This window comes from Bos mutus, chromosome 14 (genome assembly GCF_027580195.1).
Source record: "Bos mutus isolate GX-2022 chromosome 14, NWIPB_WYAK_1.1, whole genome shotgun sequence".
NCBI classification, from domain to species: Eukaryota; Metazoa; Chordata; class Mammalia; order Artiodactyla; family Bovidae; genus Bos; species Bos mutus.
The window spans coordinates 70,628,492-70,743,422 of record NC_091630.1 but is presented as its reverse complement, the minus strand read 5'-3'; the positions used below and the strand labels follow the sequence as shown (position 1 = coordinate 70,743,422).

The window sequence follows — 114,931 nt, the reverse complement described above, 5'->3', positions numbered from 1 at the left end:
GTGCTAATAAGAAAGATGATCGAATATTTTGCTAAACAAAAAATGTAGATTGCAAACTACGTGAAAGTGAAGTCGCTCGGTCGTGTCCGACTCTTTGGGCCCTCGTGGACTGTAGCCCACCAGCTTCCTCCATCCATGGGATTCTCCAGCCAAGAATACTGGAGTGGTTTTCCATTTCCTTCTCCAGGGGATCTTCCCGAGCCAGGGATCGAACCCAGGTCTCCTGCATTGCGGGCAGATGGTTTAACCTCTGAGCCACCAAGGAAGCCCATACTCTACGTGGGGTGGTTCAATTGTAAAACCCAAACAAAACATTGATTTTGCACTAACAGCGGTGGGACAGATGTGGAGGCTTGCGGGTTGAGACGGGGTCCGGGGTTTTCGTTTTCGGTGACATACCCCTCGAGCCTGCACCCTCCTGCCGGAGCCTGGTGCGGCGCCCGGGGCGGGAGGCCCTGTGAGGATGTGCGGCGCCGCCCCCGGCCCGCCCCTTTCTCGCGGGCCCTGAGCACCCCGGGCGGACGCCAGAGGGCGCTGCTACCTCGCTCGGCCGCGAAGGGGACGAGGCCGGCGCCCGGACTCCAAGCTCCGCCCCGCAGGGAGGGCCCGCCTCTCGCGGCCGGCGCAGCCGCAGGAGGCGCGATGCGTGGTCCCCTCTAGTCCCCAGGAGCCCTTTGGTCCCTCCGACCGGGAGGTGTGCTCGGGTTCGCCCGCGGGGCGCTCATGGCACAGCGCAGGACTAGGCCCCGGGGCCTCCCAGCCTCCATCCCCTTGATGACCAGGATGGGTCGCCCTGATAGGCCCCTTGGTGACCACACCCCCTCCCCGACGCGCGCGAGCCGACCCCCTTCTTCCATCCCCCATCCTGGGGCCGGCTTCTGCTGGACCCCAATTAAGGGCCACCCTGCTCCCCACTGGGCTTCCCGTGTGAGGCTAGCGGTAAAGAACCCGCCTGCCAGTGCAGGAGAAATGAGAGATGAAGGTTTGATCCCTAGGGTGGGAAGATCCCCTGGAGAAGGGAATGGCAATCCACTCCAGTCTTCGTAGCCTGGAGAGTCCCATGGACAGAGGAGCCTGGTGAGTTGCATCGGTCCAGAGGGTTGCAAAGAGTCAGACACGACCTAGCACGCATGCACACTCTCCTCCCCGCGCAGGTCAAGCAGACCCTTTTGATCAAGTCAGCCCCTCGAGCATCACATCTCACCACCTGTAGGACCTTAGGCAAGCCCCCTCCCGCCTCCTTCCACTGCCCCCACTACCAAGTCAGGGTGGCGGTGACTGGCAGCTGCCTGCAGCCCCAGCCAGGCCCTGTGGCACCCATCTCATGACTGATGGCAGCCTGGCCCCTCTGGCTGGCGAGTGGTAACCAGGGTGGCTCCCGAGCTCCCCTCTTTCCTGGAAGTCAGGACCCCACCACCCACCCACCAGAACAGGCCTTGGGAAGGAAGGGCTGCCAGACATTTGCCCAGCCCGGGGTCTGGCCTGAAAGGGCTGTGCCAGGTCACTGGATGCCAGGTGGGCCTCATCCCCTGCTGGCTCAGCCGGAGCCCACACCGGAGTCAGGTGAGGCAGGGGCCCTGGGGATGCTGGGGACTCAGACACGGGCCCCAGGCTGGGAGCTGGGAAGGCCTGTCAGCACCACCCCAGGAGCCACACCCACTGGCAGGCCCTTCCCGCACTGGGCCCTCAGGGGCGAAGGGAGGGGCTCTGGGAACACGGCAGAGACACCCACACTGGCATCTGGCAGGGAAAGATTTATTAAGCTTCAACCACAGAGTAACAGAGCAAAACAGACGCAGGGGGAGCCCGGTCTACACCGGGAGGTCAGCACGTTACAGATAGGACCTTGTGCGTGGGGGGGAGGGGGGCAGACAGTGCCATGCAGCCACAGCCCCCGGGAGCAGCCGGGAGACCGGGGGCTGGCGCTGAGACACACAAACACCAGGCCACTTGTGCCCACCTGATATAAAATTCAGTAATGTGCGCTATTACTCTTTATAATCCCTTTTTCTCATAAAACGTTATGTGTTTAACACACACTTATATCACTGCTAAAATCAGCAAGAGCTATTATAGTGCTCCAACTTAATAAGTTGATAAAAAAACGTTGTCCTGTGGCCAGTTCACAATGGAACTAAATAAGTCCTGTTCCGAGACGCCTGGGGAGTTCCTCTGGTAACAAGAGGCATTTCCAATAATCAGGTCATTCCACTACAGACACAGTCCTGGTCCACAGCACACGGAGCCGTGCCCCCGGACGCCGGGGAGGGCCCAGCAGAGGCGGCCACACCAGGGACAGGCTGGGCGAGCGGCCAGGACGGCAGGGCCGGCTCCCCACAAGGAGGTAGTGAAGGAGGCCCCGACGTGCTGCGCGCTTGAGGGCCGCGTCGGGGACACCACTCCTTGGGCAGCTGCGCTCAGGAAATGGCCCCCAGCAGCCCCGTCAGGCCGGCCTGAGCCCCCAGGCCCGGGAGCAGGCAGAAGACGGATGGGGAGTCTGAGCAGCAGCCGCTTGCAGATGGAGCATGAACAGTCGCGCGTCTGTCGCCGGTGGCAACATTCCAGGAGGGTCCTCACCTGTGCTCAGGGCGGGGGTGGCCAAGGTAGATGGAGGCTCAGGTGTGAGCCAACAGCTCGAAGGTGCTCTGTGTCCAATGAATGTGGCGTTTGACAGACTCGCTCCAAGCGGCTGTCTGTGTTGCTGGCAGCCCACACCCTTGGCCATAGGAGGGAATGGCTAGGCCCTTCTGGAGTGTTCTTCAGACACACCACACAGGCAGCCCCTTCAGAGGCTCGACTTTGGGGTTCTGGGGGGCAGACAGCTACTTCCCCACATGCTCACGCCTTTAAGAAACACACCTGAGGACTACTTGGAGCCAATGACCTTCTTAGGGCCCAGCCATTGCCTGTCCCCCACAAGAGACAGTGGGGAGCGGCAAGGGCACCCCACTGCCAGCCCTCCCACCCACCCAGAAACATCGCCAACACTGACTGCCGGCAAGATGGGGACAGGGTGCTGCCTGTCTTCACTGAGCTGACTTTTTAGGGAACCAAAGACGCGGATCAGATCCACACCACCCTATCTGGGAAGTCCATCGATATGACCCAGCAACCAGCCAAATCCCTACCAAGCTCTCTGCTCACAGCACCCAGTCCTGACCGGTGCCCATGACCCCCAGGGCCCACGAGGCCAACTCCAGGCTCGACTCCAGCATCGGCTACCCGGCCAGCCCACCCCGGGGGTGGCACCACCCACTGGTCACCTGGGTTGGAGACCAGACAGAGGACCTTTCAATGAGGGGCCACAGCCGCGCTCCTTGGAGTGGCCCGCCAGCGGCCCCCACGGCTACCTGAGGTACAGTGTTAGGAACCAACCACGGCCCCCAGCCACGGCCGGCCACCACCACGTGGACAGCCCGCTCCACTTAAGACACAAGGTGACGCTAGAGCCTCGAGTCAGTGCAACCTGGGAATAGCCTCGCTGCGGGGATGGGGCTGAGGCAAACTCACTCACTCCACAACCCCCCCACAAAGCTCACCACCTCGAGGGCTGGAGGCCGGCTCCATGACTGCTCACTCCTGACCCGGGCCGCGAGGTACCCGCCCTCCCAGATCCACTCCGGTCACAACAGGCATAAGGCCTGGCGGCCTGCAGGACTCGAGATGGCCGCGCACATACTCGCTCCTGCATCAGCCGTCGACACACGCCTCTCCCCAGCGGGCCTCCACCCCGAGCACGTTCCAGGGCTGTTCTTGTCCTTCCGTGTCTTCGCTGTTCCAGACCAGGTTTAAGGCTGGCATCCCTGGGGCCCCGCTTGCTCCTACACAGCAAGCCCCGGCCGGGCTGTGGACAGGGTGGGCCCGGGGGGTGCGGCCCTTCCGGCCGGTTCATCGCAGAGCTTGACTCGGGCTCTCCCCGACACCCCTACATTCTCAGCTCACTGCCCTCCCCCGTTTTCTAGCTGTCAGGAGACCCCCTTGAGGAGCAGAGCAGCTAAACAGAGGCTGCGATCTAGAGAGTCACAGGAGGACTTTCCATCCTAAAGCCACGAAGGCCATCGAACGGCATCAAAGTGCTCTGCCGGGTACCTGCCGGGGGGGCGAGGGGAGAAGCACAGACCGGATGGCGGGCTCAGGAGTGGGAAGGACTTGCCCGTCTGGGCACAGGATCCCCAAGGCCCTTCTCCAGCCGTGATGCACGTTGAAAACGCTCCCAGTTCCCAGTCGGTTCTCCGTGACCCTGGGCTTCCAGGGGAGGACACGTGGCTTGCGGCTGCATCCAGAACGCACAGGCACCGCTGCTCCTCAGGAACAAACTGCAACCTGCACAGTGCCGCCAGCGACGGAGGCGGGACGGGCCAGAGGCCGGGCAAGGACGCGGAGCACGGCTGTTCCTCTCAACACAAGGAAATTCAAGTAGTTTATTTAAAAACTGCGTAGTTTCATCTTGAAATATATATCTATCTATATATATATATATATATTTGCTTTAGAATGATCATATTGCAGCATGACTCTCATGCGTTTTAAAGTACTTTATTTAAAAACATAGCGACTTGAGGCAGCGAAGAGTTACAGTCCTCTCACTTTATCTGGGCGATGTGTGGGAGGCCTCCCTCTTTCTCCTGAGATCAGCGGACTTAAGACTGACCGTCCCAAAGAAGAAAAGCAGAAACTGCTTACTTAGAAAGAGATTGTGGTTTGAAAAGCATTTCCAAACAGCTGCAGCATGTGACGACCGTGCTTCCCCGGGGTGCAAGTTTGGTTCTGCGCTGAAACCGGAAACGCCGCGCTGAGCCAACCTGTGGGGCGGACCGTCCCTGGCCGAGACCCGCTTTCTTCACGGCGGGGTGGTCCTGACTCTGGCGGCCAGCGGCGGTGAGCAGACGCAGAGGTCAGATGGGCGCGGAGTGTCTGGCGTGTGGGCCTGGCGGCGGGCGCGGGTGGCAGTGCCACGCCGGGAGTCCTGCCCCCATGGTCCACAGATGGTTCAAAGACAAAGTGCAGTGAGAGAGTCACAGCGGCTCCCGGAGCTTCGGACAAGACGATGGGCAGGGGGCGGGCACAGATGCGGGCGGGTGCGGGGACAGCTCTGCCAGCTCCAGGGCTGCCCCGGCGGCGGCCCGGCCCGGCCCGGCCCGGCCCAGCGGGCCTCCCTACCAGTGTTCCGGGGGCCCAGCCTCCTCCCAGCTTTGGTGTCGCAGCTACTGAGGCCCGCCGCCCAGGTACAATGTGTCAAACAGGAAAGCAGGAGATGTGTTCTTCAAGAAAACCACAGTTTTGGAAAATAAAGACAAAAATTTTTTTTTCTAAAATAATCATAGAGAAAAATACTCTCCAATAGCTGCAGCACCAACAAAATGTGACGAGATCTGACAGAACGTCCAAATACCTGTAGGCATCCACAGGGAAAAAATGTGATAAAAAGTGTTTTAGTCACTGACTACACAACCGTTATCTGAAGAATTCAGATAAGATATAGCAAAATACATCAGATACTTTTTTGCTTTCAATTGTAACTTTAGAAATGCAAAAATCTTGTTTTTTCTAAATCACTTCTCTATATGGTAAATTTGGTTTATAATTTTAAAACGTGCAGAATAATATACCTGCAGAACAAAAGAGACAGTTGAAATTAAAAGATCTTTTTTCGATTAAAAAAAAATGATTCTTTTTAATTGTGGAAAAAGTAATTAATGAGGTGTTTTCACCTACTGGCGCAAACCTACCCTACAGCTACTGAGCCTCCACCAGGGTCGATGAAGGGCTCTGGTGCACGCGGCCGCCAAGGCCACGGCAGCCGGCCTGCCGGGCGCCACCCCCGCCTCCCCGCCGCCCTGGAATGTGTGTGCGGCGCGGCTCAGACCATCGACTCGGTCTCAACGAGCCCCTGCGGGGCCTCCTTCCGGGACAGCTTCAGCACCGTGGGCTTCTCAGCGCTGCTGCTCGCGCCTTCGCCCAGCGGCTGGGAAGACAGGCCCTTCTGCTCTTCCTTGGCCTCTTCGGACACCTCTGGGTAGATGACCAGGAAGGCGGCTGTCAGGAAGCCCAGGAAAGAGCCCACGGAGGCCACCATGGGGATGACACGCACGGTCCCCACCGCGTCGACCACGCTGCCCAGGGCGGAGGCCACCAGGATCTGGGAGATGTAGACCTGGCAGGACAGGATGGCGCAGTCGATGCCGAAGCCACGCTTGGAGGTCCCGGGGCTGTGATGCACGTACTGCAAGAGAGGCAGGCACGGCGTGAGGGCAGGGGCCAGACAGGAAAGCCACGCACCGGCATGCCCCGGGTCTGAGGCAGAACTGCCTCCCTCAGCAGCTGCACACCCGCTCGCCTGGCTCTGTGTACCCCGCACCCTTATACTGAACACGGTACTGGGGTTTCCAGCCACTGCAGGAAGGCAAGGAAAATAAATAAAACCCTTAAGAATTAGAAAGGAAGAAATGAAACTCATTACCCATGGAGGATGTGACTGTGTGTGCAGAAAGCCTGGAAGAATCTATAAATATGCTATGACAATTAATACAATATACCATAATTAGAGAATATTATAAAGGCTCAATACTACAAAGTTTTAACTCTCTCCAAATTGATCCATATAATCAATGTGTTTCCAATTAAAAAAAAAAAAAAGTCCAGAAGCTGATTCTAATGTTTAAATAAAAAGGAAATGGTCAAGGTAACTAATTAACAATGTTGAAAAACCAAGCTGGAGAACTTAACACTACCAGGTTTCATTCAGGTCTTCTTGTAAAACTACTTAAGACAGTGTAGCCACTGTGAGCGGACAGACAGAGCCATGGAAGAGAAAACAGACATCCCCCAGCCAGACCCCCACCCATGTCTGTGGCTTGGCAGTGTCGGGGGAGGGGAACAGGACACCAGTCACGTGACCATCCTTACTTGGGGGCACCATAAAGTTCTGATCGACCTTAGACCACACACACGCCCTCTATCCCAGGCAGACCACAGGCGAGGGCATGAGTGCAAGGGAAGACGTGGGCAAGAATGCTCCACGCAGAAAGCGCCAGTGAGAGCTGCAGAGCCGCCCACAGCTGGCGAGCTCGTGCTGGGGCCTCCCCTCCAGCGCCTGCCCACCCACCTCTCTGATGTCGTGGTACTGCCCGAGCAGGGCATAGGGGCAGTAGGAGATGCTCATGGAGACGACGCCCATGGTGCTGATCATGATCATGGCCACGTAGACGTTGGCGAACATGGCCATCACAGCCGTGCCCAGGGAGAAGCCCAGCGTGCCCAGCACGTAGACGACCCTGATGCTCAGGTCGTAGCTGTCCAGGTACTTCTGTAGCAGGGCTGCAGAGAGAGGCCGCGTGGTGACCGGAAGGCACACGGCCTGCTTGCTCCCCGGCCTCCACTGCACTCAGCCTGGCTCAGGAACAGGGACGGGACGCCCCTCGCCTTTCACTCCCTGGCCACCACGCACAGCCCCTGGATGGACCCCCAGCTCACCATGCCCCAATCCACCACCAGGGGCTCCACACTTCAAAAGGAGGTCGACCCTAGTGGTTCCAGACCTGTAACCTGGTTCTATCCCGCAGCCCGTGGGACTCCCTACCTTGCAGAGCCAGGCCTTCCGACCCTTCCGCCAGTCTAGGCCCACTTGGGGTCCTCTCTGGCCTTGGGCCCTGCCCTGCCTCAGGGACTGAGTTGTGGCTGGTTTTCCTCGCAAGTCCCCACCCCTCTGGGTCAGGCTTTCTGACCCAGCTCTCCTGAGAAGTCCTGTAGTAAAGCAGGCAGCACTGTGACCGTCAGGCTGGCTGTCCGTGGTCACCGGCTGTTATCCCATCATCCTCAGGTAGAGACTGAGCAGGGTCCAGGCCAGGATCAGCCAGAGGCCTGTAACCGCGGCTCTGCCCCATTCCCGGGAGGCACACGTGCGCACCACTCCTGAGCCTGAAGCCTGTCACTCCCACTCTCTGTTCTCCAGGGCACAGTGGACCCCAAGGAAGGCCGCTTGTCTCCTCAGCCACCCCGACCTCCAGCAGGCCCCAGACACACTGCGTGCGCTCAGGCAGAGCCCGGACGCCTGCCCTTCCGGCTCAGCACAGCTGCTGCAGCGCTGCCATCGCCCTGAGCCCGCAGGCCCTCCCTGGGAGCCAGCAGGCGTCTGCGTGGAGGACGGCTGAGGGCTTACAGCGCTGCCTTCTCAGCCACGGTGCGAGCAGCTCCGCCTCCCGGCGGCGATGAACAGTGACACTGCTGCTGCCCCTGAGGCCGCCGGCCCGGCGGGGCAGGGCCTGCAGCCCACGGAGCAGGACGCCTGTCGGTCTTCGGGGCCGGCCCCGGTGGGGTAGGGCCTGCGGCCCACGGAGCAGGACGCCTGTCGGTCTTCGGGGCCGGCCCCGGCGGGGCAGGGCCTGCGGCCCACGGAGCAGGACGCCTGTCGGTCTTCGGGGCCGGCCCCGGCGGGGCAGGGCCTGCGGCCCACGGAGCAGGACGCCTGTCGGTCTTCGGGGCCGGCCCCGGCGGGGCAGGGCCTGCGGCCCACGGAGCAGGATGCCTGTCGGTCTTTCGGGTCACGGAGCGAGTCCAGGTGCTCGGCTCACCTGGCTGGGGGCCGCTTACCTGAACAGGTGGCACCGGTGGCTGCGTAGATGACCAGGCCCCAGCAGCCCATCTTCACGCCCGCGCTGTAGGCCTGCCATGCTGTCGAGTTGGATGGAGCCTGTTCAGACGCAAGACGAGGGTTCAGGGGGTGGGGCCGGCGTGCTGCGCCTCCAGGTAGAGGAATCATTTACACCGAAATCACTGATGCATCTCAACTGCGGCAGCGTGGGGAGCAGCAGCCACGGCCCAGGCCGCTGCTTGTGGCGGACCCTCTGTACTCTCTCCCAGCCCTGCTCCGCTATCTGGGCCTAGGACGCCTGCCGCTCCTGCCTCTGGCCTCCGGGAGCCCAGTGGCTACACGGAGCGGCCTGGTGGGCCATGTGGGGCAGGGAGGCCTCGGTCTGGGGGCCTGCATGGGGAAGGGAGGCCTCGGCCTGGCGGCCTGTGTGGGGCGGGGAGGCCTCAGCCTGGCAGTCCGTGTGGGGCAGGGAGGCTTGAACCGTGACCACCTTGGACCTCCTGGTGCCACTCTGGGCCACGAGCACAGGTGTGAATCCGCGGACGCCCTGGGGCCTAGAAGCCACACCCACGTGGCCCGGGCACCAGCACCAACAGAAAGCTGCTTCAACCTGCAGGTTCTGGGGCCACCTGTGCATGGAGAGAGCTGGCCCGCATGCCTCCAGCTCCCTGGTGTTCCCGCGCTTCCAAAGCCTGGGGTGGGGCGTGGTTTGCTCACCACGGACCCAGGCCTGGGTGCCCTCTCGCACTCATACACGAGGACCCCGACCACGTTCTCAACAGGGGCGCATCTGGGCTGGCTGTCACCCACGCTCCCAGGCACTCACCTTGGGGTCCCCCTCGAAGATGACCTGGCCCATGAAGTCGGTGTAGAACACGGCCTCGGCGATGACGGAGAGCCAGGTGAGCAGGTGGCAGAGGCAGAGGCGCACCAGCTCGGGGGGCATCTTCAGCATGGACAGCCAGAGCAGCCGCACGGTGGTCTCGCCCTCGCCCTCCTCGCTCTCGGAGTCCCCGCTGGACGTGGTGGCCCCGCTCTGGTGGCGGCGGCGGTGCTGCCGGGGCCGCGCCTGCAGGTCGTAGAGGTCACTCATGCTGCGTGAGGGCTTGATGAGCACCACGGCGTTGGCGCGCCGGTGGCGGTAGCGGTGGGAGCCGATCTTGCCGTAGTAGGAGAAGGTGCTGGAGGCCTGCCGGCGGAACACGTGCCGGCGCCGGCGGGCGGGGCCTGCCGTGGCGGGGGCCTTCAGGGCGGCCCGGCTGTAGGTGCAGGTGCCCGGGCCGTCCCGCAGCCCCGCGCTACCCCCGTTCGGGAGCCTGGCGGCGCTCAGGGGCTCCTCCAGCAGGGTCTCATCCTCGCCGGCGGGTGCACGGAGTGGCAGGGGCCGGCGGGGCGGCCGGGCTGGGGCGTGCTCCTGGCTGGTGCTGCGGGGGGTGCTGGGGCAGGAGGCATCGTGGAAGATGGAGGGCTCAATGTCCTGCAGGAAGAGCTCGGGCTCCAGGCCCAGTGCAGCCTCCGGCACGTGCAGCACCGAATCGCTCTTGCTGCGCACCAGGCCCTCATCCAGGAAGTCCAGGGCCAGCTCATGCTCCGACTGCACCTCGTCTGGGAACAGAACGCTGCCGTCCAGCACGCAGGCGTGGGGGCCGGAGGCTGGCGCACTGGCTGGGTCCCCGCCACGCTCCTGCTGGGGGCTGTACTGCTCCTCCTCGATGCTGGACAGGTGCAGGGCCACGGACACCGTGAAGATGATGGCCGCGAAGAAGAACAGCACCTGGTTCTGCGTCCGGAACCAGGAGCCCAGGAAGGTCTGGGTCCAGTCCAGCCCGCCCAGCACGTAGCCGATGGCCCCGCCGAGGCCTGGGGATGGGAGGGGACGGCGCAGACATGAGCAGAGGAGGGGCACGGGCCACAGGGCGGGGAGCCCAGACAGGTGTTCCCAACTGCCCCCACCAAGGGCGCTTCCAGGGGCACTCAGAGAACGGGAGGAGCAGGGACAAGGCACGACAGCTGAGCCCAGGCTTGGAATCCCGACCTGACAGCTTCCTGCTTCCTGAATTAGGAGGGAAACTGGCGGCCACCCGGGACTCTCTCCCCACTGCCCACCGTCCCCGGAGCCCACATTCCCATCGGATGGGAAAGCTGCCCGAATGGAGGGGGCGGCAGCACGGGGCCCTGGCCTCGGGCCAGCAACCTCACGCGCCCCCCACCTCAGACCGGTCACTCGGCCCTGCTGCGTCCCTGCCTGCTGCCTCAGCCACCAGGGTCGACACGAAGCCGCTCGGAGGCCACGAAGCAGCCTCCCCAGGCTCGACGACCCAGGGGAGGGGCTCAGAGCCGGGGCAGGGCCGCTCACCAGCAGAGAAGGCGTGGATGTTGAGGGCCATGTCCTGCTCCTCGCTGTCCACCACGTCCAGCAGGTACGCACGGATGGGCCCCTCCGTGGCGTCAGCGCTGAAATCCAGGACCACCACCCCCAGCACAGTGAGGACGATGCCGATGGGCTGCCGGGTTGGGACATCGCCGAGGGCCAGGCCTGCAGGGGCACAGAGGAGCAGCAGCTCAGCGCCCCCCACGGCTGCCTCGGGGGACTCTGCGCTCCTGGGCGCAGCGTCTCCACACAGGAGGTGGGCTTCGTCTCTCCCGCTGCTCTGAAGCGGGTTATGAGCCGTAGTCACACACCTGCCTCAGGTGAGTCTGCCCCCGAACCCGGAGACCAGCCTGCTCCCTGAAGGCTGAGCTGCTGCCAGTTGTACTGGATGAGGAGCACTCCGGGCACAGAGGTGCTGCGGGGCCTGGGACCCCCCCGCAACTCTGCAAATGGGGGTTCCCAGACAGCTGTGCTCCACACAAGGGCCAGGAAAGGGGCTTCTGACCAGGAGAGACACAGGTACAGGGAGAGACATGGCACCAGGGTGAGGGGCAGGAGCTCCAAATTCTGTGTGTGGGCCACAGTGGGCTGGGGCCACCCCCAAAGACAGGTCCCCGCAAAGACCAGTGTTCCCTCTGAACCGAGCCTGCGGGTGCCTGGAGGGTAGCAGCCTGTGGACTCCTGACCCAGGGACAGCCAGCTTTGGTCGGGGGGCATGGTGCACAGCTCAGGCAGGCCCCTCTTGCACCCCCTACAAGCCTAGGACTGCGCCCACCCTGCCAGCACGCGCGGGCCCTGGAGGAGCTGAGCGAGGCTCTGCTGCACAAGGACCTCTTTGGCCACCTCCCTTCCTGAGCCTCCCAGCGTCTGTGACTGCCCGAGGACTGACGTGGACGCGGGCAAGTTCACCTGCATCAGGACACAGGTTAAGCTTCTGTTTAGCTGTCGCCAGAAAATAAGACTTTTGCTTTTTCACATTTCTGATGGGTTCTCTCAAGACAAAAGGTATTTTCCCACAAATAGCTGCTTTAACTGAAAACAAAACAACAGAAAGAAGCAAAACAAACCCCGAATATGTGAACCAAAAAAACAAGCAGCAAACTAGGTCTGGACATTTTCAATACCAAGTCTGAGAAAAGGAGAAAAAAAAAAAAGAAAAGATAATTTCTGAAATAACGCTGGAAACAGGACGTGGTGTCAGATATGCATTAAAAACAAACGGGTCACAACAGGAAGCGCTCCCTGAGAACAGGTTCCCACGGCATTCCCACGTGGGGCCCGCGGCCTGGCCACCGCCCGGGGGCCAAGGACGCCCGCCAGCGGCCCCAGCCAGGATTGGCGGTCTGGGCTCCTCATACCTGCATGCCCAGTGGAGCCCGGCTCCATGCCCCCCCGACCCCGGGGCAGGACACTCACCGATGGCAGAGCCGTTGAGGAACAGCGCCACTCCGAAGAGCACACCCACGCAGAGCGCCAGGATGAAAGGCCGCCGGCGGCCCCAGCTCAGGGTGCAGCGGTCGCTCGCGGAACCGATGAGGGGCGTGAAGATGAGGCCGAGGATGGGGCTTAGGAACCAGGTGAGGCTGTAGTACTGCTCCGGGAGGCCTGCAACGCACACCGCCGTCACCCTCGGGCAGGCAGGTGGCTGGCAGCACGTGCCGGCTGGAGACCCCTCGGGCAGGCATCCCCCCACAAGGCCAAGAGTCTGAAACCAACCAAAGCCCACCTGGGAAGCATCAACTGGCCCAAGGCCAGACCTGGGCTGTGGAGCCGGCCCCGGGGGCGCACAGAGCCTTTGGAGCAGCACCCAGACCCAGCGGGCCCAGGCTGCCATGCACGTGTAGAGAATGTGGTGTCAGGCCCACGCAGCTGGCACCCGTGGGGGTGATGGCATGAGGGTGAGGCCCTCTCACTCCACTGGCGCTGATCGGGGCCTGGGGTTTCAGGGTTGCTGCTCAATGCCACCCTCAGGGACCGGGCCCACATCAGTCCAGAACACGGCATACGGCAGGGAGCTGTAGCTTCAGAGAGTAGAGGACCCATAATCTTGGGACCCTGGGCCTCACTGGCCAAAATCTATCACCAGGGCCCTACAGAGGGACCTTGCACCACTGGTGCGCTAAACGGCCCCAGCAGTGGGCTTCCAAGCGGCTACTGAGGGCGATGAGAGGGGACACCTCAATGTGTGTCCAGCTGGAGCCAGGGGGTCTGGTACCTAACCTTCCCACCCGCCCAGAGGCAGGGATGACCATGCCCGTTTCACAGATGGGCAATCTGAAGCTCAGAGAGATCAGGTGATCTACCCTGCGTTTACAGAGCACAAAAGCAGAAGCCCCAGCATTTAAACCCAGGGCTGCCTGGTTTCCACGTGTAAGCACGGACCCTGCCCAGCCCCACCCTCCACGCCCGGTTGTGCCCGGTGACACAACCCCGAGGCCCGCCATCCCTGGGACAGAGACGGGTCCGGCCCGCTTATGCCCAGGATGCACCTTGGCCACATCCCGCACACCCCGTGGGTTCCATTCATGCCAGAGACACAGGGCGGAAGCAGCCTCCACTGGCGGGCCCAGGTGTGTGGTCGCCCTTTGTGGGTGGGGACAGACGGCGGCTTCAGGCTGGTGTGTTCTGACCTTGACCTGGACGGGGGTCCCTGGGGACAGCTCACCAGCTGGGGGACGCGGGTCACGCACCTCTGTGTGTCAGCTTCAGTAAAGAGCCGACTTAAAAAAACACAAAGTGCTCTGGCACGCCAGCGCCTCGGTCAGCGAGTGTTTTACACCGCCAAGGGCGCTGAGGAACGGAATACTGTGCTGAACTACCAAGAAAAATAAACTGTGTAGGAGGAGGAAATCATTTTCAAAGGAGGAGGGAAGCACCTTTCAAACTGTTGCTAGCGTGCCCATTAAAATATTGACGCGTTCAGCCTAGAATTCGAGGTGTCGGCCTCGACCTTTCCAGAACCTTAGGAAGGGTGAACTGCACTCCTATTTCTAAGTCAGCAGGATGAGCTGCTGGTTCAGGAAATGGGGAGCTTGTTGAGCGTGCTCCACTGACGCACTGGGGTCTATGCGGCGGGCCTGGGTCCTTGATGCTCACTATCAGGGTCCGGCACAGGGGAGGGCAGGGCTGGGCCGACATTGCCCACCCTCAAGAGGGCGGCGTGGAGAGCAGGCTTCTCAGGAACGACTCCCTCCCCGCACCACTCCTGGGAGCCCATGGTCAGCTTCAGAGACAAAGGAGAGCATCCTTTCCCCGGGGGACACAGTCTCTCTCGCTGGGCTTTTTCAAATGTCACAACTTTACTACTGAACACTGACTAGCCTAGCGACGGGCTGCGTGCAGAGCTGCAGCACGCATGCACACTCACAGGCACACACACTAACACAGGCACGTATGCACGTGCCTGCCATCTCCCCTGGGCGCCTGACCTTCCCGCTTCAGGCACCAGGAGACATTCCAGACTCCACACCTGGCGACTCTCACCTCCCAGCCTGGCTCCCGGCAGAACCCTGAGGGGAACACGCCCTGCGGCTGCGACAAGGACCGCCTGCCCACCCCTGCCCTGGACGCAGTGCGGCTGTGGTGTCTGGAGTCTGCCTTCCGGGTCTGTGTCAGTGCAGGAAGAGGGTGTCTCACGGCTCTGACCCCAGGACACAGGCGCCTCACTCTGGAGCCGCCCCTCCCAGCCAGAGCGGTCCTCTGCCCCTCGGGCGAAGCTCCGTCCACCTGAAGTCCCCTATATCTGGGCTGGCACCGCCCCAGCCGACTCAGGCTTCCTGTCCCCACCTTTTCACCCTCAATCCCTCTGGATCACAGTATTTCTGGAGCCAGTGGGTGGGTCCTGCTGTTCGGTCCAGTCTCCCGAGTCTCCTGTGGTGTGCTCAGCCCCGCCTGCTGACAGTGGCTGTCGTGGGGCAATGCTGGGCCCGCCACTCCACCGCCTGTTGTTGGCTGCCTCTCCAGGCGGCTCTGTCCCTCCTGCTCCTGCCTTCTCTTGGTGACTCAAGTCCTCCTTCACGTTCCGTGGTGATCCGCACACTAGCGTTTCAGCATTATTTGGCAGTGGCTGCTCTAGAGACTCGGAGAAGGCAATGGCACCCCACTCCAGTACTCTTGCCTGGAAAATCTCATGGATGGAGGAGCCTGGAAGGCTACAGTCCATAGGGTCGCTGAGGGTCTGAGCGACTTCACTTTCACTTTTCACTTTCGTGCACTGGAGAAGGAAATGGCAACCCACTGCAGTATTCTTGCCTGGAGAATCCCAGGGATGGGGGAGCCTGGTGGGCTGCCGTCCATGGGGTTGCACAGAGTCAGACACGACTCAAGTGACTTGGCGGCAGCAGCAGCTCTAGAGACTACTACATTCACCTTCAGCCTGAGTGGAGACTGCTCCCCTCTGGTGAGACCCTGGCACCTGTCTGTGCCCATCCACCTCAGGTCCGTCTATGCTGAAGAGGCACATACGTTACGTCTGCAGACTCAATACACCCGCTCTGCAGGGAGCTCTGAACAATCACTCATTCTAAAGGAACCAAGACGAAACTGTCTTTCTTCTTACCTGCCCGTCTTACCATCCCCATACCCTTCCTTCCTTCCTCCTCGGGATCCCAGGGTCACGGGGTATCACTTCCCTTTGGCCTGAAGAACCGCCTTCAGCTTCTTCAGCATTTCCTAGAGGTCTGCTGATGACAGTTGACCACAGTTCTCCTCCTTTTGTCCCTCAGGGATATTTCTGCCGCATGCAGGACTCTGGGTCAACGCCTCTGTGGCGAGCTGTGCTCGGTGTGAAGTCCACGCAAGGCGGTCTTTGGGAGCAGGGCTCTCGGGGCCTGTGCTCCCTCTGTGGGCGCGTCCGTCCCTCAGACGTGGGCCTGTGGGACAGCACGGGGCTGTGGGGCTTCAGGGATATGACCTGGGGAGTTCTGTCAAGCCTTTCTGAAAGGGGTCACGCAACTGAAAGCGAATCCCGGGAAGCTTGTCAAGCTGGGTGCTGCTCAGCAATTCGCCCCAAACCCACGTCCTGCTCGCCCAGGGAAACCACTGCCACACAGCATCAGCCGCCCAGAGCCCTGGCCCCGCAGGAGTGGCCGTGGGTGAGCACGGACCGCCTGCTCGGCTGGTTCCCGGGGCTTGAGCAGGGCCTGCCGGCTCACGACCCGAGGGGAAGGGGAGACCACCCCGGAGTCAGGGGCCCCAGCCCCGCCACCCCTTGGCTCCGCCTCTGCCAGCACCACCTCGTGCCCATCCCGCGGCTGCCATGGCAGCCGGCCTGCGTCTCCTCTGGCGAGGCTGTCACGGTCACCTCCCTCCCCACCTCCCGTCCCCCTCCACCCATGGCAGCCTGGATCCCCCCTTCGGCTCCCCCAAAACTGCCCTCGCAGGTCACCAGGCCGTCTGCCTGCCAGCCCAGCCGGCCCGCATTCAGCAGGCTTGGCTGAAGCCCCACGAGGGCAGAGCGTGTGCCTGGCTCAACTCTGAGCACCAGGACCATTCCCCCAAAGCCCCCGCCTCCTCCCCACCCTGCACGGGACCCCCAGGCCAACCCCAGGGAGGCCTCCTTGCAGAGGCGGCTGGGCCAGGAGCTGGTCAGGCTGGAGAGCCCAGGGGCCACATGGACCATTGGTGGGATCCGTGTCCCGGCTCTGTCCCCAATTCCCCTGAAAGTCACAGAGGGTGCAAGTCCCCAGCAGCCGAGTCAGGGGTTGGGGAGGGCTGGGTGAGCCCAGCGCTGACCACAGCAGGGACATGTTTTCGTTTAAACACGGGGGCAACAAAGATGAACATGTCCCATCACGTCCCCGGGGCAGCGACAAGCCTGAGAACACAGCCCTGGGCCGGCCCCCATCTGTCCCCGGCGCGGCTGCCGCTGGGACAGCCGGACGTGGCATTTCCCAGCAAGGCTCTAAACACACACAGCACCGGTGCGTAGTAAATAATTTTTGTTTTCTTCCAGGCAAAAGCGAACAACAATGGTGGGACCAGGAAGGCTGCCGGTTCACAGGAAACGCCGGGGGCGTCGTGGCTCGCTGAGGGCTGAGTGAGGTCACGGGCGACTGCGGCCACGCTTGGTCACGCGCGGCCTCCCATTCAACACAACCGCTTTTTTGATAAACTGGTTCTTCTGGGGGGAGGGGGCCAGGGTACCGGGAAAACGGCCTATAAATTGTTTAACAAAAGATCTGAAATGGGAATAGGAACTTCATTCTTTCTCTCAATAGACAAAGCCTTCCTCATCAAGATACGCTTGTATTGTCAGACAAAAACTTCACGATAACACCAAAGCCATGAGAACCCGCTCTCTGTGGGAACTGCTCAGCAGCCTGGGGTGACCTCGGAAGGATCTACCAGCCCCGTGGGGAGCCGTCACCAAGTGGCCCTGGTGAGGGGTACAGGTGCGAAAGAGCAACAGTCCTGCCTCTGAACACACACGAGACCGGGGCACAGGCTGGAGGCAGGGTCCTGGGAGAGGGCCCCCGCTGGGAGGGTCTGCACCAGGCAATACGTCCTCCAGTTGGAGGGAGGACCACAGAGCTGCAAGGAGTCTTCTAGAGCCCCAGGGAGGCAGGGAGAAAGGGGAGGACAAAGAAGCAAGTAGCTCAGGCGCCTCTTCTGGGGCCTCCCCCTTGGGCCAGCAAGCCCTGGTGTCTCCAGGTGGGACGGGCTGGGCCCTGGGAGCCCAGGACTGAACGAAACACCCCTCATCACAGCGTGTAAGCGCCGGGACAGGTGCCTGAAGGTGCAGGGCCCGGAGCCAGGGCCACGCAGGGCCAGTCCCATCAGTGCCGGGGGAGGGCCGTGTGGCGTGGCCGCTTCTGTCCAGTTTGGGCGTATGTGCTCTGTACGCGGGGGACGTGCTCCCTGCGGGGGGACCGTGGTAAAGAAGGAGCTGTTCCGGAGGGAGGTAACCGCTTGGCGACAGCACGATTCAAACATACTGAAGGCACCATTACTTAAGTAACGGAACGTTCTTAACGGTCCTCTGGTAAAAATAAACATCCTCCAGCCCCTCGTGTCGGCCCTGAGGCCGGGCCTGGTTCCCCAGGAATGGACTGGCAGCCCCACACGGGGGTTTCCCAACACCCCGCGGGGGCACTGGTCCTCTGCTGGACCAGGAGAGGCCTCCACAGCCCAGCAGGGTGCTCCTGGCTGGACAGGACCGGACACTGGCCTCTGGGAAACCAGTGGGCACCCCTCCGGGGGCCCTGGGGCCTGGCTGCGGGTGCCTCTCCTCCGGGCAGCTCCCAGGAGCACGGCTCCTTGCAGACAGGCGCACTGGCCGCTCTCTGCCGCCCACCCATCCCGGCTCTGGCACAGATGCTGCACCAGGCCACAGTGCCCAGGTCACGGTCAGGGCATCAAGTCTGCCCCGAGCCTCATGGTGGTCACTCGGCCCCGACTCAGGCTGGTGTCTATATGAGGCCTGGACGTGCTGGCAGCCAAGGTCTCTCCCAGCCCTGAGAGTCCATGATCTGAACTGGGGAGGGACCCCAGGCACCACCCTATATGCTGTGATTCACAGTGCTTTGGTTTTAACAAGTGGAGCTGTGGGGGGCAAGGGGACTCCTGGGGGCGCCAGCAGACTTCCACTGCCTCGGCCAACGGCACAACACCTACATGATGTCAATGAACCAGGAGCTCAGACACAACGCGCCGGGATCGCCCAAGGGCCGAGGACAGTGAAGTGCAGACGAGTAGGCAGGAAGGCACGCGTGTGTGCTACCTTCCTGTCAACACAATTCAACTGTAAGTGTGTAATTAACTTTTAAATAGTGGATGTGCTCAGCCAAGGGCCCCAAGGAGTCCTGGAAGTTTGGGAGCCAGCTCAGGCACGCCCCAGGCTGCAGCCAGCAGGGCCTTTGCAGTCTGCCTCCTGAAAACACGACGGGAAAACTAGCAGGTTGTCTGCCAACTTTAAAAATGGAATTCATACAGAAGGTTGCACCACTTTAACCAAGAGAGATCTTGAGCACTTTTGAAACCCGCTGACCAGGGCTCCCTTTCTCACAGCTGCAGCCAGCACAGCTGGCAAGGCCGCAGGGGGCTGCCTCCCCTGCAAGAATCTGCAAGGTAACGCCATCTCCAGGCTGGTGGGAGGATCAGGTCACTGGACCAGCTGCTGCTGGCATGGTTACTGCGGGGTCCACACATCTCGTTTCTAAGAGCAGGGAACACCTAGCTCTCTCCTAGTTCACGGCAGCCTCCAGTCTGGCCCAGCCAGAAGAAAAGGAGAGGCTCAAACCCTGATTCTACGCTTTCTGGCCATGGAGCCCTGGGCAAGTCACCTTCCTCCCTGAGCCCCAACTCCTGTGGTGCAGAGCAGACCCGTCCAGGGCTCAGAGGAGATGGCCAGGCCCCTGGGGCAGCCCGCAAGTCTTGCTCATGGCCTGTTTGACACCAAGCTTCTGTGCCCAGCCTCGCCTCTCTCCACGCTGCCCACCTCGGTGGTCAGGCAGAGTGCTGCTCTGTCCAACTCTGGGCCTAGACTGCTTGCCTCCGGCACGGTCTCCCCCACAGGCCACAGCCACTGTCTCACCACACTCTGCTCGCATGGCAGGGCCCAGAGCCCCAATGAGGGAAGGCGGCAGCCCGGCCCGGCCCCCATGCCAGGCTCCGCGGTGAGCTGTTCTCCCGGAAGCCGACTCTTGGGGCTTCCGAGCCCGCCAGCAGTGGCCACCCTGCATGCTGACCTTGGAGCTTGGGGTCAAAGGGAGTGTGCTCTCCTTGTGCTGGGCGGCTCTCCCTGAGGACAGGGGCCACGGTGCCCCCGCAAGTGGCGGCGGCGGGGGGGGGTGGTGCCCACCTCCGGCGATGCCAGTGACCTGCGCCCCTGTGCTCTGCTCACCAGACCTGAGGCGAGGCTGGGCCTGACCCATGGGGCCACACCGCTGGCCACCACCCCACACGGAGAAATCCACAGTGTGAGACGTCTACCCTGTTCACTTCAGTGAAACGATTAAACTGCATGAGCTGCACGTGAGGCCCCGTGTATCTGCCATGAGTGTCCGATTACAGGGGCGGGCGCCCGGGGAAGCGTTCCCAGGCGGCGGCTGCGTCTACTCGGGCTGCGTTTCCTGTCTGGCTCTGGTTAACTCCCGCTTTTCGGTCACACTCTAGCACGACGAAGGTGAAGGAAAGGAATTTCACAGTCTGAGAGACTGCCGGGAGGACGTGGGGACCCAGGGCTCCAGCCAGGCCTGCAGTGGAGCGCTCCGGGCAGCAGAGCCCCAGGAGTGGAGGGAAGGGAGGTGCTCAGGGTCGGGGTCTTGGCCAAGGCAGAGCTTGGGGCCCACACGGAGATGCACAGGCATCGATCAGAGCAGGGAGAGACTCCCACTGACTGTGCCAGTAATAAACGACAGCAAAAGAGACACACATGAACATCTAGAGGGAATTCGAGGACATGTAATTTGGTTGAAACTGATAAAGCCTGACTCTCGCTAGAATCGGTGCCGCCGCCCCCAGCCCTGAGCCGAGCCTGTGCCAGCTGCCTCCATCTCTCCTGCCCAGGGCAGGGCTCTTCCAGCCGCGGTCAACAGCCCAGCAGGCAGGCGTCCAGCCTCACTGCCTTGGAGCGAGACTCAGGGTTTCAGTTTCTGCCTAGTTTTGCAGTGTGAGCTACACCTCCTGGGTGGGAACCACTTTTCCAGGTTTGCAGATAAAGTACTAACACCACCATTCCCAAGTCCTCACAAGGGCTGGCAGTTCCTTCAAGTTCCTTTCTGTGATGCTTCCCTGAAGCTTACAAGCTGTAAGACACACTCACGTGCTCTCTCCAATTCAACAGGGAAAACGACCTACGCTGCCCCAGAGGACAAACCCTATCCGCACGCCGTTCCCGCCATTTACACATGTACGCGTTCTGCACGGGGTTTAAACAGCTGGCTTTTTAATGACAGAACTACCACCATCTGGGACATGTCTTGCGGGTGGACACCCTCTACACTGACTGCTTTAACCGCAAAGAGAGCGTTTGTTCCAAAATTTACCATTAAAAAAATTCCTGTCCGTGATTATAATCTTGTTGCAGGTTTAAGAGAAACACTAAACATTTACAGTGATTCCCTGGAGAGCCCTGCTGTGACGAGCAGCAGGAGGCCCAAGGGCTGGGCTCCCCTGAGAAGGGACCCACAGAGGACAGGTCACCCCGAACCCCGGCTTTCCGGTTCCTTATCATTCCAACATACTTGTAATGCTCTGGTAAAGTTGATTTGACTTCTTTCTGGCTTTCGTTACAAAGAGACATGATCACTTCCTGCAGGAATAACTGACAGCATTTTCTGTCCTTTCACCCAAGTGCACACTCAGCCCTCAGTGTGCACAGAAGGCTGGCCCCAGAACCCTGAGCATTTTCACAGGTGCTCAAGTCCCTGATACAGACGGTAGGTATCTGCACATAACCTACGCACATCCTCCCATATATTTTAAATTGTCTCTGAGATTACTTACCTAATGGAGCAACATAATTGCTCCATTCTTGCTTTACTAAGGCTCATGTGTGCAATATTGGCAAAGGACAGAATTACTCAGATTTCTCTGGAAATCGCCTCCTTGGAGTGGCACCTAAGGCCTTCTGTGATCTGGCCCACCAGGATCAGAGCTTCCCAAACAGGACTTGGCACCAAGCTTGTGCCATTCACTTAGTCACGGCTCCCCTGACAGGCCACACTTCCCTCTGCCCCTCCCTGCCACGCCACAGGCTGGAATGTGGCAATGATTCACCTCCACTCGATGACCCCTGTGTGCTCGGCAACCAGGAGGCCCAGGGCCACCTCCCCAACAAGCCTCCGCCCCTCCTCTCTGTGCCCGGCTGTTCCGCCATCCCCACGCTCGCCTTCAACGGAGAGGGCAGTGGCCTGGATTCCGACTGTTCTTCCTTCTCCAAACCATAAACCACAGCCTTGACCCCAGGCCCCGCAAGCTCAGAGCTGGTATGCGGGACCGGTGACCCCCTCCAGGCCTCCCGGACCTGGGACCCTTTGGTCCTTGAAGCGCAGGTGCCGTCACCTCACAGGGACCCCTACATGCTCAGTCCCTGCACGTGCTTGGCCCCGTCGAAGCAGGAGCCTTGGCTGCTCACCCCGCCCAGGCACCTGGCATAGTGCCCGGCACCTGGCGGGTAGGTGCTCAATAAGCGTTTGATGAAAGAAAAATAGGCATGGAATTCCTTGGGAAAAACGACTGCGGCTGACGTTGCATTGTCTCTAAAATACAATGATCTGAAACACAAGGAAATCCAGACTTCCCAATCCAAACAAAACAGTCCTGCACAACAGTTCTTCAATTATTTCATCAAACTCCAGGAGATTCTGACGACTCCTGCCTGTCCTTCCAGCATGCTGCTGGGGCTCTGAGGGGACTGCAAGGGTCCCCCAGCCCGGGTGGGTGTCACGTCAGGGCCCCCAGGCACGGACACGACGCATGTGTCTGGACCTCCCCTCCGCGGGCGAGCGTGGGCCCTCCGCCACCTCCCAGCCCAGGCCATGTGTCACCCTTCAGGCTTCCTCAGTCTCTCGTCAGCAGGAAATCCAGTTTTCAGTTGGATAGAATAGCCCGTCCAATTTTTTCCCACATTTAATAAGTGGGGGTAAAATATCCATCGTATAAAAGTTGCCTCTCTAACCGCTTTGAGGTGTGTGGTTCAGTGACTTCAGGCACATGTCCCTTGCTGTCCCCACAGAACCTTCACCTGTGAAACTGAAACTCCGTCCCCCTTGAAGCCCTCCCGGGCCCCTCCCCCAGCCCCCCATCCTCCTCCTGGGTCCCAAGCGGAGGTGCAATCACACAGCGCTCATCCTTCTGTGTCTGGACTGTTTCACTCGCACAGACGCCGGTGAAGGCCCATCTCATCCACTCACCATCCTCCTCAGCGCCTAGCCCTATGGGCACGCCCGCCCCTCCCCCGACGGCGCTCTGGGGTTGGGGTGGATGAGGGCCTGGAGCCCAGTGCTCTCTTCCTGGGTGTGCGACCCAACCCAGGGCAGCCTGGGGACCCCTCCCCCAACACCGGGGGACCCTGCCCTCCGGGCCTGCAGACCAAGTATAAGCCCAGAAATGGCGGACAGGTCTCAGGGAAACCCATCTTGAGAGCGGCTCTGATAAAATTCTCCAGGTCTGCACAGCATCAGCTTCCACAGAGGCGAAAACAACTGTCAGATTAGAAGCAACACAAAGACCGCTCCACCGCCCGGAGGAGGATGGCCAAGCCTGGTGGGGTTTTCGCTGCTAAAGATCAATGGAAGCACCAAGGCAGAATTTAAGCGCACGTGCTCTGGGCCGCCCTCAGCCCAGGACCGAAGGCCCGCAGAGGGGAGGCGCCCACGCGCTGAAGAGCAGCGGCCGCCAGCCTGAAAGCCTCCCGCCCAGGGGCAGGAGGGCCTGTGGGCGTCGTCTCGGCAGCCAACGCAGTGACACAGGCTGGGCGGGGTGTCCTCCCCGAGAGTCCCCAGAACCACCACTCCAGCCTCCACCACTTGCCCCTTTTCCTGGCCTCCAGGGACAAGGTCTCTGGCCTCCTTCAGCTGTCCCTCTTTTGGTGACGCAGCAGCCTGATTCTCCGAAATAGCCCTTAAGTGACGCAGCTTTGTGCAAAGAGTGCCAGGTGACCCGCAAGAACCAGACAGGGGTGCCTTAGGAATTGGGTGTTACAAAGGAGACTGAGGGCAGCGAGCTGCCAGCTCTTTGACAAAACAGGAAAACCAACCAGGAGTGCCCCCTGCAGAAGGCTTGAGGGGTCACTATACACAAAGGGAATTCCTAGGAAGCGCATCTGAACTGGGGGAGCACGAGGTGTGACAGCAGCTGCTGGAGGGCCACGTGGGAGGCCTCACGCCAAAGGAACTCATGACCGGCCACCTGCGGCAGCATCCACGCCCGCTCGAGAAGGGTGCAGGGCACGCGCGTGTGTTCCAAGGCGCGCCTCCGCTCGAGCCCATCCAGCAGGCAGGCACTCAGCATGCACGCTCCTCACTTTGGATACGGCATGAGCCCACAGCACTCAATTCTCACCCAAGGTGTGTGTGCTCCTGGGCGCCACCCGATGGGTGTCAAGCGCTAGCCTGAGTCAGTGGCACCAGAAGGCACAGGGCTTTAGAGACAGGCACTGAGTTCCTGGGGGTGGGCGGGGGGCTGGATTACAGGGGGTCAGGGCCCCACTCCGCTCCGCAGGTGCTGGCCTCGCTGTCCACTTCCCTCCGCGCTCCAGGGAGCGGAGGACAGTGACCAGCGCTCACGGCACCTCGAGCTCGCGTGTTTTCTTTAAGGCCAGCTGCTAAAGGGCAGGATTTTCCCACAGGAGGAAAAGGTGAGGCTCCAGTTCTGACACATCACATCCTTGGAATTCTGATTCACATTAAGTTAGGACCGAAAGCGGGAAGAGTGCTTTTTAAAAAACAAAAAGACAGACATACACGAAATGAACAACGTTTCACCCCTCCTGAATGAGACAGACAAGATTAAACCTAAGCTCGCCCATAAATAAACGTACCAAGCACTTGGTCACGCTGGGACAGCACAGCCCTGCCCCCCAGCTTCCATCAGGAGAGAAACTGGCGTCCGTCAGCTGAGAGGCCACAGGACACCCTTCTAGGACTTTCCTTTTCCTTCAAGGGTGTTTCCGGAACGAAGAGGGAAACAGTGGGGGGCGGGGGGGGGCAGACGTCCCCTTCCCAAGGGAAAAGCTGTGTGGGACCAGACCGCATCAGTCCAGGAGGGCTCCGGAGCTTCACGGGGTCTGCTCTGGCTCTGGGTACGCTATCCCCAGACTCTCCTCTGACAGGGACCCCTCGTTCCCACTTGGCCCTGACTGAGGCCAGGCTCGTCTGGTGCACCTGAGTGCACACACAGCACATGCACACATCACACACGTGTGCACACATACACATGCATGTGCACACGCACACGGCGTGCAAACCATGGGCACCTACCTGCAGTGCCAGGCTCGCACCAGGCGTTGGTCTGCAGGAGTTCCTGGGCAGCCTCTCCTCAGCCCCCAGACCACCGGCCCTGCAGGAAGCAGGCACGGATGCTGCTACTCCTGGCGGGGCCCATGGGCCCCTGCCCCCTGCATGTCACATTCTCACCCTCTGTTTGGCTGCAAGCTTGTGGGTCTTACTTACCAGAACCCCACTTGGCACTAACAAAGCAACAGTTTTTAGCGGCTACTCTTCCCTCCTTGGCTTCCCAGGTGCCTCAGATGGTAAAGCGTGTGCCTGCAATGCGGGAGACCCAGGTTCGATCCCTGGTGGGAAAGATCCCCTGGAGAAGGAAGTGGCAACCCACACCAGTACCCTTGCCTGGAAAACTCCATGGACAGAGGAGCCTGGTAGGCTATAGTTCATGGGGTAGCAAAGAGTCAGACACAACTGAGTGATTTCACTTTGAGCCTAAAGCCTAAGAACATACGTATCTTTAAAGGTCCCCTCCAGAAGCTGAGATGTTTGACTAACGGTGTGGGGATCTAGGGTGTAAGAGATGCGGCCTCTTAGACGGGTAGGGAGGGGCGATGGTGAGGCTGAAGGCACCTGGGCCAGCCCCAAGGTTGGAGCCAAGGTGGGCAAGCCCACAAGAGGATGCAAGAGCCTGGAGAGACCGACGGGCTTTCTGCCCTGACCTGGACCTGGGTTCTCGTCTGTCTAGGACGCTCTCTGCTTCTGGTGGGGATACCGTGTCTCACATGTCACACGTGTGGGAGACATCCAGAAGGAGGCTCATGAAACCTGCTCCTCCAGGGACAGAACCAGGTGCTGAGGACAGGAGACGGACGGAAGTCTCACTTCCCTGACCTCTGAGTCCTGAACCTGGTGAAAGTGCTTTGGGTCCAAGAAAGCAGAGGCCCGGTTTTTAAAGCCCCTCCTCTGCAAAGGAGGACGGAGAACCAGTGGCTGCCCCAGGCCTGCGCCACGTTCTTCCTGAGCTCCTGGAGCCGCAGTCTCAGGGCTGCTGCCCCGAACCTTCCCGAAGGGGTGGGCGCCACCTGCCCGCACCGCCCTTCTGCCCCCTCTGCGGCCCGGCCAGTGGGACCAGGAGGGGTGGCTGGCCCGGCCACACCCGCCTGCCCCCTGCCGCTGTCCCCAAGGCCTGCTGGCTCAGTGTTGCCCTTCCAGCGCCGAGGGGCGGCTCTGCTGCTGGTCTAGAGGCGCCAGCAGGAAGATGTGCTCATGCGGGGTCAGGGGCCCTCACCGCAGGTCCCGGCCTGGCCAGGCAAGGCCTTCCTGCAGCGGAGCCCCCGTAGCAGGGCCCTGCAGACCAGCGCTGAGGTGTCCTTGATGGCGGGGCGCCCTGGACACCAGGGCCAGCAAACACACACAGACGGCTCACAGTGCTGCGATGTAAACTGCACTTTTCAAAATTATTCACATCTTTACAAAACAGGGTGGTGATCTGACTTTCTATTACACCCCCCACAGGGCAGGTGGCCAAGCAGCCACCAGGGTCAGTGGGTCCAAGATCAGAGAGAGGAGGGAGGAGGGGTCGGGCAGAGACCCTGTCCTCTAACCCCCTTCATAAGAAGATACGAAGACAGAACAGCTCCATCACCCAGAGCTGGAAGCAGACAAGCCCTGCCAGGGCTATATGTCAACACACCTGCCACTAGCTGAGGATCACAGGAGACAACTTGCAACCAAACAGCAAAGCCCCAAGACTCGAGTTCGTGTGAAAGAAACAGAAACGCACAGCTGAGAATGACAACCAGGACTATCGACAATCCGGCTCACGTGACAAACCGAATTTAAGAAACAAACCAAAGTACTGGAATTATAAGTTTTTAGTTCCCCAAACCCAGGAATGCAATAGGCCAGGCCCAGCTGCCTTCCAGGCCACAGCAGGAGGGGTAAGCTTCCCGCTGAGAACGCGAGCCCTTCCTCGGGGAGGTGGACAGGAGTGAACAGGCACCACGGGGTCTGAGTTCTGATCCCCAAGGCCCTAACAGCTTGGGTGCGAGGCCTCTCAGAGCGGGGCCAGAGCTCACCTCCCCTGCCAGCAGGCTCCTTCCACCTGCTTCTGGGCACGTCCCCCACACCCTCACTGCTCAGTACTCCCCAGTGGCGGGCGTCCCAACCCGCGGCCACCCATCGAGGACTGACATGGTAATTTTGTGGCATGCTGAAGGGCAGTGGCTTTTCTAGAATCTGTATTTTCTATTTGGCTGGAATAACTCTCCTCATAATTGCAGGTGTCTCTGGAATCAGCTCCTCTCACAGGCCGGCGGCCGTGGCGGGCAGGCGTGGAGCTTGAGGAGCACATGCCTGGCTTAGAAACCACCACCTCTTCCCAGGTTCCCGCGGCCTGGGCAGCCCTCAGCCTGCACCCACCTCGGGGCGGTGGGGTGACAAGGTACTCTGAGGACTGAGGGCTGGCATCAGTATTTAGGTTAGAGTCGACTTCCTGGGCCCATGTGAAAGCTCAGGCCGCAGCCGTGGTGGGGAAGGCACTCCACCTTCCAGCCATTGTTCCCCAGGTCCTCAACGCAGCAGACGTGCGATGTCAGGTGAGGGGCCAGGCAGAGGGCTGGGGATCTGAGCGGAACACAGCCCCCAGCAGACAGGGCAACGAGCTCTGTTCATGGACGGCCATCGGACCAAACCAGAAAGGCTGGGATGCTGAAGCTGAAACTCAGGCCAGATGCTTCAAGGTTTAAACACAACCCACGTGCCCCTGGTGGGCTCCCCCAAGACGGGTGGGCCGGCCCTCCCAGCCTCTGCTTCCTCACGTTGCCGCCAGTAAAAAGCCTGCTGGTGGGAGGGTGCCCAGCGCTGTGTCCACAGTATTTACCTGCGCCCTCGTCTCCACTGGAGACAGGCCTGGTCGTTCACAGAGCAAACACATGTGGCTGGAACGAGAGGCAAAGCACGTGGCTCCGCTGGGGTGGGCGCTGACTGGCTCCCTGGGGAATCCCACAGGCCTTCTGTGTTGCGTGCATCAGTGGGTCCAGAGGCCCCAGGAGCCTGGGGGGCGGCTGTTGGGGACCGACTCTGGAAGGCAGGAAACCAGGAGCTGGGCTTTGACGAAGGTGCACGGACACATCAGGCATCTAAGCTGCGTCACCCATTCTCTCCTCCCTCACTCACTCACTGAGCCTCCCCTGGGCCTGCGGCACTGGTGAGCGTCTGAAACTGCGGGGGACAGGGGAGATCGTGCAGAACAGTGATGGGAAGACGGCACTTCAGGTGGCTCCTCGGAGTCTCCCGGGTGGGGAGGACACGCACAGGCTGACCATGAGAGCCCGGCCCTGTGATGGACTCGCCACACAAGTGATGAGCAAGTCGATCACCCCAGGACAGAACTGGATGCCCCAGAGCAGACGTATCTGATAAAGGACTTTTTAATAAAGAACCCTCACAACTCATTAATCAGACAAACCACATATAAGCAAAAAAGTCTGAGCACGCACTCCACCTAAGATACACGAATGCCCAACAGGCATAAGGATAAATGCTTACCATCGCTATTTGTCAGAGGAATGCAAGTGTTCTCAAGGACACTAACCCTAACGGGGAACGGTTGGAATGGTCTCTGCTTGTGAAGTGAACCTGTGCTCACGTGGGACTGCCCGCCCCACTCCTAGGTCTCCACTCATGGGAAACGAAACACAAGTCCACACAGACTCAAAGCAGCTGTATTTAAAACAGCCCTGAGATGGAAACGATGCAGACGTTCTGAGCTGGTGAACGAACAGGGGAAAGGGGGTGTGTCCACTCAGTGGACCACGTAGTGCAGCAGGATGGACGAACCAACCCCCGAAGCACGGCAGAAACCAGACCACCTACTGCGTGATTCTGCTCGTACAAACTTCAGACAGGGCATGATCACGACAGAGGCGACCCCCACCACAAAGGAGCACTCATGCGACGGGCCGCCAGGGAGCCTCCTGGGACGATGGAAGGTGGTGGAGTGTACACCTGCAGACAGCTATCAGGTGGATCCAGCTGTACACACGGAGACAACAGCTTCAGCTACATACACACACACTCTTACACACATACATATACACGTATGTACACACACAACACACATACACGTATGTACATACACAACACACAGCATATACACACATACACATGTGCACACACAACACACACATATGAACACACACTACATATACATATATGTACAAATACAACACATATGTACATAGACAGCACACACATACACATATGTACATAGACAACATATACACACAAACACATATACACACACTTCAGTTCGGTTCAGTCGCTCAGTCGTGTCTGACTCTTCACGACCCCATGAATCGCAGCACACCAGGCCTCCCTGTCCATCACCAACTCCCGGACTTCACTCAGACTCACGTCCATCGAGTCAGTGATGCCATCCAGCCATCTCATCCTCTGTCGTCCCCTTCTCCTCCTGCCCCCAATCCCTCCCAGCATCAGAGTCTTTTCCAATGAGTCAACTCTTCGCATGAGGTGGCCAAAGTCCTGGAGTTTCAGCTTTAGCATCATTCCTTCCAAAGAAATCCCAGGGCTGATCGCCTTCAGAATGGACTGGTTGGATCTCCTTGCACTCCAAGGGACTCTCAAGAGTCTTCTCCAACACCACAGTTCAAAAGCATCAATTCTTCGGCACTCAGCTGTCTTCACAGTCCCACTCTCACATTCATACACGACCACAGGAAAAACCATAGCCTTGACCAGACGGACCTTTGTTGGCAAAGTAATGTCTCTGCTTTTCAATATGCTATCTAGGTGGTCATAACTTTTCTTCCAAGGAGTAAGCGTCTTTTGATTTCATGGCTGCAGTCACCATCTGCAGTGATTTTGGAGCCTAAAAAAATAAAGTCTGACACTGTTTCCACTGTTTCCCCATCTATTTTCCATGAAGTGATGGGACCGGATGCCATGATCTTCGTTTTCTGAATGTTGAGTTTTAAGCCAACTTTTTCACTCTCCTCTTTCACTTTCATCAAGAGGCTTTTTAGTTCCTCTTCACTTTCTGCCATAAGGGTGGTGTCATCTGCGTATCTGAGGTTATTGATATTTCTCCCGGCAATCTTGATTCCAGCTTGTGCTTCTTCCAGCCCAGCGTTTCTCATGATGTACTCTGCATATAAATAAGCAGGGTGACAATATACAGCCTTGACGTACTCCTACATACACACACATACACATATGTACATAAACACACACACACATATGTACATAAACATATACACACATACACATATGTACATATATAACATACACACAGGCACTTATACACATATACAACACGTACACACACACACACACACATACGTATGGATGTATTTGGCTGTGCTGGGTCTTAGTCGCAGCATGCAGGATCTTCAGTTTTCATTGTGCCATGCCAGATCTTTAGTTCCAGCATTTAAACTTCTCGTTAAGGGATGTGAGATCTAGTTCCCTGACCAGGGATCGAACCCTAGCCCCCTGCATTGGCAGCTTGGAGTCTTAGCCATTGGATCACCAGGGAAACCCCCGTTTCAGCTTTAATAATTATTAATATACAAAATTCAATAAACATTGTACTTCTGGGTGTGACAGACCACTCTGACCACTACACTGCCCCTAGGTCCGTCTGTGGTTTTCCCAGTGGTCATGTATGGATGTGAGAGTTGCACTATAAGAAAGCTGAGCACCAAAGAATTGATGCTTTTAACTGTGGTGTTGGAGAAGACTCTTGAGAGTCCCTCGGACTGCAAGGAGATCAAACCAGTCCATCCTAAAGGAAATCAGTCCGAATACTCATTGAAAGGACTGATGCTGAAACTGAAACTCCAATACTTTGGCCACCTGATGCAAAGAACTGACTCACTGGAAAAGACCCTGATGCTGGGAAAGATTGAAGGCAGGAGGAAAAGGGGAGGACAGAGGATGAGATGGTTGGATGGCATCACCGACTTAATGGACATGAGTTTGAGCAAGCTCTGGGAGTTGGTGATGGACAGGGAGCCTGGCGTGCTGCAGTCCATGGGGTCGCAGAGTCGGATACAACTGAACTGAACTGAAATTCAGAGTGAAATTCAAGTACAACCTTGAGAAAAGGATCAGGCCTTACTGTCTGGCTCCTATCTAAGCCCATCTCAGAACAACTCTCGTTAAGCTCTGCTCCTTTAGCCCATGGAAACAGCTTCTGCCAGAGTCCTGCTCTCCTGTGTCATGTCTAGGGTCAGTGACAAGGGTCACCTTCATCCCCTGTGGGTCGTCCTGTCACAGTAACTGTGATGACAATCGTCCTGCTTCTCATCATCACTGGTGTATGGTCACATGGAACAGACACACTTGCAACTTTCAGAAGCTGCAGTTAACGCCTAGCCTAGGCGTTATACAGGAAAGTTAGAATGTGCATTATCCTGGATGTCTAAAATGGACCAAGTCTCGGGTAACACGTACACGCTCAGAACCACACGGCGAAATGTAAGCTGTGTGGAAACTGAGACGCAGAGCCTGCACAGCGCAAGTGCCAGGGGCTGCGTGAGCACCAGGGCGCTGGGCCACCGTACACATGTGACCCGTCACCACGGAAACGCCCCCAAACCTGCACTCCTGCTACCAACCTGCTCCTCAAAAATCAGAGCCTAAACCGTGAGAGATCGTGGAAGTCACCATGGGACCTGGCTCTGATCCCAAGTCTGGCCACACTGCTTTCGTGATGACCTCAACCATGAACCCACACCCTGGCATGTCAGAGGCGCGAAATACACGCTTGGTAAGCTTCCATGCCACCGCACACGGCCCGCCCAGGGTCTGGCCAGAAATGGGCTCCAAGACTCACCCCGCACTCCTGCCCTCTCCCCCGAGAGGTCTTCCCAGGTCCTCCAGGGGCCGGAATCTCACCCCAGCTCTCCTCCCAGCAAGGCAGCTCTTGCTGGGCTGGTCACTCGCTGGCTCCCAGCACCAGAACGAGGCCATGTGGGGACCGCCAGACGTGGTGTTCCATCTGTCCCCAGTGGCCTGGAGCCTGGGGCCACCGAGGAAGCAGAGCGGGGTGAGTGCAGGGATGGTCCACATGCAGATGGAGGACAGAGCACGGCCCACGTGGTTCACACCCCAGGGCCCCCAGCTCCCCAGGAGAGGGTCTCGACTCGTCCAGGTGTGGGCCGTCCCTCCAGCCTTACGTTATGAAAGATGAGACAGGCAGACACCCGGGGTGTCACAGGGAAAGCAGGCAGGAGCACAGGGACGCAAATGCAGACGGTGACCAGCCTGCCCCTTCAGTCACGGGCCTGATGACGCAGTGCGGGCAGGCGTGGCACCTGCTGAGCTGGGACCCGCACCAGCCCCTGCCCACCGCCCTGCAGGGGCCGGCGCCAGGCAGGCCTGAGTGTGTACTCTCTGAACAAGAATCACGCCGTCATGTTCAGAGAGAGACACATTCCAGGTATAGCCAAAATAAATCAGAGTTTTAAAATATTTTACAGCACACATGTGGAATTCTAGAATGAAGCACGCTTCTGAATAATTTGGCTCCTTACCCAGATCTCTTAGAAAGTTGGGAGCTTAGAGATTTTAAGACTTTCTTAGACAATGAGGAAAATTAAACATTCTGACCATGTTTTTATAGGGCCTGAGACATTTCCCGCGGTAATGTGGAAGTGATGACAGTGTTTTCAGAGTGTATCTTTGAGAATCTCAGTATTTCTGGAAATACCCATCATTCAGGCACCTAACTTTCACAATAAACTCCTATTTAAGTCAATAACAAGATGAAAATAAAGAAAACAGAATTCTTCAGTGTTTTCTACAGCAAGGCCTTGTTCTGAGCAGGTGCCCGGCCTCCCGACCTGACCTGCGATTTACCTCACTCTACGGAAAAACAGTGGGGCTGGGGGCTCGCGGGCTCGGCCAGGATGACACAGCTGGGGGCCGCACTGGAGGTGGGGGTGGGGGCTCATGGGCTCGGCCAGGATGACACGGTTTGAGGGCCACACTGCGGGTAGGGGGGCCCAGGGCTCGGCAAGTGGCACCTCGTGGGAGGCGAGGGTGTGCCAGGTCAGAGGTTCAGAAGGCCAATGAGCCCGGACACCCAATACCCACCTGGCTGGGGCCTCCGACCCCACGTGCGGGTCTGGAGGACCACCCCCACCCGCCCTGCCCCTGCCGACACAGGAGGAAAGCCCATTAGAGGAGGCTGCCGCGACGGGAGACTGGGGATGTGGTCAGCCTGTGTGCCCACATGCACCCGTGTGCGCTGCTCAGCCCGGGACGCGGGTGGCACTTACCAATCTGTAACAGGACTGGCGTGACCAGCGCCGTCTCCATGGCGTAACAGAACTCCCTGCCGAACATCACGGCCCCGTGCATCACCCACAGGCGCACGGGGATGCGGTCGATGGAGCCCTCGCTGACGGTCTCATCCCGCGTCTCCGCCTCTGCCCTCCCTGGCTTCTGGAGGTCTGGCAGGGGCACCGGGAGCTCCTGAACTTGCATAGATTCTGCATCGGCATTCTGCGGAGCCATTTTCATCACCACCAAAAAATATATATATCTCTTTACTCTATCTAAATAAATAATTCTATCATATATCTTTAAGGATAAATTAAGACGTCTTCGCTTTCTGCTTCAGCTGTGCTCCTCCGGCAAGTAACACTTATATTCCTCTTTGTACAAACAGGTATCTTGAAACTTCTCACAATCGGATGAGACACGCAGCAAAACAGAATGATTTTTGGTTGGATTGAACATATGGCTTTCTGGCTTACTGTGAATTAGAGTTAAAAATCCATAAATGCCATTCAGTTAATACCAGTTTCATCATCATTACTGAAGAGGTGCTGAAGCTCCGTTCCTTGCTGCTGAGAGGCGGGCAGGTGACACACGGACGCAGGCCGCCGGCGCGCCCCATCGAGCGACTGGGCGATCTGCAAGGGAGCAAGAGCCGGTCACACGGGCCGGGGCCGCCCGCCCCCACCCGCCATCCGGGCCCGCCCGGGGCCCTCGGTTCTCTGAGCAGGGGACAGAATCACCTGCGGAGAACACAAATCCAGTCCCCGGAGAAACAACGTTTTCCAGTACTGAATTGGTCCTGGGGGAGGATAGAGAAGGGACAACAACAGGAGATGGGACGAGAGAAAAGGGCACGGAAAGAGCTCTCCGTTTCTGCTCCTCGGCCAGGCCAGGGACCGACCGCGGGCACTGGGCCCCAAAGGGCCAGACGCTGACCACCACGTGGAGGCGCACTCCAGGGGGCGCTGAAACCCGGGCCCTGGTCCTGCATTCCCACCTTCCTGGTACCAGTGACCAGTCTCCACCTGGACGCACATGCCAGGAGCAAGTGCCGACTGCCGAGAACCTGCCTAGAGTCGTCCCCCTCGCCTCTCCCCCGTGAAAGGCCAGACAAGGATGCGCTTACATCCCTGCTCTCTGGACAGGGGCCTCCATTCAAGCTGAAGGGACCTGACATCACACAAGTGACTTTATGTTAAGGTGGGTCGGTGGGTGGATATCTTACAAAAAAATTTCAATTGTTTTAAATAAAAATATTTCTGCTTAATATTCACTTAATCCAAGACATCTAGCTCCTACTTTTCACCCCAGAAAGGACCAGAAGTTGAGGGGTAGTCTTCACTGAGCCCCCTTCTCAGGGAGCCTTGGAGGTGATAGGGGGTCCCTGGCCCAGCTGCTGGCAAAGCTGAGCTGCTGACCCTGGGGGTTCAGAGCCCCTGCCTCACTCTTCCGCCAAACTGAGGCTTTCTCCTGCTCTCTTTCCTGCCACCAAAACTTCTCGGGCAATCATGGGTCCAAGGGATCTGACCAATGAATCTGCTTCTTAAGCCTTCCACTTCACTACAAGCCCACACCTGCAGCCTTCACCTGCGACTTCTACCCAACTCACAAGTGTCCTCTCCAGACAGTCAGTCGTCTCTACAAGACCAGCGTTTCCAAACTGTCACCTTTCTCCAATCCTTTTTAAAAAACACGTTATTATGACACTTCTCATGTATACAATGCAAGCGGAACAGCGCTAAGCACCCAGCGCGAGCCCTTAGCAGCACTCTCTCACTCCATCCTGATCAGCTGAACTCTTGGCAAGAAGGACAGTAAAGCACCCAGCGCGAGCCCTTAGCAGCACTCTCTCACTCCATCCCGATCAGCTGAACTCTTGGCAAGAAGGACAGTAACCAGTTTTCTCTGAGACCCTAAGGACTTAATTATCATCTTCAAACCCATCAGTTCTGTCCCCTCACCCCTGGTCCCACTGTGTATCTATCCTCAAAGTCAGGTTGAAATGAAACTCTGCGAGTTGAAAGTGAAAGTCATTCAGTTGTGTCCGACTCTGTGTGACTCCATGGACTACAGCCTACCAGGCTCCTCTGTCTGTGGAATTCTCCAGGCAAGAATACTGGAGTGGGCAGCCATTCCCTTCTCCAGGGGATCTTCCCAACCCAAGGATCAAACCCAGGTCTCCTACATGGCAGGCAGATCCTTTACCATCTGAGCTACCATCATGAGAAATGCTGGGCTGGTTGAAGCACAAACTGGAATTAAGACTGCCAGGGGAAATATCAACAACCTCAGATATGCAGATGATACCACTCTAATGGCAAAAAGTGAAGAAGAACTAAAGAGCCTGTTGATGAGAGTGAAAGACGAGAGTAAAAAAGCTGGCTTAAAACTCAACATTCAGAAAATGAAAATCATGGCATCTGTCACTTCATGACAAATAAATGGGGAAAAAGTGGAAACAGTGGAAGATTTTATCTTCTTGGGCTCCAAAATCACTGTGGACTGTGCTGCAGCCATGAAATTAAAAGACACTTGCACCTTGGAAATAAAGCTGTGACAACCCTAGACAGCGTGTTAAAAAGCAGAGACAGCACTTTGCCGACAAAGGTCCATCTAGTCAGCTATGGTTTTCCCAGTAGCCATGTACGGATGTTAAAAGTTGGACCATAAAGAAGGCTGAGCACTGAAGAATTGATGCTTTCGAACTGTGGTGCTGGAGAAGACTCTTGAGAGTCCCTTAGCCATCAATCCTAAAGGAAACCAACCCTGACTATTCACTGGAAGGAATGATCTTGACCGGATATCCAACATTTTGGCCACCTGATGCGAAGAATCAACTCCCTGGAACAGATTCTGATCCTGAGGGCAGGAGAAGGAGATGACAGAGGATGACATGGTTCGAGGGCATCACCGACTCAATGGGCATGAATTGAGCCAGCTCTGGCAGACAGTGAGGGACAGGGAGGCCTGGCGCGCGGCAGTCCATGGCGTCGCCAAGAGTTGGACACAACTTGGCAACTGAACAACAGCTGCATGTCGGAGAGTGAAGAGTCATTTCAGCAATAGCTGACACTGAGGCAATGAGGCTCTGCAGTAAGTGCACTAGGATTACTTTAAGGCTGTGAGTCTCAGCCCGGGGGGCACTGGGCGATGCCTGGGGATGTTTCTGGGTCTCATGACTGGAGACAGGGGTTGGTATCATGCTTTGGGGAGAGTCCAGCGATGGGCTTAGCATACTGCAGCCCCAGGGTGCCCCACAGCAGAGAGCGACTATTTCCTAGGGTTATTATTAAACAAGAGGAAAAGTGCTCTTAAAAATGCTGAAACCCTTATCACACTGTGAACCAGTCAACCAGCCAGCCCAGAACTTACAAACTCAACTGCACTTCCTTCCCCTTTGTTTTCTTACGCAGCCTCTGCCCAAAGCAGAAGAGGAAACACAGGGAGCTCAGGACACTGGTTCCCTGAGGAGGAGTCTAGGGTCAGGCTTTTAAGTGGGAAGGGGTGTGAGCTGTCCCCTCCCAGTCAGCCACCCCGACCACAGGAGGTGGCGTTTCCAGGCACTTATTTTCCAAGAGCAGGTAAGAGCCGCCAAAGGGCAGTGAAGGAAGCCCAGCCGGCCACCTGGCCTCGGTCACGTTCAGGCTGTGGGATCCAACCCCAGGCCCAGGGCTGCACCTGCCTAAGGGCCTGTGGAATCAGCTAGAGATGGCCAGGAAGCCCAGGAGGCAGAGGCTGCACGTGGGGGAGCAAAGGGCCTGATGCCCTTAGGAAAGCCGCCCACCGTCAGACCACCAGGCCAGTGCCGGCGCACCCCCTCTGCGGTGCAGAGCGAGTCTCCACACCAGAGACCCTCCTTACATCTGGGGTCCTCACCAAACGTCTAAGAATGGCGCAGCCACGGCCTCTGGAAAGAAAGTTGCGGGGGGAGCCCCTAGTGGTGGCGGTGGTGGCACCTCCCCTCCCAGGACTCTTCCAGGCAGAGGGTCCAGCCACCTGCCGTCTCCCTCATGGTCAGGGGCAGGCGTGGCCACCTAACTGGTCAGCAGAGCCTGCCTCACACGGGGCGTCCTGCTGGCCAATCAGGCAGCCCAGGGACTGTGCAGCCAGACCTCAACTACGGCCGTGTGCACAGTCTTCCCGAAAGGGGGCCTGCTGGGGTTGGGCTGGTGCTGTGGCCTGTCAGGGGTTCACCCACCCTCCAGATCCGGCCCTGATGCCCCTTCGGGGGGGCAGCAGGAAGGACCCAGGCTTCAGGGCAGAAGGCCTGCCCCCCACTTCCTGCAGCATCCCACCTTCCCAGTGGCCATTTGGTTGCTTCTGCATCATTTATTTACGAACCCACCCCAGCACTCGGAGATTGCGCCTCCCTCTCCCCACATGGACTCTGTCTGCACTTCCATCCAGCGAGCCCAGCAAAGGCTCTGCAGGCACAGAGCCACCAGCGGGTCCTGTGCTGGGGACACGCCTTCCCTCTTGCGCTTCTCCTCCCAGAATCTCGACCCACTCCGGCATGTTTATTTGCAAGAACTCTATGAGCAAATGACCTTTAAGAGTCTGACTAGCTCTGGAGGGAAATGTCAGTATTTTTACCCAGATTTCACTGATTTTATAAATTAGCTGAAGGAGAACTGCCACCCTTAGGGCTGTCTCTGTATATCCGAGTCCAAACCCAGTGCCTTTCGGGAGAATTTCAACACGTTCCTCCTACAGTTTTGCACATTTCTTGTGAAGTTTCTTCCTAGTGATTTCACCTTCTCTGTGGCCCCTGTGGATGCGATTTTCCCTTGCCTTATACCTTCCACGTGGTTGGCTGTGCACGTGAATGGTACCAGGGCTTGCTCACTTCCTTAGGTACTCACACACAGTGAAAAGGTACCACTCAATCAGTTTTGACTAATCTATGTCAACAGGGAGGACATTTCCAACACCCTGGCGGGTCCACGTGGGTCCTTTCCCATCCACTGAAGGCTCACTCATGGTTTTGTATTTTAACTTGATAACCTGGTTCTCTAACTGTCTGAGTGCGAATGGGTGGGGTGAGGAGGCTATGACCAGACTGACAGCAAGTCTAAGCAGCACCAAGATGCGTCAAGTCCCCAGCTCGATGGAGGCTGGGACTCGGGGTCCCCTCACAGCAAGTCTAAGCAGCACCAAGATGCATCAAGTCCCCAGCTCGATGGAGGCTGGGACTCGGGGTCCCCTCAGTCTGAATTATGCACAGCACCTGCACAGGACATGGAGCAGGGACCCAGGCGGCATGAACTGCCCCCTTCCTGGGCTCTGACCTCTGTCCCCTCCCCACCCCCCCAACTCTACTGCGAGGGCCCCTTCTCCTCAGGGCTCTGCTCTACAAGAAGATGGAAGGAGAGCGGCTTTGAGGAGAAAAGGAAGGTGTGAGTGGGGAGGGTGTCTCTCCATTTAGGGGGACAATCGGACACCGTCAAGCCAGATTCACTCCCGTAATGCAGTGCCGTGAAGTACTCGTACAGCAAGCAAACTGCTTTAAGGAAGCTATCTTCTAGAAAGGCTAGAGCTGTTAATTACAACATCTAAAACCATGAAAATGCTTTCCTCTGAAACACCTGATGTAAAAGGCCCGAGCTAAAGTGTGACAACACACTGAAGCAATCCGAGGACGACTAGGCTGCTGCCTCCTGAAAACCTCCTCCTGACTTGCTCGAAGGAGCGGAGAGGCTTCCGTTGTGACCTGTTCCACTAGGATCTTCAGAGCCCAGAGCGACTCTGAAGTCAGGCCTCCCTCTGGAGCCTCCCTGACGACGACCTGGTTGTGATTCGCAGATGCACCGAGACAAGTGAAACTACAATTGTTCCAATCAACAACTTCCTCTATTGTCCTGCTTCTAATTTCAGGGTGACTGATGCCAAAACACGTGACTTCCTACAATCTGCTGTGTGGAAAAGCTGGCTGTAAACTTCACGTCATCAAAAACTTAACTGAAGCATAATTTTTTGACAGGCAGTTCAGAGTCTATGCAAGTCACAGGATTCGATGGGAATACGATCTTGAAGGTCAGGGACCAACATGTGCCGGAGGACGGCTGGAGGGGGGTTCAGGCGCCGTGGCTCCTGTCTTGGCCCCACGCATACGCGCGTGCACACAGCGTTACAGGCACGGGGACGAGCAGCCCATGCTTTGTGGTGTCTGGTTTGTGGCAAGGGCTGTTTGATTTGTACACTCACCATCTAAGACGGGCATCTCTACCCTGGAAAAACTCATCAGAACTGCTAACGTTTTCGTAAGACGTCGTCCACTATTAGCCTCAGATAACCCACTCAACCAAAGCACAGCCCCCCCCACTACCATCAGCCCGCTGTGCCCTCCCTCCAGACACGCACGACAAAGGTGACTGCCCGAGGGCAGCAGCGAAGCCGGCGACACCGGGCAGACGGCTGTGCGCCAGAGAAGGCCAGCTGCTGCACCAGGGGAAACAGGCATAAGATGGAACCAAGCAAAGTCAGAGGACCCTAATACAAATGCGGATGACATTCTGGTAAAAAGCTGCTTACAAAGTTACATCCTTCAAAGCATCAGAAATGCCATTGATTGCCAACATAAAATCAATGCTGTATCAAGAGAATGAGACAGGCCCCAGACTGGGAGAAAATATTGTAAAAGACACAGCGATAAAGGATGCTATCCAAAGCAAAGCTGACGGTGAGGAAATGAACAACTCAGTTATACAGGTGGGCCAAAGACCCGAGCAGACAGCTCACCAGAGAAAACAGAGGAGGCAGGTGAGCACAGCAAAGATGCTCCGCATCCAGCGCCTGTCATCAGGGAAACGCAAATTCAAACAGCAGTGAGACAGCCCCCCACACCTGTTAGAACGGCCCAGGCCCAGAGCACCCACGCAGGCGAAAACGTGGAGCGGCCGGAACCGCACTCACTGCGTGGGGACAGAGTGGTGCGGCCACTTTGGAGGACAGTTTGGTGGCTTTTTACAAAACTAAATATACTCTTAGCATGCGATGCAGCAATCATGTTCCCTGGTATTTGCCCAAAGGAGCGGAAAACTTATCCATAAAAAACCTGCACGTGGATGCTATACAGCAGCTTTATCCACAATGGCCGAGACCTGGAAACAACCAAGATGTCCTTCAGTAGGTGAATTGCCAATCTGTGGCACATCAATGAAATAGTAACCAGCACTAAAAAGAAACGAGCCATCACACCATGAAAAGCCATGGAGGAACCTTAAATGCACATTAATTCGCTGAAAGAAGCCAATCTGAGACGGCTACGTTACCAGATTCCCAACAACAGGGTGTTCTGGAAAGGCACAACTATGGAAACAGTGCCAGGACCAGTGGTTTCTGCCCCCTAAGGCAGAAAAGCAGCAAGCCTTGGACTTCCCCACATGGTGTCCTGTTATGGGAGCCGAATGGACCGACGCACTGAATCTGTGTGAACCAGGAAGGCCAAGGCAGCATATTTAAAAATGCAGACTTCAGGGCTCCGCTGCGCCACAGAACCACAGCTCTGGGGAAGGGCCTGAGAGTCTGCAGGCCTGCTCGCCCCAGGTGGGAGCCGCTGGCCACAGGCACCTGGCCGACAACCCACTGCCCCTCTAGGTAGAAATGACTGGTCTGACTTCGTAACCTCGCCTGTGTGTGTTCTGTGCCATGAGACCTGGCTGAGAGCACTTCAGACACTGAACACCATGTCGGAGGCGCCTTCTGATTGGCTTGCTGGGAACTTGCAGGCAGAGGGGGCGGGGGAGTAAGGAGGCATGTGACTGCGTGTGTCAAATACTCCGAGTATGCAGACTGAATCAAAGGAAATCTGGAAAGGGGCCCCAGGGAGTGAGGGGATGAAAATATTGCTACACTGTAACAAGCCAGTCTAATTAAAGTGTTTCTCAATGGATTAGTATCCCAGCAACGTGCAGGAGCCAAGGGCCCAGGCACTCCAGCGCGCTTCTCCTGGGCGGCTTTTCTGTGACTCCCCGGCCCGGCCCGGCCCCCTGGTCCCTCGTCCCTCCCCAGACAGTGCCAAGATCTCCCCGTCAAGGGCACCCAGCCTGGGCCAGGCTGCCCACTCCCCTGGGAGGCTGGGTCACAGCCATCACGGCAGGGACGCGGGGATGTGGCCCCTCTCGTGCGTCCTCAGGACAGGAGAAGGTGCACCCTCCTAGAGATGTTTTTTTAAATGCCTGTAAACTGGCATACTGCAACTTAATCTCAAAATACACTCTATTTAAGAACTACTTTCTAAAAGTCATCTCTTAGGAAGGGAGCGTACAGCAAGACAAGGGGGAGCGCAGAAGGCTCAGCTCCCCTCCACCAGCCCACCTCGGGCAGGGGCCAGTCTGCTCTGACTCGGGTGTGCAGAGCCCCCTGCGAGCCCGCACAGCTCCACGCTGCCCCTGCCCTCAGCCCTACGGAAGCAGTCGCTGACCCACCTGAAGCACAGCATCAGGTCAACAATGCTGCCCCTGCCTTCAGCCCTGCGGAAGCAGTCGCTCTGACCCACCTGAAGCACAGCGTCAGGTCAAACACACAGACGGCACGCGGAAGCAAACCTGGCAAACCCCAGTGACGGCTTGTGACGGCAAAAACGTGTAATACCGGATCACGTCAAAGCGCACGCCATCTGGACTTCCCCGGTGGTACAGTGGGTGAGAATCCATTGGCCAATGTAGGGGACACGGCTTCGATACCTGGTCTGGGAAGATTTCACAGGCCACGGGGCAAGGAAGCCTGAAAGCATGAACTCCTGAGCCCATGTGATGCAACTACCAAAGGTCGGGTGCCGAGGCCCTGTGCTCCGCAACAAGAGAAACACATGCACCGCAACGAGAGGTGGCCCCTGCTCGCCGCAACTAGAGCACCCCCGAGCACAGCAGAAGACCCAGTGCGCCCCCTCCCCCCAGCTCCCAGGGCATCAGGATGGACACCAAGCTGTTCTCAAACAGCAGCTGCCTTCACTCTCTGCTAAAGGAAACTGCTACCCACACTCGAAGGAAAACTCAGAACGCTCGTGTCGGAGGAAATGGCCCTGAAACAAGGACAAACTGCTCTGTCCCCAGAGAAAACATTCTCCAGGACTTTTACCTTCTGCTGAAAACAAAGACCTGCTCACCTGACTTCTCACCTGTGACCTTCACACGGTTCTTCACTTGCACGTCAGGTGAGTAGGTTTGTTTGTTTTCTAATTAAAAATCTCTGAGAGGTTTTTTGCCTTCCTCTTCTTGTAAATGTTTCTAGCATCAATTTGCCACTTCAGCCACTGGGGTCAGGATGAAGCATTGGCTGCTATGGAAACAGCAACAAGCTTTTAAACCACACTGCTTCTGCCCAACTGGCCAAGGAAAACTGAGCTTCAGGATCAACCTGAAGGCCGAGTGGGCAGCCAGCCACTGCCAACAGTTCCAGAGGAGACTAGCATTTCCCCAAACTCCTCATTTCATCTAGGGTACAGGGCCAGGTACCAACAAACGCAGACTGTCATCTGCAGTGTGTTAGAGACAGGCAAGCGGCTGAAGAGGATGCGTTAACAACCAAACATTATTTAAAAAACATGAAAACAAAGATTCCTCACTTTACATACATACAACCGAGAACAAGGACTTCTGTGGTGGTCCACTGGTTAGAACTCTGCACTTTCACTGCTGTGAGGCTGCGTTCAGTCCCTGGTGGGGGAACTAAGATCCCATAAACCTCAAGGAACAGCCAAGAAAAGAAAAAAATACAGAAACAGACCTCAAGGACAAGGGTATAATTAGGGGCTACCGCTAAAGACTGCAGAGCTGTAATGAAACCTTCTGAGGGCACTTGTATCAGGTCAAAGCAGCGTCCAGGGTCCCCTCTCAGGCAGAAGTTCTGGAAGCCACCCAACTGCCAAACAACACACAATTATTTGAATTACGGTCCATGTGTCAAGTAAACACAAAACGGCCAAATGTTTTTAAAGTGAAGAAGAATGAAATATATTTGAGGAATGTTCAAATCAAAACTAGTTCTCTTAAAAGGTAAACATTTTGGTGAATGAAGGGAACACACACAGCTTTAGTCTGGGGTTACAGTCATTCTTACTAAGACCATAAGACAACCAGCAAAAACATTCTGCAGCTTTCTGCAGTCACTGCCCGCCCCCCCACCCCCAACACACACACACACCTGAAGTCAGCTGAAGGTCAGCGTGCCACACAGGGGATGAGTCATCTCTGCACCATTTACAGGACTGCCAGGCGCTGCTGAGCGACCAAGACCGTGGTCTAGAAGCACACTGCAGACCCTGTGAAGTCTTTCCACCCTCCCTAAGCCTTCCCACTGTCTCAGTCGCCTCCGGTCGTCTTACCAGGAGGAGGGTGTGGTCCTAGGGCGCTGGGGAGCCCCCCTGCAGGCGGGCATAGGGGAGGGCCCGCTCCCCTCTGAGCTCAGGCTGAGCAAACAGGACATCACCCGAGGAGGAGGGGGAGGGATCCTCCTAGAGGGTATCAACCAGACTATCAGCTCAGGAATCTGTCCTGTCTTGAGCAACTCCTTAACCTGAGGGCCCCTGAGGGTCTGTGATGAAGAAGCCCGCTTTGGTACCTGAATCCTCCCGCTGTCTGGAGAAGTCTGCGACTCAGGGCCAGCGCCTTCCTGGGGTCACCGGGGCTGACGCGCTCACAGCAAGTGGCACAATCACCTGTGGGATTAATCCCGGCCATCCTGACTCCGTCAGCAACGATTTCCCACAACTGCAGTCGTCTCGGTAGATGTGGAAAGCCTCAGAATGTAAATACCCTTTGATCCTGCAATTCTGCTCTTTGGAAAGCAAAACTTGTACAGTCTGCGGATCAACACCACTGAGCAACCTGCTCATGTAAAGGAAGACAGATTCTGACACAAACTCCACGGTGTGGGATTACCTGTTGACGTGGAAATGTGCCTAATAATAGGCACAGAAGGCACATTATAAATCAACTACACATAATGGTCCCATAAAGTTTTTTTTTTAAGGTATGGATGTAGAGAGGAGCTTTCTGGTGGCTCAGCCATAAAGATAAAGAACCTGCCTGCCAATGCATGAGTTCAGTTCAGCCACTCAGTCATGTCTGACTCTTTGCGACCCCATGGACTGCAGCACGCCAGGCTTCCCTGTCCATCACCAACTCCCAGAGCGTGCTCAAACTCACGTCCATCGAGTTGGTGATGCCATCCAACCATCTCATCCTTGGTCGTCTCCTCTGTCAACCCCTTCATGCAGGAGACGCGGGTTCAATCCTGGGTTAGAAAAATCCCCTGGAGGAGGAAATGGTAACCCACTCCAGTATCCTTGCTTGGGAAATCTCATGGACAGAAGAGCCTGGTGGGCTACAGTCCGTGAGGTCGCGAGAGAGTTGGACACGACTGAGCGACTAAACAACAACTCTGAATGCGGAGAGAGAGGCATTCTGAGGATTCACCATGATATACATACTGTTAGTGCATCTATATGACCCAGAGTCATTTCCTAATTCAGGTTCCCTATCCAAACTTCACGTCAGAGCCTGATATGTGGAATGACATTCAGGACTGTTCTACAATGAAGCTGAACCTCAGATGCTTCAGAGTGCTGACAGAGGCTTGCAAGGCCAGGCAGCCCAAGAGAGTTGGATGGGGTTGAAGGGTTGGGGAGGCAGGTCTGCAAAGCCAGCTGTGGACTCAGCTCCTGACAGGTCCACTAAAAGACTCAGAGCTGATCACCAAGGACCAGCTCAGAAGCTCTTCCCAATCTGTCTTCAGCAATAAAGTAACTGCAGACCGTTCAGTCACCCACCAGAACGCAGCAGGTCCCTCCCAAACAGTCCAGTACATGAGCGCTACCCCTCTGTCCTGTGTCGCCGGGAGGCCCTTCCTCAGCGGCTACTCCGGTTTCCAAGCACAATCACAGAGCTTTTCACCGACAGCACCTGTCGCCCCTCCTGGAGCCCGGATTTCGCTCTGCTGATTTATTTATTTAGCCTTCTCCCCGCTGGACTGACGTCAGGCACCTGTCCCGAGCTGCACCACCACCTGCTTCATTCATCACGGATTCTCCCACAATGCACTGCACTCAGGGGTACACATGGCCAGCCTCCACTCCCAGGCACAATGCCCTGGGAGTCAGGAGGAGTCAGTGATCAACCCTGTTTTCTCCAGGCCACGAGCAACAAGACAGAAAAGTCCTGCAAGGTCTGAAACAGATTCACCTGGGGTTGAGCAGCTCTCATGCTTATCTAGCACCTTGCCCCTCCTGAGGTCCAGATGGCGCTGGGCTCCCCAGGCCAAAGCCCAAGTTCAAGTTTCTCAGCTGCAAACACCAACAAGCACCTTTCTCTCCCACTCATTAACCCATGAGTGCTGACATCACCCAGGACTAAGTGCTGCCCCCTCCACCCCCCAACAACCCAGGACTGGATTACAGTCTGTGAGCCAGCAGAAGGATGCTGCCTCCAGACAAAACCACAGCACCAGGAAATGGAGTCTGAGTCGGAAAGGAGGCCCAGGGTCTCCAGGCACCTGCCAGCCATGTAAGCACTGAAGGAAGGGCTGGGTGGCTCCAAAGTGTAAATTTATGAACATACAGCACTGACCACAGAAACTTACCAGTGACGATGGGTTTCCAGATGCATTAAAAATAAATGTAAAGGGCCTTCCCTGGTGGTCCAGCGGTTAAGAAAAGTGTTGAAAGTGTCAGTTGCTCAGTTGTGTCTGACTCCCTTGCGACCTCACGGCCTGTAGCCCTCCAGGCTCCTCTGTCCGTGGGAATTTCCCAGGCAAGAGTACTGGAGTGGGTGGCCATTCCCTTCTCCTGGGGACCTTTCTGATCCAGGGATCAAACCCGAGTCTCCTCCATTGCAGGTAGATTCTTCACCGTCTACGCTACCAGGGAAGCCCACCTACCAATGTAGGGGACACAGGTTCGATCCCTGGTCTGGGAAGATCCCACAAGCTAAGCGACCGAGCCCACAAGTCACAGCAAGAAAAGCCGCTGTGACAAGAAGCCTGGGTAACCAGAGGGGGCCTTGCACAGCAGCGAAGACCCAGTGCAGCCAGAGATACATGATTTTTTTTTTAAGTAACAACAAAAAAATGTGTTTCCTCATTGTAAATAAGCTTGTCTTCCTATCCAGATTTCTGTGAACGTGTGTTCTACCAATTAACTACTTCTGCAGTTCTATTTCTTCTTCTTGGTTTTGTATAAAAGGACAAAAATGAAAAAGTTGGAATTCCTCTGAAAAAAATAAGTAAATGTAAGGGGTTCAGAGTTTCTGTTGGGGGAGAAGAAAAAGTTCTGGAGAGGACAGCAGTGGGAGGCACACCTAGAAAATGGCCTGGAGAGTCACGATGGCCAGAAATGGGATTGTTTCCCCTGCAGAAACTCAGTGCATCCCCCAAACAATTCAGCCAGCACCCACAGGGACTCTGGGGCATGGACAGGGTGGGTGTCTGTGTGGCTCTGCAGTGAGGACAGCGGGAAGATGGGCTCTCGGCTCCACTCATGCCACAGGCAGCTCCGTGCACAGCGCAGGCATGAGTCAGAAAGGAGGGACAGAGAGGGAAGCGCTGAGGCCGCGGAGGAACAGCGAGTCAGCAGCTGGAGGGAGTCAGCTGACCCAGGAGGAAGTGCCTGGTCCGACTGAGGTCTCTCCAGGGCAGAGGCACCGCCCCCCGGGCGCCCGTCCTCGGGCCCCTCCAAGGAGCACCCGTGCCGGCACACATCCCCACATCCTGGCCTCCAGCCCCAGCACAGCCCGCCTAAGGCCCCTCTGACCCCACTGGCCTAGGCTCCCAGCCCCGGGTCACTGAGGCCTAACTCACCTCTGGACCTGCTTCTCACCAGAGCCACACGAGAGTCCCCACGTCTGTCCCTGTACAGAAGCCGCAGCACTCACCTCCACCCCAGACCCCTGGGCAGGAGGCAGGGGCAGGAACTCGAGGGTGCTTGGTGCTAAGGCCCTGGACATCCTCCCACCCCCAGAGGACTTCCCCACCTCCTACCCGGACGCTCAGAGTCGAGAGGGGCTGCCGTGTAGGGAAGCAGGCTCCAGCGAAGACCCAAGAAGCCACTCCTTCCACTGAAAAGTAAGGGCCTCAGTAAAGTTCTTAGTTCATCATCAGAGTGTTTCCCTTTAGACCTGAAACCTCCTGACCACACATAAATAATACCACCTTCTGCACATTCTTGTTACTCCTATCATTTTTTATTTCATGCACACTGCTGAGTCTTTGAAGACTGCATGGTGAGGCAGCTTTCCCTCTGAAAGGCAGCACCTCCACTTTTAAAGGGACGACTCATAAAAACCGAGGGCTCCACGTACAAAGTCCGCGTTCCTGAAAAGCCTGCCAATCATAAAACGAGTAACACCTGAATGTATTACAAAACCAGCGCTGGGCGCCAGGTCTCCCCCCTCCCAGTGCATGCCCGTGACAAACAAAAACACAAGGAGAAAGACCTCTTTACCAGAACACCCAACACCGTTCTGTCTGTTAACAAAAACTAACTGTTGCATTAAAGGTTGCAAGTTCAAACACAATCTGCCTATTGTAAGCAGTGCCTCAGTTTATCAATGTAACAATGACTCTCTTTCAAAGACTGATAAAGCTCTCTGCAAATAACTTGCCCTCCAGCATTTTTAAGATACTTCACAGGATAAATATTAGCTTGGGACTTGCCTACATGAGAAGTGAAAGCTCCCAAAGAAGCAGTTTTACAAAGAAAAAAAAGAAGGAACAGCAGCAGCTGGAGGGGAGCAAGCCGCCTTGCCCTGGGTCCCCAGGCCCCAGGGCCCCTGCCCACCCATCCTGGACCGCAGGGCACAGGAGGGCAGGACCGTGGCTCCTGATCAGGGGTGCAGTGCCAGGCGCTCAAGCAAACAACCCAGCAGGCAGAAGGAACTGGAAACGGAGTTAAAAGGAGTTAAAAGGAGTTAAAAGGAGATTTTAAGATGATGGTTGGGATGAAAGCGAATAAGGAGCATTACTGCTCAAATCTGATTTAAACTTAATTTCTTGACGGACAGGTGAGTCTCCTGGTGACCAGATGCAGGCAGCAGGGGGACGGTGGGCCAAGAGGTGACACCCAGGGACCTGGTCAGTCAGCACCCCGACAGCCAGGCCCGTGACCGGCTCCAGACTGCCCCTCACCCTGACTTCATCTGGGCAGCTTTACGCCTAGTACGTCAGCGTGCGACTCAGCGGGGATGGGACGCCAAGTCACAACAGCAGCTGCCGCCCAGGGGACAAGGGGCCCGCAAGGGGATATGAGAGCCTTGCTGGCAAGCGGGCAGCTCGAGCAGAAGGGTTCCCCGAACCCGGTGGGGAAGAAGACCCACCCAGGGTCCCCCAGACCTGGACCCTGACATCCTGGCTCCTGGGACGCCACGCTTCCAAGATAGAGCACGGCAGGCTCTGCATAGATACAGGGGTCAGCATCCGTGAGTCCAAACACCCTGGAAGCAGCTGAGCTTCCGACCTCAAGGTGGGAAACGGAGCGGAGACGTGGGTGCCAGGCCTGAAGCACGTGCGCAGCCTCCGCCCACGGCCCCCCCTGGAGAGGGGGTTATACCGCAGCAGCGCAGGCCTCCGGGCCGTGAGGACAGTTCTGGAAACCCCCGCCATGTGTGTGGCAAGGGATGCGCTGGGCAGGTACTCAATCCTAAGGACCCCAACCACCCAACACCGGGAACCAGCTAGCTCCCTGAGAATCTGAGCTACTGGACAGGCTCTACTCTGGGCGTGAACAGCCCAGAACAAGAGGGTGCTCCAACAACGACTACACCGTTAGCTTTACGAGGATTTTGACCCAGGGTTGTCACTAAAAGTGATAAAGTTATTATAAAAGCATAAATTTAGCTTAAGGATTCTACTTGGTTATCAGAACCAAGTGAAGCCCCTCTCTGTAAAGGCAGGCACGGAGCGGCTGACCACACCTCCCCTGCCCGGTACCTGCCCACCGCTAGGATGACCCTGGGATGACCCTTGAGGAGGAGTGGGCTCAGAGAACAGGAGAGCGGGGCAGGCAACTCGCCAGCTGGCCACGGGGCTCCCTCTGACCCCCGCACCCCCGCTTTCAGGTGCCTGGAGGGGAGGGACCTGGCCAAGACCAGGAGGGAGCCTGTGTCCACGCTGCCCGCCTGCCAGGAGCCACGTGCGACAGGGCTAGAGGTCTTAGCCGTGGCTGCCACAGGGCAGGGGCTCCCCCATTCCACCATGACCATCCTGTCCCTTCCCCAGCCCTCACAGGGACACCCACACGACACCGGCCCGCAGGAGGGGCTGTGCCTGACCCGCGTGCTCGCCTGTCTCGGCCAGGACAGACCCACGGCGCGGCGCAAACTGCGCAGCCTGGGACCTGTGGCTGGAGCCGGACACGCGGGTGCAGCTGTGGGGCCGGCACTAGTCTCCACACCTCCTCAGGCCCCAGGGCTCCCTGCAAGTGGCACAGGCTGGGTGAGGCGGGGATGAGCGGCCTCCACCCCAGTCCGGATGGCCTTGCCCAGCCTGGCAGGGCAGCCCCGGCGGCGCGAGCTGGCTCCGCGTGGGCCCAGCACCAGGCAGCCAATACTGTGCACCATCGATAAGCCGCCCAAGCTCTGTTATTTTACAGTTTGCTACATCCAAACCCCAAAACCTCACCACCAAATGACCCTCCAATATCCTGAGTTGTATGCAGAGCCTTGTGGGGGTAGGGAGCCAAGCCCAGGACCCCCAAGGACACCATGAGTCTCTGTGCTGAGAAGAGCTGGGGGCACTGAGTGCTTACCCCCTTGAGAAGCGAGCAGCAGTCCCCTCTGAGCAGGCTGAGGTCTAAGTCACCCCATCCCCCGCCAGCCCCGGATTCTGGGCCCCCTCGGGCTTCTCGTGCAGCGTCCTAGGACCGGCACCCCGGGACACACGGGAGAGGCAGCAGCAGGAGAGACAAATGAGGACGCCGAGAAGGTCTCGGGTTCCCCAGAACTGCCGGGTCGATGCCAGCTCTGAGTCTGCCGAGGCATTTAGGGCAATCCCTGGCCCCGACCAAAGAGGGCTTCGTCCCCTCGGTGCTCAGCCACAGGGACCCTCCCAGGCGACCTCTCCGTGGCTTAAAGGCACAGTGAGAGGTGGCGATGCAGACAGGGACTCGCACTCAGTTACAACCCTGGCGGCAGCGCAAGGTCAAGGCAGCCAGGAGGAAAGGCCATGACGCTTGGCGGTCGGCGCCCAGCCCTCACCCGGCACACGTGTCCACGCAAGGCAGCACCTCCGCTGTACGGTCACGCACGTGCTGCCTGCACCTGCGCCAGGTACCACGGCCGAGGAGAGCGGTGGTGGGGCGCCTCCTGTGGCCTCGACGAGGGCTGACGTCACACCCCATCCCCGGCTTTGACTATGGCCACAAGCGCTCTGGGACTCAGTGATGACAGTGACTTTCTACAGGGCAGTCGTGAAAATGCTGAGGTTCGTGATCTATGAAGATCCCAGGAGAGCTGGGCGGCCCAGCGCAGGGCCCCCATGTGGCCGGCGGGCTGCAGGGACGTGGGCAGGTGCCGGCCTCCCAGGCGCTGGCCAGCTCACAGAACACCCGGCACGCCGGGACGGAAAGTTGGCCAGGGCTGGCGAGGACGTGTGGTGTCTATAAAAATGTTCCTCCCGGGGGAGCCTCTGGAAACAGAGACTCCGAGATACTTTCATTCTTTTCCTTATTTGCCACTCTGAAAAATAAGCTGTTCTTCCTATTCTGAAATGGAATACGGTCAAAACCTTCTCCAGTGATTAGTGACCCAAAGGAAAAGGTCACCAGATCCAAAATATGCCTCGTTTGGCCAGGGGCCCGAAGTAACTCTATTCTGTTTATTTGGTTTCTCTCCTGGGGGATAAAAGCGTAATCCAACGCCAAGTTGGCCTGTGCTCGTCCAAGTCCTGTAAAGACGCCGAGACTCAGGAAGCTTCTTGCTCCCTCCAGCAGGTCCTCCTGGGCGCGGCCCCCGCCCAGGCCCAGGGGCTCATCTCTGTCCCCAGGGGCCTCACAGGGGAGAGAGTCAGCACCCTTTCAGCTGCAGCCATCCGGGGTGTCCACCCTGCGCACTGACCCTCCCGCCAGGACGACTGCAGAGAACAGGTGACCGGAGAGGCAGAACCAGAAACAGGGCAGTAAGCGGGACTCAGGGTCAGCCTGGCTCCACAGCGGGTGTCCCCCACCCCAGGAGGCTGCCTCCAAGCACAAGCTCACCATCCCTGGGGGTCCAGCAAGGGAGAAAGGACCGTGGGTCCCCGCCTACCCCACCCGTGGGACCTTGGCCCGATGGCTTCTGCAACAGCAGCCGCTGGGGCCATGCCCAACACCCCAACATCGCAACAGACCTTCCCAAGTCAGGGACCCACCTATCACTGCGAGCTCAGAGCCACAGCCTCACGCACGGCCGGCCCTGCCGGGGCTGCAGCACAGGCGGTTCCCATGTCCGTCCATCCTTCACTCCAGCATCGCTGACTGCCCCGTCCAGGGCGATGGGCCCACTGTGCGGCCCAGACCCACATCCCGGTGTGGTGCACAAGGACCCACTTCAGAGGACTCGCTCCCAGGCCGTGAAGCCCACCGAGCCGCCGGCCTCCCACTCCGTCCTGCCAGCCTGCGTCCCCTTGGTGCCCTCTGCACCCACGTTCACTGATGGCGCTCCCCAGGACGGGCACACGGGGAAGGCCGAGACAGAGGCTGGCACTGACCGCTGCAGAGGCAGAGGAGCAACACCAAGCGCACGGGCTTGCACACACTCCCTGAGGCCCGCCTGACAGAGCCCAGAGAGTCTGCAGTTGTGACATTTCTGTCTTCCCAAAACTGTCTCTGAAGACGCTCGATCTTGAGTTTGAGCAACACTTCTAGAACCAGTGAGGGGGCTTTTCAGCCCCTGACGTCAGTCCACAAGCTGGGTGTCCACAGCGTCTCAGGCAAGACACACCCAAGGCCGCCTGAAGGGGTGGGGGTGTCACATGGGGGAAGGCGGGTGGGGAGACCCGGGGGGCCCTCCTTCTGGGTTTCTCCTGAATGAACGCTGCCTCAAAGGCACAAGGGAGCCCAGCTTGGCTTCGGCCCTTTGGGAGCCCCTGGGCTGTGCCCGCTCCCAGCCCAGGGAGGCAGAAGTCTGAGCTCATGGCCCCTCTGGTTTTCAACTCTGGGCCAGAAAGATGCGGCTTGGACACAGACATGGAGGACCCACAGAGGCTAGTGGCAAGTGCCCCTCTGCACTCCCGGGGAGCTCCTAGGCTGGGGTGGGGGGGCAGCCCCCATGGGCACTCACTGGAAACAGACCACAGCAGGACACAAAAGCATGCGAGCTGCAAACGCACCTTACTGCACCTTTACAGACTCCTAGACCAGCTTAGAGCCTTTCCAGAATAAGTCACCGTTCCCAAGCAAGCGCTTCCCCATCGGGCGCAATGCAGTGACTGCACGAATCTGCAGCAGACCTGTTTCCTGCCCACTGTCCCCGCGAGACCCCGCTGTCCCCTTAGCAGCAGTCCTGCCTCGACACTGCTGTCTTCCCCATGCGCACACCTGCCCCCAGCAAACAGAACCAATTGCCTTTCACAGAGCACTCACAGCAGGGTGCGGCTAGCCCTGTGAAGGCACCTCCTGGCCAGCCGCCAGGGGTGGGGTGCCCCTCGTGGGGTCAGCATCCGTCCCTGGACACCGAGAACAGCAGAGAGGCACAGGGCGGACAGGGACCCAGGGCTGCTGCCCGACCTGGGCCAGCCGCTGCCGCTCCAGGCTGCGGGCACTGTCCCTCCTCCCCCATGGCCAGCAGCTCTGATCCCATTCAGAACCGCACACCGAGGGCACCACTATCAAAGGACAAAGGCCTGCAGGGCCTGTGGGAAGCCTGTAAATGACGAGCGAGAAACTCAGCACACCACCTTACTCTCTCCTCGAGACTAATTTTAACAGGGAGAAGACATAACCGCAGCTACAAACCTGCCCTGGCGGATATAATTTACAGCGTCATGACTCAGCTGCCCTGGCGGCTGACAGGTGAGGTCACCTGGAGGCTTGGCGGTGTTTGCACAAGGGAGCCCGCATCCAGCAGGGCCAGGAAAGCCGGCTGCGCACCGCCCCCGGAACCACCCTCCCTCCTGCAAGGCCCGCTGAGCTTCCCAGGGCTGGCCCCCTGGAGAACCCTTCATGGGGCGCCTGCATTTCCCAATGTCTCCCGGGCAGCACGGAACATCCTTGGGAGTGGAAGGATGGCCGGGCTGGCGCAACAGCCAATTAAAGGCAGTTAACTACAAATAGAAAAATTATGTATTTGGTTAAAGAAATTATTCTTTGGGGCATCTGGTTAAGTCTGTCAAGAAAACACTTTGGGGAACTTCCCCAGTGCCTCCACTGCGGGGGGTGTGGGTTCAATGCCTGGTCAGGGATCCCACATGCCAGGCGCTTGTGGGCACCCCCACCAAAAAAAAAAAGAGAGAAAAAACTTCAGACCATAAAAGGCTCACTGTGCGACTCACCGCACCACCCTCCCCGAGGGCTGCAGCGGACTCACGCTGGGCCAGGGAGTCAGGCTGGCAGCAGCCTGGGCGCCTCTGGGCACCAGCTGGCTGCTGCCCGCAGGATCCCAGGCGGGATGAGCCCCTCGGTCCGCACACTGCCCCACTCCCTACCGCGCTCACAGACCTGACCCCACGCTCGTGGCCCAGCACGGGGGACACAGCAGACAGCGGCTCGGCCACCTGCGCACGCTTCTGTTCACACACCGCCTGAGTCCACAGCCCCAGCCAGGACGCGCAGCCAAACGCGCCGGGCCAGCCCAGCTGCCGGCCCCCGCCAGACTCCTGCCCAGCCACACAGCCCCACGCTTGGCGGTGCTGGCTCTGCCCTGCATGACGACACACACTCCTGCCCCAACCCGGGTGTGCACGGGCCCGGGAGGTCCTCTCCTGCCAGAGCGCATCCCTCCCTCCCGGGAGCCGCCAAGCCCCTCCCTAGTGCTGCATTCTCTTGCTTCGTGTGGGTGCGTCACGGCAGCTGAAACTCTGAGCGGACCTCCTGGGTGCCAACTACTGTTCATGGCGCTTTGTGTGTGTGAGCTCGCTCCGTCCTTGCAACAGTCCCATGCAGTAAACGATCTTAGCCCCAGTTTGCAGATGTGAAAACTGAGGCACTAGGTCGCTTGCCCAGAAGCTGCAGGATGGTGACTGCTGGGCCCTCAGGGGGACAAACAGCAGCCCGGCCGGCGATACTGCGTCCCAGCGCTGTTGTGAGCCTGTCAACAGTGTCACTGCTGGGCTGGGAAACCAATGGACACTGGCGGGGAGAGGCCAGAGCCCCATCCTGGTCTTGCTTTTTCGTGGGAACCCTCCGCCAAAAGCAGGGGTCAGGCGGTCGGAGACTGGCAGCTCACAGGGTAGGCCGGGCGGGAGGCGAGGGCCAGGCACGGGGCGGGCTGGTTCCTTTCCAGGCGGAAATTGCAACCTGGCCCGATCAAAAGTCTTTAGTTCAAAACGACCTCTATTTCACCTTTCACACAGGACAGACAAGCATCAGAGTGGAGCATAAAGTCACAGAGATGTGATGTGCCTCATGGCTTCCCATGAGGACGGGATTCTAATCTTCAGGGCTGCAGACGGGGTAGCAGATTGCTGAGAATGATCAGGGACGGCTGTGCGCTCTTCATCTGAAGAGTATGAAGAGGCGGCGCTGTAAGCGGCGGGGGGGACTCCGGGTTTGCCCAGCTGAGAGGAGCTGGGCTGGAAAGGATCACATGGCCGGTCTAGAGAGGAAATAAGTGGCTGCGTGCCAGAGACCAGAGGGGTCCCTCTGCAGAGGGGGCCTGGAGGAGGCCCATGGGGAAGGCTGGAGAACACCCCAGGCCCTCCTGTTCTGTCAGAGCAGAGGAGGCCGCCCCTCACTCCTCTGAATCGGGAGCCCGCCAAGCAGGCCCAGCGGACGCCTGGCACTGTAGCTTCAGACCCTCCATCACGGTCCTAAGAAACACCCTGTCCCTCATGTCATCAATGAAAAGGAGCTGGTGGGGCAACTAGAACCCTAGACATCCTCCAAGGAACTTGAAATAAAATACACATTACGATAGTAGACTGTCATACACATTGCTGCTGCTACTGCTGCTAAGTCACTTCAGTCGTGTCTGACTCTGTGTGACCCCATGGAGGCAGCCCACCAGGCTCCCCCGTCCCTGGGATTCTCCAGGCAAGAACACTGGAGTGGGGTGCCATTGCCTTCTCCAATGCATGAAAGTGAAAAGTGAAAGTGAAGTCCCTCAGTCATGTCTGATTCTTAGCGACCCCATGGACTGCAGCCCACCAGGCTCCTCCGTCCATGGGATTCTCCAGGCAAGAGTACTGGAGTGGGGTGCCATTGCCTTCTCCGGTCATACACGTTACATATGTGTAATTACGTGTGCTATAGCATGTCACACTATGCACTTAGATAAACAATGCTATACACATTGCTTAATACGCACACGAAAGGCAGGGCGCACTGCTCTACCCAGGACCGCCCACAGGCCCTCAAGTCCTTACACCACGGAACTGCAGTGCGGCCGCCCTGGGCTCCATGCACAGGGAACCTGCAGGTGCAGGGGGCCCACTCCCCAAGCCATGCACACATCTGGCTCTAGGGTAACCACATCAGGGGCAGCACAGGCAGAGATCTAACCCCATGCCCCTCTCGAGACCCTCTCGGGGCCGACGCCAGGGCCCGTGAGAGCTGCAGCTGCAGGCCTGACCCTTCCACTGCGGCTTGGCTGGGAATTCCACCCGCCACCCCGAGCCTGATCTCAATGTGACATTGCTCAACGCTCTTGGACAACCTTGACTCTCGGAGGCTCTCGCTGCTAATTTTAACTACCCTACATTCCCCACAAAGTGAACTGGAGCATCCTAACGTCACGGGCACGACAGCATCCCCGGCAGGCGCTCTGCCCACAGCTTCCAGGCTCTCCAGGGCCCAGGATGGATGCCTGAGTCCAACGGGCGGTCACTGCTCGACTCATCACGGCAGCTGGGAAACACCACCAGCCATCACCTGGGGGCTGATCTCCAGCCCAAGGCCAGAGCTAGCCACTCCAGGAGACAGAGCAGGCAGCCCACCTGGCGGGTCCTTAACCTGGCTCCAGACAGGGCCTTTTGGCCCACATCCTAGGGGTGCCAGGAGAGCTGTGAGTACCCTCTAACGCACAAGTAAGATGGTGTTTCCACATTTTTGTGAGAAGGAGGTCCATAGCGTTCAGCAGTCTCAGAGGATCCATGACCCAACTGGATAGAGAACCACCCTGGCTGGGGAACAGGGAGCAGGGCGTACATACAGTTACTCAACCGGTCAGGGGCATTGTTGCTGGGATATGGCTGTTACATCATCTTCTCATAACTTTTTAAGGTCAGTCCTTCCTTTTGTAATTTCCTTTAGAATGTAGTTGAGCAATTTAGGCAGAAACAAACAAAAGGCAGATGAAACAGAAACCAACAGGGGCCAGCCCTGATTGTTACGGAGCTGGGCATTTATGAGACACACAGACGTGCTGACAGCAGAAAGATCAAAACCATTACTAGAGTCGATCCTAAAGGAACAGAAAAAAGTACAAACCACTGTAAGTAAAACGACTGTCATCCTATCAAATGAAATAAAGTCAGCCCAGCAAGCCTTGATGTCTGTAGAGGAGTCCTGAGCAAATGTTATATAGTTGGCTTGCTAGGGTGATAATGAGCTTGTTTTGAACCTTCCGTATGTTGTATTAGCTCATTCATTTGGAAAAGTAACCCAGGACAGAGCTGGGGAGGGATGAGTGAGGAAAAAAACAGGTCAGCAAAACACAGGTCTCACGTTTCATAACCAAACACAAGCCGTACTCCAGATAACACTATAATCTGATCTGTACGCCGACTTCAAACGAGGAGTCTGGGCATCGCTGTCTCCCTCAGACACAGTCTGGCTCTTCCTTCCGCGCCCGGCTCCAGGCCGTCTGCCAGGTGCTGCACCCCAGTTCAGAGCTAACCCAGGCCAGGCTTTCTTCCCTCATCCAGCCTCTCACCGTGCCGCCAGCGCACACGCATCAGCCCAGCGCACATGCATCAGCCCAGAGCACACGCATCACCCCGGCGCACACGCATCACCCCGGCGCACACGCATCAGCCCAGAGCACACACGCATCAGCCCGGGGCACAAGCATCACCCTGGTACACACGCATCACCCCGGCGCACACGCATCAGCCCAGAGCACACGCATCAGCCGTGGCACACACGCATCAGCCCAGAGCACACACATCAGCCCGGCGCACACGCATCAGCCCCGTGCACACGCATCAGCCCCGTGCACACATCAGCCCCAGCGTACACGCATCAGCCCGGCGCAGCGCACATGCATCAGCCTGGCGCACACACATTAGCCTGGCGCATACGCATCACGGGGCTCAAGCTGCCCTCAAGTTGTTCCAAGGCTGCCCTGCATATGAGGGACGGAGCCCGCCTGCAGCGCTGGGGAAGGGGGATGGGACCTGTGCATAAGGGGCCTAAACCCCAAACCCACTAGACTTGGGCTGCTCAGGACGCTGTCCAGAACCCAAGCCACCATAAACCCACAGCTGTCAGCTCCCACTAGGACAGCAGGCGGCAGGAAGCTGGTCCCACAGGCAGGCGCCCACGCTGACCCGTCACTGCAGCTTGACCAGGCCCCTCCGTGGAAGGCCACCCTATCTCCAACAGACTCTTCCCCTCACGTGGCCTGCTCGCTTCTCCCAGTGCCCCTGGGCCCATGAGTGGAAGGCTCCCAGCGGAGGCCAGGCCCGAGGTGGGATGTCACCCCCACTGCTGTGTCCCTGAGCCCCGCCTGCCCCCCCATAGGGACCCAACTCCCTGGCTCTGCCTGTGGATGCCACCTGCTCCCCACCACCAGCAGGATGAGACAGATGCAGCCAGACCACCCACCTGCCATCACCCCAGGGCATCGGAGCTGGCAACCCCTGCGACCTCCACACAAGTACGAAGGAGGGACTCTGAAATGCTTGGTCAACTGATCATCACATCAAGACAAAACGCTTCAGCCTTCAAACTGACCCTCGGAAGCAAGACAGTAAGCAGGAAGTGTAGGCAAATCTGGGTCGTCCGGGTGCCCTCAGGACCCGGAGTCCACCTGAGACATCAGAACCCGGCACTGGGCTCCCAGGCGTGTGGCCACTCTGGTCAGCGTTAGGAAAACGGAGCATAAAAAAAAATAGAAAACGGAGCCTAACGGCAACTCCATGTAAACCGAACATGCAGGCCCTGTTTAATGTAAAAGAGCGACTCACCTACCAGTGTCGCATCTACAACATAGAAGAAACACACAGTGCTTGCTCCAGAGTATGAGATGGAACCGCAAAGGTGCCCGGCAGTGGGCCTTGTGGGATCCCTTGGGACTTAACTTTCAGGGGTGTCAGGAGAAGGCAGTTATGCTGGGAAAGGAATACTGCATGCATAAAAGTCTTGCAATTAAAAAAAAAAGTGTGAATCCAGACAAGATCTTCCTGGGGTGGAAATGTGCAAAAAAAAAAAAAAAGAATGGTTTGAAAAAAAGGTTGAAAAATCCTGGTTTGGGGCTTAAGACCAGATTGTGGTAAAAATAAGACTCAGCCAGGCCAAACTCTGACCAGGGCCCTGGGCCCATGGGCCAGCACCTTTGGGTCTCCCCTGCACCCTGCCGCGGCGAGGCATTCCACCAGGCCAACAGGCACAGGCCTGCCTCCGCCCTTGAAAACACGGGTGAACGGTCAGGTCGGGGTCACCAGACACAGGTCCCAAACGCCCACTACAAAGCTACCACTACCTATCTGCCTTTGCCTACTGTCACTGCCCTTTGTTGGCCTGTGCCCAGCGTGAGGGCAGCTCCCTTGGGAGCCAGTCGTGAAGGGCCCATCTCCGGGAGCAGCAGGGGGATGGGGGGCAGGCTCGGCCTGCCAGGCGGGCAGGACACAGGGGCCCTGCCGGTCCCGGTCAGGACCCATGGAGCCCCGGGGGAGCTTCTCCAGTGAAGGCACGCGTCAGCACTAGTGCCCCCAGTGACCAGCCACCATTCCAGAACGCCTGTCGTGGGGACAGCGTGGCGTGCGGTCGGTGATGAGCCAGCTGGACCCAGGGGCCTCCCTGGACGCCACCCCCTACTGCAGCCTCTGCTCCAGCCCCTCGCTGAAGGGCCCAGGGAACAGTATCTAACTACATCTCCTGAGTAGTTGAGCTGTTCTCAGATGTGAACCGCACCCCCCTACCCGCCAAACGGAAGACGTTAACTCCCTAAGCCCATGAGCACACAGCCCCAGCCCTCCCGAGCCTCAGATGATAAGGGTAACCCGAGACATCATCCTGCTCCCTCACGTCAGCCAGTTGGGGAACGAGCCACTCACTCCTGTGACCATCCCTCACCGGGCTTTCAGAAGGGCTGTGCTGAACTGGGAGCTTGGGGTTCTCAGTTAGGGGAGCCATGGCCAGTCCCTAAATAGACGGACTTCTCATGTGAAAAATGAGGCTAGCCACTGAAAGGCTGTTTTAAGTTGAAATGTTATCAGGAGCTGTGAGTATTAGCGGCCGGGCCCTGAGCCAGGGCTGGGCCTGATGGAGCCCCGCCCAGTCCCCGACCCGTGGCTGCAAGAGGTTATCCAGGGCAGAGAGACAGAGCAGACACCTTCCCTTGGGGACGCGGGGACAGGGCAGGAACTCACCGAGCAGCCTCAACTTGAGCCCGTCTCCTGAACGCCTGGGTGGGGTTGGGGGGAGGCCCACCACAGTGCGAGCACGTGGAGACCCTGAGGAGGGCAGCTGGGAAACCAGGCCAGGAGAGCGGCTGGGTGAGCGGGAGGGGCACACTGACCAGGGCAGGGGGCTCGGGCAGTCCATGGCCAGTCCACGCGCCTCGCTGTGCACGTGCTGAAGGCAGCTCCTCTCCACGGGCCACGCCGTGGTGGGCACGGCACAGAGCCATGAAGGCTTGGCGGGGCCTCCTCCCCCGGCATGTCTCTGTGGCAACCCGGGCAGGTCGTCACTAATTAAAGTGAAGCTGGAGGCCCACTCCACCTCCACCACGCAAGGCCACAGCAGCGTTCTCATGCCCGGACAGTCGGGCTCTTTCTCTTCCTGAGCCAGCCGTAAGAGCCTCCGCTTCCGAGAAGCCCTCCTGAACGGGCTCGGGTGAAGGTGATGACGGCTCCCTGGAGCGCTCGGCCAGCGCTGCGTCCCCTCGTCTGTGTGCTCCCCTTCAGCTCTCGCCTCTCGGCTCAGATGAGAGCTGCTTTTGCATTTCCCGCTGTCCCTAGTACACTTTCCAGCAGAGGCACTCAAAAGACAGAACTCCACGTGGACTCCTTAAGCTCTCTGGGCCTGTTTCCTCATCCATAAAGTGGGGACAGCACCCTCCCGTGCAAGAGTGCTTGGCAAATTCGGAAGTTACCTCCGAATTTTAGGTGGCACCTCGCACAGAACCTGCCCACGGTCCCCACATACAGGCGCCTGATAAAGACGCCCGAGGCCCTTCCAGGGGCTGTGAGCACCCACAAATACTCAGAGGATGGGCGGCACCTGGGCACATCGCTGCCACCCGGTGACCCCTGTTCATCAGGACTACCAAGGAGAGCCCCCCAGGCTCAGCGCGGATGGCCTCGCTGAGGGTCCGTGGTGGCCTTACAGCTGCCCCTGCCCAGGTCACTTAAGTCAACAGCATAGAGGACTCCTGCCAAAAGCCAACAGGGTTGGCAGAGCGGCAGGAGCAGTCCTCCAGCCCTCTCTCATGGAGCCGGCCTGCCACGGGGCAGGCCTGAGACCCCAGGCCACATCTGCTAAAGGGCTCCAAGCCCTGGCTGAGCTGGGTGGACAGTAATAATCCCCAAATGGACAGGTTCTAAGGGGCCACGAGGAAATCCACATTAAAACTGGTAAACTTTCCCCAAGTGGTGTGGAAACCAGCCGGTGCTCCGGGTGCTCCCTGCCGCTCGAGGCAGAACCAAAGGCCTATCTGACCTTCACAACCACAAACCACCACCTTCCACTGGCTCTTATCCGTGCACAGCCTCTCCGCACAGGCGGTTCCTATGGCCAGGGACTAACCAAGGACTGAGAGTCAGCCCGTCTCTGAGACCTGGCCGGCAGCGGCCAGCCCACCTGCCCCCACGCTGCTCCTGCCTCCTCTCCTGTTCACAGCATCGGAGTCACCACTGCTGTTCACCCGCTGGGAAAGCGGTCCCCACCCTCACCTGCATTTGGTGAACGACAAGCATTTCGCCCTGTGAAAATGTACTGATGTTTTCCAAACGCTGTCACAGCACGAGAGAGAAAGTCACGTTCCCCAGACTTCCAGAAACACGTATATTCATATGGGTGGAGGCTTCCTGCATCCCAGGGCTCATAATGCCATGCGGGAGACCCAAGACCTTGGGCCCAGCACCCTCATCGGTGAGGTCCAAGGTGAGCTTGCGGGCTTGGCCACTTACTGTGTGGCTCGGGGTAGGTTGCTTGACCTCTCTGTGTGTGCCCCCTTCTCCTTTCTGTTACACATAACACAGCCCTGGCCGCATGGTTAGAGGAGGAGCCGAGTGCTCTGCCCAGGAGACCCAGCCCTCAGGGCCTGCTAAGTGCCAGGAACAAACCCACATTATGCTCCCCAGGCCCTAACACAGGGGCTGGAGCGCCGAACTGTGGGCAGCTTCTGGGCCAAGGTCACCCGGCCGGGGCCGGCACCAGCACGAGGCGCTACCGTGTCTCTGCTGCAGACGGCGGTACAGGGCCCCTCCCGATCCTCTTAAGAATTGAGAACACTTTCAACATCTGAATAATTCGAGGATGAGCCAGCTCGACGTGTTTTAAACAGCACTGAGCCCTCTCTCAGCTGCCCTGTCCCACGAGGTTTGCTGAGCCCCATGCTGGCAAATCCAAGGACATGCTGGCCTCAACCCCACAACCCCCCCACCCCCGACCGAGTCACGGCTGCCTGCAATGGACATTCGGGGGCGGGGGGCAGCCCTGGAAGGCCCGGCTCCCTCCAGCAGAGGGTGGTGGTGTCCAGGGTGTGAAGGCCAGGCTTCCAGCTGCCGGCTTTTACTGTAAGTGATGCGAGGAAGCCCGCCGGTGACGCCAGCACCCCACCTCCCCGAGCAGGACAGGCATGCCGAACCCCTCGGTGTGGGGTCACCTGGACATCCTGGTTTCCCGCGAGCAGCCCAGGCCTCTCTCTAAGCCCCTACGGCAGGGGCCCTAATCCTTTAGTACTGAGGCCCAAACGGCCATGAAGATGTGAACGTGGATCTGGGCACAGGGGTCTCCACAGGGCGGGGGAGGCGGCACAGCCTGGCCCACCACCTCACCCCTGGGATGCACCCCGGGACCCTCGGATGGGGCCGTGCCTCGCTCCTACCTTCCCTTATCTCGAGAAACCAAGGCTCGGCCTCACGCTCTGAGGACACATGTTGCCCAAGTCCAAGGCGAAGCATTCCTAAGCGGATTGCTAACGGCGGGACGGGACGACGGCAGGCTGACCCACATGACCGGGGTCCACAGAGCTGGGAGAGCAGCCAGCCCTCCTGCCCAGCACGAGCACCAGCAGCAGAGCCCCCTGTCACTTGGAACCTCCCCTATGTCACAGACTGCCCCACAACACGACGTTCTACAGCCTCCAGCCAAAGCCTGTTCCGGGCCAGGGCGGGAAGGCAGAGCAGTCTGCCGAATTTCTAAACTCGCTGTCATATCTAACATCAACCGGCTTTTAGGCTAAACACAGTACATGTTCACGTTTCGAGGGCATCTCTGGCTCACCTAGGAGAAGGCCAGCCCGGACTTCAAGCGGCTCTGAGGAAGGTATGGAAACTGACGCCAGTGCCACCTGCTTCTTAGGGTGAGGCCCTGCTTCCCAAACCCCGACCTGCCAGGCTCCTCTGCACCCCCAGCCCAGGGGCCCTCGCCCTAGAGACCAGCAGCGGGTACACTCTCCTCCCTGCGGACACTCTTCCTGGGCCCGAGAACAGAGCTGGGCAGAGTAGGCTGATGGATTCCCCCAGGGGGAACAAAAACCTCTTTAACTCACAGCACTGGTTCACAGGCTTGCATTTTAACCCAACCGAATAAAAATGCATTGCCACTAACCAAAACACACTCGTGTACGAGATGTACCGTCCTGTGCCCTTTAACACAGTCCATCTAGGAAACCCCAAACACCCCAGCACACGCAGAGGAGCACAGAAGCCACCATCTAACAACAGCCTGCTGCTCCATCCACCAAGCCCGGCCCAGTGACAGAGCAGCACTCTACAGCCCGTGTGCAAACGCCAAGCACCCTCGGGGTTCTCGGGTGTGGGAGACTCTGAGTTCACAGATCCTCAGGGTTATCCTGTCTGTGACACGGCCGGTGGTCAAGTCTACTGGCCCCCACCCCCCTACCCAACTCCTCGCTACCAAGGTCACCTTCACATTCTGCCTTCCTCAGTCCCTGTTGTGAGTCGGGGGGTACCGGCATCAAGGACAGGGGGATAATTACTTTAATGGAGGCACTTTAAAGGGACCCAGCCAGCTCTTTAAGACACATTCTGCCTATGTGTAGTTATCAAGTAATTATCAAGACCAGCAATACATTTCTGCTTCTGTGATCAATTCTGTACTGATATTTACAGTGATGAAAATCTCTCCTGGGGGACCTGCCTGGTGATCGGGAATCCGCCTCCTGGTGTAGGGGGTGTGAGTTCAATCCCTAGTCAGGGAACTAAGATCCCACATGCCGTGAGGCAAGTGGGCCCATGTGCCCCAACTACTGGGCATGTTCACCACAGCCATAAAGAAACAGCACCGAGCCCGTGTACAGAGGCAGTCATAAATAAATAAATACTTTTAAAAAATTTCTTCTGGATTAACACAGCTTCACAATCACAGAAATGTTTTAAACTGCAGTTTAGGTATACTCTGGTGACAGAGAAGTGTGAAGAACGATCAATAAAAGGCTTTCAAGTATAAAAGTGCATGATATTAAAATTCCACAAGGAAACATGAAGCAAGCACACAAGATGAAGAAAAGACACGTGTGTTACAACTGTTAAAAACAGTCTGCTCCTTTTTGCAAAGGGTGAGGGTGGGCTATCAGATCATTAGAGTGCTATTTTAAGTGAAAAAGTCTAGATGGCAACTTAAAAATGTGTCCACAGTTTTTGTTATTTCACAGAACAGGGGAAGAAAGTCTGAAGATCTCTGCTTTAAGGGAATGTCGCTCTGAAGCACTCCTAACTTAACAGGTGATCGCAATGATGAGAGGGCTGCCTTCCAGCCCCTCAGCTGGTTCCCCCCCTCACCATCCCCCCAGCGTCCACATCCCAAGTTCATCCCCAAACCCCTCCCCTCAAAATAACTGATGGAAAAACACTCCTCTTTCCAAACCAAAAATCACCTCCTCTTTTGGATAAATGTGTTTTCCTAAAATGGTGAGTAAAATGTTGTTTGTCTAAAACTGTACAGGAAAATCTGTATGTAAAATCTCATCAACCATGACATCTGGACCCGAATCCACTCTCTTCCAATCCCTCTTTATCTAAGGGTCTGTTATGGATTTTGCGCTCAAGACCTTCCTTTCTTTCCATTGGGAAGAATTTGGTCACCAACTAATTCAACGAGCTCCAGGATTCAAGGGTGAAGCCCCAGGAGAGACCCTTCAGCAAACTCCAAAAACTGCAAACCAGCTGACAGAGAATCCCAGGCTGGAAGGTACTTCTTGAAGGCAGCACAATAAAGAGCCTCTCGGGCACTGGTTCAGGAATGCGGCTTCCTCACTGCCAGTGAAATCCTGCAACAGGTTTGGGAGGAGGCAAACAACATCGGCCCAGGTGGAACAAAGCCTCCCTCACCTGGGCGCAGGGCCAGCAGAGTGGGGAAGTGAGGCCAGGGCAGCCTTGCACAGGGACTCGAAAAGGCTCTGCAAACCCTCCAGCTGTGGTGGGGGTGGGGGGGTCCCACTTTGGGACAGCCAGCACCCCACCCTGCACTTGGGGGCAAATGCCTGGCACAGTGCACACCCTCATTTGGGGGCTCCCTGCAGGTCCAGCTATGGACTCTGGCGACCTGTCTTTGCTTGAGGTTCCAAACTAGCAGAAGAGAACTCAGAGCCCTTCTCTCCAACCCTGAGGACCTGTTTCCTTTCCCACCATCTCTAGCAGCAGCAGCGTGCTTACCCCAAGATGAGCAAGCTCAACAGAGGACCCAGACAGACCACCGTCCGCACTTCCGGGCGTCACATCCGCGTCGAGTGTCCGGGCTGTGTCTCTGCGCTACTGCCGACCTGGGTGTGAGGGGAACACTGTCGGTGCCCTGAAAATAGCAGGAATCACACTGCTGCCCTGCAAGCCTGCGGCTCTTAATCTTCTTAAAATGCTTCCTCTGAAAGTCACTTGCCAAGCAGCAGCTTCACAAATACTATGAGGCCCCCAGGGAACGTTTCCAGGGTCACCACTACCTAAGTGGCAGGGGGTTGAAAATGACGGCCGTGTGGTCTGGTCTGAATGCAGGCAGGGAAGCTTCCTTTGTGCACACGTTCAAATGTCCACAATCTCAGAGTTAGCTGGAAGTGCCTTACTTCACAAGGGTTAGCATTTAATACTCTTAAAAAAAAAAAAAAAAGCCACTCGAAGCACATTTTGAAACTTCCACATTAAAAAGATCCTTGTTCATTGATTTTGGTGGGATAACTAAGCTAATCTAAACAAGGGGACCTTGTGCGGGCAGGGGTGGGGGAGGGGCGGTGGGCCTGGCCTGGGAGCCCCTGCCCGGGGGTCCTCTCCCACCTCCTTTCTCTATGGCCGCTCTTCCTCTGGGAGGCTTTTCCCCTCTGGTCAGATTCTCACTCTGCAGCGCTAAAATGCTCTCAGGTTTCCTGGCTTGGAGATGAAGGCAACCCTCCTAATGGGGTTTCGCTGAGTGTCTCTTCATCAGCGGAATTATGTTGTGATTAAAAAAAAAGAAAATCTGGGAAACCAGAGGAAGCAAGCGTGGAGCAGCACCCTGGCCCGTCCTCAGCGGGAACTCGGCTTCCAGCACGTTCTGGCTCCACAAATTACAGACACGGCTCTGCCAGGGGTGTTCCCGGGGAGGGCACTGCAATTTGGGGTTGTCTGCCACCTACTGCGCTCACCAGTCACCCTTACTCCGTGCCAGGCCCACAGGCTGTTAAGTCACGAACCACCCCTGCCGGCTACACAGGACTGGGCTGCTGGGCCCCAGAGGAGGAGCAGGGGAGGCCAAGAGGGTGCAGACGAGGGACGGGGACCAACGGGCACCGCCGTCAGGACATGCCAGCAAAGCCCAGACCCCAGCGAGTCCGTCCACTCTCCTCCCCACCGTCCCTCTGACAACACGGATAAAACCAATCCAACACCAAGCAGCCTGAACGCGGGCGAAAATGCCTGTGTGTGCTCTCTCCACTGGGGATGGGGGAGCAAGCGGCCGTTGCCGCAGCCCCTCCTCCCCCGCAGACCTGCAGGGCGGGCTCTCCCAGCTCCGAGAGGCCAGGGTCCTGTTGCCAGGCTCCTCCCGCCCCTGCCCGACCTCCAGCAAGCAGCGCTGAGGGCAGGGAAGAGCCCCAGGATGTTAAAAAAAAAAAACTGCCAGGCACCTTGGAGATCGCCCAGTCCAATCTCTGCTCTGCTTTTCCGATGCGGCACGGGCCGAGGCTGCAGCACGCATCTCAGCCAGGGAAGCAGGCCCACTCTCACAGGCCCGGAGCCCCTGGGCAGCCTCCCCGGGGGGACATCCAGGCCACACATATCCTCCACTCAGGGCCTAATATGCATTTCAAATGCGTCTCAAACTAGCCCCTACTTTCCTTTACAGCTGCTGCCCATGATTTATCAATTAGCCCGAACGGGACTGAAATTCCAGATTTTTAAGACAACCGACTCCTCCCTCCCCGCCACTCCAGAAGCCCCAGCATTCTGCAGCCGCAAGGATCTTCCCACCTGGGACCTACACAGCTCCAGGCCACAGCCGCTGCCTCTCCCCACCTTTAAGTGGATTCTGCAAAACCTCTTGAGCATTCAATAAACTCTTACTGTTTCTCTGAATACATAATTCAGATCCACTAGAAAACTGAGGAAAAGTATTCATTTTTAAAGGCGGCTAGGGTCACTCTTTTGGATGCCCTGCCATTTAATACACCGCATCAGGGTAATACACCAATCCTCCAGCTTTTTATCGTCTTCCTTTTTCTCCTACTACAGGCGCAAAATATAAGAGCTGAAAGATTCCCCCTTACCCTACCACTGAAGTGCAGAGCACACTCACAGAACGCCGGAAGATCGACCTGGCTTTTCCCAGGAGCAGGCTTCGATTCTGACAATCATTTGACCCCACAACTATGGCTTCGATCACTCATTTTCTAAACCCTCATCCCTTCCCAGGCCTCAGGCTAGGAGATGCCCCCCAAACCAGGAGCGACCAGGCCCCTTTTGGCTGGAGTCAGATGAGGAAACCGATGGGGTTGGATCGCTCAGTGCCCCCATTTGGAAAGGAAAAAAAAAAAACTCACACTCCCTAGGAGATCAAGTGTGTACCCCCGCCCCCATCACTAGGAATGATTAACTGGGAGGCTGTGCTTTTTTCAAACCACCACCCCTCCCATTTTGACATACCTCCTCTGAAAAAGCCCTTTGCTGGAAGGTGTTCCCCCGCAGCCCAGTCAAGAGCACACACCCTGGGGAGGAACGGGTTAAGTTCAAGAGCTCTGGGAGGCGAGCCGGCTCGGGAAAGGGAGAGCGGTGCAGAGATGCAGACAAACGTGCGGGGACTTCTGCAGGGCAGGGGCTGGGGACCTGGGTGTACCAAGGCATTGGCCCCTCTTCCCCAGGCACAGCTTGGCTGCGGGAACGGAGGTGTCTTCAAAGGGGCAGACCAGAGGACGGTGCAGGTAAAACAAACAAAACACAGGGGCAGCCCCGAGTGTGGCCGCCCTGCGAGGCCACAGGGGACAGGAGGGTTTCAAGCAGAGGGAACAGTGGCTGAACTCAGAAGTTGGCGACGTCAGGCCGAGGGCGCGGGGCAGGGTCGGGACCGAGGTGGCCGAGGCGCCAGGCTTCCTGCGGGTAGAGTAACCCGAGAAGACTGGGGTGGGGGATGCCGAGGACTGCGGCCGGGGCAGGGTCCAGGGGAAGGCGCACCCCGCGGGGAGGGGCCCGAAATGCTCCAGGAGGCTGGGGCGGGGGTGGAAGGGGACGGAGACGAGGACGGGCAGGTGCACCCCGGGCAGAGAAGGGAAGGGGCCGAAGCCCGGGGCGGCTGTGCGGGCGGGAGCAGGCTCTCGGCCGTGGCGTGGGGGGCCTCCTCCCCGGGGAAGGGATGCCGGAGCGGGCCGGGAGCCGGCCCCGGAGCTCGAGGCCGGGGCCACGCGGGGGCCGGCAGCGGCAGGTGCCGGGAACCCAGGTGCGGCGGGGTCGGGGCAGCGGGCCGGCCGCTCACCTGTCTCCTCCGGCCGGGGCCGCGGGGCGGCGGCGCGGCGGGGCGGCCGGGCCGGGCCGGGCGGGGGCGGCGGGGGCGCGGCGCTCCGGGGCGGCGGCGGCGGCAGGGCCCGGCGGCGGCTGCTCCTCAGCTGGCCGGCCGGGCGGTCAGTCAGCGAGAGACGCGGGCGCGAACGGAGCGCTTGCGAGGATGCGGCCAGCGCGCGGGGACAACGCCGCTTTATCAGGTCGGAAACAGCCGCCGCGCGCCGCTTCCGCTGACGCAGCGCCGCCCGAGCTCATGACTATGCAGCAGCCGCCGCGGGGGGCGGGGCGGGGCCCGAGCCGCGCACGCCTATTGGTCTCCCCGGGCCCCACCCACCGTCACGCCCCGCCCCGGACCGGCCCCGCCCGGACCGGCCCCGCCCCGGACCGGCCCCGCCCCGGCCGCATCCCGCCTCCGGCCTCTGGCGAGGGTCTGCGGTTCGCCCCCAACCCAGCTTCTCCAGACTTGAGTGCAGACCCTAACCGGGAGCCGTGACCCCAGACTCTGGCCGCGCAGGTGCCCCTTGGTAGCCGCGGGAGGGAGAACCTGCCACCCTCGCCCCTCCCCGGTTCACCCCGGTCCTGCCTCTCCGCTAACGCCTCCTGGAAGAGGGTCCTAAGAGCCTCGCGGCCCGCCACCAGCCTGGTCCCTCTGCAGACAGCCTCCTCCCATCCCACTCTCCCTCCATCCCCCGGCCTGACGGGTGAGATGGGTTCCGCCACCAGGTGCGACAGCAAAACCCTCCCCTCGGTTTCCCCTACCTGCCCTGGGCCTTCTTCCCAGCCCCATACCACCCCCAACCCCCACGCTAAGTGTGCCCCCCCGCTGCCCACCCCCTGCCCTTTCCAGCCTTTCCAGGCCTGGAAAGAGGGCTAGAGAGGACCTGGACCAGGGGGCCTCCTACTCGCAGACCGACCCACGCCAGGGGCACCAGTCCGGTATCACCCAAGAAGCAGAGTGGCTATAGTCCCTAGGATGGGACTTCTGGGAACCCCTGGGGACAAGGTCGGAGGAGGCAGCTTGAGAAACGGATGGTAAATTGGGCTGAGGTCAGACAGCCCTGTGCCAGTGCCAGGGTTTAAGTAGTGCTGGAGAAATTACTTCACCTCTCAGAACCTGGGTGTCCTCATCTGTAACGTAGAGATCACAAAATCCTTCTCATGGAGTTGCTGAAAGGATTGAGAAATAAAGTGTACAGCACAGCCTACAGAGCAGGAAAAATGGAGAAATCTGACAATATTAAGTGTTGGCAGGGAAGTGGAGCAACTGGAACTCTCATAACCCTACTTGGTGGGGATGCAAATTGGTGCAGCCACCTTGGGAATCTGCTTAGAAGTACTGGATTCTATGTCAAACCTGTGACCTCCTTGATGCGTACTTTCTGTGATCCTGTTTTTGTGCATAGCAGCACTGTTTGTAATAAACAGAAAGTGAAAATTACCCAAATGCTTATCAATCATAGAATGGATGTATGAATTGCAACATATTCATACAATGCAATGACAATGAATAATCTGTAACAATAGACAATATGGGTGACTCTCACACGCAATATTTTTTTTTTTTTTTTTAATTTTAAGGGAGTGTGTTGCCATTTCCTACTCCAGGGAATCTTCCCAACCCAGGGATCAAACCTGCATCTCCTGTATTGGCATGCAGATTCTTTACCACTGAGCCACCCTTACACACGACTTTAAGAAGAAGAAAAAAAAAACAGACCCTAAAGCTTACAGAATTCTATGTGGATAAATCAGTAGAAGTGTACAAATGGTGGTAGAAGTCAGAATAGTGGTTAATCTTGGAGGGGAGAGTGCCAGAGCCAGGACATGGAGGGAATATCTGGGGAGCTGATGAGGTTCTGTTTCCCGATCTGGGTGCTGGTTACATGGATGTATTCAGTTTATGGAATTTTCTCCAGCTGTGCATTCATCATGTGTGAACTCTTCAGGGTGCATGTGATGCTTCAATGAAGAGTTAATAAGAATATCTGGCGTGTATGTAGTAAGAACCCAAAGTTGCCCCTGACACATTGAGGGTGCTCACCACTGTCTATCTATCCTTCCCTGCCGGGTTTTGGCTCCTATGGTCAGAAGATGGAGGTGGAAGCAACTCCAGCTGCATGTCCTGCATGTCCTCCAGCTGCACGGGCACCTTATTTCACGTCAGAGTCATCTGCAAATGAGACTTCTGACAATACCCAACTCACAAGTCATCTTGAGGATTCAAAAATGCTATTTATTTAATTTTGGCTACAGTAGGTCTTTGGAGAAGGAAATGGCAACCCATTCCAGTATTCTTGCCTGGAGAATTCTATGGACCAAGGAGCCTGGTGGGCTACAGTCCATGGGGTCACGACGAGTCGGACACGACTGAGTGACTAACACAGGGTAGGTCTTCATCACTGTGCGGGCTTTTCTCAAGCTGTGACGAGTAGGGGCTGCTTTCCAGTTGCTTTCTGAGGGCTTCTCATTGTGACGGTTTCTCTTGCTGCGGAACACGGGCTCCAGAGCTCAGGCGCAGTAGTCGTGGAGCGTAGCTTAGTTGCCTCGCGGTATGTGGGATCTTTCCAGACCAGCGATCAAACCCCTGTCTCCTGCATTGACAAAAGAATTCTTAACCACTGGACCACCAGGGAATTCCAAATAATGCTTCTTTAAAAAGACTTGAACTTCCCTGGAGATCCTGTGGTTAAGAATCCGCAATTCCACCGCAAGGGACATAGTTCCCAGTCAGGGAACTAAGATTCCACATGCTGTGTGCCATGGCCAAAAAATTTAAAAAGCAGAAACTCGATACAGTAAGAACAGCCTAAGGACTTAATAACTTTGTTTAATTATTCCCTAAATGCTGGTGTTTACTGAATCTTCTTTATTTTCATTCATTCAGCAGGTAATTACTGAGTGCCCGCCATGTGCCGTGTACCATGCCAGGTGCTAGGACCAGAGCTGGCAGCAAGATGTACTGTCTATCCTTAAGGATCCCATGGTGGAATGGGAAACAGATGGCCATCCACCACAGGATGGATGCAAAAACTGTGAGACAGTCCCAGGTGGCGCTAGTGGTAAAGAACCCACCTGCCAATGCAGGAGACATAACAGACACAGGTTCGAACCCTGGACCAGGAAGATCCCCTGGAGGAGGGCGTGGCAACCCACTCCAGTATTCTTGCCTGGAGAATCCCATGGACAGAGGAGCCTGATGGCTATGGCCCTTAGGGCCGCACAGAGCCAGACGCGACTGAGCCACAAAGCACGGCGCACGACGGACTGATAGCACCTTACTAGTGCTGTGGCCACGGAGCCCAGCACAGGATCTGACCTAGAGCAGGCTCTCCATGACTGTTTCTGCAAGAGTAAATAAACGCAATCGCCTCTGTAATCCGGAGCTCCACAGAGAGATTAGACAGAGAACAAAGTTAAGGAAAAGCCCCCAGTGTGCACGGGCCCAACGCTCTACGTGTGCGAGTATGCCTGTGTGCATGTGTACCTGGGCACACATGTGCATGAGGGCCACGGGCAGAGCCACTCTGCCAGCACTCCGATCTAGCCTAACCAGCCGGGTCCTCATCCAGGAGCCACCACCAAGTAAGGTGTTGTGGACTGTGTGTTTGTGTCCCTTCAAAATTCATCGTGAAGCCCTAGCCTCAGCGGGATGATATTTGAAGATGGGTCACGGGAGTGGGACCTCCTTAGTGGTCCAGTGGTTAGGACTCCCCACTCCCAGTGGAGGGGATTCCTTCCCTGGGCAGAGAACTAGATCCCACATGCTGCAGCTGAAGATCCTGTACTCTGCAATGACGCCCCAGTGCAGCCAAATAAATTTTTTTAGAAATAAGTATTTTATCTGTGGCTGTGTTGGGTCTTTGTTGCTGTGAGTGCTTTCCTCCAGTTGTGGCGAGCAGGGCTACTCTGTAGTTGCAGTTCTCGGGCTTCTGTTGTTGCAGACCACTGGCTCTAGGACACACGAGCTTCAGTGGTTGCAGCGTGTGGACTCAGGAATTGTGGCTCCTGGGCTCTCGATGGCAGGTTCAGTAGTTGTGGCGCACGGGCTTCGTTGCTCTGTGCCACGTGGAATCTTCCCAGATCGGGGATTGGACCTGTGTCTCCTGCATTGGCAGGTGGATTCTTTACTACAGAGCCACCAGGGAAGCCCCCAGATAAATATTGAAAAGAACTCGTCAGGTCACGGGGTAGAGCCCTTCTCGTGGGACTAGTGCCCTTGTGAGAAGACACGGGAGAGCCGGCTCCTGCCCTCGCCACATGCGTGCAGCAAGGAAGGCAGTGTGAGGGCACAGCCAGGGGGAGGGCCCCCAGGACCCTCATCTCAGACCACAGCATCCAGAACTGGGGGAGACAGGTGTCTGCTGCGGAAGCCAGCCAGTGTGTGGCCTCGCAGTAGCAGCCCAAGCTGCCCAAGACGGGCTGGGTGGTGTGTCTACAGCCCATGGCCACAGCATCCAGCTCCCCAGGGTGACCTGGGAACGGGGCCGACGGGGATCCCACCCACCCGGACTCTCCTTCCCCCTCTTGAATGAGTGGACCACAGTCCTGTGAGGACAGAGCGGGCACCAGCCCTCTTGGCCTGGGCTCAGCTGGCCTGGCTCTAGATAAGGATGTGCGTGGGCACCTACCCGTCACAGGTGTGCACCCGGGAGGTTGCAGGGGCCCGCCCCGTGCTCAGAAGGGACCCACGCCTGCCTCCCCGCTCGGCCGCCACTCTGTATGTGCTTACACAAGTGGCGGAGCCAGCCCTGTGTCCTCATTTGGGAGCACGCTGACCTGCAAGGACACCTGCGGAGAGCCCAGGGCCTGACAGTGTCCCCAGTACTGCCTGTGGAACCCTGCCCTCTCCCGCTCACCCGGCGGCCGCTGGAGCAGGGCTATGCCCCTCTCATCCGTGGAACCCCGGGCCTAAGAACAGAAAACTTTAACCATGACCGTTTCTGGAGGTTTGCCTGGAACCACCTCCTCTGGGAAGCCTTCCTAGATGCCCTGCCTTGGAGGAATGAGTGCCTCCTTCCCATGAGCTCTGAGGCACTCTGCCCCTTCACCAATCATTCGCAGCTGTAACTGGCATTGTCTGCCTCTCTAGTGGTCTGTGAGCCCTGGCCAAGGGATGGGTACCGGGCAAGGTTCACGGATACATCCCAGAGCCTGCACACAGTAGGGCTGCAGACATATTTGGATGGAGAGAGTGACAGAGAAGACAGAGAAAAGGAATTTTTTAATTAGGGCCCATGCAGAGACTCTGGGGAGGGGGTGTCCACAGACCCCTGAAACAACATGAGCCAACCTTGACAGGGTACTTGCTGAGGTACTTGACAGGGTATTTGTTATGACCCACCACTCTGTGTTTCCCACGGTCACAGGCCTATACGGGGTAGGAGTGTTCATCTTGATCTTGGGACCCACTTGGTTCAGGGCACTTGCAGCAGAGGGTATGGGGCCCACGTGACCCCTTTTCTTTGGCCATGCCATGAAACTTGCAAGATCTTCGTTTCCCAACCAGGGATTGAACGTGCACTGTTGGCAGTGGCAGCGTGGAGTTCCAACCATTGCACAGCCAGGGAACTCCCCTCTGTGATGTTTAGCATCCCTGATCCTGGTGCTAGGAGGGGAGCGCAGGCCTGGGAGAGGTAGAAGGAAGGGCAAGGTTTGGGGGCAGGTCAGGGTTTGAGAAGTGGAGGGGTGATGGGCAGACAGGCTCAGAGGGTCGCAGGACCTGGGGTTGAATTTTGACCTCATTATAAATGAGCCTGAGTGTGTGAAATGGAGGGGACCTTACCTGGAGAGGAACTCCCCAGGTGGCGTTAATGGTAAAGAATCCATCTGCCAATGCAGGAGACACAAGAGACAAGAGTTCAATCCTTGGGTCAGGAAGATCCCCTGAAGAAGGAAATGGCAACCCACTGCAGTATTCTTGCCTGGGAAATCCCATGGACAGAGGAGCCTGGCGGGCTACAGTCCATGGGGTCGCAAAGAGTCCTAACCAAATGAACACAAACACTTTCATACCTTACCTGGAGAGGGTGACAGTCAAGACCACACCTAGGAGTCAGCCAGTCAGCCTGAGCTAAACCCTGGTCGTGCTGCTGACCAGCTGTCTGACCTCAGGCAGGTCCCCTCAGTCCCCTGGACCTGGGTATTCTTAGCTTCCAGGAGGTAAGAGTGGCAGTTCCTGCCTCCCGGGGCTGTTATGAGAAATGAATGAGCCAGTGTCCATTAGTGCGAGTGAGCAGCGTCTCCGTGCCTGAGGAGCACTTTCCAGGGGTTGGACCAGGAAGGGAGCTGGTGTGCCCGGAACCGCATGGCCTAGCATGGCTCACATTACACTGTGATTGAGACAATGAGGCTGCTCATTAATTGAGGTCCTACTGTGCGCCCAGCCCCTCGCCTGCCTCGCCAGCTCTCTTTAGGGAAGGAGGCAAGGAGCTCTCTCCTGAGACAAACGAGCGCCAGCTGGACGTACTTACTGGATGCCTCCTCTCGTCTTTGTTTTTTTAAGCAACAAACAGTTTTAAAAACAAACTCGTTTACAGAGTCCCAGGATCTCAATTAGTGTGCTCATTTATCACCACGTATTTCTGAGCACCTGCTGTGAGCCAGGCTGGGTTCTTGGGGTGGTGGCTGGCAGCTGTCCACCTGACAGCCGCCCTCCCTCCAGAGCAGGACACACAGGGGCAGGCATTCCCCCCTCTGCCACTTCCCTGCGTGACCCTGGGAGAAACCTCATCTCTGTGAGCCCAGAGGTGAAACGCAGAGGCTGGGCGCCCCAGGGCGTGGGGTGCAGACTTATAGGGATGCAAGTCGGTGGGCCCATGCCCTACAGGTTCCAGATCTTCAGAGGGGCAGAGCCCCCCAAACGCCCACGACGGATCCCAGGACCTGAGAAGACAGTGCCTAGCCCAGCCCCAAGGGGGACGAATCCATGCGGGACCTCCAGGTGCTGGAGTTGGCTAGAGAGCAGCAGGCTCCCTGAGGTCATAGAGGTGCGTGGGATCACAAGGCTGCCCATAGTCACAGGCTTCCTAGGGTCACATGGCCACTGAGGGCCGTATGGCTGCCCAGGGTCATACAGCCACTGAGATCCTACAGACACCCAGGGTCACACAGCCTCTCGAAGTCATCCAGCTTCCCAGGACTGTACTGCCAAGTGGGTCATATAGCTCTCCAAGGTCATATAGCTTCTTGAGGTCACAGGGTTTCTCAGGGTCATGTGACTGCCTGAAATCATACAGCTGCATGGACCCAAAGGCTGCCCAGCATCATCGAGTCTCCCATGGCCATAAGGCTGCGTGGGGTTCTTATGGCCATCTGGGATCATGTAGCTTCTTGGGGTCACCGGGCTACCTGGAGTCATACAATCACCTGGTCAGACAATTGCCAGGAGTCATATGCTGTCTGGTCAGTGGGTGACCCGTGGCCATGTGTCCACTCAAAGTCACAGAGCTATACACAGGTCATATGGACACCCAGGGTCCAAGACGCATCTTATTGGAAGTTTAGGCACTTTCCAGGCCACCCTCTTGCCTCTGTGTCCTGGGTGAGCACACACAGACACATACACACCATGGCTGGAACACCAGCCTCTCAATTCCCTTCCCCACTGGGGCCTAGGGAATGACCCGTGCCCTTATTAAGGGATCCCTCCTGTCAGATCCCCTGGGGGGCCTGTAGTCCCTGCCGGAGCCCCAGGTAAAAGACAGCCTGGCGGACAGGAACCCAGGAGCCCTCATGTGGGACAGGTGGGCGCCAGCCCGTCTGGGTTCCAGTCCCAACTTTATCCCTTCCTTGCCAGCTTCACCTGAGCCCTATGCTCAGAAGGGCCCCGCACTTGGTTTAACACTCTGCCGCCACTTGTGAACAAAGGGATTTTATTTTTCATGGTACCCAGGGGCCCCCAAATTGTGTAGTCAGTCAGTGTCAGGTATGAACCAGTCTCTGCTTCTCCATCTGTAAACTGGGTGCACGGGTTCAGTGCTAATACCTGGAGCCCAGAGGTGATGAACGGCGGTAACCATGCTGGACTGGACATGAGCTGGGGCTCAGCCAGGTCGGGGTCACCTCATGCCCACAGCAGCCCCGTGCTCGACGTTAGTGTCCCCGTCTGAAAGAAGAGGGGGCAGAGGCACAGAGAGTTAAGGTGGCAGGGGCAAGCGGGCTGGGATTTGAACTCTGAGTCCTGGTGTCCTTTCTTCAAGGTCATGGAGCAGAGAGCCCCCAGGCTGCCAGGGTAGGGAGGGGCCGCAGCCTTGCTCAGCATCTCGAGTCCACTTGTCAGGACGGTGAGAGACAGTCAGCGTCCCTTCAGCTCAGCTGTGAACCAGATGACCAGGTCACCTGAAGAGGAAGTAGGAACCGGCCGCCCACGGCGGGTGGAGGGTGGGGTGTCTGGCAGGACTTGTCGGAGTGAAGGGTGAAAAGCAGGTGATGCGTGGGACCGCCCCGACCTAGGGCCTCTGGCGTGGGCTGCGCCTGCTGATGTCAACAAGGGCAGGGCGGATCTCTGAGGTGCTTCAGCCAGGCCACGGTCCTCAGGTGGAACTCCCACCCTCACCCCCGCACGGTCAGCAGCCCCCTCAGTCCTCTGGGTCTACTCGCTCCTCCTGCCTCTGTTCCTTCTATCAGCAGTGCCCTCCTTCCTCCTTGGGTCTGCCTTTCCATGCTTGCCTCCTCCAGGAAGCCCTCTAAGACCACCCCAGTGCAGAGTCATCCTTACCTTTCTCAGCAGGCAGCAAAAATAAAGCTGGGCTGGGAAATTCTTGGTGGTCCAGTGGTTAGGATCTGGTACTTTCACTGCTGAAGGCCCCGGTTTAGTCCCTGCCTCGGGCTGGCACGAACGCACACGTGGCCACTGCACCACAGCACGGCCGACAAGAGAACGTGTGGGCACCGGGCAGGTCCTGGCCCTGCTCACAGGGGCCCGGCGTCGGGGGAGTGCAGGCCGGGGCCACAGAGGAGCTCATCCCCTCCCAGGCCAGGTGGAAACCAGCACACCCTCTAGAAGCTAGCTAAGTGGGGCCCCCTCCCAGTTCTAAAGCTCCCGAGTCCATTCACACATCCTCACGTCCACCAGTTCACACGGCCACTCATTCAGCAAACAGAACAGATTGTCCACACAATGCCGGGGTCTCACTGAGCCTGTGTGATGCAAACAGACTAAGTCCTCACTCTCAGGGGACTTATATTCTGGTGGGGAGACAGCCCATGGTTGTAAATTCTATAGAGGACAAGAAAGCTGAGGAAGGCGGCCAGGGAGGGGGTGCCGCTGTCTGGGTGATCACAAAGGCCCCCTGAGTGGGTGTGGGAGTCAGGAGGGTCTGGGCAGAGGGGAGCACACAAACTTAACATTTTAAAAGGTCCTTAGGGCAGAGGCAGGGCAAGGGAACTAAAGGGGGCTCCTGAGTGAGTGCAGGGGAGAGCTGCCGTGGCAATGAGGGGAGCAGTGGCTGGACATACCTCAGAGCCACAGGATTGACAGGTGGCCCGGCCAGGAGATGCGGAGTGAAGTCGCCACCCGCGGTGAGTCTGTCAATAAGCCTCCTCAAGCCCCAGTTTTCTCTCCTGGTCAGTGGGGCGCTAGGACCTCACTCCCTGCCCAGGCTCTGGTGCGGAGCAGCCAGGGAGCCTTGCTGAGGTCTGGTCAGTGCTGAGCCCTGCTCTCACCCAAGTGTACAGCAGGGGTGGCGGTGGTGGTGCTGGTGCTGGTGGTTTAGTGGCTGAGTTGTACCCGACTCTTGCGACCCCGTGGATTGTAGCCTGCCACGGTAGGTGCTTTGCAAATGGTGGTTCCTTTATTCATTTTTGACTGTGCTGTGCGTGTGCAGGGCCCCAGTTCCCTGATTGAACCCGGGCCCCTGGCCCAGAATGCTAACCCCCAGGCCACCAGGGAACTCCCGGTCTTCTCACTTCTTTAAAGGATGATAGAGGGCAAAGGCGACGAGGGGCTGGAAATGGGACTAGCTCGCCATGCGTGGCGTGGAGGCAGGAATGTGGGGGACAGGGCGGTAGTCCCGTTTGGTGGCTACCCCCCGCAGGGCAGGTGCTGTCTGACCATGTGGTCAGAGGGCCTGAGAGAAGTTGCCGGGGAATTTTGGGGTCCAGACCCAAGCTCACGGGCTGCCAAGAGTGGTGAGCCCACTTGCCCGGGTGTCTGTGCCAGGCGCCTGTTCTCCATGGCATCTCCTGAGCTCCCCCATCTCCGAGGAGCTCTGAGTGTTGGGGCCAAGGTTCTGGGGTCACCCCTCTGGCAGCCTTCTTGGGGGCAGGGAGCAGAGGGGGTGGCTGAGTCATGCCACCTGGGCCGGTGGAGTCGGGGTCGGGGGCTCTTTGGCCCTTCCTGAATCTGCAGGTCTGGAGACCACCCTCTGATCTGAGCTCAGAGCTGGGGGCTGGGGTGGAACCGAGCGGAGACCCCTTTCTCCAGGCTGCCCGGAAAGGAGGGAGCAGACCGGAGGCAAAGGGGATCTGACTCAGGAAACAGGGACAGGAGTGGTCAGGGGCAAAGACGGCAGGGTTCAGTGGGTAAAACTAGAGCCAGGGTAAGAGATCAGGACTGAATGTATAAGCAGGGTTAGGATTTGATGTCTGACCAAGGTTCTCAGAGTGTGAACAAGGATTAGGGCTCAGTGAGTGAGCAGGGTCAGGATTCAGTCCACGTGCAAGGCCAGCATTCAGCCTGTAAGTGGGATCAAAGCTTCGCGTGTGATGAGGATCAGAGTTCAGCATGGATCAGGGCTCAGTCAGGTACTAGCTTTAGGACGAGTCTCCACGCGGGATCAGTGACCACTGTGGGACTCAGCGTGGGGCTGGTGCCTTGAGGCTGACGCGGCTGCTGCAACTCTGGGGTGGACTCAGGGTTGCCGGGTCTTCTCTGCACAGTTCAGCTCCATTCAGCTTCTTCTCTCTTTCATTTATTGTGTCCGACTCTTGCGACCCCATGGACTGTAGCCCACCAGGTTCCTCTGTCCATGAGATTCTCCAGGCAAGAATACTGGAGTGGGTTGCCATTTCCTTCTCCAGGGGATCTTCCTGACCCAGGAATCGAACCCGGGTCTCCTGCATTGCAGGTGGATTCTTTACCAACTGAGCTATGAGGGAAGCCTGAGAGGCCTCCACTCAAATCTAAAAAAGAGTGGATATCTGTATATGTAAAACTGGTTCACTGAATACCCGAAACTAACACAGCATTCATAGTAAACCAACCATACTCAATCAAAAAAAAGACCTGACCATTATAAAAAAGAGGAAGACTCCTCTGCTCTGTGCCCGGCATGGCTCTACTGCTTTCGGCTCCACTGTCGCTTAGCTGTAGTCCCCGACCCGGTCCGTGTCCCAGTGGCTTAGCCAGCTCTCCATCGAACCAGGTACTCTGGGGCCCAGAGAGGACCAGTGACGTGTTTCTCTCGGGACTCCTGGCTTCCTGGAGAAAGCTCTGACTGCTGGTTCTTTCAAGGGTGGGGGCAGGAGGGCATTCCAGGCAGAGGCCACTGCTTGAGCAAAGGCTTGGGGGCTGCTCAGCTCAGAGCAAAGGAATCTGGCTGCTGAGGAGAGTGCTTGGCCAGTGTCAGAGCCGGGGCCCCGGCTGTGGACGGAGAGGGCCGGGGGCTCAGAGGGCGAGGTTCAGAGTAGCCCTGTTGGGACAGGCAGCCTCGCTGGCTCAGAGGTGGCCCCAGCAGGGTCGCCAAGTGAGAGAGTGGTAGCTCTGTTGGGTGCTCCCCGCCCTGGAGTTTGCACACAGTGGGTGGGCCTGAGGCAGCAGACAATGGGAAGGAATGAAGGTGTGTGAGGCTGACCAGGAAGGCTGCTGGGAAGGGGTGGGAAGGGGCGGAAGGGCGAGGGAGGGAGGGTGGGTGGAGGCCAGGGCGGCAGAGTGGCCAAGGCCACACACAACCTTGGGAGGGCCACCGTCAGCAAGCGACACGTAGCGGGGGCCTGGGACGCCTGTTGGGCCTGGGCATCGTCTCTGGGTGCTCAGTCCACTGGCCGGGTCCTTGCAGCCTCGAGGCCTCCCTCACACCCACCCCGAGTGTGCAGACCCAGGCCTGGGGACCTCCCCCTTCGCTTGTGTCATCTGTGCAGGGGTGTGCAGGACTGGGAGGGGGACCCTGGCACGCTGGCCCAGGCTGCAGCCTGCCCAGACCGTGGCTCTGACCCCTACTCTGGCCCGCTTCATCCCCACCGCCACAGGTCCTGTCCTGCGCGCCCCCTCCCAGTCGGCCTGCCCCCACCCCTATTGCAGGCCACCAGCTTCTCGGGCCCCTTCCCACAGCCTGGCTTGTGCATCCCCACGCTACCCGAGGGCCGCTGGTGTGAGCGGGGCTCTGGGGTGGCGGCCGGGCTGTCAGGGGGCCAGGGGCAGGTCTGAATTCAGAGGTGACTGGGCAAGGGGGGCTGACGGGTCCTGCCCAGCACCCACCAGGCACCTCATGCTGGTGGGCTCGTCACTCTCAAGGACGTAGCATCACTGAGCCTGAAGTAACCACAGCCAGCCTTTGCTGACCGTTTACTCCGTGCTAAGCCCATTCGTCGCCTGCTGGGGTGAGCGCCACCCCACAACCTGGGGCCATGTCCTGAGTGCCACCAAAGGACGTGGAAGAGAGTTTGCGAGCAGTACGGTGGCTCGGCCCCACGCAGGTGATGGCAGAGCGCTGACGTCTGTCCACGGCCCCAGGCCTATCCTCCAGGCCAGGAATAAGGTCACGCTCATCCTGCATGGGTTGGGTACAGGGACAGGACCAGGCCCACCCAGTTCCTGCCCAACCTGCTGGGTTGGTTTGGCCCTGCCAGAGCCCCACGCCTGGGGAGCCCTCCAGGGCCACCCTCCGCACTGGCTGCCTCTAGGAGCGGGGACTTTTACAGCCAGATGTGCCCACGAGGGGTGCGGGTCCTTGGGATGCCCTCCTTAGCCTCCAGAGGGGATGAGTGAGGTTTGAGGAGCCAGGTAAAGCCTCAAGTCCGCCAGCCTGGTGGGTGAGTCCAGGTGAGCCTGGGGGCGGCCCAGGGCCCGCACAGACCTGGAGGCGGCCGTGTCGTCAGAGCCCGGCCCGGGACGTGGACAGCCCCATCTGGACCCAGACAGGTCACCTTGTTGCCCGGGGCCTCGATTTCCGTATCTGCCACTTGAGGCCGTGAACCCCCTCACAGAAGCCCGGGGAGAGGGCCTTGGTTTGGCGGCTCTGAGCGCAGGCCCAGGGCCCAGCCCCCGAGAGGCTCGGCACCCCAGTTCTGGGGTTGGAGCCAAAGGGCGCAGGCTGCTCTCAGATGCAGACGTCCCCGCGCCCCAGCCGCCTCCACCCGCCTGAAGCCAGACAGCGGGCGTCCCGCCCTGTGCCTCGGGGTGCCCGTGGGTGGTGGCACAGGGCACTAGCGCAGGTATTCGGGGGCCTTCGATTCTCTGACGCCTCCCGGGGGTGGGGGGACCCCGGCACCTGACGGGGATCCACGCCACATGAAACACACTCTAGCCTCAGACCCCACAGTGAACATGCTCACACACACGTGCACACTCCTGACGTGGGCACATGTGCGTCCGCATGCACAGAGCCCGCCTGGAGGCCGCACCCGCGGGGAGTGCCTGCCCCCTCCCTCTGCACACCGGCTCACACGCCCGTCCTCTCCCTGCTCGCCCGCGCCCTCTCTCTGTCTCCCCTCTTCTGCTGCCTGATCCCACCCCCACGAGGCCCCCTGGCTCGACAACCCTCCCGGGGGTGGGGGGCGGGTAGCCAGGCAGGATTAACTCATCTGTGAATGAAGAACCAGTGGGGGGGGGTGAGACTCACAGAGGAAGGTCATGGGCCCCTGGCTGAGTTGATGGGGGCTCTTGGCTACCACTTGTGCCTGACTGGGCTCTCTGTGCCTCGGTTTCCTCACCTGTGCAATGGGGCAGGGTTGTAGGGTGGGGCAAGGGCAGGGCCAGAGCTTGCTGCTGCTCGTGAAACTATGACCAGGGCTCAGGGAGGCCGCCCCGTGTGAGTGCTGCTGAGCCAGGTGGTGAGGTGGTCTCCATTAACAGACAAGACAGGGAAAAGCATTCCAACAGAGGGAACAGGCCTGCTCAAGACTGAACAGGCCCCTGGGAAGCCTGGAGCCAGGGGTGGGATGGGGTGCGGGGCTGCTCTGCACCAGGAAGCTGCCCTGAACGGTGGTCAGTGGTCAGCCACACTCCCAATCACACATGCTGTTTCTTCTGCTGCGATGCCACCCGGCCCTGCCCACACTCTCCCCTCCGTCCACCTGGCTCACCAAGGCTTTCCTCTCCACCACCAGAGCGCACGAGCAGGAGCAATGCCAGGCTTGGGCCAGCTCAGGACACACAGTGAGGGGCCTCCTGGAGAGGCTTTCCTGGGGGTGTGACTCCACAGTCCAGGCCCGGGGTCCAGGCCTCCTCTCTGAGCCTGGTCACCGCTAACAACCACTGCTGGTCTGGCAGTCTGCAGTTTTTCTGAGTATTAGGGAGACCGCCTGAGCTCAGTAGAGTTGAGACCACAGTCCACAGTGGGGTTTCCAGCTGCCTGCTTCCCCAAAGCTCCTCAGGACCCTCACTGCAGCCTTTCCTGGTCCTCAATCCTCATCACAGCCCATTCTACAGACAGGCACACCGAAGGGAGGAGACCAGCACCCCAGCCCCGAGGTTGGGCGGCCCAGGCTGCTCCCTGGGCAGGGCGGGACCCTGGCGGTCTGTGGGAACGACTGCCCTGGACCTGGAGGAGAGACATCGATACCCGCCCGGGGGCCCATGGCCAATTAGTCGAGGAGGAGGAGGTTGTTGCAAGGGCCCAGATTTTGAAATTTGACTGTGACAACTGCCCTGGTGAACTTGATTCGCCCACAGGCTGGGAGCCACCTTCTCCCGGGCCTCCCTTCCTGCAAGTGACACCACTGCCCACCGCGAGGGGTCCCGGCCCCCTTCCTAACCACCTCCTCTGGATTGTGGGGTATGGGTCTTCCCTTTTGGGGGTGTTATGGGTTGAATTGTGCCCCCAAATTCATATGTCCAAATCCTAACCCCTAGGACCTCAGAGTGGGACCTAGTTTGGGGATGGGGCCTTCACAGAAGCTGTCACGTTAAAGCCAGGTAGGGCAACCCTAATCCAATCTGACCAGCATCCTTCTAAGCAGGGGAAATTCGCCCACAGCTATGCACCGTCTCTGGAGAAGGAAATGGCAACCCACTCCAGTATTCTTGCCTGGAAAACCCCATGGACAGATGAGCCTGGCAGGCTACAGTCCATGGGGTCGCAGAGTCGGACAGGACTGAGCAACTTTTCTTTATGCACCGTCTACAAGCCGAGGAGGGGGACCTGGAACCGAACCTCCCTCAGGCAACAGGAGGAGCCTGCCTTGATCTCAGACTTCCGCCTTCAGAGCCCTGAGACAATAAAAGTTGCCTTTTCAGCCGCCCCTCCTGGGGCCCTGCGGCTTGGGTTAGGCAGCCCAGCAAACCAACCCAGGAGGTAGTTATGATTGTCTAGGTTAACATCTGGCAGATGCGCGCCTCCGATAAGTGTGGGCGACTGCATTAACATTAAAAAGCCCATCACTCGACAAAACAAAAAACAACTTAAGATCCGTACTCAGCCACTGGAGGAAAGCCGGGTTCCGGGCTTACCTCTGAGATCCTGGCTGGAAGGGCAGCTGGGAGGCACCCTGGGATCTGCTCCACCCACCCCCACCCCCCCGCCACCCAGGGAGCCCAGTGCAGGACTTGGGAAGTTTGAGAAAATTCCTGGCTCCATTTGGGAGGGTGGCTGGCTCATTGTGGGCTTCCCAGGTGGCTCCATTGTAAAGAACCCACCTGCCAGTGCCGGAGACTGAGGTTCGATCCCTGGGTCGGGAAGATCCCCTGGAGGAGGAAATGGCAACCCACTCCAGTATTTGTGCCTGGAGAATCCCTTGGACAGAGGAGGCTGGTGGGCTACAGTCCGTGGAGTCGCCAAGAGTCAGACGCGACTGAGCTCATGTTACTTACGCATTGCCTCACTGGTTTCCTGACTTTAACACCTCCGACCAAAGGTTCCCAAGCACCTATTATGTGCTTGGGCCCCAATCAAGTATCCGAGCACACTCTCTCTAAGCTGTGCCTCGGCTTGTGAAGGGGCGTGGGGGACACATTCCTTTGCTCCCATTTTACAGATGAGCAAACCGAGACTCAGAGGTGAGTTCTTCAGCCTGACCTTGGCACTGGATACCCACCTCTTTGAGCCCAGTCCAGGGGGTGTGGCAGGGGCTGCTGGAGTGGACTGGACAAGAGAGCTTGTCAGGGAAGTGTCAAGGAAGGGGCGACACTCATACAAAGGGGAGCAGAGATCCAAGAAGGGCATTACCCAGGAAGGAACGGCTCATGCTGGGCCCGTAGGTGGGTGCGGCTGTGGCACAGCTGGGGCAGATGGAAGGTGGGGTTAGCAGTTAGAACAACACTGAGTCACAGGAGAAGTCCACACTGAGTGTGAAGGACTTTCTCTGAGTCCTTTTCAGTCAGAGATTGATTTAGATTTGGAAAGTTCCCTCTGTTGGTGGTGTGGACAATGGTCTCCAATAGGAATTGCATGCCAGACACATAAGCAACTTTAAATTTTCTAATAGTCATGCTGTAAAAAGGTAATCATGCAATTTATTTAAGTAATATATTTTAGTTAACTTAATATAAATAAAAATCATTGAGATATTTTACATTATTTTTCTCACACTTATAGCACATCTCATGTCAGACTGAAGTGTTAGTTGCTCAGTCATGTCTGACTCTTTGTGACCCCATGGACTGTAGCCTACCAGGCACCTCTGTCCATGGGATTCTCCAGGCAAGAATATTGGAGTGGGTAACCATTTCCTTCTCTAGGGGATCTTCCTGATCCAGGGATTGAACCTGGGTCTCCTGCATTGCAGGCAGATTCTTTGCAGGCAGATTCTTTACCATCTGAACCACAAAAACTCAGTAGCCACCTGAGGCTGGTGGCCACAGTCCTGGACAGCACAGGTGTGGAGGAGGGGCTGCAGGGGCTGGAGCGGAGGCAGGGAGACCAATGGAGACCACTGTGTGGAGAGTCATGGCTGGCTCTGCCGCCTCCATGGCAGCCCAGGTGGCGCATGCAAGGACGGACTTGTAACGACGAGTCCCAGATGGCACCAGGTCTGGGCCCTGTCGCGTGTCCAGCAGGCAGGTCACAGAGCAGCACAAGCTGGTTTCAGTCCAGACAGCTGGTGTCCCCAGCTGGCTGGGTCAGTCTGCTGGCCCCGTCTATCCCGACTCCAGATTAATGCGAGGCTTCCTGTCGCGGCTGGAGGGTGACCCGAGGCCTGACCCTGGTGGCCCTGGCGGATGAGCCCGGAAGGAAGGCCTCTTTCTTGATGCACTCCGAGGCAGGCAGCGTGCGGGGGCTTCCCTAAGGACTCCCTCGGGAAGCACTTCACACGCTGGTGGGCGCTGGGCCAGGGCGGCCCCCAGCAGCTGTGAAGAGGCGAGGGCCTCTGGGGCGGGGAGGGCTAGCACCAGCTCCCTCCTGGAGCTCCTGAGGAGTGTCCACGGCACCCGGGTCTGGGGGTGCGTCAGGGTTAACCCCCACAAGACGGCTGGGGCTCTCAGGGAACACGCAAGCAGTCCAGGAGGCCAGCTGCCTGTCAGCCCAGGCCCCTGCCCCAGGAAGTGCGGCAGCAGAGGTGGGGTCAGCAGCACCTCATCACGTGGGGCCCGAATGAGGCACTTCACCTCCCTGGCCTCCGCTTGTTCCTCTGTGAATTGGGGGCATGGGGACACCTCTCTTGTGGGCCAGGGTGAGAATTCAGCGAGCTCACGTGTGAGAGCTACCTGTGACCACATGATGGAAGTTTCGGGCCGCTCCTCATTTCTGCTGTGAGTCCTCCTCTCACCTGAGCTGAACTCTGCTCCCAGCGTGTAAGCCCCACCCTGCTTCCCCAGTTCACTCCCTCACGCTTTCTTGTTCATCCTCCTTCAGAATAAGCACTCAGGGTCCTCCAAGGACCCCACAATGCCCACCCTTGGGGTTCCCCCTCCTTCCTTTCCCTTCCCTCCTCACCCCCGAATATTTATTGAGCACCTACTAGGTGCCAGGTGCTATGATGGGCACTGGGTACTGACCTGGGAAGGAGAGAAAGCCCTGCAATCCTGAAGGTGACAGTTTGGGGGCAGACACCAGTGACTTGCACAGAGAATAAATGCAAAATTGTGACCGTCTTCAGCCCTTTGGGCTTCTCTTGTGGCTCAGGAGGTAAAGAACCTGCCTGCAATGTGGGAGACCTGGGTTTGATCCCTGGGTCAGGAAGATCCCCTGGAGAAAGAAATGGCAACCCACTCCAGTATTTTTGCCTGGGAAATCCCATGGACAGAGGAGCCTGCCGGGCTACAGTGCATGGGGTCACAAAGAGTCAGACATGACCGAGTCAGTAACTCAGTCCTTTGGGGAGATACTTGGCTGGCAGTAGGAAGGAAACAGCAGAGGGATGGATCATTGATAACTGAAAGAAGCATGGAGAAGTGGGTGGGATAAGGAAGGGGAGTGGTGGGGCAGAGCAACCAGTGCAAAGGTCCTGTGGCCAAAGCTCCACTACTGGGCATGGAGAGGAGCTGGAGGCTAGGGCAGGGTCGAGCAGGCAAGCCCCCTGGAGCGGACTGGGGATGTCGGTCTTGGAAGGACTGAGCCGGGTTGGTGTGCTCTGATCGAAAACATCGGCTTGGCTCCTGGGAGAGTCCTCGGAAGGGGCAAGTGTGGGGCCGAGATTGGACAGGAAGGCAGGAGCAGAAAGGGGGAGACGTGGGTAGCTGTGGCCCGCAGGAGGCAAGACCCTCTGCCAGGATGGCCAGGAGGCTGGTGTTGGGGGGCCAAGGGACCGTCCCCTCCACTCGGGAAGTTCTTGCACGTAGAGGGCGCTCTCCCGGGTGCTGCTCCTGGTTGCCAGCACCTCCCGCCTCTCTTTGCCGCCCCCAGACTGATTCTTGTGCGCAAGCTCCCTCCCGCAGGCGGTGCGCCCTCTGCGCATGCCCAGCCTCGGAGCCGGGACCGCAGGTGGCGCGCCCTCTGCGCATGCCCAGCCCGGGACCCCCGCCCCAACCCCGCCCCACTAACTACGGGCGGCGCACCCTCTGCGCATGCCCAGCCCAGGACCCCCTTCTACGGGCGGCGCGCCCTCTGCGCATGCTCAGCCAAGGGACCCTTGCCCGCGGGCGGCGGGGTTTCTGAACTGTTCTTTAAGGCCGCCGAGGTCAGTGGACCCTCGGGGGTTAGGCTTTTTTGCCGCGTCCTGGGGAGGATCGAGAGGGAGCCTACTGTGGCCGTACGCCCGAGGACCCTCTCCAGTATGCGCGGACTCAGAAATAAAGGTGGCGTTGGCTTTTCCTCATGCCTTCCTCTTTTATCGGCTCACTGAGAATTAGTTGGGGCGCGTCGGTGGGGGGTGGTGGGGAGGAGCCGAAATCTAAGTCCGGACCTGGGCGGCAGGTGAGCTGGACGAGGAGGTGGGGTTACTCTCCAGGACTTCGTCTCCCCCTAAAGTTCTAGAGTTGATGTTTCACGTCGGGGACTCGAAGCTGCATCCTGGTGGGTCCAGGCCCTGCCTGCTTACCCTCCCCCCACCCCGCCCTCCCCCTGGGATTTTTGCTTCCAGTTTCAAGTATCTCAGGCTCTTCCATTTCCATTCCCCTATCCTGAGATGTCTTGCCAGGCTGATCCTTTGGGAAAAAATAGTGGAGGAGAATGGATTCACCATTCAGTGGAGAACAACGTTTGACCTGGGATGGGGCTTCGCTGCAGCTGGGGTGTGGGTGTGGGTAGGAGAGCTAGAAGTTTAGGGGAGGGGAGAGGGCCCCACAGGCTTGTCCTCCTGTGCCTGTGAAGCTGGGCACCGGATTTAGCTTCATTAACAGACCCAGACACTGGAGTTTACAGCAGAGAAAGGTTTATTGCAGGGCTAAGCAAGGAGATCAAGTTTGCTGGGAGAAATATCAACAACCTCAGATATGCAAGCCCTCTCATGGCAGAAAGTGAAGAGGAACTCCGTAGCCTCTTCATGGAGGGTGAAAGATGAGAGTGAAAAAGCAGATCATGGCATCCAGTCCCATCAGTTCAGTTCAGTTCAGTTCAGTCACTCAGTCGTGTCCGACTCTTTGCAACTCCATGGACTGCAGCACGCCAGGCTGCCCTGTCCATCACCAACTCCCAGAGCTTACTCAAACTCCATGTCCCTTGAGTCGGTGATGTCATCCAACCACCTCATCCTCTGTTGTCCCCTTCTCCTCCCACCTTCAATCTTTCCCAGCATCAGGGTCTTTTCAAATAAGTCAGTTTTTCGAGTTGGTGGCCAAAGTATTGGAGTTTCAGCTTTAGCATAGTCCTTCCAATGAATATTCAGGACTGATTTCCTTTAGGATGGACATCAGTTCATGGCAAATAGAAGGAGAAAAAGTGGAAGCAATGATAGACTTTATTTTGTTGGACTACAAAATCACTGTGAATGGTAGCCATGAAATTAAAAGACACTTGCTCCTTGGAAGAGAAGTTATGATAAACCTAGACAGCACAGTAAAAAGCAGAGACCTCAATTTGCCAACAAGGTCCGTACAGTCAAAGCTATGCTTTTTCTAGTAGTCATGTACAGATGTGAGAGTTGGGCCAGGCTTCCCTGTCCATCACCAACTCCCAGAGCTTGCTCAAACTCATGTCCATTGAGCCGGTGATGCCATCTCATCCTCTGTCGTCCCCTTCTCCTCCTGCCTTCAATCTTTCCCAGCATCAGGGTCTTTTCCAATGAGTCAGTTCTTCGTATCAGGTGGCCAAAGTATTGGAGTTTCAGCTTCAGCATCAGTCCTTCCAGTGAATATCCAGGACTGATCTCCTTCAGGATTGACTGGTTTGATCTTGCAGTCCAAAGGACTCTGTCCCTTTCCTGATTGACAACTTTGAATCAGTTCCTTGGAATGCAGGGAAGGTTCCTAGGGGGCTGAATGAAGCCTAAGGGACACAGAAAGGCTTTTGGGTCCTGCAGGGCCCTGTGTGTGTGTGTGAGTCACTCAGTCATGTCTGACTCTTTGCGACCCCATGGACTATAGCCCGCCAGGCTCCTCTGTCCGTAGAATTCTTCAGGCAAGGATACTGAAGTGGGCTGTCATACCCTCCTCCAGGGGATCTTCCCGACCCAGGAATGGAACCCAGGTCTCCTACAATGCAGGCAGATTCTTTACTGTCTGAGCCACCAGGGAAGCCCATGCAGGGCCCCATAGGGTCCTGCTAAGCCTCACTGGGTCCCTGTGGCCCAGGACCTGGGTAGGCATGATGGTCTGAAGGGTGAAGCCAGGGGACTGGTTCAGGATGAGCGGCAAGTGGAGGCTATGAGTTAGCCTGTATTTCTGTTCACAGCATCAGGGCTTGATGGAAGAGGGGGCCGTTGGGCTGTGGTGGTGCTCAGAGCCAAGGTTCTGGGGGAATGGCAGGGTGTCACGCCGTGCTGGGAGACAGGCTGTGCCAAGCAAAAATGAGAACTCATTCTAAATTCCCCTGAGTGGAGGGCAGCACTTGATCCGATAAGATCCATCCCGAGGGCCCCATAATCCCCTTAGCCAGCAGTGACAGAGCAGCCGGTGAGGGGCCTTGACATGGGCTTCAGGCCTTTGCAAGTTTTCCCTTCCCTTGACTGCTGTCACAGCCCTGAAACACCCCCCCATTGGGGTCACATCTGATCCTGTGACGTTCCTGGATTTTCCAGCCTTAAACAAACACTCATGAGACACTGCCAGCAGCTGACACTTATTAAGGGTGTCCTGTGTAGCAGGCTTTGTTCCTTTTTTTGTATTATCTCTTATTTATTCAGGAAATAAATCCTCTTAACAGCCCATTTACAGACTAGGAAACAGCTCAGAGAGGTTAGGCAGCATGCCCAAGGTCATCCTGCAGGGGAGGCAGATGCAGGATGGGACCCTGCCTCTGCTGATGGAGCAGGGAGCACCCTGATCCTCTTTAGAAGCTCTGCCCTAACCCTGGTGGGAGTAGCAGGCCCCTGACGGAGCTGATTAACCAGGCAGCAGAGATGCAGGGGATGGGAGTCTGCTCTTGGAGGCAGGGCGGAGGTGGGGTCCCACAGTCCTGGATTCAGACTCTGCAACGAAAGAGCCCCGGACAGTGACTCCACCTGCCAAAGCCTCGGTGTCTTCCTCTGTCAAACAGGAGGAACAGCGAAAGTGTTAGTAGCTTAGTCACGTCTGACTCTGTGACCCCCTGGACTGTGGCCCACCAGGCTCCTCTGTCCAGAGTACTCTCCAGGCAAGAATGCCATGCCTGATCTTCCCAACCCAGGGATGGAACCCAGGTCTCTTGCACTGCAGGCGGACTCTAAGCTACAAGGAAAGCCTACATGGGTACCGTGCCTGTTTGCTCTCTGTGAACTAGGAGGTGGTCCCCACCCTGTGCCCTCTCCTGGCAAGGCTTTCCTGGGAAGAGCAGAGGTGAGACGACTGGCAGATAAAGGGCACCCTCGGATCTGGGAGAGGTGGAGAGGTCTGTAATTAACATTTCAGCAGCCCTGATAGCATCGCTCCTGTCTTCCAGCCGCTCCCTCTCCCTGTTCATCCACTGCTCTGTCTGTCAGTGATGTCTGACTTCAGACACCCCTCCCTGCCCTCTGCTTTCCCTGTCTCGCCTTCCCTGCTGGTGAAAGCTCAGCAGCTTGTCTTGACTGGCTCACGAACCCGCCTAGCTCAAGAAGGGCTGCTGACCCAGGCCCGCCCAGGGGCTGTGCAGGGCTGAGGACTCTCCGTCTGCTGCTCTCTTGAGTTCTCTGTGTGGTCTGGCTCCTGGACCACAGAGTTTCTGAGGTCCCCTTGGCTCGGGGGACAGACTTCTGGAACATAGGGTCCCTGAGTTCCCAACATCCCGCTGGGGTGTTCTAATATGGGGAGCCATGGCAAGTCCTCCAGGTCCTACCAGGCCTGGAGTCTGAGCTGAAGCTTCCCTCCCTAGGGTGGGTGCCAGCCTGGGTTTCCTCTTTTGTGAGATGAGGTGGGGGGTCCCGCCCTCCTCGAAGAGCTGGAGCAAGATCGCCAAGCCCCCAAACTCTATTAGGAAGGACACCAAGGTGGCCTCAATGTGGGCGGCTGGCGGCTCCTCGGGCTCATGGCACTGTCCCCAGCAGAGGAAGGGCCAGGGGTGGGCAGCCATTGGCAGGGTCTTCTGTGTTCTTATCTGTGAGTCAGCGGTGATGGGAACATTAATTTATTTGAGTGGCTGGCACGGCCGAGGCCTGGGAAGACAGGAAGGCTTTGCCAAGGCTGGGCCGAAGGCACCGGGGTGGGAGCACCCTAAGCCAGCACTGGGATGATGGAGCACTTCCCTGTAGACCTGCCCTCAGGGAGCACCAGTCTGCTGGGGGAGCAACAGGAGACGTGCGCCTGGAAGCAATGGACCCCGGGGCCGGGGGGGCAAGGACGGGGTTGGGGGAGAGACAGCATGGGCCTGGGAGCTCTGCTGGCTGGAAGGGACAGGAGGGGCTGGAAGGCCAAGGGATTGCCCCCTGAAGCCTCCGGAGGCAACCAGCCCGCTGATCTCGGGACTCCTGGCCTCCAGAAGCCGGAGAGAATAGATGGAGTTGTTTTAAGCCGCCGATTGTGTCATCATTTGGTGCAGCAGCTCTAGGAGACAGACTGACTTTTCTAGGGCCAGAGGCCAGCCGAGGCCCCGGGCCTGCCCAGCTGCTTTCGTGGGGCCAGGGTGGTTGGCCAGTCCTGGGACCTGCACGGGGAGCGCTTAGCTGGCCCTTGCCTGCAGGCCCATGGAGACAGGTGGGCCTGGGTGGCCCCCAGGTCACATGCAGACTCTTCTGGGGGTACCCAGCCCCCTTCCCGTGTGCTGCTGGGGTCCCAACGGGAATGGCAGGGATGGTGGGAGATGCACAAGTAGGTGAGGTCCCCCAACCACTGTCTGGGGTCCTTTGGAGTCTCCCTGGAGACTCTGGGGCCAGCAGGGAGGTTACACTTCCCTATGCTGACTCACCCCAGCCCTCCTGCCTTCAGGCAGTGCTGGGCGGGTCACACAAGGTACAGATGGTACTTTTGGTTAATCCTGTCAACGGTCTTGTAGGGTGTTGCTCTCCCTGCTTCTCAGATAAGGAGTTTTTAATAGTGTTTTTTTTTAAATTGAAGTGAAATTCACACAACATAAAATCACCATGTTAAAGTGTACAATTCAGTGGTGTCTGGCACATTCACAACGTTGGGCAACCACCCCTTCCCTCTGGGTCCAGAGTGCCCCATCACCCCACAGGGAAGCCCTGGATCCATTCAGCAGCCCCTCCCCATTCCCAGCCCTTAGGCCCTGGCAGTCACTAATCTCCTGTTTGTCTCTGTGGGTCTGCCTGTTCTGGACATTTCCTATAAACGGCGTCACACAGGATGATTGCTGTGTGCGTCTGGCTGCTTGCAGGCAGCGTGTTTCCCAGGTCCATCCAAGCAGTGGTGTGTGTCAGAGCCTCGTTCCTTTTCATGGTTGAATAATATTCCACCAAGTGGCTGTTTAACTGCTCCCCTGTTGACGGACATTCGGGCTGAAGCTGGGGTCTGAGCTCCTCTTTGCAGGGTCCTGGCCGTGCTCTGTCCCCCATTGCCCACGGCCCCTGGCCTGCCCAATTCCCAGGGTGGGGCCAGGCTGGGCCAGGGTGGGGTTGGCAGGAAGCAGGAGATCTCTCCAGGCTTTTTGAGCATAGGAGAGGCCTGCAGATAACCTTCCTGCCTGAGGTTCCAGAATTGGCAAATCCTACAGTTTCACAGCGGCTTCCCTGGTGACTCGGTAAAGCGTCTGCCTACAGTGTGGGAGACCTGGGTTCAATCCTCTGGAGAAGGAAATGGCAACCCACTCCAGTACTCTTGCCTGGAAAATCCCATGGAGGAGCGTAGTAGGCTACAGTCCATGGGGTTGCAAAGAGTTGGACATGACTGAACGACTTCACTTCACTTCACAGTTCCACAGACTCAGAGCTCTTGGACCTGAAGACTCTCAAACACTAAGCTTCTGAGGGTCCAGGGGCCAGAGTGTTCTGAGCAGACACCTGTCCCCAGCCCCAGCTCCATGGCAGACATCACTAGTCGAGCCGGCTGGGCCTTGGGGTCCCTGCAAGAGCCTGGGGCGGTGACCACCCCCCCAATTGGTATGAGGGCTCTTGGTCCCCGCTTCCAGTAGACTGTCCATCTCCAGCTGACCTTTGCCTCCTCCCTGGCCTCCCACCCTCTTCTCATGCCCACAGGCCTTTCCTGGCCTCCTCCTTCCCTTGGGGCCCTGGTCTTTCCTGCCCCCCATCCTATGCCGCACCACGTGGAGGCAGGGCCTGTGGACCACTGGGGTGGACGCCCCGTCCTGCAGGCTCCTGAGGTGGGGAGAGGCGGTGAGGATGGGGGCTTTGCAGAGGCTGGGGGCGGCTGCCCAGGGTGCCCAGGCGCCTTGGTCACAGGCACAGAGCCTGGCTGGAGGGCAGGGAGGGCCCCCACACTCCCTCCTTGCCCACCTGCCCTCCAGCTGTCGACGCCCCGGGCCTGTCCTCTGGGTTGGGGACGGCCAACGGCGGGCTAGTTTCTGGGAGGGTAGGGGTGGTGGTGATGCCGCACGTGGTGCTGGTCACTCCTCTCGTCCCCCCCTGACATCCTGTGGGCCTCGGACCCCCTGCAGCTGGAAAGCATGGGCTTGGATCTGGAACTGAGTGCCCAGGGCTCTCAGACTGGGTTCCGGGCACCCTGGGCTCCTGCCCATCGCAGGGGGGCGGGGGTCTGTTGGCAGGGGGATTCCGTTTCTGCCCCTTGCAGCTCCCTCGTTGTCCTCCTGCCCGGAAGCCCTCCTACCGCAGCCTGGGAAGCGGGGATCATTTGTGGGAAAGGGCGAGCTCTGGCCTGGAAATAGCCAAGTGTGCACAGAAATAACCCTGGCCTCAAAAAAGAACATGGAAAATTAAACAGGGAACAGCAGCGTTCGCCTGTCCCTTTCCACAGCCGTTATCTCAAGACGGCGCTCCTCCCCTCATTTTACAGACGAGGGAATTGAGGCCGGGGAGGAGGGTGACCTGCCTGAGGGCCTCCCGCCAGGCCGCTGGCCTCTGACCCCGTGTTTCCCACGATGGTGTGTCTGCCCGACCCCTCTGAGGCTCTGCTGCCCTCAGCTGCTTCTCTGAGGGTCAAATGCCTATGCATCCCTCAAAACCCAGAGAAGCCTCCTTTTCTCTGGTGAGCCTCCCCAGCTCCCTGGAGGGCAGCTGTGGTCTCTGCCAGGACCTCGCCACCTGGAGCAGGCGGTGGGCTCCTTGGACCGTGGCTTCGTCCACCCCACGCCAGGCAGCACAGTACGTGCTCACTAAGTGCCCGTGGAGTGACTCATTGACGGACTGTTCCCATCAACCTGAGAGTGGAGGTCGGTTGAACCTCTCGTCCCCTTCCCTGCATTTTCATCCCAACAACCTGAGAAGTTCAAGTGAGTATGACCACTTTACCGATGAGGCTCAGAGAGACCAACTCGCCTGCGCAAAGGTCACACAGCAACCAAGGGCTGGATCTGGGATTTGATCCTGGCCCCTCCAAGCACGGATCTTTCTGGAGAGTTCACTGTGTGTCTGGCTCAGGGCTGGGTGGGCCCCTGACCGCCCCACTGTCCATTCCCTTCTCTCCTTGCATCTTGTGGGCTGGCTCTCACTCGTGGCCTCTGAACACCCTTCCTCGCTTCCAGCATCCCCTCTGTGGGGTCTAGCTTGTCTCCGGAGGGCCCCTCCCAGGCGTGGGGGACATCCCATCCTAAGAGCAGTGCAGGGATCCTGTGTGTGTCTCCTGCAGCCACCAGGGGCACCAGGCAAGGTGGATTTTCTCAGGAGGCCCAGGGCTTGGTGCTCCAGCCAGAAGCCGGCTTTTCAGGCCCACAGACTTCCCTCTCTCGCCTCCCTCACCTGGCCCCTCACTTCTCATTCCCTTTGAGTCCTTGGCAGGCACTGAGGCCTGAGGCTACTCCCGTGAAAGGCTGGGGTGGGCAGAGGCCACAGGCAGGGAGGAGGGAGCGGACAAAGGTTCTGGAGCCATGGCAGTGAAGGAGAAGGGGTGCAGGGAAGATGTGGGGGTTCTGGGATAAAGAGTTAGGATTCAGGGTGCCAGGGTTGTTTCCATCTCCCTGGTCCAGCAAAGGCCTGGTATTCGGGGAAACCCGAGGGGCTCTGGAAATGGGTGACGGTCCTGGAGGCAGGAGAATAAAAGGGAATACACGGACGTATGTCCAAGGGAGGGACAGGCCGGCCCTTGTTCCGTGAGGCTTGCCAAGGGTCTCGGCCCCGGGAACCCTGACTGTAGCTTCCTCCAGAGCGCGATGAGGCATGTCGGGAGAGGCTAGTCCACCTGACATCTTGTCTCCAGGAACCCAGACCCTGAGCCACCCCTGGGGGTCGGGCTGCCCTCCTCAGTGAGCTTGGGAGGGGGCGGCTGCCTGCCCTGAGGGGCCGCGGGCAGGTGGGGGCACGGGCAGTGGCACAACCCGGCTGTCAGGCCAGGGCCTAGGGTCACTGCACTCTGTGTCCAGTACAAGGCCTGTGCCCTCTGCCTGACCAGGCAGAGACTTAGACCCAGGGCACGCTCCCTAGCATCCACCTGTGTGTCCATCCTGCTTCCTCCCTGCCTGGCTTTGGGGCTGGTGGCAGCACTATGCTTAGACATGCCCAGTGCTGCTTGTCTGGACAGCCCAGCCCTTGGTTACGATTCTCTTCTCCTGCTCAACTGCCAGGCTGTGTGACTCAGAGCAGCTGTCTGACCCTCTCTGGGCTCATGAGACAGTGAATGAGGTTCTTGACCTGGGGAACCGCATATGGCCTTGAGGAGCTCTCAGCTTCCCTGGATCGCACGCTGGAGGAGGAGGCAGGGTCTCAGGGGAGCCCTAGCTGCCCATAGATGCCAGCATCCCCATGTGTCATGGAGTCGTCGACCTTGTTCCAAGCTCACCAAGAGGGTCTGGCTCACTTCCGCTCCTCCCCGTCCATGACCAGCCTCCCTCCTGGCTGGAATGAGGGGCTGCCTTGAATAGTTGAAGGGGTCAGGGGCTTCCTGGGGCACTGCCACTCTTCTCCCCGGAGGATAAGGGAGCTGCAGCTCCTCCAGGCAGCCTTCCAGGGTTGCCCTCCAAGGATCAGATGGTAGAGGCGATCAGGAGGTCCCAGCCGGCCAGGGTCCCGGCGGACGGCAGACACCTCGGGTGCCTCTCCCGGGCCAGCAGTGCCACCTGGTGGCCGCAGCCTCCAGACGCCTCCATCCAACCGGCCCTCCCAGGGAATCGGCCCGAGGGGCTGGGGCCAGCCTGGGAGGCAGTCGGCTGAGATCATTGGCAGCTCCGAGAACCCAGGGGTCCTGCCTGCCTGAGGCCAGAATGTCAAAGACAGGGCTTAACCCAGAGGGATGAGAGGATGGAGGAGTCTCAGTCCCTGTGACCAGTGTGTGCACGCGTGTGTGTGCACATGCACACATGCGTGTGGAAGGGGAGGGCAGGGGTCCTGTTGGGAGGGAGGCCCTCAGGTCACAGACGGCACAGGAAGGTAGGGGACGCTGTGAAGGAATGGAGGGAAATGAGTGGATGTGCTGGGGTCTTCCTCAGGGAAGCCCCATTTCCTGCATTAGCTTGGTTTGTGTTGTGCTTAGTCGCTCAGTTGTGTCCGACTCTTTGCAACCCCATGGACTGTAGCCCGCCAGCCTCCTCTGTCCATGGGGATTCTCCAGGCAAGAAAACCGGAGTGGGTTGCCATGCCCTCCTCCAGGGGACCTTCCCAACCCAGGGATGGAAGCCAGGTCTTCCGCATTGCAGGCAGATTCTTTACTGAGTCACCAGGGAAGCCCAAAAAGGTCTTCATTATTTCTTTTCCCGTGAAAGTGAAAGTCACTCAGTCATGTCTGACTCTTTGGGACCCCATGGACTATACTGTCCATGGAATTCTTGAGGCCAGAATACTGGAGTGGGTAGCCTTTCCCTTCTCCAGGGGATCTTCCCAACCCGGGGATCAAACCCAAGACTCCTGCATTGCAGGCGGATTCTTTACCAGCTGAGCCAGAAAGGAAGCCCTTGGCTCAGTTTAATCACTAATTATTGACTGCTGAGTACTGTGGGAAGAGATACATACATATTACACACACACAATGCACATTCACACTTACATATGTATATATAGACAAAAATATGGACACAACACACGTCTACATTCACACAGATACACACATACGTGCATACAGACACAACAATGCACACACATGTACATATACACACAGACGCACAATGGACACACATACACAAGTACATATGTATACATGGACAAAACACATGGACATAACACACGTGTACATTTACACAGGTACACAGACACCCAAAACACACACAGAGTACACACACACACACACGTACACATAGACAAAACAGATGGGCACAACATGCATTCACAGACACACACATCCAGACGCACACAGACACACACTAATGCACACACACATATTACACACACACACACACACACACCCTTTGGTAGAAGGGAAGGAAACTGAGGCTCATGGACATTGTGTCTTGCCTGTGGCTGGACAAGCAGGTGTGGCCAAGCAGCCTGACGCAGGTGGGACACCATGTTACCCCTGCCCTAGGGTTGGGCTGTGGCACCCACCCCGTCAGCCTCGGGCATCAAGGTCCCAGAAGCTGCACCCCACAGCTTTGCTCTGGAGAAATGGTGGAGCAGGGTTCAGAGCCCTGGACCGCACCCCGGGCCCTAGAACCTGACCCTCAGTCCCCAGCAGGCCACTGGGAGTGGCGCCCATGGGGGTGGGTGGGCCGGGCAGACCCTCGCAGGCCCCGGAACTCCTCCACGGAGCGGGTCCCCAGGCCAATGGTGGCCAGGCCCTGGGGTACACAGGTGCATTTCACCCCCATGGCCTCTGGATGTGAAGGTTCAGCACACTGAGGTCACGCCTCACCCCTACTTCCATCTGGACCCCATTAGGAGCCCCCACTCTGCCATGGGGTGCCCCTGGTGGGTGACTGGGGATCCCAGGCCTCATGAGGTCACCTCTCTGCCCAAGACTGGGCCCCGAGAAGATGAGGAGCTGCAGGGCAGGGCGAGCAGAGCCTCAGGCTAGTTCAGAGACACGGAGCATCTCCCACTTCAGTCCTTTCTGACCTGGGAGCTGAGGGTCTAACACCCCGGGCGCCATTTGTTCTGAGCTCTGGATGACAGACAAGGAAACTGGGGCCTGGAGTGGGCAAGGGGACCTGGAGGGACTCCTAGGCCTTGTCTCAAGCCCGGTGAGAGCTGTCTCCAGTCTCAGTTCTGGGGCACCTGTGGTCTGGGGAGTAGGTTCCTGTTATAGGGGGCAGAGCCGGGGCTTGGAGGAGTCCCAGAGTCAGCAGACTCACGGGTGAGCTGGGCTGGGATGAGTGTGTGTGGTTCCAGTGCATGGGCTTCTGTCCACACACCCGCTGGACCTCAGTTTCTTCATCTGTGACATGGGGCTGAAAGGCCCTGGCCCTGCCAACCTGTCGGGCACTTGATAATTGAAAACTTCCCCAAAACCCCAACCTCAACAGAGGCCCACCTTGGAGAGCTGGAAGCCAGGCCGGCCAGGTGAGGACCAGGAGGGAAGAACCTTGAGCATCTCCTCCTCCAAGAAGCCCTCCAGGCTGCATCTGCTCGGCTGGTCCCATGTGGTGTGGTAGGGGGCTCTGAGCTCCCACCACCCAGCTCTTCCCCTAGGCTGCAGGCTCCCTTGGGCCCTGTGAAGTGCACAGCATTGGCCTTATCTGGGGAACCAGGATGAAACGGGGGTGGGGGAGTTCAGTTCCCGAGGGCTCAGCAAGGGACTAAGGGTGCTGGTGGGCAGCCAGCCACTCTGGAGGGCACAGCTGGGCCCTGTGGTCTGTCCTGCAGCGGGATGGGTGCTGGCCCTGGGGGCCTGGGGGAGGGACCCACAAGGAGGACAGTCGGGGTTGGTCCTAGGCAGACTGGCAGGGCAATGGCCTGTGGAGACTGAGACCAGGAAGGGAACAGGTGCCCCAAGGAGGCCGTGGGCAAGCCCTGTGCCCTCCTCCTGTGAGTGGAGCCGGCGGGGGCAGGGGTGATGGGCAAGCCAGGGAGACAGCAGGGCCCGAGGCTGGTGGCAGGGAGGCAGGGACATTTCCTCAGGCCTGCCCAGCCCCTGAGCACAGGGAGCCCCTCCCCCAGCATCAGGGCGCCCTCCTGTTTGCTGGCACTCTGCTGACTGGGTCCGCCTCCCTGGCCCACAGCTTTCCTGGCTCCTCTCAGGGGTTCAGGAGGTGGTGGTGGGCCCCAGCCCCGGGGTCACGCAGATCCAGGTGGGGAGTTCTAGCTCCGTTTTTAAGGTGGCATTGGATAGCCTTGGACTGCCCCCACTCCATCACCCAGCCTCAGTTTTCTCGTGAACTGGGAACACAGATCCTTGGGGCATGAGGCCTGCCCCACGGGTGGGAGGATATTGGGGGGTGACCAGCCCATGGGTGTCTTCAGCTCATTCAGGGATCCCCCTCACACCCACGGCTGCCTGAGCTCCCCTACCCGGGGCTTGAGGAGGGGAGGGCAGCGGGGGCGGGTGGACACTGAGCCTCTGGAGGGACTCGGAGAGGACAGGGTGTAAGCCAGGACATCGGTGGGACACCCATTTCTGCAGGCCCCCGCCTCTGCTCAAGCACCAGAGGCCTCCAGGAAGCTGGGGCGGGCGCCCAGGGACATTTCCTGCTATTAATGGAGCTTAATCTAAACAGACCCTAATATTTACCTCTAGACGCCTCCGGCCTCCGAGGGTGCCAGACAGCGAGAGTGACGACCCCACCCAGGCAGTGCCCTCCTCACCCTTGCTTCCTGGGCTGCATGTGAGCCTGGAGCTCATGTTCGAGCCCCCTCCTGGACGCCCGGAGCCTCAGTTTCCCTCTCTGGGAGATGGGGGTGAACACCCAGGCTTTGGGGGAGGTTCGGAGGCGCTTGCTTTGTAAATTCGCTCTGGGAGCAGCAACACAGCCCCTCCCTCGTTGTTGACCCACCGACCCCTCCCCTCCCGCACCCTCGTGCCTTCAGGGATCTGGTCGGATGCTGTGGACAGTCTGGCTAACCTGCCCAGGTCCGAGTTCTGTCCCTGGGCAGGCAGAGCGTGGGCAAAGGTGGAGTGAGGACGCTCACCCGGCTGGTCTGTGTGTGCCAGGGTGGCACACAGCTACCGTGCCACACGCTGCCCACACCGTACCACCTGTGTCCCCTCCGACCTCACCCTTTAGCGAGGCCCTGGCATCTGCCCCCAGCAGCGATGGCAAAGCCACAACCCCATCACCACCACCACCCAGCCACAGGAGAGTGACAATACTGGGGGCACGCGGGGGCCCCCACCTGGCTCAGGGCCTCTTGGCGACCCCTGCCTGCCAGCCAGGGCGCTGAGTCAAGGGCACGGATTTGAATAAACAGTTTTAATTCAGGATGAGGAAGCTTCGTTGAGGAGACTGTTTACATCAGATATAAATACACAGGCCACCTCACGTCACTTGGGCTTCTCAGAAATCTGGGAAGGGAGGCCGTGTAGAGGACGGTGCGGAGGCTTCACACCCAGCCCTCATGGGAACAAGTCTGGCCTCTGGCGGCGGCCGGAGCCTGTGTCCCGTGGAGGACACTGTAGTGGGAGGGAGCCAGCCGTCAGGAGGAGGGAGCAAGTGTCTGAGGAAGTGGGGGGGCTCAGACAAAGTCGTATGCGGTGAACCTCTCGCCCCCAGCCCCCTGCCCACCAGCTGAAAGCCCAAGGAGGGGAGGGGGAGAAGTGGAAAGTAGGGGAAACTGAGGCCAGTGAGCGAGGGTTCTGCACGAGGCCATCAGACTACTCTTAGGGCGGTGGAAGGCTCGCCTGGGGCCCTGGCCTCCTGCGTCCCCACGGTCTTCCAGTCCCCGAGGAGCCCAGGCCGGACGGTGGGATTTCACATGTGGGACAAGGGGAGGGGGCTTGGCCACCCCTAATCTGGATCCCAGTTCTGCCCTGGGCTCTTACCTCCACACGTGGTGGGGACTAGCGAGACAATGCGTGTGAAGGGGGGTGGGACAGACCCGGGACCCAGTAGGTGCCCAATCAGTGTCTGCCGAGAGCCCCCTCCTCCTAGAGGCAGGGATTGTCCCAGAAGAATTGCAACCCCTCCACCCCCAAGCGCAAAAGTCACCTAGTTTCAGCCATTTACTCTCTAGTATGAATTAAAGTGAGAACCTGACATCGATCAGGACTCTGACCCTGGAGGAAGGGCCACAGGTGGTGCTGGGCTGGGGCAAGCACTGGGCACGGACCTTCCCTCCTCTGCCGTGTGACTGCCCAGATGCCAGCTCGCAGGCCTGGCAGAGACAGAGCTGTCGGAGCCTCCCTGCCTGGACCCACCATTAGTGCCCCTCCCTGGGGCCAGCATCGCTGTCACCACAGGCTTTGCGGAACAGACAGCCCACTCCCGTGTCCTCCTTTTCCGAGACCCAGGCCCCTCCCGTGCCCCGTGCAGCCCTGGGTCCCTGGGGAGTCACGGGCCTGCTCTGAGCTGGGAGGTGGGGGGAGGCTCCACACTGTTCCAGCACACAGGAAGGGCCAAGGATGTTGGTGCTAATGCTAACAACCATACCCCTTTGCTTCTTGAGCATCTGTGCCCAGCACCCCTACTACCCCACTGAGCAGGCCCTGGATCCCCCCAGGCTCCAGCACCCCCACCCTAGCCTTCCCACAAGGTCCTGGGGTCACAGGCCCTGGCCCTGCGGGGCTCCAGCTGATCGTGCTGGCCACGCAGTCTGGCCTGAGTACTCACTCTATAACTCTGGAAAGGTCCTTTCCCTCCCTAAGCCTCAGTTTTCCCATCTGATATATGGGGATATAAATGGTCCTCTTGCTTCCCATCCAGGCCTCGCACCAGGGCCCTGATCTTGGGGGACAGGGGACTCTGCCTGGAGCCACTGATCCCGTAGGACTTTGCAGACAAGGGGCAAATCTGGGGCCAAATTCTGTCTCACCTGTTTCACTGGTGGCCGTGTGTGAGGGTGGAGCCTGGTGGCTAGAGGTGCCTGGGAAACTCAGAGCTCCTCTCTCAAAATAGCCATCCTCCCCTGAAACAGCAGTCTAGAGAGGGCTCATGGGAGCTTGAACATTCAACAGAAGGCACATGGAGGCGATCCTGGAGTCCAGCTCAGAGGAGGCGACCAGTGGACCAAGTCAGAGAAATACTCCCTTCTCAGGAAAGGGAGGGGCTTCCCAGGTGGCATTAGTGGCAAAGAACCCTCCTGGCAATGCAGGAGACTTAAGAGACGCTGGTTCGATCCCTGGGCCAGGAAGATCCCCTGGAGGAGGGCATGGCCACGCCAGTATTCTTGCCTGGAGAATCCCTTGGACAGAAAAGCCTGGCGGGCTACAGTCCATGGAGTTGCAAACAGTCAGAGATGACTGAGGCGACTTAGTATGCACGCATGCAGGAAAGGCAGGGAGGCATGATGAGCCAGACAAGAGGGAGAACAAGGGCTCTGTGCGTGGCCAGACGTGGCCTTAGGCCAGCAGGCCCGCGTTCAAGCCTGTCTTTGTTCTTGGTTTCGCGTCCACAGGATGGGGCTGGGAGTCTACTGCCCTCCTGGGCCTGCAGGCAGGGTCTTCCGAGATGGTCCCTGGAGCGGGGGGGCTTTGGGAAGATGTGAGCTGTGTCCATGGGGCAGGCACAGGGGAGCTGGAAGAGGTGGGGCTGGCTTTTGATTCTGACTTGCCTATCGCCCAGCCAGGGCACCTGCGTGTGCCACTCAGCACCTCCCCCGGAGTGGGGTAGAAAATAGCGTCTCCTTTGTAGGACGCAAGTGTCAGCCCAGATAGCAGGGGGCTCACAGCGGCGCGCCCCGCGGGGCCAGCCTGTCTTCCTGAGTGACTCACGGGCACCTCAAGTGTGGGCCCTGCAGATGTGAACCCCTCTCGTCTGCGTATGTAACACTTGTGTCCCTTTTCCTTTCTGTTTTAGCTGTTCTGTCTCTGTGGGGCAGGGAGATGACGGGGGACAGGTGGGGAGGGGACCTCTTCAGGTCACCTTTTAAACCCGCTTTGAAATTCCTAGTACCTTAAAAGTCTCTGTCCCTGTTTTGCAGGAACCCTTTCTGGGGGTAGAATGATCCAAGTAGGAAGCCAGCTTCTGGCTCCCCCTGTGGGTCTTCAGTGGACACAACATATACCCTGCTGCTGCTGCTGCTAAGTCACTTCAGTCGTGTCTGACTCTGTGCGACCCCATAGATGGCAGCCCACCAGGCTCCCCCGTCCCTGGGATTCTCCAGGCAAGAACACTGGAGTGCGTTGCCATTTTCTTCTCCAATGCATGAAAGTGAAAAGTGAAAGTGAAGTCCCTCAGTCATGTCCGACCCTCAGTGACCCCATGGACTGCAGCCTACCAGGCTCCTCCATCCATGGGATTTTCCAGGCAAGAGTACTGGAGTGGGGTGCCATTGCCTTCTCCGACATATACCCTAGGGATGGCAAATAACCAGCATTCAGTCCGCCATGTCCTCTCTAGAGCCCGTGGCAGACATTGCCAGTCAATCACAGCACAGTGGCCTTTGACCCTATGTCCAGTCAGAGCACTGGGCAGCCATCACCAATCGATCAAGGTGAACCCAATCTGCCACTCTAGTAGAGCAGGTATCTGTGCTGTCCCCGACCTGGCCTGCCCAGCTCAGTCCAGACCTTTGGCCCCCTTGCAGTGTCCTGCTGACTAAGCATCAGGCCCGTTAGGCAGGGCCTGTGTGACGGCCTGAGCTCTGGCCCTGAGGATGTGATGGTGGGCTGAGCCCTTGGAGCTCTTGTGGACGCTGACCACGTCGCAGCTGTTGGGCTCGCACTCTGCTCCACGCCGGCCACAGAGGCCACGGACAGTGGCCTGGAAGCTGCTGGTGACGAAGCAGTAGACGATGGGGTCCATGCAGCTGTTGAGGCTGCTGAGGGTCACAGCCACGTGATAGGCCACGAGGCTGGCGTGGTGCGGCATGCCGGGCCACAGAGCCACGGCCACCTGGCGAGCGTGGAAGGGTGTGAAGCACACGAGGAAGATGACCAGCACGGTGAGCAGCAGCTGCATGGCCCGCACGCGGCGCTGGCGGCCCTGGTGCAGCAGGCCGGGCCGCGACAGCGCGCACACGATGCGCCCGGTGAACACGCTGATGACTAGCAGTGGCAGCAGGAACTCCAGGACGGTCAGCGCGAAGATGCGGCAGCAGGGGCCGCCGGCGGTCGTCACGCCCAGCACGGACAGGGTCACGGCGCCGGCGGCCAGCCACACGAAGGCACACACGGCCCTGGTGCAGGCCGGCTGGCGCCAGCGGCGGGAGCCGCCGGGCCGCACGATGGCCAGGTAGCGATCCACGCAGATGCAGCTGAGGAAGAGGATGGAGCAGTGCATGTTGAGGAAGTAGCCGAAGACGTGCGGCAGGGCGCAGCGCAGGCAGCCGCGGGCGCCGTAGAAGACGGCGAAGCGCGTGGGCAGGGACAGGCCCACCAGCAGGTCGGTCACCACCAGGTTGATGGTATAGACGACCGACGGCGTCTTGGCCCGGGTGCGGCAGCCGAAGACGTACAGCGCCAGCCCGTTGAGCACCATCCCTGCCAGGAAGATGACGCCGTGCGCTGCCATCAGCGCCAGCCACAGGCCCGGGAAGCTGGCGTGCAGCTGCTCGTCCAGCTGGGCAAACCGGTGGAACAGGGGCATCTCCGGCAGGCTGACGTTGGTCCATGCCGCCGCTGCCGCCGCTGTGGCATTGGGGGCTGCCCCGGCCGAGGGCCCCGCGGGAGACGTGGAGGGCATGACGGTGGCCAGTGCTCCCCGGGACTGGAAGGAAGGAGACCGGGTTACCCTGGGGTTATTGGAGCCCTGCCCAGAGGCTGGACCCCACCTGGCTCGGCTGCCCACCCAGCACCCCAACATTTCTGTCGTGGTACCTCTGCCTGGCCTGGCCCTGGCACTTGCCAGCATGGAGCTTTAGCCGCATGCTAAACCTGCTCCTCTGAAGCATGGAGCTTTAGCTGCTCTGAACCTGCTCCTCACTGTCACGGGAGATGAAAAGCCTTGCAAGACTGTCACCAGGACTGAGACACGACAAAGGCGGCCAGTGTGGCAACAGGTAATAGGAAGGCCAAGTGTGTGTGCTGTGTGAGGCTTGTCTCCAGACCAGTTCCTCCCTCAATCGCTGTGCAACTTTAGCTAAGTCACTTAACCTCTCTGTGCCTCATGATGAGTCCCCAGTCTATATCACTGGGACTGCAGAGCTTCTGGGAGGGTTAACTGAGCGAGTGAGTCAAAGTCGCTCAGTTGTGTCCCACTCTCTGGGATCCCATGGGCTGTAGCCCGCCAGGCTCCTCCATCCGTGGGATTCTCCAGGCAAGAACACTAGAGTGGGTTGCCATTCCCTTCCCCAGTGGATCTGCCCAGCCCAGGATCGAACCCAGGTGTCCCGCATTGCAGGCGGATTCTTTACCATCTGAGCCACCGGGGAAGCAGAGCATCACACTGGTGGGTACCAAACAAAGGAAAGTTCTGCTCCGTGAGAGCTGTGCCCATGGCCGGCCCAGCCCCAAGTCCCCACGCCCATGCATCCTGGCCCCTGTCCTCCGGGCCACCCAACCGTTCTCACCTCCTCCACGGCTGGCACCAGGTCAGTGCCTTGGGTGAGGGTCCTCAGATGGGTCTTTTGCCCAAGGGCCTGGGATTGGGGGAGCTGAGAGTCAGCCCCTGGCCGCCCCGGATTCTTCCCAGCCCGGAGATACGGCCACCTTTGCTGTCTCGGAGACTCACGTGGGGCAGCTTGCTGCGGCTGGAGCCTGGAGCCAGGTCCCAGCAGCAGCAGCAGCAGGGCGTGAGTTAAATAAACGCCGCAATCCTGGCCTGCTGGCCTAGACTCGGGCTTGGGGGTGGGTGGGGGGCTGCAGCCGCCCACTCTGTTTATGTTCCTGCTGAGCTGTTTAACTTGCTGAGATTTATCCCTTTGTTTATAAATGAAGGGTTAACAGGCTCTCACCCCCACCCTGGACCGGGCTGATCCTCCAAATAAGGACATTTCTGGCTTTTTCAGGAGAAAGGAGAAGGCTTTGGGGAGAAACAGGGAGGAGAGGGGGGCACAGGGGAGGTCCCCGGTAGAGTGTGCCTCCCCAACTATAGAGGGAGGGAAGACGCCCCCATCGTGGTGACCAAGGGAAGTGAGGCATCTGCGTGAACAGCCCGCCTGCTGCCCACTCCCCTGGCCGGCTACTACCTGTCCTTGGGCAGCAGGCTCCTTCTGGCAGCTTCCATCCAGCGGAAGTCCAGCCTGCCAGGAGACTGGGGACTGAAAGCCCAGCCCGGAGCGGGTGGGCAGGGCAGGGAAGTGCTTGCTAGTCAAGGCTCAGGTCCCAACCCAGCCTGGAGGGAGGCACTGGCACGGCAGGCCACCTTTATCCTCCACTCTGAGAAGGTGGCACCAGCTGAACCTCCGCCTCTGGGACCCTGGCCCTGGGCATCTGCTGATCCTCGGAGGCGTCTGGAAAGAGTCTGATGCTGCCCAGGACCGTGGCTGGCCCCTCGGGTCCCCTCTGGCATGAGTGGGCCCAGGCCTCCACTCATGGGGCGCTCTGGGAGGACTGTCCTCTGCCTGGGGTCCCCAGCCCCAGACACACAGGGGCCTTGGATGTGTCAGCCCATTGGCAGGCAGCTCGGGGAGTTGGGGAGTGAGAAGGACGTCTGGGGCAGGGAGAGACTGTAGGCACGAGTGGGCAGTGAGGGGAGGTCATGAGGCTGGGCCGTGGGGCTGTGGGCCTCATCCCCAGGACACGGGGGCTCCAGGACCCCAGGAAGAAGAGCGGTGCCCCCAACGTGTCCCTCCTCTCCTGGGAAAAGCCCGAAGCCCTGCCAAGACCCGGGCAGTGCGCAGCTGGCCCGGACACGCGGCAGACCGGTTTTTGACTTCCCCTCCACGTGCTTTCAGTTAGCCGATGTGTCTGCACAGGGTCTGTGTCCGTGTCACGGTCCGAGACAGATAAACATCCCAGGGCGCTTCCTCTGGGAGACAGTTGCAGGGTGACGCCGGCCCCGGGGAGCCCGCCCAGCCGGGACAGCCCCCAGGGACAGCTCGCACGCAGGCCAGCAGCTCGCTGCAGGCCACGGGCCGGGACGGCGGGCCCGGGGCTGCAGAGGCAGGCAGGTGGGGATGGAGGGCGTCCGTCAAGCACATGCTGATGCGTAGGTGCGAGAGTCTGAGCGGCATTTGGGCCCCACCCCGGGCACAGACCCTGCTCACACACGGAGCTCCGTCCCGCAACACCAGGAACCTGCGCATCTGTCCCGTGGAGCCCGGGTCACGGCTGCAGCCTGGGCCGTCGGCCCTGGCTTCCTACACCCTCAGCTCCTCCTCTTTGCCCGCTGCCGAGTCTGCCTGTCTCTGTGTGATCTGACCCCCACCGTGCCAGCCCACTCACCCACCTCTGGCACGCACCTCTCACGGTGAGAACACACAGTGACCACTCTCTGGGGCACCTACTGAGCATCGCTTTTGCTTTGTAAGATGAGGAACTCGAATGGTGAGACCCTGGACCCTGTGGCGGTGGACCAGCTGTGGCCCCATGAACCCATGGCCTGGGGCCCTCCCCGGTCTGGGGCTGGGAAGGGGCCGGGCTGGGAGTGTCTGGGCTACGAAGCCCCTGCCCCACACGGTCTCAGGTAGGACACTTCGTCTCTGCGCCCCTGGTCTCCATTGCCTCAGCTCCCCGTCCTCCTTGAGGTGCCACGGGACGGGCCTCATACCCCCTGAATCCACTTTGGTCAAGTAAGAGTTTTTCCGGCGGACCCCCGAGCCCTGAGCCGAGCGCCCCCTGCATTCCCCACAGGCTCAGCATCAGCCCCGCCTCACCCCACCCCACACTCCTGCCAGCCTCCAGGCTCAGGCTGTCTCACTCTCTCTCCACCACGGCCCCTCACCCCTTTGTCCACACCTGGGATGCGATGTCACAGCTGGTGCTAGACAGCTGGGGGTGGGCAGGTGGGTGGGCACTACAGGGAATAAATGAACAGTAACGGTACTCAGCAGGAGGGCAGGAGGAGAAGGGGACGACAGAGGATGAGACGGTTGGACGGCATCACTGACTCAATGGACACGAGTTTGAGCAAACTCCAGGAGATAGTGAAGGTACAGGGAAACCTGGTGCGCTACAGTTCACAAGTTTGCAGAGTCGGGCGCGACTGAGCAACTGAACAACAAGAAGAGTAACCAGTGGAGGAGGTGCGGGCTGTGGGCCGGTCCCCACTCACCACCAGTCGCCCCGGTGTTGATTAGCCTCTCTGAGCCTCCGCCTCCCTGCCCGCAGTGATGTAGCTGCAGCACCTTCTTTCTGCAGCTTCCAAGTGGGTGCGTGGCATCTGTTCCCAGGCAGAGTGGGCTCTGGTGGTGGTATCTCCTCACCCACTGGCTCCTGGCCTGCTCTACTTACGCAGAGGAAACCGAGGCTGAACACTGCAAAGAGCCTGGGTGCTCAGATACAGCTTAGGGGGAGGCAGGCTTCTGGCCAGAGGCGACCTTGCGGGCCTCCCTCCCGGGCCCCCATGCCCCTCACAGCCCTGCAGGGCCTTGGGTGAGGGTTCTGGCCCTGCAGGGGTTCTCTCTGAGCCTCAGTCTTTTCTCTTGTGATGTGGGGACTGAAACGGCTGCATTACGCTGCCTCTCAGGGCTGTTGTGGGCCTTCTCTGAGACCGAGCCCCTGGTGCAGGTGTGGAGAGGTGGGGCAGGGAGCGGGTGGGGTGCTCTGCTCCCCTTCCCCCCCTGGGCGTACAGGTCTGAGCCCTTAGACCCTCTGGGGAGGCATGGGGGGTGAAGGTCGTCCTTTCCTCCCTGATATGCCCCTACCCCCAGGCATCTGGCCACAACTAGCCTACAGAGATGTGGCTGCGGGGGCAGGGGTCCTTCCTGGGAAAAGCCTGAGGTTCTGAGCAAAGCTAGGGGAACCCCGTCACCCCGTCTCCTTGCACCTCAACCGAAGGAGGACGCCTCAGGCTCCCCCCACCTCCGTGCCCTTCCCACGCCGCCCCATCTCCCGTCCCTGCAGTTTTCCTGACACTTCCAGGGCCTCCTCCAGGCCCCAGCTCCTCAGGAAGCCTTCTCTCTCCTCCTCGGCTGACTCTCCTGGGTGTTCTTCCCCGGCTCCTTCCAGCCCAGGACTGTCCCACTGTCCTGACTGCAAGCAATTCAGGTGGGCCGGTTCCTCCAGCGCCCAGGACGGCTGGGCACAGAGCAGCACCCATCTTTCTCTCTGAGTGAACCCCTGCGGGAGTCTGCAGGGCCAGCAGAGCGAGGCCCCTTTCTCACCCAGGCGTTCGGGGCCCTCCCTGGCTGGCCGAGCCCCTGTGCAGCCCGCTCAGCGTCGCAGCACCTGAACCGGCTTCTGCTCTCAGCTCCGCCTTCACTACCATCAGTCTTCCCAGCTGAGCAGGGTTAACACCTCCTCCAGGAAGCCTACCCAGCCCCCCGACCGTCGGGCCCGTGGGTCCCCGTCATTCTCCCTCCCCCAGCCCTTGGCGCGCATCAGTGGTGTTTGGTTCAAGTCCCAGAGCCTCAGTCCTTCACCTGTGATTCTGGGACTGGTGTTTTAAAGGGACAGGTGAGCATCCAACAAATGGCGTCGTCAGGACCGCTGGGGGTGCTGGGTGGATACACAGCTTCAGGCGCCCCTGCGTGGAAGATGCGTAATGACGACAGTGGCCGTGCTGGAGACCCCTGGGCTCCCACCTGAATGGCGGTCCACCTGGGCCTGCCTGCCCATTCTGGGGAGAGGCCCGGGTCACCCCACGTGCTCAGTGCACAGCCCCTCAGAGCCTTTGTGAAGCTCCCAGGGAATAAACATCTTTTCCTAAGTTACCTGACCCTGTCCCCTCCTGGGGCTCCCTTTCTATCCAGCCTGACCGTCACCCCAAGTGCCCACGCCCAGGGCACTGACGGGGGGTTGTGCCCGCTGCTGCCTCTCACAGCTTTTGCGTCTTTGCTGTGTGTCCAGAAACACAGGCCAAGACCCAGAGGCTCAGGGTGCCAGTAACTGCCCAGAAACTTGAGGGGGGCCCGAGCCTCTCTGACCTCTCACCAGTGTCCCAGGTGGGGGTCCATCCCGACCTCGTCTCGGTTTCTCTTGAATCCATGCTGCTGTCCCTGCGTGTCCTCTAGCCGCCCAGCTGCCTGGCAGATGCCAAGCCCACAGCCTGGCTGCCTCCCACCCTGCCACATATGGGGCCAGGGCAGCCAGGGGCCCTAGCCTTGTCCCCGGGCAACAGGTAGCTGCCTGGGCTTGTGACCCAAGATCCCTTGTCCTTTCTGCAGCTCCCACACCTGGAGCCAGGAGGGGCGGTGTGGAGGACAGGCCCAGCCTTCCCCACCAAGGTGCCTGGGACGCCAGCTATGGGCCTGGGACACCAGCTATGGGCCAGTCATCCTCAGACACTCTGCACCCACGTGGCAGTCCTGGGTTTTATAGACAAGGACGTGGGGGCCCAGAGAGGTGAGTGTCACGCCCTAGGACCCAGCGTGAAACTGACGGAGCGGGAAATCAAAGCCAGGTCCGCTGGCTCCCGGCCCAGCAGGAGTGGGATGAGAGTGGGGTGGGCGTCTCTGGACCTGGGGTCCGTGCGCAATTGTATTCTGGGTACACGCAGTAACCTGGACATGCCTCTGCCCCCGACGGGGTGACCCTCACAACCTCCCAAGGCCAAAATAGCCCTTACTGGAGGAACCACCTGCCTGTTTATTTTGCTGATTATTCTTGGTTTCATGGCATCTGCTTGAGAACATGGCCTGCTGTTTTTGGCTAGTCTGAGCATCTGCTTCTTCCATCCAGGGACGGCTGGGCCCTTACCGAGGCCCCAAGGGGGCCAGACTAGCTCTGGGTTGTCTAGAAGGTCCCAGGGGGCACCAGCTGGAATCAAGGTCCCCATCCTGGTCAGGGCTCCCTCCACCCAGCTCAGGGACAGGGTCACCTGGGGTGGCTGGGCGCTGGGCACCTGGCTCCAGCACGCCCGACTCAGCCTCACACCCCACCGTCTGAGAGCCCTTGGCTGAGGTCTTGGCCCTAATGGAAATGCAAGTTTCTCTGGGCCAGGTGGCCCCAGGCATCGCCACTCGTGGGGGTCCTGCTGCATGTCAGACAGCCCTCCCTGCCACCCTGGTTCACCCCTCACTTCATCCTGATGCTGAAAGAGGTGTAGCACCTGCCTGTCTCCCCCAGGCCAGCCTCCCTGGGGCGGTGGGACAGGATCCGTGGCTGCACCCGCCTGGCCTCTGCCTAATCCCTCGACCTGGCATACCACTTCTGCCTGCATCACCTGCTGAAGGCTCCTGGCACCCACAACACCCTCCTGGGCTCCCGACACCCCTCTACTGGGGCAGAGTCGTAACCCCACAGTTCATGGGTTGTCTCTGAGATGACCCTTTCCAGGGTCTCACGACTCCTGCCAGATGCCCCCACATTGGTTTTGCTGGCCTCATTTTGCCTGTTAGGAAGCTGAGGCACAGAGAGGTTAGGTGGCCCATCTGGGGTCACCCAGCTGGGCGTGGAGGAGCTGGGCTTTGAACTCTGCCCTGCACCTGCTGCATGCTGCTGGAGGTTCCCCAGGGCCCACTGTGCCAGGGGCTCAGAGGTCCAGGGCTCTGGCAGCTTGCCCCAGGCCACACAGCTCACTGGCAAGGTCAGGGGAACTGCGAGAAACACACGTTTCAGAGGCATCAGACCTGGCCTTGAACCTGGTGCTGGGGTCCTGGAGGGCCTCAGGCAGATCTGGTTCCAGCTTGTGGGGCTCACAGCCAGGGGCGGGGTGGGGGGAGGAGGCTAGAGAGTGACTGGTCAGGAGCAGGAGGGGCCTCAGGAGGACCTGGGGAGATAGCGTTCTGGGCGGTGGGATGAGAACAGCAGGTGCAAAGGCCTTGAGGTGGGAGCAGGCTCCTGTGCTCAGAGCACCACGGAGCGGGTGCTGAGAGCCGGCAGGCAGAGCAGGCTTGGCACCCCCAGGGTGCTTCAGGCCCCAGTGCCACCTCCTCCGGAAGGCCCTCCCGGACCACCCAGCCACCTGCACACCTTCACCTTCCACCTGCTTTCTTTCCCTCGCAGCCCTCTCATCACCCGACAGCTTTGAATTTATTTGTTTCTTGCTTTTCCCCTACTGGACTGGCAGCGCCGTGAGGGCCAGGGCCTGGGCTGTGGCTAAAGAAACCAGCGGATGATTTGAGAGCCCTGCAGGGCTCTTCAAGCCTCAGTTTCCTTATCTGTAAGATGGGCATGCACACCTCATCGCATCAGGTCACCCGCGGACAGGCTCCCAACAGGTGCTCAGGACACGTCGGGTTCCCCCCCCCACACGCCAGGCCTTGGAAACAGCAACCTCTGCTGTTCCCGAGGCTCAGAGAGGGGCGGCCACTTGTCCGCGGCCACGCAGATGTGAGGGGACGGGGTGTCCTGGCGACCCTCTGGCTGAGAGTGAGTATATGTTGGCGGAAGACTATGGGGGCCGCCGGGCAGCCCCAGCCGCCCATTCGAGGGCTGTGCACGCTGCCACCAGCCCAGTCCCTTCGGTTCCCAGTGCTGCCCCGGGACGCACAGCTGCTCCTCGTCCGCCCTGCCCAGCGCCCTGGCCACCGGCCAGTTCCCAACCGGCCCTCCCCCCTCGGGACCCTGTTCCTGCTGCCTTCTCAGGGCAGGCGCAGCCGGCGAGCCAGGCGGGGGCAGTGCCAGCTGCAAGGTCTGCGCTGGGGGCAGGGCGGGCCCCGGGCCTCAGTTTCTCCGGCCCTCCAAGGGGAGGGCAGGGCGGGGCTGGGCGGGGGGCACACCCTGTGTGGAGCCTGTCCCCACAGGTCCCTCAAGCTCAGCCCTGCCCCAGCAGGGGGACTGCGGTGGCCACGGTCCCAGGGCTTGTCCAGGGCCTCTGGGGTCCCATGACCCCTTCCTTGGCCCGGCCCCTGGGGCCACCCAGACGGGGAAATCGAGGCTCCCAGTAGATGACCACGAGAGCGCTGAAGCAAGGAAGGAAGGAAGAAAGAAAGTTCCAGAGGAGGGCATCGAACCCCACAGCTCAGAGGGGCTCAGGGCAGCAGGGGTGCCCCTCGAGCTCTTGGGAGCTCCCCTTCCCAACCCTCACCCAGCCTGGCAGCTGCAACACCTTTACCTTCGCCCTCAGTTTTCCCGTCTGTACAATGGCTCTCTGCAGGGCAGGACCTCAAAACCCCTTGCCAGCTCTGAGCTCTCTCCCTCCCAGTCTTTCTCCCCCCGCTGCCCCTCTGCCTGCCTGGGGTGTGAGGACCCTGCACTGACAACCTCATCTCAGGGAGGGGAGGCCCCGCCTGCCTGAGGGGGACTCACCGCACCGTCTCCGTCTAGCAGAGGAGCTGGCCTCTCGCTGCAGCTCCGCGGGCCACTTACTCGGGCTGTGCAGCCCGACCGACCGCACCTTCCTGGGGCCTGACGTCAGGCTCTGCTCGGGGCTCCTTTTGGGCAAGGCAGCGGTGGGGGCGGGGCGGGGCGGGGCAGGCTACTTTTCCGCCCCCGCCAGCATCCTGAGGAGCCTGATCCCAGGGCCCTGGGGGAGGGAGCCTTGGGCCAGACAAGGGAGGAGACTGAGGCAGAGGGCAGCGTGGCGGCTGCATCACCTGGGAAGGGCAGGGAGGGCAGCAGCAGCCCTGGCTCCCTGCCCCCCGGTGTCCGGCCTGGGGAGCACAGCTGGCACCCACAGGTACCGCGTGTGCTGTGGCGGGGCTCACACAGATGGGTTTTTCTGTTTGGGGGACAGAGGCAGGGTCGTGCCCCCGGCCATCCCAACTGCCCTGCGCGGGTCTGCCTCCGCCTTCTCCCCAGCGCTGTCTGCCTTTCTGATCCCCTGGCGCCTGTGACCGTGACCAAGGGCTCCAACACTCTCTGTCCGGGTCTCTGTGTGTCCACGCGCGTGTGTTCCGGGGGCGGACGTGGCTTCGTAGGGGCACACGCATGCCTGGGTGTGTCCGTGTGGCCGGCACCAGCCTGGGGCCGTGTGTGCCTCGGCTCGACCCCTGTGGGTGCTGTAGAGATGCAGGGTTGGGTTGTGTGAAAGTCCCGAGTGTGCTGAGGGCCGGGGGGTGGGGTGGCCTTTCCTTGGGAGGGGCCTCCCCCAGACAGATGCCCTGGGCAGGGAGGGGGCTGGGGGCCGGGCTGGGGTCAGGCTTTCAGGGTCAAGGCCAGGAAGGGCTCAGGGCCAAGTCTGTGACATGCTGAGCGCCTCCTCTGTTCTCCTGTCCCCTACCCACCCAGACCCCTTGGCTAAGCACCCACTGAGCTGGCTGTGGGTGGGGCGCTGGGCTCACAGGCCTGCATCT

General features: G+C 58.7%; 2 protein-coding genes and 1 long non-coding RNA gene across 14 annotated transcripts; 1 reads left to right on the top strand and 2 right to left on the bottom strand.

The window, feature by feature from the left end:
* Positions 1 to 5,254: 5,254 nt before the first annotated feature.
* Positions 5,255 to 68,799, bottom strand: SLC45A4 (solute carrier family 45 member 4). 12 transcript variants are annotated; one of them, XR_011466824.1, is made up of 11 exons: positions 68,562 to 68,635; positions 67,739 to 67,800; positions 65,288 to 65,394; positions 33,157 to 33,795; positions 12,378 to 12,566; positions 10,947 to 11,126; positions 9,417 to 10,450; positions 8,590 to 8,689; positions 7,106 to 7,317; positions 5,730 to 6,223; positions 5,255 to 5,392 (listed from the first exon to the last, which is right to left on the bottom strand). XR_011466824.1 is itself a non-coding variant. In XM_070382706.1 (11 exons), exons 5-11 carry the CDS (start codon positions 33,398 to 33,400, stop codon positions 5,861 to 5,863), a joined length of 2,322 nt encoding a protein of 773 aa, XP_070238807.1. In that variant the 5' UTR covers positions 33,401 to 33,795; positions 64,804 to 64,902; positions 65,288 to 65,394; positions 67,739 to 67,800; positions 68,562 to 68,635; the 3' UTR covers positions 5,282 to 5,860. The 12 variants fall into 12 exon arrangements, 11 of the variants coding, with proteins under 11 accessions (XP_070238807.1, XP_070238808.1, XP_070238805.1 ...); XM_070382706.1 differs by adding an exon at positions 64,804 to 64,902 and having other exon boundaries at positions 5,282 to 6,223; XM_070382707.1 differs by adding an exon at positions 47,135 to 47,211 and having other exon boundaries at positions 5,282 to 6,223.
* LOC138990727 (uncharacterized) lies at positions 67,819 to 72,358 on the top strand. Its single transcript, XR_011466825.1, has 3 exons — positions 67,819 to 68,013; positions 70,841 to 70,972; positions 71,472 to 72,358. It is a non-coding gene; the product is annotated as an uncharacterized lncRNA (long non-coding RNA).
* A 28,636-nt stretch (positions 72,359 to 100,994) lies between these two features.
* GPR20 (G protein-coupled receptor 20) lies at positions 100,995 to 114,032 on the bottom strand. Its single transcript, XM_070382699.1, has 2 exons — positions 113,946 to 114,032; positions 100,995 to 105,420 (listed from the first exon to the last, which is right to left on the bottom strand). Exon 2 carries the CDS (start codon positions 105,394 to 105,396, stop codon positions 104,311 to 104,313), a length of 1,086 nt encoding a protein of 361 aa, XP_070238800.1. The 5' UTR covers positions 105,397 to 105,420; positions 113,946 to 114,032; the 3' UTR covers positions 100,995 to 104,310.
* Positions 114,033 to 114,931: the final 899 nt, after the last annotated feature.

Coding starts and splice junctions, on each gene's coding strand:
- GPR20 (XM_070382699.1), bottom strand. CDS start 105,396: ATGCCCTCCACGTCTCCCGCGGGGCCCTCGGCCGGGGCAGCCCCCAAT.
- SLC45A4 (XM_070382710.1), bottom strand. CDS start 33,400: ATGAAAATGGCTCCGCAGAATGCCGATGCAGAATCTATGCAAGTTCAG. Junction 10,451..10,946: donor CATCCACGCCTTCTCTGCTG/GTGAGCGGCCCT, acceptor TCCCATCCCCAG/GCCTCGGCGGGGCCATCGGC. Junction 8,690..9,416: donor TCTTCGAGGGGGACCCCAAG/GTGAGTGCCTGG, acceptor GCGTCTGAACAG/GCTCCATCCAACTCGACAGC.